This window comes from Manacus candei, unplaced genomic scaffold (genome assembly GCF_025592945.1).
Source record: "Manacus candei isolate 608988 ecotype Guabito, Panama unplaced genomic scaffold, ASM2559294v1 h1tg000016l, whole genome shotgun sequence".
Taxonomy (NCBI): domain Eukaryota; kingdom Metazoa; phylum Chordata; class Aves; order Passeriformes; family Pipridae; genus Manacus; species Manacus candei.
The window spans coordinates 2,639,737-2,783,915 of record NW_026138064.1 but is presented as its reverse complement, the minus strand read 5'-3'; the positions used below and the strand labels follow the sequence as shown (position 1 = coordinate 2,783,915).

Genomic DNA, 144,179 nt, shown 5'->3' with positions numbered 1-144,179 from the left:
ACTTTGTTTCAAGTTCTTTCTTACCCTGTGGCCTCTGAATATGTTTCTCCAGATTATTATTCTTTTAGATCTTTCAGATTGCAGTAAAATTGCTGCAGCAAAAATTAGCAACATAAGAGTTTTTCCAATGACAAGCCTGCTTCAAACTGATTGTTTTATATCTCCTTTGGGCTTCCATGCTGTTATTCCCTTTCTTCTTTCTCTCACATTTGTATTTTTCAATAATTCAGCAATGTCACCCATTCAGCTATGTGCACAGCATTAACACCTTTGGAATTCAAAATGCAGAAGTTCCGTACCATTCAAAGGCAGGCAAACAGAACTGACAAGGAAAGTGGACAAATACATCCATAAATGTAAGTGAAACAGCAGTTTTGAATACTTTAGAACTTGTTGCAGCGTGCATGAGTGATAACAAATTTTCCCCCTTCCTACAGTAATTAAAACACTTGATGGGTTTTTACTGTTTTGTGGTATGATTAAAATGGGGAGTTGACAATGGGTTTTGCTTACAGCACAGAGACACTCAAAAGCATAATTTGTGAGGGACTTTCATTTACCCTAATGAATCTTAGCTCCATAACTTTCATATACCCTAATACACAGCTTCCGGAATTAATAATAGGACACAAAAGACTTTCACTTCTGAATTACTGGGCTGAGTTAGCACAAGTTTAGGTTGAGTAAAGGACGTCTGTACATAGTGACCCATGTATAAAATAAGATTCTGGTATTAATTTAGTTCCTAGTGGACATGTCCCCATAGGGCAATACAAACTAATACAATTGACAATAATTCATAGTGTTTAAAGATCTCACTTCAGATTCTGGATCCATGAGGAGTAATGGCCATAAACTAAAACACATGAGGAAAAACTTTTCCTCAATGTGAGGAAAAACTTCTTTACACTGAGGATGGTAGAGCACTGGAACAGGCTGCCCAGGGAGGTCATGGAGTTGCCTTCTCTGAAGACAGTCCAAATCCACCTAAGCTAGTTCCTGTGTCACCTGTTCCAGGTGACCCTGCCTTGGCAGGGGGGTTTGACTGGATGATCTCCAGAGGGCCCTTCCAACCATAATAATTCTGTGGTTCCATGATTCTGTAACTGGGCATAGCACAGGCAAATTCCTAGAAAATAAATGAAAGGCTTTGACTATGTTGCATTATATTTTGAAGCTTAACAAGCTTCGAAAGTGAAAACAAATCACATATGACAAGTCCACATGACAGAAATGTTTATAAGCATCCTGACAGAATGGTTTCACAAAAATACAGCTGAAGTTACCAGTCACTTGTAAACTGGTACAATTGTCAGTTGCTTCATATACATAGCTATGCAAAACCAGTTACATACTGGGACTTTGTGATTAAAAACATTGGCACTAAAAGAATGTTCTAAAATAAAAAGTTAGTGTCTTCAGTCAGTTTAAAGCTTACACAAATCTATGTAACTGGGAAATGAAATAATTTGTTAAATGTTATTTCTAGAACTTCAACCTTTTCTCTGTTTTTATTTTCCCATGCTTCTTTGAGAAGCTATCTTCTTTCAGAGACAGCAGTACCTGATAAGCCTTTTTACCTCACCACTGTGTGAACTTGAACTTACACTTCAAAATACTTCTGGAGAACTGGCAGCAGGTTCTATATCCTTCAAATTTGAGTGGTTCTGGCTACATCTTTCTGTTCCAGATGGACTTTTCAGTCTCTGCATACTTGCTCTTGTACCATCATGATTTTCTGTACCAATCTTCATAATCTATTCAGACATCATGCTGGGGTCTAGATCATGAGTGCTGTTCACCAGTATAAGCAATTTTTTTTCCTGAACATGTGCAAAATGTAATTGTTTTAAAGCTTGCTAGCACACAAAAGAGCAGCAGATGGGTAGCTCAAAGTTTCAACCTGTTGTCTTCAACACCTTGATGACTTAACTTTTTATAGATGTTGGAGGACAAACAATACTATCTTGTGAACAATACTTCACAAGGATCTTCTCCAGAGGTTTTTCAGTGTTTTCATCAAATAAAGGGAGATAAAGAAAAGGGGGGAGGGAGGAAAGTAGACAGAAGAATAAGGGAGAGACAATCTGGGAATAAGTGGTTTAAAATATCTCAGAACCTACTGATGAAAAAGCAGGCTGAAAGGGTGAAGAGCACAAATTCAAGGTTTTGATGTGAATTACAGGGACCTGAGAGGTAAGAAGTGACATGTCCAAAATGCAAGGGAGACATCTTATAGAAACCACTCATTACAACTGAGCTCTCACTTATTTTAAGGCAACAAAAGAGCTGTCTTTTCTTTTGACATGAAATTATTTTCAACAGAAAGACTGATGAAGACCTAAATCCTAAAAGAGGGTGGTAGGAGGATGAAGTTCTTGCAAATAGGTATTTTTGATGGAAAGTAAATTCCCAAGAAAGTTCCAGCTTGTCATGTTCTCAGAGCTAGCTGCTCCTTGTACTGCACTGAAAGGGAAATTCTAAGCTACTCTGAAATAGCAAAACATAACTGTAAGACATTAGGAATGGAGGGAGGAGAAAGGAAAGTCCCATATGGTCAGAAGGTGATAATAGAATAGTTCTGCTGGAGGGGGCCTACAGTGGTCACATAGTACAACTGCCTGACCAATTCAGAGCTCACCTAAAGTTAAAGCATATTAATCAGAGCATTATTCAAATGCCTATTAAACACTGATACTCTTGGCTGTCAGCGTCTTAAACACTGACTCATTGATCACCTCTTCAGGAAGCCTGTTCTGCTGTTTGAGCTCCTGGTAAAGAAATGTTTTCTACTGTCAAGTCTGAACCTCCCTTGCTGCAGCTCTGAACCATTCCCACACATCCTGTCACTGGATCCCAGGAAAAAGAAATCAGCATCTCCCTCCTCAGGCACCTGCAGAGAGCAATGAGGTCACTCTTCACCCTCCATTTCTTCAAACCAGACAAACCCAGAGTCCTCAGCCACTCCTCAAAGGACACACCTTCCAGCTCTTCCACCAGCTTGGTTGCCCTCTGTATGGTGTCTGGATGGAGTTCATTTCCCCACAATAGCCCTCACAGTGCTGTGCTTTACATTGGCAGCTAGAAAGGTGTTGGTAACACACCAGTGTTTTGGCTATGGCTGAGCAGCACTGGAACAGCATCAGCACTTGTCTCAACATCCCCCCCCACCCAGCGTCCCATCAAGGGTGTGGGCGAGATCCTCCAAGCAGTTTCAATCACTTTCATATTCAGGCCCTGTCATTTCTCATAACTATCTACTTGTGCCATTTGGCTTAATGCCAGATATGTTTTTCCCATCTGTTTGATAATTTTGGACTTGGAATGGCAAGGCAATAGAAATCTGAAAGTCAGTGTTGATAACATCTAAAAGAACAGAAAACTTCCACCAGCAAAAAGTCAGTAAGTACCTGCAGGTATGAACAGTATGGTTGTAATGAGGAAGTATAACTCCTGGAGTATCATTGTGCAATCCTAGGTCTTCTCTTTTCCACTTGTCCCTCACTTTGTTTTCTAGCAGTACTCAAAGGAGACACAAAGTAGTTATGTATTGCACAAAATTTCTCTTGGAATTAAAATCATCATTAATTGTTCAGTGAACCCTTTGTCCAGATTAAGGGATACAGCATAATTGCTGTATCAATTTTTGCCGACAAAAACCAACAAGTGTAAAATTAAAAGGTCCATCTGTGGACTGATGTGTGCTTTAAAGACGTTACTAAATTTATGTGGGCTGATGCTTATTTCCTTTTAAATTAATTTCATATTCTAAAGGAAAAAGCTAAAGTTTTTCATGTTACATTAGTATATTATTTAAAACAGAGCTTAAAGAAAATAATTCAAGCAAATACTCAAAAACTACAACTTTTACCTAGAAATCAAGGCAAAACAACCTTACCTGAGGAAGAATGAGGAAGGAACCTAATACACTGTATTTGTGAAATTTTTCATGTAACTAACTGCCCAGAAAAATATCTCTTATTTTCCTCCTGTTGTAGAAATATTTTCCCTTATGTTCCATTGGTTCGATTCAGAAAAATGCAAGCTAAGAAGAGACTATTATTAGTGTTAGATAAACAGGTAAATAGTGTAAAAATTTGGTGGTTGCAGGTTTGGGGGTTTTTTAGCAAAACAATATTTCATTTTAAAAAGGACTTTATTCTTTTTGTTTCTGCTACTTTTTAGTGTGAGAAGAAAATACATTTCTTGTTTTTCAGGCTGGCAATTATATCTAGTGGCTTGCAGAAACAAACCCCAAAACTCGCAAAGAGTATTGAAGCAGGTATGTTTATTTACAGCACTGGGTGCATGGGGAATAATTTCACCAAACATGCACACCTATTGCCTTTGTTCAGCTTCTTTTATGTGATACAATGTTACATATGCATTAGCTGTGTCAGCAAATTCCTGAAAATTGGGAGGGGAAATCATTAACATACACCATTCCTACAACTCTGGCTTGGAATGCCCCTCGGGGGTCTTCATTTGAGGGTCTTTTGGATGAAGTAAGGGTCTTCCTCGGCTCTGAACTACTCACCTTTGCAAAGAATGCTGAGCTGGCACTGGCCACTCACCTCAAAACAGGTCTCATCTTGTCTCTTTCTCTCAGAGCCCCCCTTTATCAATCTTCAAGGTCTCCCTCAAAGCTCCTTATCACAACTCCAAGGATTTTGCTTCTGCTAGAATCCTCATTATAAAGTTAACCATGTCCTGTCTGTAAGTCAGCATAAGCCAGCAAGGCCCTATTCTAATTTAACAGCCATCATCATGGCTGGGCTTCGCGAACGAAGATTTGGGAAGGACTCTACCCACATTTGCTACAAGCGTGCTGGTGGCTAAAGAGACCCATGTGAGATAGACAAGATCAGTTGCAAAAGGCACAAAGACTCCTTGGATGGTATCAGCAAGACACGATTCTTTCTGCGTTGTCTTTTCAACGGTGATCCCACGTGTGTTCTCAAAGGAAGCAGCAGTGTTATCGATAGTGTGCCTCCAGAGCTCCCGATTGGAGGCCAGAGTAGACCAGCGATGGAGATGAATGTGGCCAAGGCTGAGATGTTGCATCAGAGAGTCTTTATATCTCCTCTTTGGGGCTCCTCTCTTGCGGCAGCCGGTGGCAAGTTCACCATAAAGCAGGATCTTAGGGAGGCGGTGGTCCTTCATCCTGGAGACGTGTCCTGACCAACACAGCTGTGTTCTCATCAACATGGCCTCAATACTTGTGACTGCTGCTTGCTCTAGAACAGATGTATTGGTCACATAATCTGACCAGTGGATGTTTAGGATTGTATGGAGGCAGTGTTGATGGAAGTGTTCTAGGAGTCGCAGGTGGTAGTGGTAAATGACCCATGATTCAGACCCATATAAGAACAGGCTAGACACATGTCTGTTGGCTTGGTTAAATTGTAAGTCACCCTGTCTTGGGACTAGTGTGCTTAGGAACCTGTTCAGGTTCTTACCGGCCCTGTGATTCATCTACTATAGTCATTAAAATAGACAAGCAGAGAGATTATAAAGAATGGAGAAAAAGATAATCCACAAGTATCAATGGTGCCAGTAGTTTAAATAGCAATTACCAACATTTTATGAATACACAGGTAGGAGAACACTCCAATTAAATGTTTGGGTTTTACTTTCTTTGTCTCTATGAGAAAATGCAATGAAGAAAATTATTTTAAATTACAGTTGCTGTAAAGTTATTTCAGTTAATACATGAAGAGGAAAAATCTTTTTTTCAATATTTTCTTGTCTCCTTTAAAAAGTAAATAAGATTAGAATGCAAAGAGAGAACATACTAAATATCTAGTCATTTTGCAGAATGCAGTGACTTACAGCAGTTTACGGACAGATAGGTTTTAATCTTATTTGTGTGCTTCTCCTCTTTCACATCACTTAAAAACTCTGTGACTTTCTCCACTGTGGTTAGAGGCAAGTGTAAACAAAGAAAGTGACTTTGAACTTTGTGTCACAAAGCAAATGGTTTCCCCGGAAACATCCATCAGAATATCTTGAATTTCACTGCCTTCAGTTTAGCTTTGGATGCATCAGTTTGAAAGGAGAACCAAATGTGTCTGGTTTTAAAAGTTAGAAATGAAGCAAGAGTTTGTTAGTATAATTGAATCATTATTGAATGAGCATGCAAAGTGTATTCTCCTTGCACTTGGAGTTAGACTAGATGGTTGTTTCTTTTCTAAAGTGCAGACCACTAGAGAATGTATCTATGATTAGACAAAACATGCAATCTATCAAGAATGCAGAACGAGCCAGAGAGATTTTTTAACACAAGCTAAAGAAGTCATGCATTCACCATTTCCTCTTTTTTTTTTTGATTTACAGTATGCTTTCACTTTCCACAGTGAAAATTATTTGTAACTTAGTTATTTGTCTCTCTAAAAACTGTTGGCATGCCATACAGCATAACTTTCTAATCTTCAGACTGACATTAATTGTAATAGAATATTTTTAAATTTTGTGTGTGATTTGTGGCTGTCTTGAAAATTATACAAGTGTTCCTTCTTTGTGTCAAGAAAAATTGCCACTAGTACTGTCTATAATTTAGCAATTGTGATTGCTGAATAACAGCTAAAAATATGAGTGAGATGTTGGTGATTTTTTATAGATCTGAGAACAGTAAGAGGGTAGTTCTTACTTTGCTGTAATGATCCTGACAGGAAGACTTCAACGAGTTAGTGATCCATACTCAGCTAACCTGAGTGATCCCAGGCCTGTGCTGTGCTGCACTAAACTGCATGTAAATGGTGGCCTTCAGGTCTGTGTTGTGCTGCACAAATCTGCTTGTTCCAGAGTAAATTTAACCAACTAATTGTGGCACAGTTGTCTGCAAGCAGTTCCCCCTAGGGAATGCCTAATCATGTCAGTAATTGCACAACCAGCATGGCCTTGTCTGTATCTAACAGTGCAGAAAAAGTTCTCATGCAAACAAAGTTTGTGTTGTGCTGTCCCTGGCAATTTGTCAAGAACTTTCCCAAACAAAAAACAGCAGCAAAAGCAGCCCTTCACTAAAACAATTCCCTGATAAAGTATTCCTATATACTTTTTTTTCCCCAATTAAGATTCTTATTGTATAATGTTAGATCATTTGCACTTAAATTATTTAAAAAAAAAAAAAAGAAACCAAACATGTTTTTCCATAGATGACATGTAAGGCAACTACACCATAAGTCTCTGATGACATGTTATTCCCTGCTAGTTCTGTAGTATTAAAATATTACACAGGGTAGCTGGAGACACTTTCTTTGCTATTAAGGACATTATTCTTTTTTTTTCACCATAGTCTGTAAATTACAATGTTGCCTAACAGGCAGATGATACATTTAAGTAAAACTTGTAAAAAGAAGTGATCTAATTTTTGCAAAGAATGTCTCCAACTATATTTCAGCTGAGGGCTTTCCATGCGGTGGAAACATTTGACAAATAATTGAAAGATGTGTGGAAGAGGAATATCCAAGAAATTACTGTTTGTTATGCTGTCTTCTGAAGTCATTTCAGTCATATAAGTAGATTATGCTGACATATGAGATGCTTTTGTAGTATATAAGCACAGTAATAATTTACAAGTTGCTGGTGTCTCACAAGACAACCTGCCTTTGGAGCCCAGAATACAACTTAGTTTTCCCAGTGGGCCTGATAAGTTCTAATGGAAAGATAATTGTCCCTTATGTAATGAAAAGGATGAGAAAATAAAGATAAATGTGAACCAGCAGTACTTATTCCTGCATTTCCTTCATCCCATGTTCAGTGTTGTTTCATTGTAGTTTTGTATGCATTCTGCTTTATCCTCTTCTAGTTTCTGGAAGTTAATCAAAATCAGAAAGGATAAAAAGAAAGAAGCTGCACCAACAGTTGTGATCGCTACAGTTTTGATTTGACATGTGCCAGAAACTTAATAATAGGAGTTATATGTTGCGGCCTGAGTTTCAAAATCAGCAACACAACAGTTAGGTGAACTTGCTTTGCATTAGCTAGCAAACATTTTGGTTTTCCACCCTTCACTACTGTTTTTGTTGTTGTTATTCCCTCCATGAGAACCTGATGATTTTGCCTATGTAATGCAAAATTGATCTCTATAAATCATTAATGAGCTTCCATGAGTTTATGAGCACTGCACCTCAAAAGATCTGTGCATTTTCAGCTGTAATTGTGCATTGGCATAAGAATTTTAACCCTCCAAATTCCTTGAAAGGATACTTGTTTTCCCTTTCAGAAGTAATTTGACTTTGTTAGCATATTTGTCAAATCTACACTTCTATGGGCCAGAGATCAGATGCTTGGCAAGGTCTATGCCAAAATAACTAGAAAATTAATGTAATTACAGTATATGCTAGAGTTTCTTGATGTCAACATTACTTGTAAAGGCATATAATTGCAGCATATGTGTGGAACAAGCTACCACTGAAACCTGAGTTTCAGTGTTGACTGTGATGGGAACCTCTAGAAACTATTTAGAACCAATTTTCCTACCTTTTGGTATCTTGAAAACTGCAAATATCACTGATCCTTTATCTAAAATGATGAATATTGCTGATAAGTTTATAAACACTTCCTGACTATCTTGTATCGAAATTTCTGTGTTTTTTTTTTTTTTCTGGTGACTGACACTTTCTTGCTAGCCAGACTCTGCTCCAAACTTGTATTCCTTATTTTGTAAGGATTTTGGAACTATTTCTCCTGTACTCACAGATCACTAACCCTGAGGTACCCCTCTACCTTGGGAATCAAACTAGACTTTTAAATAGTTTTGGTTTATATAAATGAACTGCAGAAATTATGATATAACAATCCATTACAGCATAATGCAGTGATTTGTTCTCTTGGTGCTCAAATAAGACACAACAGCTTCTCTGTGCTGAATGGCCTGTGTTTGCTGCTGCCACTTGATCATCTGTACCTGGGTCTCCAGTGGTCCTGTTAAGAATATCTTTGGGATTTTGCCATGGCTCCCTCCTGGCTGACCTCATCTCACTGCATGGCTGTGGAAATGTTTGAATAGGTAGATGGGACTAGTGCTCAGACAGAGGAGCTTGACACCTTCATCACCCACAGTATAGATGTAGCCCCTAGAGCTAAACAGGCAGAGTTTAGTCTTTTGGAGCCCACCTACAGCCTGATTTTGATCTGTGAACTATATGAATTAAGACAACATACAAAAGTGTTATTTTTTAATTGAATTGGTCATCTTTGCAAAAAAAAACCCCAATTGCCTTCTCATCTTCTCCCACAGTCAGACTTGTAGCCGCTCGGATTTATTAGTCAATCAGTTTGGTTTTTTTTAGTGAGGTATCCTAAATGAACATAGTCTGCATTATACATTTTTCTTCAACTAATTTGCAAAACTTCAGCTGAGAAGTTTTAAAATAAAGTTTTTAAATAAATCTGCAGGTGAGTTTGTACTTATAACTCACTTGATTTCATATATTTTGGTGACATTGCCTACCTGCTGTAAGAGCCTAAGAGATGAATGGCAGAATTCTTTTATTTTATTATGAAGTTCATATTTTTCTTTAGTGGAAAAATGGCTTACCTGCTCCTAAAGAAGGCCAATCAGTTTACTGCATGCCCCAGTTTAACTCTTATTAACTGTATAACTTAACATCAATATGGGGGAAGATTTTCTTTGTTGTCTAAAACCTTTAAAATTGCCTTTCGAGTTTATCTCCACAAAACCAGGACACTAGATGCCTGCCAAAGCAAACAAGATAAACTGCTTTCAGTGAGGATGAAGAAAACTTTTCTGATTCCTGTGATATCCACGAATGATTCTAGTGCCTACGTGGTAAAGGGTTTGATTTTGTTATTAAGATAATGTTCAAAATGTTTATTCTCTGTTTAATAATTGTTTCAGCAAGTGAAAGGATTCCCTGATAATTTATATAAAGACTTATATAGGATTTCATGTGAAGATTAAGAATGATAAACACATATTTGATCCCTTCTGCCCTTACAGCATTAAAACATACAACACATGGAGTTACAGCCAGCCTTCAGCCTTGAGGTAAAAAGACAATAAAAGCATAAAATGACTTCTTGCTTTTGCTTCAAGCACCAACAAAAGGCAACTCTGAAGTAAAAGACACTGAAAAGCCATCAAATGACTTCTACTGCTTTACTTCAAAAGGCCATTCCTAGACAAATCTCCAGAGAAACTGCATGTTTGCCTAACCTCTACATCTATTTCTACCATACTAGCCACCTGAGATTGTTTAAATTATTATTAACATGCTTGTTAAATTGTTACTAAGGGCAAAATGCAGCTAATAGAAATGGACGGACAAAGACTGAAAAATTAACTGCATTCTGGACTCTGAGGACAGCTTGGTCTTGTTTACAGAAGATGCTGAGTTTTAAGCTATGTTAACATATTGTGATGGTAACTTGTGCATGCATCTTTGAATTTACTGACTTCTGGTTTTATATAACAAAAAAGGGGGGGGAAGTCCTTCTTAAATCTGTGAAATAAATCTCTGTGCAGCCATTTACACTACATAATTTCAAATTCCTGAAACAAAATCAATTGAGTGCAGTGCAGAGCACTGTCTCTTCCATTATGTAAATCAGAGTCCTCTCCTGAACATACCAATATTGAAGAAAGGCATCTTTTCAAACCACTAAGATAATATTGGGTAAAAACAACCAGGTAGAACTCTGAAATTTCCTGAGAACTGTATGCATCACAGAGCAAACTAAAACTTGACTAGCATGCTATTAGAACTCATCACTAGGAAAGCTTTCTGAGTTTAAATGTGAAGACCTTTAATTTCTAGGACAATATTTCCAAAAATTGAACTCTAACCTTTAAAAGACTGTGACCTATATTCTGTGCTGCTCAAGAAGAGCAAGCTTGTCACCTGAAGAATGCTTCTAACCCTTTCTACATGGTAATTTTAAGACTGCTAAGTCATTTTGTTTTGTTGTAGAATAGAGACAAGATACTATTGATTAATTTTTCTTTTCATGTCATACATGGTGCATTTCTAGCTGAAATTTTAGTAAGTAAACAAAAGGCAAAGTGTGAGTGGAAGCACATTTGTGTTTCTTTAAGAAGTCAATAAATAAATTTTCACTTTTAAAGACTTTGAAAATCTGGTCATATTCATGCATGAATAATTGGCTTTTCTAGTCCTGATGATTTTTTTCCTGGTTATTGCCTTCTACTTGCATAGAATTTTCAAATGTCTCATAGCATTCCTCAGCATCAAAATTATTTGATAGGATTAGGTTTTACTCTGTAGCTTTAAACTATTTGGCCAGTCTCTCACCTGTTTCCATATGACAGAGAGGCAGAATTCTGGTGGAAATCTCTGAGGCAAAACAACCCATCTAAAGGCACAGTCAGTTGCAGATTACTATCTAGCACCTTATCAGTTTCTAGTATAAATTAAAGGTAAAAAGTCACTGGGGTGGGAAATCACTGTTGAGTGGAAAATGGAAATTCTGACATTTTCTGAGGGTTTACAGGAAATTTAGTGATTACAGATTTAAGTGTGAGAAGTTTTTTTGACTTCAGCCCTACACAGTCAATTGATTCAGAGTGAGAAAGTTGTGACTGTTCAGCCTGGAGAAGAAAAAGTTGCATGGAGATCTCGTAGCAACTTTCCAGTATTGCAAACCCCAAGTAAGGGGGCCTACAGGGAAGGCAGAGAGAGATTCTTTGTCAGGCACTATAGTGATAGGACCAGGAGTAATGGGTAGAAACTTAAAGAGGGAAAATTTGGGCTGGATATTAGAAAAAAATTCTGTACTAGGAGGGTGGTGAGGCACTGGAACAGGTTGCCCAGGGAGGTTGTGGATGCCCCATCCCTAGAAGTGTTCAAGGCCAGGTTGGATAAGGCCTTGAGAAACCTGGTCTAGTGGAAGGTGTCCCTGCCCATGGCAGGGGTTTGGAACTAGATGATCTTCAAGATCCCTTGCAACCCTTAAAATTCTATGATTCCATGATTTGATGATAATTTACATTTTTAAAAATGCACTAATGGTCAAGTGCAAAGAGAAAAAAGGCTACTGAGCAACTCACATGGACAAACTAAAAGCAACCAATATATTCAGCAATAAGGTCATTATGGCATAATGCCAGCATTATGCCATTATGCCATTATGCCATAATGCTGGCACTTCACTTTAGCAAAGTGAAGTGTATACAAGAGATAAAAGTTCATAAAACTTACAAAGCTGTATTGGTTCACTGCTGAAAAAGTGCATTTTAGAAGTCCCTATGAATTAAAAATTCCAGACACTGTTCTATCATCTTGGATTCAAAACATTCACATAAGAGAAAATTATGCCATGAGACTAAAAGACTGTTTCAACTGGTTTTAACAACATGTAAGTGTTGAATCAAAACTTCAGCTAGGTATGCTTGTGCAGAAAGTCACTGAGCAGCCCCTGATGTATGAAAAGGTAAATAATAGGAACTCTAGAACAGTTATGTAAAGACCTCTGTTATTGTTGAAGATAATAACTATTTTGTTCTTGACAGTTCTGTAAAAAGCATAACTACATACAGCTCTGTCTCAAAATATGCTTTTCAGTTCAATAGTGGATGATAGAAAGTAAGTTTTGCCTGAAAAGTTTTACAACAGGTATATATAATGATTTTAAAAATAGGTATATTCCTGAATGAGGCATACAGCAGCAATGGGCAAGTGGCCAAGTATTTTTAAAAAATCAGTTTCAATAACTATTCAAAGCTCTGCCTCAGCAGAGCTACCGTATTTCTTTGTCATGAAAAACAAGATAAAACCCTTAAAAAGATTTTTGCACCTGTCATGATGACTTTTACTTTCAATTCAGTCAAATACACTTTTAAAATATTTTCTACCGTGAGATTTTAATATTTCCCTTTCCAGTCCTCAATCAAAAGAAGAACCATAGAGAACAATTGCTATTTACATTATAAACTAGCCATTTTAGATTAATTAAGTGGATCTTAATTAACTATTATGTTAGGATGGTGGTTAATCTTTCCAACTCCATCACAGAGAAAGTTTACAAATGAAAAGATTCTGTCTTTGAAATGATTCATAGCCTAAATTTAAGACACAAACTCCCTTACACTCTCATAAATATTTGGAGAGCCAGATTGAATTAGAAAATCACTGATTACACTTGGCTGATATGAGAGCAGATCACAAGAGAAAGAATGGGTCAGTGGTTGCAGTGCTAAAATGAAAACTGGAACGACGGACTTTTGTTCTCTCAACGTCTTTAAACTATTCAAGTTCCCTGTTGGAAAAATTATCATCCTTTTGCCTCCTACCCTTCTTTTTCTCCGAAAGCTTTGAGAAATGAGCTGATGCTAAAATTTTGCTGTTTAACTGAAGAGGTCACTAAGCATGTTGATACAAAAAAGAGTACAGAGATATTCCAAAATGAAACAAGTAAGAAGAGAGGGAAGGGGGCTGTAATTCTTCTCTATTTCAGAAGACTGTTTAATTTAAGATAATCCAATCAAACAGAATGAGTAAAGCAGATCTCTCAATACACAAGAGAAAAGCAGGTGAATAATGAACCTTATCAAAACCAACTCTGACTCACTGCAGTGCCATTGACAGGGGGTTGTCCTTCTCAATAATACTGCTCACAGAATTTGTAGCAAGTCTTGATTAGTGAAAAGTGGTCATTAACAACTAAAACAATAAAGTTGTCAATACAGCTCTTATTTCTGAATCTTAAATCAGAAACATTAAGAGTTAGATAGAAAAAGAAGGTGCCATATTATTAAAAAATAGAAATTCTCTGGAGATGTTTACAGGAGTCACTTGATGAAGGCCTCGCTGCTTACCGAAATACTTCACCAAAAAAAGTGGGCTTTTTTGTTGGTAGTTGTCAGGTTTTTTAATGATTGAAAACTCTGGGCCTGTTCAGCCTCAAGGAGACATGACTGAGAGTGAACCTTATCAATGTCTGTAAGTACCTGAGGAGAGGGTGTCGAAAGGATGGACCAGGCTCTTCTCGGTGGTGCTGGGCAACAAGACAAGGGGCAATGGGCAGAACCTGATGCACAGGAAGTGCCACCTGAGTATGAGGAAGAACTTCACCGTGCAGGTGATCACATGCGGGAACAGATTGCCTAGAGAGGCGGTGGAATCGCTCTCAGTGAAGATACTCAAGAACTGTCTGGACAAAATCCTGTGTGATTTGCTCTGGGATGACCCTACTTAAGCAGGAGGTTGGACCAGACTGTGGTCCCTTCCAATCTGACCCATTCTGTGATTGCATGATTCTGTGATGTTGATGTGTGGAATTCTGAATATGCATTGACTTCTCGTAGCTCGTAGCCAATCAAGCTAATCAACCTAAAAAGAAATTTAAAAATGCAAAGAATTTCAAAACTACTAAGGGCTTTGCCATAGCTCTTGGCACAAGGCTGTCAAGACAAGAGTCAAGAAAGCAAAAGCAAATAGGAAGTTCTCAGTTTCAGCCACAAGCTTTGTCAAACTTTTAAGTTTCAAATTATGTATTCATCTTCCACAGCACTTAAAGTATAAAGGAGGTATTTTTATAAACTATTCACAGTCACTTCACTGTACAAGCCTGAGGAAGAGTGATGCTATTAAATATAGGAATCTTATTTTTTCTACTCTCTGTTGTACATAAAACAAAAAAGAGTCAATCATGCATATTTATTGGTTATTAGTGTGGTTAAAACACAGACTTTCATTAATAAAAGAAGGATTTTTCATTAAAATGGAAATGTTAGACAATTTCATGGTCAGTGCCACCAGAACTATAAAATAGTCTTTTGGACCTTCATCTTTGGCTTTTTGTTTGTTTGTTTGTTTTTGTATGCTGTAATAGCTTGAATGGACTGGCAACAATGCAATTAAATTGAAGCTATAAACACTGATGCTATGGTATAATACAGTCTCTGTGCCTCTTGACCACGCAGAGATACCAATGACCAAATTTAGGTGTGAGAAACCCTAGAAATGTTAATCACCTTTTATCTAACTTTTCATTTTTCTTTTGTTATGAAATGTGTCAGAAATAATCGTATCAAAAACAGTAAAAGCCACACTGCTACACACAGAGCATGCCAGTCTCCACACCAGTGTCTGCGTCATGAATTTAGTTGTGAACACTGGCATAAGTTTCAAGAAGCCACTTCAAGAAAACGTTTCTCAAGAGACCAAGAGAGAAAGTTCACCAATACTAATCTTTGGTTCTTTCTTTTCTTTCTCAGATGATCTCATTTGTAAGACTGTTCCTTCTTCAAAGGGACTAACCCTAGAACCTGAAAGGCAATTGCAGGAAAATGATGAACTTCTTCCCTACAAAGATGGTCAGATGCTGGAAGAGGTGATCAGAAAGGCTGTGGACTCCAGCCTGGAGATTCATGCGGCTATGTCCCAGAAGCTGGAGAGATCTGAGATCCAGGGTATGTTACTGGGATGACTGAGCATGTGAGTCAGTTCTTGGGGGTCTAGACTTGCCCATATACATATTTCACACTAACAGATATTTATCTGCCAGAGGGAACAGTCTGAGGACACTGATGTTTTTCTGAATTTTCAAGAGTGGCGTGTTTTCTCCCTATGATCTGTGTTGCCTCCTTGCATGATGTGGACCACATACATCTATTTGGTGTGACTTCTGGGAATACATGTACAGCATTGCTACTGATTGGGACTAGAGGCATGGAGCAGCAGCACACTACCACATTCAGCAACCTCTAACACGGAGTATCCTTCCAGGACAATTTTTTTTGGATTCTGAGTTCTGAAAGAATCTGAAGGAAAGCTAGATATCTGAAGAGAATATCAAGAAAAGGAATGGAGATGGAGGTTAAAAATGGCAACTCCCCCTTCTAGGATGGACAACGACCTCCTAAAAATTTCATACAATTATAACGATGTCTAGATTTTAGGCACAAAATGCTGAAATCCAAGGAACAAGAAACTAGGCTGTATGACCTTTAAGATCAAACACAATACAAGAGGTTACATACATCTTTTTACTTCAGTTCTTTAGGAGAACAATAATTAAACTTGGCCTGTGTGCATGTCTTTTCATTCCTTGTCCCAACACAATAGCAAAAGTTAGCCTTGTTAACAACTAGTACCTGACTTTGTTTACCTAGAAATTTAAAAAACAGCATTTAGTTCAAAATTATCTTAGAGGTTCAAACTGTAAAGCCACATGCTATGGAAAAGTCCATATTCTACATACAAAGTAACAAAGATCTGAGTGTAGTATATAGATTAGGTATGGAAACAGGAAGTTTGCAGTTTATGTTGTTCATTAAATAACATTTCTGAATAGTTTTTCTGTAACTTCATGACTCACATTGCGTTAAATATTTCTAGAAGAAAAAAGAAAAAAAGACACAAGGGTCTCTTTAGACCTCTATCATATTTAATAAAATTTTTGCTAATAGTCTCATTGTCATTAAGCACTTCAGTAAGTTTGAATGGCTCCATATTCACTAAAAAATAAATACATTTCTCTGATTCATCAGCAGCAAACTATCAGACTATCTTCTAGTCCAAGTGAGGAGGGGAAGGTTTTGGAGATTTGGGGAGCTGGCCACCCTGACGGAGGACAGGGCAGACCGCGGAATTCTCTCTCTGGGATGGAGACGGGGTTCTGCGTGCATGCATTTGGAGAGGGGAGCTGGAGGCCGGTCTTTCTGACTTCCCGCCCTGGTCAGCTCTGACTACTGGCCTCAACTTGCCTGTGAGCTGTCTCTTGTCTCCAGCCCAGATCTGCTGTGTTTTCATCGGAGAATTGCGTGCCCACGGGGAAAGAAGGGAGGCGCTGTCATCTGAGACAACAGTGAGTCCCGTGGGAGTGAACTGCTTCCCTTCCCCTTTCCTTCCACTGGGGGAAGGGTCCCCATTCTCTTTTCGGCTCCTCCCACAACCCCAGACCCCCCCCAGACCCCTCCCCTCATGGTGACCGCCAGAGCCCGACAGCGCCCCCTGCAGGCCAACACCGAGCACTGCAGGCTCTGCTCCTCCCGTGACCCAACAGCGCCCCCTGCCGGCCGGGACTGGAACTGCACTGAAGGACAGAGAAGTGTTCATTCAGACCTTTTTGTTTGTTTGTTTGAGACTACTGTCTCGGGTTTTTGTGTTCTGTTACTGTTACTGTTACTGTTCTTGCCAACATACATATATCTTTTAATAAAAGGTTGTTATCCCTTCTGTTTTTCCACACTTCCTTGATTAAAGCCCCTTCATTTTGAATTTACAATTGCTGAGAGAGAGAAGTTTGGTCTATCTCATAACTCATCCTCTTTAGCAAACTTTCCAGTCTCTTCAGACTGAGACAGCTATATATGAGATATGCTCAACCAGGCTAGGACTGTTCTGTTTGGAAAAGAGATATTTCAGGTACAAAATGATGGAAGTGTATAAATAAGAAATAGTAGTATGAGATAAAAAAAATCAGTTTCCTCTACTATGAGTTCCAGGGAACTTCAAGCAAAATAATTAAGGGTCAGATTCAAAGAAAATTAACAGAGACAGATATAGAGTACAGAAAAACATAAGAGTGCTGTGGGTGCAAAAAAGTTTCTATGGGTTCAAAGGGACACTGAATATTTACTTTGGGTTATTAAGTAGATTGCCCGCAAAGTTGGAAATGGTCAGAGGCTGAAGACTACTCGGATGAAGTATTAGATGTTTGCTTTCTCACTTATTAGATGTTTGCTTTCTCACTTATCCACTTATGAGTAGTTTTCCATTGATCCTGCTGGAAAATGATTCTGAGGGAGTGAAGTTGGTCCAAATTAGTACCCCCACTCTTACATTTTCCCTTAGAGGGTCAGATTGTCATCCAAAGCCAAGCCTTGAGCAATTATGCCTAAACATACCCACTCCCTTTCTGATGTTCAATTTTTGGTATCCCATTTAGAAATGCCATATGTAGTCTTCTGGGCACTTGTATGGGTCACTACTCATGACCCATTGCATTTTGGCATGAAAATATGATCACTGTCCTTAAGGTCAAGTGGTACACCAAAGGTAAAACAAGCCAAGATATTTTTGAAAATCTTATACAAAGATTTCCCTCAACATATATTCAGATGGTCAGCATGTGTTAAAATGTAGGTTACTTTGGCTACCCAGATAATAGTACTCAGTAATATTAAAATTAACTCATATACATATACTAACCACAGCTCCCTGCTTCCTAACTTGAATCTCTAAAAAGGCTAATCTATCTTTTCTGTTTAGCCTGGATATTATTCTCTCTCGACCCACATGCAGCATCAGTTATTGTGACTGTGTAGCCATGCAGGAGGTCAGATCAGGGTAATAACCTTCAGGGAAAAGAAAGTTTTCCTTTTCTGGCTCAGTCCATTCTCAGGCAACTGAGTGAACTCTCCAGACACAGTGTGTCCACATTTCACTGAAGCTGATGCAAGGTAAGGGAGAAGGCTGTCTCTGTTCCTGACAGAATGGCCTTAAAGCAGAAGGTCCTCCTGACTGTTCCTGTGGACATACAGTTGGTATATTTTAATGTAGACATCCCCATTAATTTATTTCTCCAAATTAAATCTAACAGAGCATAAAAATCCTTGTCAATGAGGTTGAATCAATATTTTATTCCCTGGAGGCTGGGAAAAGGTAAAGAAAATGGTAAGAACACTCCTGTACCCATTTGGGGGGGGAGCAGCATTCAATCAGCTTACCAAAATAAGTTGCATCTTGTGTCCTGCTTCTCCAAAATAACAAAATAGCCCAAAATTTGAGATGAAACCTATGTCTTGCTATTAGAAAGACTTACCAGGAAAAAGAGACAGGAGTTTCTATATATGCTAAATGGCAGAGAGATAATTTTGTTTGAAGATCTATAGAGGGGGGGTGGGGGGGAATCAAAGATAGAAGTATTTTAGAGTCTTGTAAATTGAAAAATTTAGAGGAAAATGTTTTAATTATCACTTCAGCATTTTTATGGCATCTTTTCCCAACACCCTGGCACTTATCTCCACTAATTTATTCAAATCCTCTATGCTCCAACAGCAACACAAAATCTGATCAGGCGTGGAAAGTCCAATATCATAGACAAGATTCTAAAGTTAAAACATGGTTGGACACAAAATAAAGACTAAAACAGATTGAACCTAAAGTTAAGTCATTACACTACTATAATTAAAAATGTGAGCATTTTTTTATTCATGTTTTGCATGGGTAATTCAGAAAAATCTCACCACAATATGGAAGTATTCAGTGTGTAGAATTTGGAAATGCTGCTTTTTGGTCTGTAGAAGTCTGATAACAGATGTTGTTTTAGAAGGATTGAGAGACAAAAACCAAAATACTGAAACAAAATACTCCTACGAGAGCCCCTGCAATGTGATTTTGTTACATAAACAATACATTTTCTTAAATATCAGACAAATCTAGTGTTTCAATAGGCAGCACTGATTTCAGATTAGAAGAAGAAATATAATAAAATAAAATATTCATCTGAAAAAAACTACCTGGCTAGAAAATTAAATAACTGGCTAAATGTATGGGTTTTTTTAACTCAATAACAGTATGTGATACATAACTAGTATTAGATCCACCCTCCAGAGATGGGGTCTGCAGCGTAGGCCTAATGTCCCTTTATAATTTATTTATTTATTTAGGTAGCAACTTACTCATTAAGGAAGCTCTGAGCAAGCTGAATCATGTAGAGTTTTATAAACGTGGCACAGATTTACTGTATAAGACATACACATTCTTAGAGCTTTAGATTATCACATTGGGGCTTCACTGCAGAGCTTGCTCTCAAGGCAATTGTGGGAGCAGTGCAAGGATTCTTCCTAGTCTGGGTTTCTTCTAGGCTAAGAAATGCCTTCTAATTGCTAGTACTTTACAGTTTGAGATATTTGCCTTTTCTTGCTTCTTTTTTTATTCCGTTTGCTGTTATGCATAATAATTTCCTCTTTCATCTCACACGTTAATTTGCTTACCATTTGCCTCCGATTCAGGACAGAACGTAAAATTTTATTGATTTCTGGAAATTAACAAACTATTTTAGTTTCCTGAGTATTATGAGTTGGAAATATGACATCAGATTTCAAGTATTTGTATACAGCATGATCTCCTCCCATTCTCCATGTTACTTTCCATTTAAGTAACATATTTATAATTTCATCCAAACTCTGTGGTTAAACTCTACTAGTTTCAGCCACAAAGGAAAATCACAGGATATGGTTTTAATAGATATGTGTTTTAATAGTTATGTGTTTTAGTAGATATGTGTAGTTTTTAATTAGAACACTCAGGCTATAATGTAACAGCTGACTCTTGTTAAACATGTTTATCTAATTTAAACTGTATAGTTACATATCAGAAATAAAGACTTAAAGTCTTGATGTACACCAAGCAGAAAGCTGCCTTCCTCCTCTGAGAAATATCAGTGGCTAAAACTCAGTGGATAATAAGCCCCAGGACTGTAGCAACATGGAAAGTAGAAGTTGTGGGAAATAAGTACGTAAATCTGTTGCCATGACAACAAAATCCTAATTCCATTTTCAAGAGGAAGCCAGTTTCTCGATGAAAAACAAACTGCCTAAACAACATCAAGAATTGTGTTAACTGCCAGTGGGCTAACTGGCTCACATAAATGTACAAAAATCACCACGGTCTTTATGCCGCCTGCTTTAAAACGAGACACTTACCTACCATAAAAATACTGGAAGCATCTCCAAAAAAAAAATCACCCCCCCAAAAAAATCAACAATAAAACAAAACAAAAAAAATACAACAACAAAAAAACCCCAATACTTTATACTTCAATGTGGCAAAGGAACGCCAACTCAAAAGTCAACAGCTTCACTGGTTCAAAAGAACCTAACACTGCAAACATTGCAGAACATATTTTCTTTTAGTTTAGTAAAACCTATGACAGCTACATAAGTCCATTTACATAAATATAAAAAAAGACACACATTTTCTTGGACTTTACAGTCCTACTTGAAATTCAGATGATCTTACATACAATTACTGCCAGATTCTTTACTAAAAGCACTTCTCATGATGCCAACTAGGCTAATATTCAAAATGTTCCCATTGCAATGAACTGTAGCTCAGTGGTAAACAGCAACATTTGTCCCTAGAAATGTATCACATATTTCCTCCCCTTCAGAAAACTAGTGATAAAAATAAAAGCCTGACTCTTGGGATATGCCAGCTGAAAGACCAAATACTTGATCAAGGTCTGCAATGAAATGGCTGCAACAGTAACTAGACCATCAGTTGCAACATAAAAGCCAAGAGAACCAGTAAAAATATATTATCAGCACCTTCAGATACACATAGCTAGACTAATAAAGATAGATGTCTTAAAGTTGAAGACTTAAGAATTCAAATGAAGACAGCAATTAAGTTTAGGCAAAAAGCAACTCAACAAAAAAAAATCTTTACCTCAATAGCATATTAAATACATATCTTCACCTTTTCCCCATAAATTTTATGAAAAAAAGCAGTCATTGCAATATTCTGGAAAGCTCATTAAATCTAATTGATATTGGACTGAGAGTAAACTCCAGGGACTGCACCGAGAACATCCTTCCCTAAGCACCTCCACAAGCTATTATTGTGCAACGTATCATAGAGGAAAAAATAGCTCTGGACACATAAAAAGTACCATTAAGCAAACACACAATGTAACCTTGGTCAGCTGACACACAAGTGACACAAAAACCTGTGTTGCTTTCATTCTACCTCTTCTTCACATGGAGAGAAACAACTTTTCTTCCCCCCATGTTTCTTTAACTCCAATTTAAGTGTTATTCTTTAAACAGACTAGGTTCTAGATTATAAATGCACCTATAAGGAATCATTTAGTGTTCATAAGTATTTCTGTAATCTATTAAATTACATGCTGACTACTCATGAATGCATTTGAAGTTCTCTTCAAATAATAGCTAAAGAGAAGCCTCCAGCTCAGATAAGGAACGGCAAATCTTTCTGTAGCAGAAGCACCTGAATATTGTGACCAAAGTTCTGGTGATGTTTTCACCTCTTCATCTTAGCTGGCCACAGATTCGTTCAACTACCTACCTTGTGTTCTCTTTATCAGCTACTAACACTGAGATTCAAGACAGTCAGACTAAGTGGGTCTTGAACAATATCTGATTTGGTATGAATCTGTCAAAACTCAATTCCATCATTTGCACAGTTTCCCTCCACTGCTTCCTAGCAATAATTATTTTTAAGTCTGGATTTTTCTCCAAGTTTTCAGTGTTAACCCAATGTGAAAGAATAGAATTGGTATGCCATTCTCAATTATTTTTCAGTATTCATCATATAAAGCCTTTATTGACAGGAAAAAAACATGTATCTTTAACTAAGGTAATAAAGGGTGAAGTAACAATTTTCTGAAGAGAAATAGAAAAGAGACTTGCTCTTAGAAGGAGCTAAAGCTTTTTTCTGGTTAACACTCTCTCTTCACAAGCAGCAGTACATTATTTTAAGTTGCACAGGGGCCTAATCTACCTTGATAAAAATAGCACATTATTATTTAGTGACTGTAACCAACTGAACATGCAGATCTTTTTTAGCTGTCAATCTTCATCTAAATCAGTATTTTTTCCCTAGTGCCTGGCCTATTACAGACAACATTCACTTCTGAACTATAAAATACATAAAAGAAAGGGGAAAAATGGAAAAATTCACTTGATGCTATCTTCCCTCCATCCATTTCATCTCTCATGGAAATTACAGCTAGTAAAGTATGTCATGGAATGACAGAGAAATGTACATGCTTTGAGATTTTGGAATTCATAGAATCATACAATAGCCTGCATTGGAAGGAACCTTAAAGATCATCTAGTTCCAACTCCCCTGACAGGTGGCAGGGACACCTTCCACTACACGAGGTTGCTCAGGGCCCCATCCCACCTGGCCTTTAACACTTCGTGGATGGGGTACCCACAGCTTCTCTGGGTAACCTGTGCCAGCGCCTCACCACCCTCCCAGTAAAGATTTTTTTTTCAAATATCTGTTCTAAACCTATTCTCTTTCAGTTTTAAGCCATTCCCCCTTGTATTGTCACTTGTAACAATAACCTCTCTCCATCTCTCTTGTATGCTCCCTTCAGATACTGAAAGGCTGTAATTAGGTCACCCCAAAGCCTTCTCTTTTCTAGACTGAACAAACTCAATTCTCTAAGCCTTTCTTCATAGGAGAGGTGCTCCATCCCTCTAATCATGGTGACCCTCCTCAGGACGTGCTCCAACAGGTCCATGTCCTTTCTGTGCTGGGGCCCCAGAGCTGGATGCAGCACTGCACTGCAAATGGGGTCTTACCAGAGCAGAGCAGAGGGGCAAAATCACCTCCCTCACCTCCTGCGCACCTCCCTCATCCCACTTTGGATGCAGCCCAGGACACACTTGGCTTTCTGGGCTGCAAGTGCACACTGATGGCTCATGTCCAGCCTCTCACCCACCAGCTCCCCCAAGTCCTTCTCATCAGGGCTGCTCTTGATCTGTTCATCCCCCAGTCTGTGTTGATACTGGGGTTTGCCCTGAACCAGGTGCAGCACCTGGCACTTCATCTTGTTAAACCAAATGAGATTTCCATGGCCCCAGTTCTCGAGCTTGTCCAGGTCCCTCTGGATGGCATCCTGTCCTTCAGATATGTAAGCTGCACCATTCAGCTGGTGTAACCTACAAATTTGCTGAGGGTGCACTTCATCCCTTCATCTATATCATTAATGAGGATATTAAATAACGCTGGACCCAGTATGGACCCTGAAGGACACCACTCGTCACTGGTGTCCATCGGGACTCTGAGCCATTCACCACTACCCTCCGGATATGATCGTCCAGCCACTTTCTTATTCACCTAACAGTCCACTCATCAAATCCTTCTCACCCCAATTTAAAGAGAAGGATGTTGTCGGGAACTGTGTCAAAGGCTTTAGAAAAATTCAGATAAATGACATTTGTAACCCTTCACTTGTCCACTGGCGTAGTCCCTCCATCGTAGAAGGCCACTAGGTTGGTCCAGCAGGACTTGTCCTTGGTGAAGCTGTGCTGGCTGTCTCTAATCACCTCCATGTTCTCCATGTGCCTTAGCAGAGCTTATAGGAGGATCTTCCATGATCTTCCCGGGCACAGAGGTCAGGCTGACAGGTCAGTAGTTCCCAGGGTCCTCCTTTCTACACTTTTTAGAGACGGGTACAATGTTTCCTTTTTTTCCAGTCACCTGGGACTTCACCTGACTGCCATGCCTTTTCCATATCAGGCAGAGTGTCTTAGCAGCTCTATCAGCCAATTCCTTCAGGAGTCTGGGATGAATCTCATAAGGTCCCACAGGCTTATTTACATTCAGGTTCCTAAGGTGGTCTCATGCTCCATGCATTTCAGGAGTCTCCTGGCTGAAGTCCCCCAGCAGAACCAGAGTATACAAACATGAGGCCTCTGGCAGCTGGAGCATAAAAGGCTTCATCAATAGGCTCCCCTTCACTGGGCAGCCTGTGTAGACACCAACCATGAGGCTGCCTTTGTTGCCTCAGTCTCTGATGCTTACCCAGAGACTTTTGATCTGCCTTTGGCTAATTGTGGTGTGTTGCAGGAATTACACAGGAGCAAGCCAGAAATACTACCAAAACCTAAAATTTTTCAGCACCAAATAAAAGCTGGTTGTTTTTGAGGTTTTCTTAATTCTTCGTTACAAACAAAGCAAATATAATAAAGCTCATGTTAGCCAAAGATGTACAGGGTCCTGAGTGGGCAGAGACAGCTGGTAGCAAGAGTGACTCAGTGATCAGCAGCAGAGAAGGCAGCTGGAACGATCCATCAATCCAAAAACATTCGTAGAAGCAGATATGACATTCTGTTATCAGCAGAGCAGCACAACTTCAAAAGCTTGACATGGAAAACAATAAATTTTTGTCTCATTTATTTCAGTTTGAGACAAAATAAATTCCCAGTCATGGTCCAAAACTACCAAAAAAACAGAGGTGTCTGAATCCACACTGGAACACCAGCAACACAGTTAAGAACATAGCAAATCAGTAACACAAAATTCAGTGGAAAAAGCTCCTGGTTGACCAGAGAAGAATTCCAGGTTTCTGCACAGAATGATTGGAGCACAGCTCAGGCAGTCAAACAAGAAGTGAATCTCATCAATGCAGAGATCATATAGGTTATAAAACCATATATATTTGCATTTAGATAAGACCAGGGAGTCTTCCTTGCACTTATTTAGTTCGATATTTAGCTTATTGAAACAACATCTTGCATACCAGTAATCAATCTATAATCCAATAGGAACCAGGTACCCATTTTAATGCATTTCTTTGGGCACAGAGTACAATTAATTTAAAATTGCCATTTCAATGATTTAACATGCAATTTCCAAACTGAGCCACTTGGAAGGCTCCTGAGACATCTCATTCATAAATTTATTAACTTTTAAAGCTTAAGAGTAAATGTCAACATACTACTACTAGCCTATAGGCTATTCAAGTCAATATAAAATTCCACTTCAAATATCAGCTTTACCATACTGCATAAATATTGCTTACTAATGAAATGTATAGTAAGGTATAAATCAATTGCAAAGGTATAAAATGTTTGCATTTTTTATTTTTAAGAAAGTAAAAATTAAAATTACACAATTGATTTGCATAGGTTATAAAACCTGCTTCCAAAGACATTAGTAGTCTTCAGAAATATGAGCTACACATGAAAATTGTAAATTATATTTCTTGTGATGCTATTAAATTTGCTTAATAAAATCAGATCAACAGTACTACAGTTATAAAAATTATATTTACGGACTCACAGGGCACAATGGGAATAGATTTGAAAGTAGTTGCCTGAAGCTTTGAGCTTTATTAGTGAACTCAAATGCCACCTACTGACCAAACTGACAGGAATATTTCATTTTGGTTGTATGAAGGGCATCATCATCCTATTGTATCACACAGAGATCCCAGAAGAAAATTAACAAATTCTTCAGACAATAATCCCTACAGTGAAAAATACTAGATTCTACTTCCAGTCAACCAAGCTCCACATTTAACACAGCCACTCTCAGAAAGGCAACAGGGGTGTGAAGGAAAGTATAACACTTTTGAAGATAAAATAACTAATTGCACTGAGCTCTCATTTCTAAATACCACAAAAAGAAGCAACTGTGGAAAGTCTAGAAATGACAGCACTGTAGAGGTGTTCTCACAAGTTTCTCCACTCAGATGACAGATGCACCTTATGTCACTTCTACCGACCAGTTTTCATAAATGCCTTTTCACAGGCTCTGTTAGTGCTTTACAGATGGGAATTTTGCTGCAGGGCCTTAAAACATAATTCCAGCTCTTTATGCCAGGCCTTACTCTCCTGTGCGACACAAAGCACAAATGCCTGCCTGCACTTCCACCATCCCAGTTCAGTCCAGCAGCGCTGGTAAAACCTGCCAATGCTGCCATCCAATGGAAGCAATCCGACACATCCTGGAAGCACTCACTGGCTGAACAGTCCTGAGGATCAGCTGTCTGTAGAGTCAAGGGGTCTCTCGTTTCTATGGACACAGATGTGCTCATGACATGTGGCACTCAGAATTGCAAAGGATCCTAAAGAGTTCAATTAAGAGGTCCCACATAGTTTTAACATGCTTTTCCCATCTATCTCCCTTTGATTTCTCAGCCTTAACCTAACCTCCTAGAAAACAAACCAAACCCCTCACACATAAAAAGTAAATTATCTCATGGTCTAGTTAAAGGCGAACAAATCGAATTCACTTGTCAGGAAAGGGAAATTACTTTCACTAATCATACATGAAGAAAAATCCTTACTCTTCCTACTAGTTGGAAGATTTAAGTTATGCTAACTTTAATTAAACATATTTTACTTTGTTATAAAAGATCTAAAAATGTTAGCAATTCTGAAAAAGTCCATTATATTATTTTTTGGGATCCAGAATTTAAAAAAAAAAAATGTCACCCAGATTTGAAAGGTTAGCAACAGGCTTGGAGAGGCCTGTACTGGTATTTTAGGTTCATTTCTGACCTGACTTGCTTCTGATATTCACTTCAGCTACAAAGACCATGACTGCTTTAAACAGCAGTGAGCAGGAGATGGTTTGCCTAGACTTACAAATAAGGAGGAGGCACGTTAGTAACAAAGGAACATCCATGACATTGCCATCTCAAAAATCACTGTTTCCCCTTTCATCACGGCTGGGCTTCGCGAACGAAGATTTGGGAAGGGCTCTCCCCACGTTTGTTGCAAGCACGTTGGTGGCTAAAAAGGCCAATATGAGATAGACATGTCCAGTTGCATGTTTCTCCTTTAATAGGAGAATTGTTCCAGTGTCTCACCTATATCATCTGCACTAAGGATCTCCTCTGCTGTACTCCAGAGGAGTCAGGTCAAGGAGGAAGGGACTATGGGGATTCTTGTGGACACGCTATTTTGAAACTTTTGATTTGGATTTAACACATCCTTGCAACTTACCTTTAGTGAAATCATGTCTCAACATTTCAGTAGGTAATTCATTCAGGAGTGGAGATATTCAAAACTCACAGTGGACAATCAATCTTGATATGTCAGAAGTCTCACCTGTTTTAGCCTGCCCAATAAAATTGGAAAAGAAAAATGTAATTCTGCTTTAAGTCTAGTTTTCTTTCCAAATTTAGCATCCTTCAGAGACAAAAGACTTTTGTAAGACAAGATCTTGAGGCACTTAAAATTTTACTTTCTTCCAAGAATAATACAGAAGAATAAAGAAGAAGTTTTTGGCCAAGAACTGGGAAAAGTAGTAAGGCTGCCCTAAAAAGAAACACAACACATATGGCTGCTGTTTGTGAGATGTAACTGATGTGGACTTCTTAGCCTTCTTTCATCCCTCTTTCACCTCACATACAGAAACTCCACAGCTTTTCATTAGAGGGATAGGTATAGGCTAGAGAAAAAGAAAAAAAAAAGTGCTGAGCAAGATGAAATGTCATCTTTTTAAGAGGTCACAGAAGATGAGAGTGTCCTGACACACTCTCCAGAACAAAGATTATAGAAATATGTATACACAGACTAAAAGGCAAAGCAATTAGTATTTTGGGATGCTTGGCAAGTTTAGCACTGTTGTGCTAAATACCCTGGATTTATATTACGCCATTAAATTAAAATTCTTTGTTCTTTTTAGTGAAGAGAATATTGAGGCATTTTCTAATTGTCATGATGAACTATCCATTTATGCAAGTAACTTTTTATCTTGATCTGAAAATTCCATTCTGTTTCATTCCATATTCTGAATATGCTCTTTAGCAAGTTAAGATCTACCTCTTCGTAAGCAGGAGTCATTTTGATGCCCAGAACTTTTCATTATTTTACTTCTTAAAGCATTGAAACAAGAAAAAGCAGGATGATGATGGCGTTTCTGTTGGACATGCTTTGCTGTGTGTTATCTACAAACACACAACAGCATGGGAACAAGATGTTTGTAAACTAAGATGGTACATATGCCATGTTAGTTTCCTTTTTCCTGTTTTTGCGATCTACAATCTAAGTTTTAGGTTCTCCAATGCTACTGTGTGAGGATTTGCATGTAAAGTAGCTGTGGTACTCCTTTACTGTGGTTAGGTGCTTGATTGCAGTTATGGAGAGGCATTTTTTTTACTTTTTTCTGACAACTGATTGACAAAACAGTGACATCCAGGCTGCACACATGGAATCACAAGGTCATAGAATATCTCAAGTTGGAAGGAACCCACAAAGATCTTTGGGTCTAACTCCTTGTTCCTTGTAGGACTAATTAAACTAAACCATAACTATACAATCCTATCTGAAGGGTAAGGAGAAAACAGCAGTTCATATTCACATCAGCAAGAAGCCCTAGAAGCCCACTTAACTGCATGAAATCAAAGAATCAGAAACTGCTGAGTGTCAAACACGACTCCTTCACCTTTGAAGAAGTTATTTGAAAGCCTGGTTTTGTTTGAGATAATACCTCTCTTTCCAAGGTGTTTTAAATATAAAATATGAAAATGGACATTTAACAAATTTGAAAAAGATGACAAAATCTTGCCACATTACGGATACCAATCAGATTATTAATGCCTCATGCAGAAATCAATTCTATAGAACATAACATGGTAACATAATACCAGCATTTCCCTTGGCTTTATGCAGCACACTGTTTCAGTATTAAATTATCAGTCTTTATTTTAAGTGCTGATTCTCTAGATTGCATTTGCAGAAATACTGGTAACACTGTAAAATCACTTTGTTGTTTATTTACAAAAAACCACAGTTGTTCAGAAGTGTATATATGGTCTAATGTACTATTTTGTAAGCTAGGGGCAACTTGATAAAGAATTATCTGCAGCCTGACAACCTGTAATCGCAGAAACTTTTGATGACTATATATCATCAGACTCCTTTCCAGCCCTCTCAGATAGTCAAATTCATTTTATCCTCACAGTATCATTGTAAACCCTGGGAAATTATGAGATTTAGATATTGAACTACAGAAAAGATTTCAAATGAAACAGCAAGACACTTTCAGTTTTCCTCTCTAGAAATCAACAACCTAACTTAATGCCTGCCTATGCCTATTCCCTGCCTATATCTATTAGGATCAGACATATTATTCTCTCTCTAAGTGTTTAGAAGCACCTTCAAGTAGAGCTGAGCAAGGCAAGAAGCCGTGAGGAAAACATTCCACTTCTTCTTCATTTCCCCGTCTTCTCAGCTTCATGGTACCACAACTTAACTTCTATCTAACTGAAAAAAAATGCTGGAGAATTTATTTAGTAGAGAAGAGCCATGTCAGTGAGTTAGATGAACTTGGTGAAGAGGCAAGGCTGGTGTCAGAGGAGGAAAACCAAAATGTCCGTTTCAGTAACATCAATTGCATGTGCAGAAGACCTTCTCAAAATTTCAGTCCCAAGGTGGTTAGGCAGTGTCTGAGTGATTGTAGTATGTAACATGGATTAAGTAACCCCAGGAGTAGGGACCAACACTGCAACTTCAACTCAGAAAAATTGAAAAGACAATTTCTTTGAAACAGCAAACAGATGCTTCACTCTAACAGAGCTGCTGTTGACTGTTCTGCTGTGCACCTCAGTAGTGCAACTCCTGATCAAACCATAATCAGTCTTCCTTTTTGAAATAAAAACTGTCTAAGAAAGACATTTTCCTCACAAGGGAGAAGCTACAGAAAAAAATTAAGACAATTTCTGATCCCATTATGATATCTAAGTGGGATTTTTGTGCAAAATACAATCTAACTAAGGTCTTCAAAATATTAATCCAAGGATACAAAAAAACCCTATAAAATCAAAGAAACACTATTAAGTCTATTTTGCAAGTTTTATGTAGACATTCTCTTAGAAATGCTGACACAGTGTAGATACGTTGATATTTTAAAATCTACATAGTTACTTATGGAACGATCTAAGCTAAGATACTAAAGTCAAAGATAATTGTTTACTTCTGTATAGCTGGAAGAAAATAAGTTGCAACACAAAATCAGTTCGATCTCTCCTAACACTTCATGATTTATGTTGCATGTCTACTTCCTATTGCTATTATAAAAAATAGCCTATTTTATGTTGACCATTAATTTTCAGTGAAAAAAAGTCATATTTGAATCCAGCTCTAATAAGGTAGTCCACAAAATGTAAACAGTACCTGAATACCTTTGCTTCCAAATAGCCTGGAGCTTAGATACAATATCATATAGGAAGAACTAGAACTTACTGTCTTACCTAGACCTGTTTCCTTGCAGTTCTTTGACTGTAAGCTGTTAAAAGGTTAATGATGCAACAATTTCACAAAGAGGCTGTCTATTCTACTCTACCCAAGCATGTTCCCTGCTCTAATTGTGCTTTTCTTCAAATCTCTGTGTCAATTATTCTACGATGTCAAGGAGCACCAAGAAAAACCCAAACTACCTTCATGTTACAGGGGAGAGAGAAAAAAAAAAGGTGCAGCAGGGTATGTCTGCTTACAAGTAGAAGAAATGGACTGCAGATGATAGAAAATAAAGAACAGAGATCAGTAGACAGCAGATCTACATTTTCACACACTTTTCTTCACAGATATCCCAGATCTACCTACTGCCAATTCTGTTTGTTGCTGTAGCAGAAAGATGTTTCAAACAGGTTAGGCATCTGCTCCAGGCTTCTTGGTCACCCAGGTTGCTTTTGAGTAGATGATCCCAGCCAAACAGCACATAAGTATGAGAAAGAAACAGTGTCACTGGCAACATGACAGCCTGAAGAAGATAGAGAGGAATCCAATGGAAAACAACTGTGTTGGAAGTCAAGTGCAAGAACAAAGGATTCCTTAGAAAAGGAGAGGAGTTATTAAGAATGTTGATAGGGGTCCATCTTCTCCATTTGTCTCTGACATCAGTAAAAAACAGAGGTTATTTAGGGTATATCTCTACCTTTTTCCACTTAATATTCAATACAGACCATAGTCTGTGATTTTTTTTAAATCCCTTTTGAACTTCTTGATGTTATGTGTCTCTACAGTCTACTGCCAGTTTTGTAGGAAAAAAGAAAAGTGCTTTTTTTTCTAAGTTGTAAATGCTTTTCTTCCTAGCTATTTACTACTAATTCAATTAGTCCCTCTTATTCCAAGACTTGACAAAAATAGTACTTGCTGTATGCGCCTTATCCATAATTTTCATGATTTTGTAAGCTTTGATTGCATTGCTCTTCATCCCTCTTCTCCAAAAGCTGTTCTACCAGCTATTTCAGTCTTTCCTTACGGGGCATTTGCTCCATCTTCTAAATTATAGTACAACTGTATCAATGGAAAAAGAGCCAGAAATCAGGTAAAATACATCATCTCATGGTTTTAAAAATTCATAGTTTCATATTTCTTAGAAAGACAAAAAGGGAAAAGCTTCTGTTTAGGAGAGACAAAAGTGACTGTTTCAGAAAGTCTAGTTGTCTTAAATTTATTATTAGAGTGTCTATATTTTCTTTTACTCTGGTTAATTACAGGAAAGATATTACCCATGTGGCTCAAGTCAACAATTATTCAGAATTCTTAGATTTGTCCCGTTAATTACTTGGCCATTATAAACACCAATAATGTTTGCAATGTGTTTCCCTATTTCTTAAACAGCAGTTGTTAATAGAACCTAGGCCTCATTTTCTGAATGAATGGAGAATGTATATGTATGGTCAATGACTAACAATATTCCACAGACCTGGAGTTATTACACTGTGCACAAGTACTGTATTTTTGGTTACTCTCCATTGACAACATTTGCCTTTTTTTATTCTGAGCTACAGTGCCTTTGTTATTTCTCTCACAAACTGTACTTTTAGCTTCCTTGACATGGTTTTAGTCCCTCAGTTATGGAGAAAGTGTAATTCAGTTGCACAACTGAAGCTTAGAAACAACAGAGGAAAATTAATTGTCTTTTTTGTAATGTTTAGCTGAAAATAAAGCACCTTGGGCAAGTTATTTTATTAAAATTTTAAATATTATTAGAAATTATTACACCACCCCACATAAATCACATCAGGCTTAAGTAGTTTAAAATCCACTGTAGTATTTTACTGAATAATTTACAATCTAGCTTCAGTATGTTACTCAATGATTTCATCTTCCCTGATCTCTATTAATTGTGAAAATCTCACCTGTCAGAAAAACTTCTTTTGTTGCATGTTTATAATCACTGACTACATTGAAACCTAACTCAAACTTGATTTTAGTGTTCAAACTTCCTCTACCGTATACTACTGTCAACAGCTATTATGCTCTGCTAAGCAGCAAACGTAAATTGATACTCTTTTCAGGCAAAGCTTTCAGTTGGTCTACCTTTTATTTCCTATAAAATTCTTTTCATTCTGTTGAACTCAGTCCTACTATACAGCAGGAAAACCTAGCACTGTCATTCCGTCTCTGAAGAAAACACGCCAAGTTCCCAAGTCTGTTCTTGCACCTTTACTTAAAAGGGACAGCTTGTCGTGAGCAGCTCATCATCTGAGACTTCAAATTGCAACATTCTTATAAGCCCTTCCCAAGTTCCTAGTAGAACAACCAATTTTCTCCTTTTTTTAAAAAAAAAGTGCAGCTCCAGCCACAGGTAAAGGGCATCATGAATTCTTTCTTACTGACACCTTCACTTGTGGACAGGCAGTCTCCTAAGACTAGGTAATCAGTTTTCTGACAAAACCAGGCTTAAGCTTTTCTCTCTCACCCAAAGAAAAACACTGCCTAGACACTTCTGCTTGTGCACTCTTAGTCCTGTGTGGTGCAGAAGAAAAAACAGTCCGTTTCATGGAAACAGTTCCACATGTTCTGCAAATGCCTATAAATAAGTTACCACATTAGGAAGTTCTGAGCTTTTCTCCTTGATACATGTTTCTGTGGACTTTTATTCCAGCATTTACTTCCTCCTACTTTCTCCATTGTGTCCTGTGAACACTTAAGTGTTCAAATTCAAGGGAGTTTATTACACTCTGATGTATGTATGTTACAAAGGAGCCCAAATTAAAGAGCAATTTACCTGCATAATACACATAAATTGCCATAACTTCACCATTAAAGAAAAACCTGAGCACCTGCCAAGAAAATGACCGTGCTTGTTTACCCTTCAAATAGTCATCTGTTGGAATTGATATATGCCTTTGGACAATTAACAGTAGATTAAGGAACTGGATTTACTTGAGATGCATCTAAAGGAAATTAAAAAGGGCATTCAGACAGGCAATGAATTTAGTCCTTTTTCTCACCCTTTTTCTGTTTGGTTTTTTTTTTTAAACTCTCTATGTTCCTGAATAATACAATGAAAAATATATTGGGGATGGCTAGTCATTGTGTTTGAAAATAAAGCTTATTTGTGAAAAATTATGTTTGCTTAAAATGTTCTTTTATTAAATTCTGAATAGGTTGGAATGAAAAGAACAAAAACCCCGACGGTCTATTTTCTCTTGATATTTGCAGAAAACTGAAAATGAGGTTTTACTTTTTATGCCTTGACTTTAAAAAAAAAATAAAAAAGGAAGAAAACAGAAATTTTAAAAAATCTTGACAAATTACGAAAAAGAATAGAATTCTCCTGCTCAGACAACATGAAAGGTACCTTCTTGTGTCTCTGCCATTTATTATAATCACTTTAAGCAACGCTGTGTCAACTAGGAGAAATAAATAGTTTTAAACCACACCAACAGAGCTTGAGATCTGACAAGCCATTCTTCAGCTGAACATTTGGCAACAATAGTCATTATCTTGTCTCATTGACAATGTTATTGTTCTCTCTTTAGACATGTTGTATTGCTATATTCCTCGGTTTTTCACTCTCACTTGGCTTTTCTATTCTACTCTTAAAAAAAAAGGGGGGGAAGAAGAAAACAAAAATTAAGTTGATTTAAGGCAGCTAGAATAGGTGTACCCAGAGTCCACTTCTATCCAAAAGTGGAACTGATTTTGTTTTTTTTTTAATTCTGTCTTCTTTTCCACACTCCAGCTAATTCCCCTCCTGTTTTGATTCTTTTTATTATTTTGAGTATTCACATGTAATTTAATGCAAAAGGAATAGCTGTTAAAAATTATAAAAACAATGACAAAAACCCCCATACACACACACAAAAAAGAAAAACAAAAACCCCAACCAAATAAACACAAAAAAGCCCCCCACAACTAAACCGCACACTAACAGCTGTCAATCTTACAGCAGCTTTTCCTTCTATGTACTTGTACAGAAAAAAAAATCTAAAAATTCTCCTTAGAAAAATGTAGGTGTCTTTTAGTTTAAGATCATCCAGTACTGACACTTTATGTCAGCCAAGTCCCACACTGATCGCCTTGTGTAGCAGTTGGAGCCGCTGCAATGAATTAGTTAAAAATCCTGGAATGATTTTTCCCTTTCCTATCTGAACGGACGAGCCAATGTGCCACCGTAACGTTGATGCCTTTTTTCACTAGAGGGAGCCAAAATCCCTAATACATAATTTTAAGTATTGATATTTCCAAGTTTTCAGTCTAGTCCTATGTTAGCAGTCATTGTGGTAAAGATAAATGTGCAACTGTAGGAATATTAGTTTTATTATTAATAACAGTAATATATTATTGCAGGATTAAAAAAAGGACATTAAAAAGGTACTGGCTTATTCCTGCTGGTACAAGTTCACAGGAATTTTGGCAACTAAACATAAAGTCTTGGATATAGCAACATGTTATGCTTTTGTATCTTAGCACTAAAGAAGTTATTTTACATTTAATCATCTCGTACTAATTCATGCTCAGAACAGGGCTGTCTCAGCATCTCTGTTTTCAGTGACAGAAAACAATTTAGAACACATGACAACTTTAGAGTGCATTGCTAATACTTGTTATTGGACAGGTATATTTGAGACTCAATTTTGCCAAGGCAAAGCAGGGATAGGGATTATATGGAAGTATGAGGGACATTACAACAAATAGCCAGAGTAAGTCTTTCATCATTCAACTTTAGCAGTCCTTCTCACAGAAAGATTTTATATGAGGCCTCAGAGCTGACGAGGAGTTTGAGAACAGGATCAGCCATGGTGCAATGTTAGTGCAGCCTGGACGCATGAGATGTACATTTTGCAGTAACCCAAAGGCAGCATTTGCTAAGGAAACTACACTAAGGCATCATACAGGAAACTACACAGCCAAGCCTGGCTTAACCATGTACAAAAGATTACAGCTGGAGAACATAGTGCTAATTTCAAGTGTAACAAGGAGAATGCTCAAATGGGCCTTTAGGATGAATAACTTATCTCCTCCAGCATTTTGATTGTGTGAAAAAGGTTTTTTTCATATGTTATCTTTGATCATTCCTGTGTTGTTGTAATACTAAAATGGATTTCTATCTGGCAAAAGACTTCATACAGAGAATAAAAGAACTGGATTTGGGGACTTAGGAGTTTGGAAGTTTTTTTCAGGTTTTTCTTTTTTTCTTTTTCCTTTTTTTCCCCCCTTAATAACTTCTGAATATTAAGGCCTTTGGGTTACTGAAACTAAAATATTTTTTTTTTCTTGGCTATAAATCTTCTATGTCCCTCTAAAAAATTTTATACAAGACAGTTTAGTTTTCATTTGTTATCTAGATTGCTCTTCTCTTTGGTTTTATAATTGGCTGTTTATGATAATTTATCTAGGACTAACAACCGCTCACATCAACCCTAATGCATACACCACCATGCACTGCTGTCTCTTTAGGTTATTTTCTATATGAAAGGGACATAAGAAGCAAAATGCTGTTGTTGTTGGAACTAGGCCCCTTCCAACCCAAACCATTCTAGGATTCTATGAATCTATGACATTAGAAAATTAAAAAGAAGAAGAAAAAAAAAAGAAGTTAGTCTTGAAAGTAACATGTCCTTCTTGGGTTCTAATGAAAGAAATTATCAAGCTATCTTCTGGGGGAATTGTTAATGCTCCCATCAAAATACCTCTTAGTGTTCCTTACTAGAGTGGGTTTTTTGGGGTTTTTTGTTAGTCAATTTCAATTTACTTACCTAAACAAGTTTTACCTTTCATCCAATCTCATTGTCCTGGAAGGGAAAAATGTGCAAGAGAGTAGGAAAGTAATTACTCTTTATCAGGGAAAGTAACTCTCATAGATTTGCTAGTGTAGCAGAAAGACAGCAAAGTCATAACTAAGTTAATTTAAAATGTTAGACAGAGTTCTTCAAAAGCTGAAAGCAGACTATGATTATCTACATTGCACTGCAATTGTGCTTTGAATTTATAGTCACATTCTTGCAAAGTTTGCTAAGATTTTAGGTTGGTTTCATGAAATAATGTAAACAATTTGGATGTAAAAATGAAAATTCCCTACAGATGATTGGAATTAGGGGCAGGTAATACTTGTTTAAAGTACTTTAAAACATCACTCAAGTCTAATCTTAGCACAAACAAAACCAAAAGATAAATACATAACATTGGCTTTAGTATCTAGAATCCCATCAATTTTCAGACCTGGACAGTGTCAGATTGTTAATCCACATTCAGTGTCTGCATATTAACTACCAGTGCAACTTCAGCTCCCTGAACTTAATGACTCATGACACTCATTCCAGCCTTTCCACTGCATTAGTGATGCTAAAGAGCACTTTCTAGTCGTTTCTGTTGATGACAGCTTCCTTGTCCAGAATACCTCTCCAAGGCACAACAGCAGAAGCCTTGTCTCCTCCACCACTCACTTCTGCAATGCCCAAGTCTCAGTGCAAACACAATGCAGCTGGGGATGCTTTTTAAGGAAGCTCCCTCAGTGAACCCTACAGGGACGGTAACCTACTTTGCATAACAGAACTGTGCTTGAAAGCACTTTTGAGATCTAATAAAGCTCTCTACGTACAGAAAAGAGGAAGTAGCAACTAAGCAGTGAAGACTGTCTAATAATAAGTTGCACTGTAGTAACAGAGTTATGCATTAGAGTCTGAAACATCATTTGGGAGTAAATGCAACTTGCACTGTCTCTGACTGGGATAGATTTAAATTTCTTTATAGCTGCCTGTATGATGCTGTACTGTACATTTGTGACCAAAGCAGTGTTGATAACACACCAGTGTTTTGGTTGCTGAACAGGGCTTGCACAGTCAAGGCCTCTCTGACTCCCTCTCTCTGAGTAAGCCAGGGGTGAGCAAGAGTCTGGGAGGAGATGCAACCAGAACAAATGACCCAAACTGACCAACTGCAAACTCCATGTGCCATGTAATGACATGCTCAGCAGTCAAAACTGGATGTGCAGTGTTTCCAAAGTAGCCAATCCTCGGACACAAGCTAGGCATTTATGTGCTGGTTGGAGATGGCAAGTCCTTGCCTTAGCATCACTTGCTGGTTTTTTCCTCTCTTGTTCATTACTAGACTATCCTTATCTCAATCCATAACTTCTTCTTTATCCAAAAAGCAAGAAGCACCTCTTTAATTCAGTCCATGGATTATCTTGAAAAGTTTCCATACCAGTGGATGGGAATGTGGGGGTTGGGACAGAAGATGTATTTACTTTTTAGGACAAAGTAGTATGCAGCCTCTTCACATCTCCTTGAAAGAAATAAATTAATTATACAGAAAATATTTTTTCCCATTTTTTATTCTACTAAAGAAAAAAGTGTTAACAAATTCAGCATGGTTAAGTCCAGCAGCAATTTTATAAGGCTTTATACTTCAGTTACAGTAGCAAAGAAGAATTTTAAGTTAAACTTTTGACTAAAATTTGGTTTATTTTAGAGATTTTAGGGAATACCCTTGCTCTAAGATTTTCCCATGAGCTACCAGTATTGGATGCTATGTTTTGCCATAAATAAGGCCTTTCACTATCACTGTTTTTAACTTTATAACGGAAAAAAAACACTAGTGATATATCTTAGATTCTAGAAGAATGATTGATGACTGCTTCAAAGTTTAATGTCTAGGTTCCCACACAAGGAAAACACATGTGCAAATTCCACTTCTGAATCAGAGACCAAAGAATCAAACTGATATTTTAAATGTCAGTTGAGGACTCAAACAATGGATTTACTAACTTTTCTGATTACTCTTACTTCTCCCTTCTTTAAACATTTTTTGCCCCTCAGGCAGCTGATTCCCAAGATTACATTCTTATGAAAGGAAGAAACTACATCTTATTCTGTATCATTTTGGTGAAGATATGTTATGTAAATATATAGGAGAACCAGAATTGATAAAGTCATTTGTAAGCAAAATTCCACAATGCTTCTTTCTTCATGATACCATTACTTCAGAATCCTAGATCCTTTAAAGATGTGAAAGAATTAGTGTGTATTGAAGGAAGTAATATGTGTCTGTATAATCCAGCCTTCTCTACTAAAGGCAGAGACAGATACACTGTCACTCTCATTTACAAGTTGTACATGGGCCCCTAAGCCTTTTTTTGAAGTGCTGATTTTCAGAAAAAATTTAAAAATACAAACAAAAAACCACACACACACACACACACCCCAGTACTGCAATAGCAAATATTTCTTACCTAGTTGAGCAATGAGTTTAAGACATAGTTCTTTCTTTATACACAACCATTTAGTACAAGCTCATTCAATTCCTTGGTTTGCTTTATACAAACCAGTATCTTCATTTTTCAACAGAAGAATTCATGTTTTGGAATCGTGAGCCCCAAGCAACTCATGACTGTGATATACTTAGTTAAAAAAAAAAAAAAGAAAGTTTTGAAATAGACAATATTTTAAAAATCCATATAAGACACCCTTAATCACATGATTTTGAAGGTATCTCATCAAACATAATCCATCACTATTCCTGTATCCAGGAAAACTTTCCCTAATTGCCAGATCTGTCTCACACAGCTGTGTGATCTCAAGCAATTCACAGTCACTTTCATATTTATCTTCTCACTCATAAATGCAACTCTGAAATTTTTTCATAGCAACAGAGTGCACCAAAGCAAGGCACATACATATATTCTCTTTATGTCTTGGAGCTCTCTGTCTTTCTCACTAGTCTTTACATTTCTCTCGTTTTTGGAGCTCAGGAATAAAATGTAGTAATACACAGCATAAGTAAATAGCTTTCTCCCTTTGACTATGCATGCACTTCCTTAATGTCAGCATATATTTTAAATGATTTATCAAACTGCTTGGTAAACCATATGAAATCAAAATAAATTCATTCCTATTCTACACTACCATGATATTTAATGTCCTGAAAATGTTTTCCTGTATGGTATTCACTGCAAAGTCAAACTTAAAATTACTATTAGACTTACATTTCCTGGACTTTTAAAATAGAAATTGCCATTTTATCCTGATCTAAAACTTCCTTTTTCTTTTCTTCAGCTAAAACTCAGTACCTACTCTATTCACTTTTTTCTTTAAATTTTGACACTGAAGAGGAGAGAGGGGAGAGCAGAGTATATGTATTTTATTTATCTGTATTTAATTATTTTAATATAATTATTTATTATATCTGTCTTTACAGAAAGATGTGATGGAGTTCTGGTGTATGAAAGAATCTTCAATCAACAACAACAAAAAAATTAAAGCAGCATTTTGTGTGACCAGCTGAATTGAGGTGTGTCATTTAATGTGAACACTTTTATTATATTTGCAATAATAGTTAGAATCATCAGGATCCCATACACTGATCAGGAGGACTAACCAATAGAGCACTAAAGATTTATTTAAATAAAGACGCCTGGCACGGTTCTCTAATTTGGTCATATTATTTTATTCCTCATGTCTTCAATGAAAAAAAAACCCAACAGTTACATCAATAGTAAAGTTTTTGGGTTTGAGATTTTCTTCCTTTTAATGGATATTCCAAAAAAAGTACATGTATTTTTGCAGTTGTATTTCTATATTAATTTCCAACTAAAAGATTGGATTAAGACTGTTCATATATACTTGACTGGACACTTTCTGAATTTTAAGTTGTCCGTTTCTTTAAATGACTATGGGCCTCTTAAAGATAGTCATACATTGAAATGATATGACACTGCTGCTTTACCCACTATGCAGAGGAATGTTTGGTATCCATATCATTGGATGTCCTCAATTTAGAAACATGGAATGGCCAAATGTGCTCCTGCCATGAACATGAAAGTATTAATTCACTGTAATGCTTTTCTATAACAAACAATATTATTGCATCTTCCTGTTTCATAATAATTTACTAAGTTTGATGAAATCTCACTGAGTTATACCAGCACTTTCACTTCCACTCTGCACCTAAGAGTCACACTGCAGAAAGTTAGAGAAGATGTCCTGTAATTCTGCATGCGTAGTTTGAAAAGCCTGGGATCTGATCTGCCACTATACCAATACATAAGTTTACTTATGTTGCTGTCTTGAGTACAAGCCTAAATGCAAGCACGTGTCCAACCTTACAGATATAGAGATGTATAAAACAATACATGGTTTCTCAGCTCCTTACTGGATCCCTCTAAGGTGATTGACTTAAATTTCAAACACTGAGTCTTTTTCAGGTTTGAAACAGGTTGAACAGTTTCGCCAGTTCCCTCCAGATCTTGTATGTCTTGAAGAAGGACAAGAAGTTCTGTTAGCTGTGGAGGGGCCAGCTGTTCCCGGCCTCCTGTGACAGAAAGGCAGGCAAGGCACAGCTTGTGTTCTCTGTCAGCTCTATACCTCCTGCTTTCTGCTCCTACAAGGCTTTTTGTATTTTACACATATATATGCAAAGATATAAGAACACAATTTCCTGCAATGCAATACAGTGCTCTTGTTTCCAGTCATCAGATCCCTCAGTCTTGCCACACAGCTAGCAATTTACTAGGACTTCCTCAGGAAACGGAGAAGCATGTCAGCAAATGACTTTGTCAGAGCCATCAAAAGGAAAATTGCTAAATCTCTTTTGCATAACTTGGTGCATGCATAATTCATGGCCCTTCATGGTACAAAGATGAGTCCTGAGTTGTGTCTCCCAAGCTGTGCTGAAAAAGACTATTCAGTCTCAGCACAAATACTACACACTCCCTGTAAGGCTCAGAAATGCCACTGTTACCTGGATGTATATCCAGCTACTGTCAGCCATCAGAAAAAACTTCTTATTCTCAGTATTATGGAGTACAGTTTTCAAGGAGACTGAGCAGCTCAGTGAGGGTACAATATGAAAGTTTTTGTAGATACTGGAGCCCTTGTTACTGTGAAACTGACCCGGTATCTTATTGCGTTGGGTCTACAAGGCAACATTTTGGTTGCTGAGGTGAAGTGCAAGGACAACCTCTGTGAGGAGGGCTGCCCCAAGTGGTTCAGTCAGCTCCGATGGACACACTGAGCCCTGCAGCCAAAGTGGTGGCACCTCTTGGACAATTTATTTAAGAAATGGTAAAAAATGCTGCACAACAGTTGGGAGAGAGAAGTGAGAAAAATGTGAAACAGCTCTGCAGACACAAAGTTCAGTGAAAGAGGGTATGAGGTGCTCCAGGCACTGAAGCAGTGATTCCCCTGAAGCCCATGCTGGAGCAGGTTTATCTTGAAGGAACTGTGGCCCATGGACAACCTATGTTAGAGCAGTTTGCAAAGGACAGTATCCCAAGGGAAGGAGCCACATGGGAGTACAGGAAGAGTGTGAGAATGAAAACGTGGCAGAGAGGAGCTGTTACAGATTGATCTCAGCTTTCATTTCCCATACCCCTGCACCACTCAGGTAGAGGAGTCAGGATTGAAGGAGTGAAGTTGAGCCTGAGAAAAAGGAGGAGGGTGAACAGAAGGCAGTATCAATATTTTGTCTTTGTTTCTCCCCATTCAACTCTATTTTAATTAGTTTTTCCCAACGCTAGTCTGTTCATCCTGTGATGGTACTTGGTAAGTGTTCTCTCTATCTTGACTCATGATTTCTCCCCATCCTGTTGATGTTAAGGAAGGAGAAAACAGTTCAGTGGGTATCTAGCAGGCAGTCAAGGCCAACGCACCATATGCAGTGGAATTTGTCCCTACAAAGAAACAGAACGGTCTGATAAAAGGATCCAGTTTCATTGACAGACAAGTTATAAGGACAAAAATAACTTGTTCACTTAAAATCACAGATTGTAGCAGAAAAAAACAAACAAAAGAGAAAATTGTAAAATTCACATTACAATTTCTCCTTACTCATATTACCTTCTAAGCAAGCTTATGAGCCTCTATGAGCCAAATATTCTCTACAGTTCACACTTAGCATGAACTCACAGAACTTTATCTTTTCTGCTCGTGCCCTCACATACAGCTTAATATTTTCTAGCACATGATGTAAATCGTCTCTTCCTATTTCCTTGCCTTGTAAGACTGGGCAGTGGAGTCTTAAATGATAGTCTGACAGCAGAAGTATCTCTCCTACATTTCTTTGAGTTTTAGGGTTGACTTAGCTCTCTTTTACTTCAGTTAACAGATTCCTGTCTCTAAGTGTTTCTTTCTACTATAGTGAGAGTTCAGCTCTACAGTCACTAACTTCTAATCTTTTGGTAGAAGAATTAATATCGATAATTTCAGACAGAACTTTTATCCCATCTTGTTGGTAAAACCTGAAGACAGGGATCTATATTTTAATACATGAATGAACTGTCTCAGACAAGGCCTCAAAAATTTGAGAAGGTCCCATTGCCATTCTTTTATCTACATTAGTAGTAAATGGACTACATAACTAGTGTCCTGAAAAAAGACACAGAAACATGTTCTGTCTTTAGTGTCTTGCTGTAAAATTTCTGCAGTTAACAGTTTGTAGCCTTTTTTCCTGCTGCTATTGTATCATTTTAATTCTCATTTATTGTGCCTTGCAGGAGTATTTTGAGGATTACATTCTTAGTGACAGTACAAACGCTTGAAAGGAATGAATATATTTTGCATTTTCGCAACTCTTCTCAGCTTCAAAATCACTGCTTTCCACCACTCCCTACATCAAACAGCCAGTTGTCACTGTTTTACCCAGCGGTATAGTGCAGGCCTTCTCAGTAGACTTCCCTATGGTTTGTATGTTATATGGTTAAGTACAGAAGGATGATTCCTCTTTCAGATAGAACTCCTGTTTATCCTCCATTTAGTAAATGGAATAAACAGTTCACATATGATTCCTTCAATTTCTTTGGTCTGTTTTTCCCATCAGCAGTAGGGTGAAGGAACAAACCTCAGCTTTGAGCTGACTTCTGCACGCTCCTAGCAGTTCTTCTCGGACCTAGACTATACTAGCTCAAACACTGAAAACACTCAGTTACTTTTTATAAACTTATTTACACCTAAAAGTACTGAAGTACTAAAAGATTAATCATTAGTATAACCTACCATTATACTACTATAACTAAGAAGGAAAAAGCAGTCATATACAACTTGGACCAAGTGTAACACAGTACATGATTTCATTTGCTCTAGTGAGAGAATTGCATTACTCCAGTACATGAGGCACAATGTTTAAGGTTTTGACCATGTATAATTATTATGTTAGAGTAAAATATATTAGTTTACTAAAATTGACACCTAAGACTGGCATTCCTGTAGCAGAGAGGAAGCTCCAAACATCTGCATTGTAAACACTTGTAGTATAAGCTATGTCAGGTTGGAATACGAGTAGGGGAAGCTTGTGACTGAAATAGCTGTGCAAACAACAATTCCAGATGTAAATACAGTGTTATATACAGTAGCATACAGCTAAGTTCACTTTATGCTTCTTAACTTCCAGTGAATTACAAAATCTAAGGCTACAGTGACATGTTACCAATAACAGGTATTTTATGCATAGGGCCACGTGACAGCGCTTATCAAATGAAAAATTGGTTCGAAGTAATACACGGTGACAGAAGAGGGCCTGCAGCACAGAAAACACCTTATGGACGGAGCTCATTAAGCAAAGGTGCATATTTCATGACAGCTGCCCAGTACAATGCCTTTTGCTGTTGCACTCCACCTGCCATGTGGATCTGGCCAATGCCATACAAACCAGTCCAGCTGGCCAACCAGCTGAATTTTGGAAGACGGATGAGGAATGAGACCACTAGAAGTACATGATACACCAGCAAGCAAACAAGGGAAGAAAGAAAGGTGCCAGTTGAACAAGACTTGTATGATAATACTGTTGCAAACCCTGAAAAAAAGGCAATCTGCCCTAGAAATGGTATAACAGCTCTCTAAAACAGAATTCTAATGTCTTAAGTCTACATGTAGGAGCTGACATATTTTGATTGTTGAAGGGATGTTTTAAGTAACTTTAAACATAGATTTTTAGGAGTATTTCGTAAGGCGACATTAGAGAGTATCTTTAAAACACTGGTTACTTTCTTTGCCAAACATTACTGACACTCTTCTACTAGGGCTTCCTAATGAAAAACACTCATGTGGTTGAATTGACTTTATTTACTTTTTCATTCACTATCTTGTTCTGCAGTAACTTTTGAAATCAGCTCGCAAGTTCAACCCAATCTATCAAAAGTGTTGGGATTTTGAAAATACAAGTGTGTGGTTATAAACTAAGGTCTAAATGAATGCCCTGGTATCCCTGGTATCCAACAAAGCCAAGTCAGCCTCCCCCTGCCTTTATCCTGTCTTACCCTGTTGCAGCACAGTTAATAGACATGAAAAGCAACCTGAGGAGTTGAAGAGTGAGAAAGATTAGGAAACAAAGATTGAGATGGTGTTATATGGAACACAAGTGTGCAGAAATAAAGATCTTAGCTAGCTGTTCCTGGAACACTTATTTGTCTTCTTTCAAGTACTTGTAGATTGTCAGGTACAGCACGGTATGAACCTGCAACAAAGGTAACTAGTCTCATTCTGTAAACAAACAAAAAACCCGTATCTACTACCCAGTGTGCTTATGACTGGGTCTGCTCATGTCATCATGTTTTCTTTTCTAAAAAAATAGCCAGTTCTGTTTTTAATTTAAAGCTCGAATGGTTTTAAACCAAAGTGTTCTTCTGAAATAAGATTTTCAAAGTGATTGGCAAGAATCAAAATACGATGTATCCAGTCAGACACTGCAGCTGAACACATATACTTTCCTAGGTAACTGAAACACTAAATAAACATTGCAAGAAAGTACAACCTGTCCTAAAGAAAAAACGGTGGCAAGTGGAAATATAGCTTGAAGATGGTGGTATTGCTCAGCAATAGCTTCGTAGAGGTCATTGTTAGAATAGCTGACAATTTCTACCATCAGCAACAAAGAAGGCTTTACTAGACTCCAAAATAAAAGTAGCAAGAAATGTCTCTGATCTGTTCTGGCCTTTTGGCTTTTGCATGTACTAATCATGTTCACTCACTGTATGTTTCCCCTGCTACCCCCAAAAAACCAACAAAACCAAACAACCACACCGCAAACCAAACAACCACAACAAAATAGTAACAAAAGCAAACCACCCAAAGACCTTAAACAACCAAGTCCCTCATATCGACATGGACTAGGGCTGCAACTTTTATTAATTACAGCAACAGCTGTATTGCACATCCATGAGCAAAACAACCCAAGGCTGTTGAAAACAGAAGTGGGGAGAATTGAAAGCATAGGCCAAAAATAAATATATTCATAACAAACCAAAGTCATCCAATATGCTATAACAAATCAAGGCTACCCACATTCCATTCATATCAGAAAATGTCTTTCTCTTCCAGACACACCAAAACTACAGGAAACTAAAGACTGACAATATCATCAAATAATGACGATAACAAAGGCAACTAAGAAAAAAATGGTCTACTTCTTTCATTATCAGAATCCAAACCACAGCTAAGCAAAAGAAAAATCTAGAATTGACTGCATAACAAGCATTTCTTCTCAATAGAAAAGTTCCATATTTATTTTTAAAATTCTCTGAAAGAGTTACTATGACCGTTCTGACTTGAAATAAAAAGGCTATAAAAATAGTATAATAACAAGAAAACAGACACATTTAAAACTAGCATCTGACAATTCTTTATACAAAGACTAATCGTGGCTTGAAGAATCATTACTGTAAGATTCTTTTTTAACTCTGAATACTATAATCAAAATTTTTATGCACAAACATTTAAGTGGTTACTGTGATTAAGTAAGTCTCTAGTAAATAATTTCTGTCTCCTGCTCCAGAACATAGTCTAAAGTAGCTTACTGTAAAAAAATAGTCACAGGTTTGTCTTTACATTGAAAACACCAAGGGTTATCACCTAAGCAGTAGAAAAAAAGTTTGCTTCAAACTCAGTTTACACTTTTGTTAGCTAAACATCGAGAAGAAAACATTAATAGATACTACGCATAAAAAGCAGGCAAAGTCTCCAAAAAGCCCAGAAGCTGCTTTTTGGAGAATTAATGCCTCCAACAAATCAATGGTAATTTAGACAGGCCTTATAAAACAGTAGTTTAAAGAAAACTGTGAAAGTTTCTTAGCTGTCCTGATAGATGCTAACTTTAAAGTCTCACTATAACCATTTAAATGCCACTGTTTAAACTATTTCTCTGATCTTCTCAGCAAAATATTCAGCCAATGCTGCAGTGATCCAATGTTTCTGTTGAAATGTTCTAATCACGTACAGATACTCTATTCAGACAAGGCAGCAATCTGTTCAAACTTTACCTGATAGTACTATAGATCAGGTGTAAGTAAAGCCTTGAATCATGCTTGTCCAGTTACCAGTTTGTTGTTCACTTTAATTAAATTCATACAGTTAAGAAATTTTACGCATACACATACCAGTTGAAGTTGGGTTTTTTAAACTTGAAAATCATTTAATTGAAGATGATGTACTGACGTATTTTTAAAGGAATTGCACAAATAATTTAAGAAATTTATAATTAAATTATGAAAAAAAACATACTTAGTTGATCAAACTTAGCCAATTTATTTAAACTAATCACCAGTTAATTTTTTTCTTCCATAATTTCAGTTTCTATGCACTGCATTTAACAAACCTACCTGCATTTTAAATATTAAGTATTGACAGATTAATGAAATTTAATTCTAACAAGACTTTGTATCTTACACAAAATTCTTTTGACATAACTACTTCTGATCAGCTGTATGTGTAAACAAGACCTAAGCAAGTACCAGATTTAACCCAAACTCATTTCTAACAAGGCTAGTCTGAAAATGGCCCACAGGTTAAACTGACAAAAAGTTTAGACTAGCTTTTTCCTCCTAGAACTGAATCCATTTATTTTTCTTTTAGCTAATTCTATAAAATAAGTTATTTTTTGTTACCTTTGTTTTCTTCTCAATCTCCATAATCTTTAACACTGTTCAGCCTGCTGGGTGGTGAGGCCCCAGTGAGGAAGGGATTCTGAGCATGGTAAAAAAAAAAAAAGAGCTAGCAGAGGCAAAGAAGTCAAGAAAGATGTAGTATATAAGTCATAGGATAATGGCTTACATAAACTTTTTTTTTTTTTTAGTAGAAGAGAGAATGTAAAATTAAATAGAATAACTGTAGGGGTAAAAAATTAATGAAAAGAAGCAAACTAGGCTACGCCTGCTGCATATAATGTCTGCTGAAGAGAAGAAAAATATTTGTTAGTGTATTATATCTCGAGTTGTTGTATTTGAGCTCTCTGGGACATGTTTTAGAACTAACTGAAGGGTAGAAGGACAAAATCAAAATATGGTAAGGGAGTTGTTCAGAAAGAAGAAAAAGCGAAAAACCAGTATATAACTCCTTGTGTAGTTAAAACTTAAGGATACTTCTTGTATTCATCTTGCCTAACTAGATCCAGTATTTAAAGCTTCCCAACTTTATAACGGAGAAAGCTTCTTTGTCCAGAAGAACTTCTAAATGTTACGAACAGAACTTTTCTTAACACAAAGACTTTTCTTAAACATACTGTGTTTGCTTATAAATATAAATGCTATGATAAACATGAACGACTACCACTATTAAAAATATACGTTAAGGTAAGTAGCCTGAACACATAGACATTGAAATGGATTATGCTAATTGCAAAACAGTGCACCTATCTTGGACAGTGTATTGATTACGTTTTGTCTACAAGCAAAAATCCGATTCATGAACAACTATGGAGTGAGGTATGGGGTAAATCAGTGACACCATGGGCATAATAAATATTCTTGCCCATATCCTGGTGAGGTACAGAAACTTGTAATACAGTTTCAGAAGAAGACAGCTTATTCCCATGGGTGGTAGCTTTCTGTAATAACAAAAAGCTTTGTCCCTCTGTCCTTAAAATGTTGTGTGTCACATTTCTCTCTTGATGCAGACTGAAGGCTGTGTGTAATAGAAGTCAGTATTACTTATGTAATAAGGTATAAAATGCTGCTAAGATAGGAATATCATCCATCTGGGAAAGAAAGAATTGGTTAAAGATGCGATATGAAGAAGTTCTGATGTGAAAGAAAAGCCCTTCTCTCACACAGATGTGGGGAAAGATCTCCAGATACTGTTGTGACAATTTTTAACCACTGTAAATAACAACTGCTGCATGTGCAACTATGCCGTGACCCAGTTCAGAAAGTTAAGGGACCAAAAAGCAATTGGTTTTGAGTGGGGCTAGTTTTTGGCTCATATGGCAGACAAGGATGGAATCACAGCAGTTCTAACACCAGTTATTTAAACCACTGTGAAACCATACCTTCAAAAGTGATTTCCAAGGCAGCTGAGAAACTCTAAGGAATCTAGCTGAAGGAAACCAAAGAATCCAGGAGTAAAACATAACTAAACATGTAGATGTGCTGGTTTTGGCTGGGATAAAATTAATCTTCTTCACTGTAGCTAGAATGGGGTTATGTTTTGGATTTGTGCTGCAGTGATGATAACACAAGCATATTTTAGTTACTGCTGAGCAGGGCTTACACAGAGTCAAGGCTTTTTCTGCTCCTCACCCTGCACCACCAGTGAGCAGACTGGAGGTGCACAAGGAGTTGAAAGAAGACACAGCCTGGACAGCTGATCCCAACTGACCACAGGGATATTCCAGACTACACAGCATCATGCTCAGTACATAAAGCTGGAGGGAGGAGGATGGGGAGACACTTGGAGTGATGGTATTTGTCTTCCCAAATCACCATTACATGTGATGGGGCCCTGCTCTCCTGGGAATGGCTGAACACCTGCCTGCCCATGGGCAGGGGTTAGGCAAATTATTTTGTTATTAATTACCTTAAAACAGTTACTTTCATTTTGAGACTCTTGAATTTACACTTCAGTCCGTTGCTCTTGCAGAGCTTGTCTATCACAAAATATTCTCGTTCAAGCTGATTTGGGCAAACTTAAGTGCTTCAGTAAGAAACATAGTGTAATTATATCCTTCTTGCAAATTTTGTAGCAGTTTTCTTGTCTGACCAATTTCTAATGCAATTTTTTTAACTCTACAGGTATATTTTTTTCTCTGCCGTCCCCCACCGAGATTTTGTGGTAATTTCCTACGTAGTGCTTAAGAGCTGGGCTCATGTGTATGCCTCATCTGGCCTCTGCAGTGCCTCAGTGCATGACAGCCAACTCCACACTGGGCCAGGTGGGCTGAAGGCTCGAGGAAACTCCAGCAACTCAGTTGAAGGGTAGTGGGTACATCAGCTGTCCACACTCCACTGAGCATTGTTCACCCTGGAAGGGCAGCCATGAGGTAAGCTATAGGCCCAAGAGGTCTCCAGCTGACAGACTGTGGCTCTGATGTTGGGTCCTGGCCAACACAACTCTTCAAGCTTGAACTGATTTGACAGCTGCTGTGACCACCTTCCTCTTGTATACCCACACGGTAACTGGCTTCCTTCAAGCTTCCCTTCGTTGATGAGCAGTGTTTTCCTGGTGATATGACTCCTTGCACCCTTGCAGGTGTTCAAAGGTCTGGCAGTAATGTCGCCATAATCCTCTTGCAGCGACAGAGCCTTATGACCGGGTGTGCCTGCGCCTGGCAGAGGGCAGGTAAGCTGCTTCCTCTTCCCAACGAGGTGTTGTTTACAGCACGCCCTCATTCAGCTGCTACTTTCCTTTGCCGCCCTGGGAGCTTTTGGGCACGCAACTTAAACGTCTTTTTGTGTGTGTGTGTTTTTTGGGGTTTTGGTGTTGGTTTTTTTTTTCTACGGGGAGTCTCGTTAAACTAACGCTGACCACTTTGCAAGGCATGGGCGTAGGTCCGGGCGTATCTCCTTGGACTCAAGGAGGAAGGCCAGCCCCCATCCAGGGCACAGTGCAAGCCCCGATACCACTTTTGACAGCGTCGCTGGACTGAGAAACGCGGCCGCGTTTGTCGCCGGGCTGTGATTTCACACCGACAAACCCCAAACAACCTCCCGCGCCGCGTAGCGCGGAACCGCGCCGGGCTGCGCTCGGGCCATGGCGCCCCTTGGGCCGCGCCCTGCGCCCGCACACCGCCATGGGAGCCCCTTCCCCGCGCCAGGCTGGGAGGCAGGGAGGGAGGGACGGCAGGATGGCGGGCGGGCGCTGCCGCCGAGCCCCGCTAGCTCCCCGAGCGCCAGGCCGGGGCCCACCTCCGCCGCGCTGAGCGAGGGCCCGCGGCGCGGCCCGCCACCCCCGGCCGAGGCTCCTCCTCCCGCTGCCGGTCGGTCCCAGGGCGCAGGGCTGACATCACGCCCGGGGTTTCCATCCGACCGCGGGAGGGGGAGGCTGCGCGGAGTGGCGGCGTGATGGCGGCGGTCGGCAGCACTTAGGAGGAGGCGGCGGCGGCGGAGCAGAGAGGCGCCCACCCCGGTTCTCCCTGCGCCCCTCCCAGCGCGGCCAGGGCCCCATTGTTCGAGCGGCAAAGCGAGCGAGCCCGCGGCGCAGGCAGCGCGGAGCCGGCGAGAGGAGCGGCGGCCACCCAGGCCCCGCCGCGGCCACGGGAGCCGCCCGCGACACGGGGCTGCGTACGAGCTCCCCGCGGGGTACAGAGCGACCTCGGGCCGGGGGCTCCCCGGGGAGGGTCGGGCCGGCCGGGCTCCGCGCACCGCAGGTAGGCAGAGGCCGCCATGGCCGGGAGCCGTGCAGCTGCCGGGGATGGGAGCGGGCGGGGGGGGGCGGGCGGTGCGGAGGAGATGCGGCCCGAGGCGCGCTGCCGGCCGCGGAGGGGTGGATGCCCGGCGCCGGGCCGGGTCCTTGGGCCCGCTCGCTGTTGTCCGCGGAGGGAGGGAGGGAGGGATCCGCTGGGACCGACACGGGCAGTGGGGTCGAGCTGCTCCCGCTGGCTCCTGCGGGGGGAGCCAGTGCGGAGCCGCCCGGGCGGCCGGAGAGCGGCCGCGGCTCCACTCCGGCCGTGGGGGGCGCCGGGGGAGGCAATCGTGGAGGGCGGCGGCGGCGGCCTTGGAGGCGCTGCCAGGGAGCGGCGGCCGCGCAGGCCGCGCCGAGAGTGGGGCAGGCGGACGGGCCTGCCCGGACTCCCTGCGGACGAACGGCTAGGGATCGGGATCAGCGGGGAGCGGGCGGCGGGGAGAAAGTTTTGTCGCCGCCCGCGGTGTTCCCCGGGGCGCTGCGGGTGCGGCGCTGTCCGCGCGGGAGCGGCCAGGTCGCCGCCGTCGCCTCCGCGGGATCCCTGAGCGCGCTGCGCGGCCCCGCCGGGGCTCGGAGCTCCTTGTAGTCGCTCTGCCCTCGCTCATCGCCATTGTTCGCAGGCCGGAGCGGCCCGAGCGCAGGGCAGCGCCCGCCCCTCAGCGAGGGTTCCCCCTTCACCGCCGAGGTTGGGGCTGTGGCGTGTTCGAGGGGAGCACCCCGGGGCAGGCAGACCCTAATCGCCTTCACACCGTTGATTCCGAGGGCGCAACTCTTGATCTGATTATCAGTGAGTTTATACTTGCGGCCCATTTCCCGTGAGCCCAAACTTTCTCTGGGTTCACCGGATACTGACTGCAGCGATCTGACTTAAGATACGCATGTATATGGAATAATTATCATTCCATCTGTGAGATCTTGCTGGTGTGAATTAGTGGGGACTCTTGTGTTAAACGGGACAGTCTTTAATTTTCCTGCTCCTCCCCACAGGTGTATGTAAGCATTATGTATGTACCTGGAAATGCCTCCACTGTGTTTTATGTATGAAATACATTTTACTAAGCAAGCCTTAGCTGAACCTTAATATTTATGGGTTTTTACCTGCGTGTACAAGTAGGCATTTTTTTCTTTAAAATTTAGATTTACTTTGTTCTGAAGTCAATACTATGGTAAAAGTTAAGACATGAGGTATAGTACAAGTATGCAGTAAACTGTTCTTCTCACCCTGCAAAAGCTAAAGAAAATGTAATTTTCATAACAATTCCTATTCTGCAGCTAGTGGTTTGGCAGAAATCACCATCTTCATAGCATCATCCACGAAAAGTTTCATAAAGGAGCATAATGGCATAAAGAAGTGTATATTGGGACCCAGATGGAGTCAGACAAAAAGCTGGACAGGTTTTCTATGCATTTTTTATATTTTAATTAGCTCTTCCATTTTTTTAAAGTGTAGCTCCTAAAAAGACCTGTTTTTTGTTTGTTTTCACTGCAGGAAAAACAATTTTTTTTTCTCAGACAAGAAAATGGTGATAAAATGTATCAGCAATGAACAGATAGCACAAAAAAAGCTGGTTTTGAATTACAGACATGATGTCAAACATGCCCCCTTTCACTGTTAGTGAAAAAAACAGCTTATTTTTGGTATCTCTTTAATTGCAAACATACTTTGAAATTGTGTTAATGTTTTTCTTTACTGTCTTAGGTATTTTTGGAGAAATCTTGAATACCCGGTGAGAACACTAAAGCAAACACGTACAGAGTCTGGAAGACGTACGGAGTACCAAGAAGTGGATTCCTAATATCCACCTTGTAACCTGAGTGGACTTTTATTTATCTTTTCTACTTCTTACTATTTACAATGAATGGGCACAGTGATGAAGAAAGCGTAAGAAACAGTAGTGGAGAGTCAAGGTAAGCACTCACTCATTTCAGTTATTCTTGGCTATATAGTAGGCTCCTATACTTTGTTTACTAAAACTAGTTTATATTTGAACTTAGTGCTAAAGCTTCATGGTTAACAAGTGGATCATAGTTAGGAGGACTGGACATGCTTTCTTACAGGTGCTTCATCTGCTTGTTACATTCACATGGTTTCAGCTAAGAATGGGAATGATCTTGTATACATGTTACATAATAAAGCTTAAGAAGTATTAAAGCCACGTCAGCATCCAACAGAATAGTATTACTCTTCTGAGGAAATAAAGTGTGTGAAGTGTCAAAAGTGGAAACGTTGAATTCAAATGTTAAACTAAAGCTACGGTCTATAAAGTGCCAGGCACACATGCGTAATATGTGTTGTATAAAAGCCTAACTAGACTGTCTCCAGGTGGGGTAGTGGTTTGTTCAGTTTTTGGTGAGGAGTACTTCGTGATTCTGTTAGTCTTCAGAACTGTCACAGTAGTATAACTGCAAGTGCTAACTTTGTATTTGTTATCCGAAGTGAAAGTACTCTTTCGAGTTGTGTTTTTAACTAAAAAAATAAAAATCAGTCCTCTAATGTTGAATTATACTCTTACAGCAAGTGCTGAGGGTTCACATGTCCGGAAAAGCCTGATTAGAACATCCTCGCATCCATGCAGAGTGACAGCCAATTTCTAGGGGTGGAATTAAGTTCTTTTACTAGAATGGTTCCAAGTTCAAAAAGTCCCTCCTGCGCTACAAAGTTTAGATTTCTAAAACTAGAAATATGATGAATGCTAAAGGTTTAAAAGTCAACTTGCAAATAAAAGGTGGGTTTTAGGCTTCTGTTCTAAGAGGCGATTCTGACCATGCTGTTTTTCTGCCCCGCTATCTGTCTGGTCACAGCCTGGTGAACTGGTTAGCTAATTCTGTCAGTCAGAGGGTCATAATGAAAACTAAGTTTTGCAGACTTTGTGGAAACTTCCAGTTGCGTAGAGAGAGATCTAAATTACTGTCTCAAAGAAGTGCAAGAAGAACATAGTTGCCAGCTGATCATGTGCTGGCCGTTAAGCTTGCAACTTACCACAGTGTTTGATGGGCTGGGAAGAAGGGGAAGAAAGAAGTGATTTAAGTGACTCTAGGTGCAAATCGCAAGGATATCTATGAACAGTAAAACAAAAAATACTTTAATAATTCTTGTGTATTTTTATGTCAAGTTTCCTGGTGTACACAGGATTGTCCCAGAAAAACAGTAAACTTTCAGCCTTGTGAATAATTTGTAGGTTCTAATACATAATAATTTTTGAAAATGTCTGCTTTCATAGAAGTTGATATTGTTTCAGTTAGCAAACAAGTTTGAAGTTCTTCTGGTGAGGGGCAAAATATTCCTTGTTACTTAAACCCAACCGAACAACAAAAAATTCCAACAAACTTGAACTTACCCGGGACAAATCTGATGATTTTGTGTGTGAACTTTCTTACTACTTGAAACAAGCCACCTTGCTAAAGATTTGTGGAAAAACTATGTTGTATTGAACTGTGACTGCCCATAAAAACCAGTGTATCAAAATTATTTAAAAGCTGTAGCAGTTCAAAAGACTAAACAAGTTAAATGTCATGAAGTTCTCAGCAGCCTAAGGAAAAGTAGGTATCAGAAGGATACATAGTACTCAAATTTTGATAGTTGCCTGTGGAGCGAGACTTTGTCCTTCATCTTAAATGTCTTGCTGAGCACATTTTAAAACTTCAAAAAGATTTAAAATGCAAAAAACTATTTTTTTCCTGGGCTTGTGTCCCTTGTTAACCCCATAGCCTAATTCACAGGCAAGTCTTGGAAAGCTTACTTTCATGTTTGACATGCATTATCAGGAAATCATTCTTGTAAATGAAATGTGAAAACTTTACATTTTACATGATGGAACTCTGTCCTATCTAACCTAGTTCCATTATTAAAATAATACAGAATATCCTTATATGACTTGCCCTTGGTTTTTAGTCTTTTTTTTTCTTTTTAATTTATAGGTTTCCAGTACTCGAGATGGTTTTCACTCCAAGGGGAGTTGCCTTAGCAAGCTGCAGACAGATAGCTAACTGTAACTTGGGAAGTGTTGTGGTAATTAGCCTTCAAATCTGAAAATGTGAATTTTACGGAATGGAACTAGAGGTCACTAACAGAATATGTTTACTAAGCTTCTAGTGGTCCCATTCCATGCAGAATGCTAGAGAGGGAAGTGGAACAAGTGAAGAAAGCAATTGAGAACTGCTAATGGCAGTAAATTGCAAAGAAGATCAAATTCAAAAATTAGTAGGATAAAAGAAGAGATGAAGGCAAAACCAGTGATAATCTGGGCAGCGGCATTGGTGATAACTACAAGAAGTCTTTGAAAACTTGTGTCAATTTACAAATTTAACACTTTAAAAGTGCAGTAAAGCCATTCACCAGCCTTTCGTGTCTGGTGTAAACTCCTGTGGCTGTCCTTCTGGAGTGACAGTCTTGAAATAAAACCTGATTTAGGGGAGCCACCATCATAACTCTAGACAGTTAAGCAGTGGATCAGGGCTGCATTTGCAAAAATACACAGGCAGAGGACACAGCATCATATTGTTTTATGGAAATAATTATGACTTGCAAAAGGTGTGGAAAGTCTCTAGTATTCTCAGCAGTACAAGGGCTGGAGAAGGTTGATCGTAAACCTTCGACTATGCATGGATCTGCTTTGTGGTAAAGAATGGTAGCTCTCCTTAACTCACTGTGTCTGGCTGTGAAGATGATTTTTTTTCTGAAGTGTGTGAGAGGAATGACCAGTTTGCAATTCTGCTGCACACCTTGCCAGGGTTGCATATGTTCATCTGTCTGCTAGATGACTAGAAAACTTTCCCTTGTTGCAGGTGTTGATCCTGAAGTTCTGTTTTGTTACAAGTGGAAGAGTACATGGCCACACTATTTGGACTTTCCTTGCCTATTTCAGCAACCTCTGAAGCTCTAGATCAGTACTAGAACCAAACATGATGGAAATTGAAGGCTATCATAAACACTTACCTAGTCTTGTTGGTTGGTGTTCTGATTTTTGTCCAATAATCATGTGGATTCTATTCTCCAGCTTCCTGTTTACTTGAAAAAACTACTCTAGTATTTTTAAGTAGCTCAAGGTAAAATATCAAAGGTACTGTTCGTCTGGAGAGCGAGTGTAGACACACAGAGTTTACAGCAGTACTCTGCGAAGCTGACTCCTAAGCGAAGCATCTTTGTATAGTGTTCTTGAAAAGAGCTCCATTACAACCTTCAATATGAATAAATACATTCAAGTTATATAGTAATAAGAAAGCTTAATCAGCAAGGAAGGGCAGTTATGCCTGAACTGCAAGGTAAGTACCAGGTAGAACAGGGACTGCAGCAGTGAAACATAGGTGCTAATTGAATAACAATCTGATTTCCCATCTCATTGCTCTTCCTGTGTTCTTGCAGACCAATGTATAGAGGCCTTGATGAAACCTTCCATTCTGTAGGTAGTAAGACATGTGCTCAGTGCAGTATAACTGGATGGTAGCTACCTGGGGTGTAGTTCTCCCATTTTTGCAGTAAGCAGAGGGCAGCTGCTAACACCAAAGACTTCTACAAGTGTTTGCACACTTAAAAGTCATTGCTAATAGAAGATAGTAATTTCAGTGGGTTTAATTCACTTTGTGGATTGAATAGTCTGTGGACCACAAAAGGTAATTAAGTGAAGACCAAAGACTTTGTCAGCAGGTTTCAATTCGCTATATAAATTCATACCTTTCATAGGAAGGAAAAAAGATATATTAAAAGTCACGACTTTAGGTTCTTGCTTTCCTGAAATGTAATTGGGAGTTAAAACAGAGATTGACCAAGCAGAATTATGCACTGGATTATTTTTGATAGTACTTTAATACATAATAAAAGTCTGTGTATACAGCAAGAGAGAGCATATACATAAAACTATATGTGTGTAGATGGATACTTACTGCACAGGATTTCTCAGATCAACAAAAGAACCTGATTGGTAAAGAAAACTATTGGTAGAACTTACTGTAAACATCTAGTGACTAAAGCAAGCTCCTCACTTCTGTTAGCAGTATTTTTCCCTTTAATTAGCAAATTACTCTTTTATCAGGGGTGATCTCTTACAGAATTGAGCGTACTAAAGCATGGTAAGGTGTCACTATCCAAGTTAAAACATCTTTTGACTTCTTTTTGGAAGAGTTCAGATAGAACATGTATTGAGATATCCAATTAACATTGGATAGAACCAAGTGTGGGTTTTGGTGTAGTGGTTTTTGGTGTGGGCTTTTGTTTGTTTGTTTGTTTGTTTGTTTGTTGGGGCTTTTTGTCTAGAAACCTTTCCAGCTAAAAAAAGAAATTATAAACTCATGATCCAGATGTGATCATACACATGGTTTTAAGTTTGGCTTTGGGAGTCCTGCTGAGTTTATCCAGGTCCTGGTTATAGTCTAACCTAACTGGATGGCAGATACCTATTCCACATATTATAGATGCAGTTCCACCATTCTGTGAGTTTCACGATTTTAGCTGATGCAAGCTTTTTGCATTCCTCAAAACAGAGTGAGGTTCTGTGAAACAGGCAGTCTATACACCAGACCTATTCAGATGTGGCCCCTCAAGTGGCTTCTTTTTTTCCAGTTAAATTCCGTGTAATACTTTTTTGCTGGTGGTCTGCAAGGAGCTTCTGGGAGAGACATCATGGTGGTGTGTCTCAGTCCAGCTGCATATTGAAGGTGGTTGCTCTTAAGATGTGTGACTTGTGTCTCTCAAAGACTTGCAGTGTGGTTCATAGCATTGTGTAAGTTGGTAGGTAATCAGCAACATTTGGTAGATTGAACATAATACTCTTTGTGCCCTCTGTTTTTTATTGGCAGCAATAAATAACATAAGTCATCCTTATGCATCTAGTCAAACAGTGAAGATTTCTTGCAAAAAAAAAATTAAGAAACCCTCCACTTACATGATATTTGCCTAAAGAAACTTGCTTGTGAACTTGCAATTTTAGGAGTTTGGTACTCTGTGCAGTTCATATTCAAATGCTTACCTGTCTTCAGCTTGTTTGAAAAGAAACCAACAACCAAACAAAAACCAGATAGTCCACTGTAGTCTCAGATGCTTATCAAAGGCCCTGCAGAAAGTAATCTCTTTTTTAGTATGTTGAACTTCATTTTGCATGACTTGGTACTCTCCTGCTGTTCTTGAAAAAGAACATTATTAAGGTAACTTCACCTAATGAATGCACTTAAAATCTGTGACAATAAACTACCTGCTCTTGGATTCATTATTATCCTAGACCTTACACGGGAGCTTAAATGCTCAACCAGTTCTTTTGCAATGTGACTTGTTTAGCTTTCCATTTTAGGATTTATATTTCTGGTGCCTAGTTCCTCATTGTGTGATCTTCTCAGGGGCACCTTTTTTTAAGGGATAAGCTAGTGAAGCTAAACTTAAGACTATTGAAAAGAACTGATGGCTCTGTGTCAGGATACTTGCTTTAAGCCTGTCATCTCCCCAAAACATTCCCCTTTTTCATTTTAAGGGGTGGTAGTTTGGAAAAAAGATAATATTTCATGTTTGTTTTAACCTTTTACCTCTTCTGATACCTTCATTAAGCTATGGTGCTTTCTTTCAAAAGAGTCTGCAAATAAAACTGCATTCAGGTATGCATTTGTTGTGAATATGTAGAGACTAGTCAGAAACAGTGTTTATAAAAAAGAACAGAAAAATTCCTTCAGTGTGTCAGACTTCCATATCAAATCAGATTTGACCTGTGCTGAGTAAAATGCAACTATCAAGGGCTAGAGGTAAGAGGTTTCTTAATATGTCCTGAAGGGTGCTCTTTCTAGATTTATACCTCATTTTGTCAACATGCATGAAACTATAATTTTTCATGTAGAAATTCCATCCTGAGAACTGCTACTCATTTTCAGTGTATACTTTTGCCTGCTGCTGAAAGTTATTAGTGACAGCTGACTTTTTGATCATTGCCGTGGTTTGTTTGCAGGATAGAGAAAAAGTCTCACTGCAGCAGTACTGAGATCATCACTGGTGCTTTATCAGTCACGTTTGTTTCTATTTTCCTTAGCCTTATGACGGTCCACTGTTTCATACTGTCTTTGTTTATTTTGGTGGTTTTTTGTTTTGGCTTTTTGGGTGTTCATTTTTTCCTTTTCTTTTGAATAAAGTGAATGCAATGTAAGGTTTCTTACTCAGGAGCATGCCATTTTCATATTACCTTTTTTTTTTAATAAGTAATATATTTAATTTGCCTGGAGCTGGAGGAGGGAAGAAGGCTTATGTAATGCACAGAAGGACGACTGAGAAAAGCAGTAATTTCATTTTGAGTAATGGAGTTAAGTGTCTTAAAAGAGCATAAATGGTCTTTATTGGTTAATCTTGGTAAACATTTTTTTACTGTATCTATTTTATTAACACCGCCTCTGTTTTGTAGCCCTGTTGTTTTCATCTACACTTCCTGTTCTAATTTTTATGGTGTTTATAATTTCTTAGGCGCTTTGCTTCTTGGAAGAAGGTAAGGAAAAAAAAAGTTGGACCACCAAGTAAAGTTGGTTAGAAGACATCAGCAGTACAAGAACAGGGCAAAAAGACATGATGTGACACAGTAAAATAGGGTGAATTTGACAAACACAGGTTTATGGCAAACATTCTCAGTTAACTGAGAAAGAAGTCTTGTATGCTGGCTATTTGGCTGATTATATAATTGTGGCTTTTCTCCAGAAAAGTTGAATGAAGAGAAGCAGGTTCCAGCTCTGGACTCTCCTGCAGAGAGACCTTCTCGACTAAGTTAGGAAAAGGTGGGGGAGAGAGAAACGTCCTCATTTATGCTAACTGGCTGAAAATAGCATAGGTTTTCTTTTACTTTCTGGTTTCAATCAGGCTTTTGTTTGGAAGAAAGAGGTGGATACAGTTGCACAGAGCACAGACAAAAAAAGGCTGGTTAGGTTGTACTCAAACCATCTCTCTTACTCTACCCTAAATGTCTACGGCAGCATGGTAAGATAACCACTTTTGTGTTTTGCTGAACTGTTTCCAATAGGATCATCTTAAGCAAAGACCCTGGCCTATACAGGAAGAGGAATTGTCAAGAAATGTGCATCTCCTTTTCTGCAAGGGGGACTCTGAAGAGAAGGGACTGGAAGCGCTGTTCCTGAGACACTGTTTATGTAACAGCATTAAACAGCAGGAGACAGCTAATTGTGACAATACTCCATCATTGAGGAAATATGTAATGTTCCTTGTATCCTACTCCTAGAGATATGATACCAGAATCTTAGTAATTAGTAATGCCAATTCAGGTGATTAATTTTCTGGAGGTCAGTGATGCTGCTTTGCACGAATGGGCATTACTTGTTGCAAGGAAAGTTAGTCAGATTACGGACCCTAGTTAGACTACATCAGCTGACACTTAAAGCTCCTTGTCTAGAAAATAAATTGCTTATAGACTATGTTTCAAAAAACACAGGTGTAAAATTAAAGAATCCCATAGGCAAAAGTGGACAAAAAAGCAACCAAGGGTGTTGTAACGATCTCACAACTCTTAGCTCCCTGAATTTATGTTTTAACATCTTTTTTGCAGAGCTTAGGTTCTGTTTCTTTAATGCAAGTAAACTTTCTTGCTATCAGACAGGGGGGTTTTGTCTTTAATGCAGCAATGATTTTAAAAATCAAATTTTATTACAGTGTGAAATGTCTTCACTTATCATTTGGTTTGCAATGGTAGCTTCCTTTGCTACTTTCAGAAAATACACGTTTTCTTATTTTGCACCTCCTTTTCAAGGAAGATAAACCATTTCTGGAATTCTGCTGATAAAAGTTGTTAAAATAAGAGATTACTTGTCTTCAAGCTTTTAGACCTCTCTCAGGGCTATTATGATTATTTTTGCCTTGGTATATAGCTGGCTGCTAGGGTGTCCGCTTCAGCAGATAGGAAAATTTCAGCTGAGTTACTATAAATATGATGAAACTTCTGGATCATGTTTGTCTTTTCCTACAAACTTCAAAAACTCAATTGCATTTCAGAAACTCTGCTGAACAGGCTCTCTAAGTTTGCAGTGATGCTGGTAGACAATGCAGTGTGTTGGGAGTTGTGCGTGCTGCTGCTCATTTTCTCAGTCACATCCACAATACCACGCTTCATGGAAAAAGGGAGAAGGTATTACACCACGTAGTAGTGTAAAGACTTGGAAAAGGACTTGCAGTGTGTCGCAATTCAGTGTGGATGCATGTACTAAAACTGAAAAATACCAAAGACCCCTTTTTCATTTGAAGTCTGTTTAGCTTTTTTTAATAACTCTCTATTGATTTCTAGTGGCTTATACTTCAGTTTCAGGACAGGAGTCTCAAGAAATACTGTCTGTTCACTCCTGCTTGTTTTTTCCCCCTCTCCTTATGAAAACAGAGACTGTTTTAAAATGGTTTATCTGTTCTTCCTATTGGTGGTACTGACACCATAGGGGAAAATAAAGAGGGCAGCAATAAAAATGAACACACTGGTGAGGACTGAGTGTGTTTTCAAAGTATTATAGGTCATATTGTTTCCAGTGGTGTTTGAATTGTGCAAAAATTTCTCTAACTCAGAGCAAGGGTAGGAGTAGTTAAGAAGAAATTCTACAGTTCTGCATATTTTGTTTCTGCCTTCCCCCTTTACTGTGAAGAGATGACAAATGTAAATGCTCTTGAATTCTGTGTATGTAAATGTGTGTACCTTTTCTTAAATAATTCCATCTTTACTCTTAGGCTTAGCATCTAGCATACTAGGATTTAATTTGAATTACTACTCATGTGGAAGAGAGTTGTAGTTAATTCTGCAAAAGGGATTACAGATCTATGTTCATTTTTAATAGGCAAGGCTTGCTCAATATGTCTGGGTTAAGGAGAAATCAAGGCTTCTCTTCCTTGTTTTTTTATCACATAGTGCAGTGATTTCCAAAGTTCTTGTTTTTGCACTCCTATCAATATTTAATCACACATCTTTAATGTATATATAGTTCATTTATAAATTATGTACATGCAGTAATACCTGTACTAGTACCTACATTACAAAACGTACACAAGAAGTAGAAGATTTAGAATTATGAGATAAAGATTAAATAATATTTGAAAATGTTGGGGTTTTATTGGTAAAAAAAAACCTTTTAGCACTCACAGAAAAAATTATGAGGAATATTCTTGTTAATTAAAATCTTGGTTTAACATTTTGTGGTACAGTGGTTTGAAGGTATAGTTCTCCTTTAAGTTTATTTAGGTAAGATAAAAAGAAAATCTTGTTTTAATGACTGACACAGCTGAAGAAGATAGCTAAAGATAAATGGCTCCAGGGGGAAGAAGTGCATTGTTGACTGCGCTTATTAAATCACAGTACTTTTTTTTTAAATCATATCAACTACTTGTGTAAAGGTTTTTCTTAAATTTTGTCTAATAAATTTTCATCTACCTTGTCAATTAGTTCTTACATATTTAAAGCTTTGCAATCCCTCCAGATTAGTGTTTTTAACAAATGGGTTCAAAACCCACTGAAACTTTTTGGAAGATTTTCAAACAGATTAGAAATTTCTGTCTCCTAGCTTTTAAAATGTACAAATACAATAGCATTTATAGGTGACATGCATTGATTTTGGTAATAAGATGACATAATGATGGAAATATTTCCAAACATCTGTTTTCAAAATGCTGTCTCTATAGCATGAGTTTCTTTTGAAAACCAGTTGCTTTTTTATTGTTGAAATGTCATCTTCACCTGGAAGGAGTACACAAAGTTTATTTTTTTCAAAAATGTCTGTTGTGTAGCATGCTACTGGTAACAAATGGATTCCACAGAAACAGTCACTGTATTTGGAACACTTCTTTTTGAAACCAGCAACACTCCCAGAGGCCACCAAAAACTAATATTCACGGTCAACAATGCTTCTAAGCAGTTGAACCTCTCATGGTATAAAACTTTCTTATGGTCACTCTTTATCTTGCCACAAAGTATTGTAAGTACTTTACTGTTTAGTGGTCTTGTTTTCATAAAAGTAAGAACATCAGTGACATCCTGTTCTCTTCTTGCTCCGGATTCTTTGCTGCAATAAATTGCAATGGATGAATTTCATTTGTGCTGCAATATCTATCACCCCTACTAGATTCTAATTTTTATTCCAACAACCATATCATTGCTGGTTACATTTTCACAGTTTTTCCATAAAACTTTTTTTTTTTAATTAAAGAAATAGTTTACTGTTCATAACATAGCTTCTCTAATACATTTCCTTCAGTGGCTCATGAAAAGTAGTTTTTTTGTGTATTTCATTATTGAAAGAGAAAGTAGTAAATACCAGAAGTTGGGACGTGATGGAAGCATCTGAACTTTCATCCAGCTATAGAGCAAACTTCCTACAGTGGATGATTTCTTCTAATACTTGTTTCTTCAGATCTTCACCACTGTTTTCTGTCTGTCTTTCAACACCATTTGCTGACAAAGAAATGCACTTCAGTTTGTCACTGTAGGTTTCCATGCATTATTTTAACCATTTTTACAGTAGCAAAAAGTAAATTCTCTGATGGCATGGGGCATGTTTTTCCCTTTATCTTAGGTAAAATAACTTCAGAATTCAGGCTGCTACACATTTATCATTAAACTAAGTGAAATTTCATAAAGTGCAAGATTGAATATCACATGACTTAAAACTCTACTGGGAAAAATGAAGGTTTGTCTTTGTGTTCTGGATGGTTAGTTTTCAGATGTCTTGCTGATTGTGATGGCTTCATGCTACCATTGGCCAGTGTCTCAAGGCACAGTATGCATTTAGGGCGATAGTAATTCTTAGCAATGGTGGATGTAAATACCTATCTCAGATAGTCTTGATAATTGAAACTTTTTTTAACCAACTTCTTGTCAGATGCCATTAAATTGTCATTGTATTTTACCTTGTAGTGTGACTGATGAAGAGCTTGTACAGGAGGAAGAGAAGTGTCAGCTCTGCCATTTTCTTTTTCACTTGCACTCACAGTATTAGTGTTACCTTCCACTGTTTCTTTACAGGGCTCTTTTTAAACCGGTTCTCCATTTTGTAAAGGTTAGTTTCATTAAAGCTAAGTAATACTATCCATAAATACACCTAATCAGGCAGAGGCAGTCTGAAGTCCATCTCACTGCACGGAATAGGAATGGAATGATTGGACTGCTGTCGCTGCTCTGAGTTGTGGAGCACAAACTTCCCTCAGGTTCCCACACATGACACAGGGCCCTCAGACTTGTGGACTGAGTGAGCTTACCAGTGACAAACCATACATTAAATGTTTGTAAAGGTGAATTTGTCATTGGGGTTTTTGGGTTTGGGGTTTTTTTTTTATTTCCTGGGTTGTTACTTTGTTGTGGCTTTGGTTTTGGGTAGGGTTTTTTGACTTCATTTGTTTGTTTTAGATAAAAATAAATCTAAATAGAAGTTCCAGTATGTTCTTCACATATCCTGTTGGTTGTCTTGCACACCTTCTGGTTGTGTACACCCCTCTTTGAAGACTGCCTTCATGTTCAGTGGTTTGTCTTGTCAGAGAGGTGCAGGCTGGAAGAGCGGGAAGCTGCTTCTCTTTCAGTGAACACCTTAAGGGCAAATAGTGTAGCTAAAAGATTGGTTCCTTAGAGGATGATAAAGTCTTTAGGTAAATCCTGGCTTTCCTGACATCAATTAGCGGAAGTATGGATTGTCTTTCTCACTAGGGAGGCTGGCTTTCAGAGGTAGATTCTCAGTTAAGTCCTGAGGCAGGGTCACTGGACCCTGCTCTTGTGATAATGGGAAACAACGACTTGTTAAGTTTTGTGCAGATCAGCACTACAGGTGAAAAAAAAATAAAAAGTACAAACAAAGTCCTGGTGATGTTATATCTGCGGAGGCAAAGTGCTAGTAACAGTTGGTCTCTGTATGTTGAATTGATGTGATATAGTAAACTGCTAGTATCTATGCTGAATGGAAGTTGAAATGGCAACGTGTTGCTACAGTGGGGGTTCAGTAGGACTTTATTTTCAGTGCCTTGTTTCTTCGTTATGGACGCAGCTTGAGACGTGGCTGGAAAATGCCACAGATACACTTTTTCATTTGTTACAAGAGGAAAGGTAGCTCTTTATTCTCCTCTTTACGCAACTCATCTTCCTTTGTCTCAAATGAGTCTGCATATTCTGGTGGATTTCTTGATTTTTAGAAAAAGCTAGATAGGTCTGTGTTTTTATTTTATTGCTGCTGCTTTTTTACAGGTATTTTGTAAAAAACAAATAAGGCGTTCCTTTATGTCAGAAGCTGATTACTGGTGTGCTCTGGTCTTAGTCTAAAACTGCTTTACATGAGATAGAAGCAGAAAAAACCCAGTTGGTAATCAAGTCTGTTCTTTCTTTCTGCCTTGTAGATACAGAACTTTAGAGATAATTAACTCTTAGGCTGAAAAATTCTAATCAGTTTCTGTTTGAATAGATAGCTACTCCTGTTAGACAGTAGAAGGTTTCAAGTTTTTTTTGTTGTGTTGATACAAAAAGGTTTTCTTTAAAGTGCCTTTACACAAAATATTATCATGAGAAGTGCTAGACAATTTTTTTTTAAAGTAGAAAAAGGAAGAGGACAGTCTTCACCGAGAAGTATATAATAATTTAATCTAGGCATAAACATGTTCTCTTTTGGATCTTTTTAGTGACTTAAGTGATAAGAAGAAAAATACTAATTTTCTCTCTAATAATGAAAATACTTTATACGCTGAAAACTGAGCACTTGAACTCTGTAGCTCTTAGTGTAGGGTGTGTTTTTTGCCTTAGGCTCTGCATCACTGTTACTGTTCATTCAAAGCCTTTAAATTTCTCAAGAGGAGAGTCTTTTGATATGTGCACTGGTGTAGTCCACATATCAAAATTTGGGGATTTATAGGTGTTACATATTATACAGTGCTGTTTGATACTGTCTTAATGGTCTCCAATTTGCCTTTATTGCATATGTTCATGCAGAGTTTACTTATTACTCCACTTCCTACTTCCTTTGCAAACAGGGGCTTTACGTTTCTGAGTTACAGTGCTGTCTTTGTAGAGTTGTAGAGTGCCTCCAAGTCAGTGTTCTGCTGAAGCCCAGGTTGCAACATTGTATGAAAGGACAAGATAAAATAAACAATCCATTTCTAATCCTCAGAGCTTGTTAGTTACTTGTCCTGTGGCCAGTGATCCACAAAGTTCTTCACAATTCAGTAGAAATGAAGCTGTATTTGTTAATCTTACCTGATTTTTTTGTATGCGCTGTAGTTCTCTGAAGATGTCAGAGAGTATGTGGTGCACAAGGGGAAGTGTACAGGCAGAACCTAGTAGTTTCACACATCTGCATTACTTTGGATGATTATAGTTAAAGGAGGCTCTGACCAGCATAGACTAGCCTTGTGTGTTGGAACTCCTGTAGTGCTTTCTAAGAGTTAATTTCAGACTCTTTTTTTATGCATGTGCGTATACTGCTGTAGCATCCTGAGTTTTGATAAATATTTCAGCAAGTCCTTTCTGTTTCCATAGTTTTAAAATTACTTGCTGCTACTTGGTTTGTCTTTTCACCTTTCCTTCTGCTAATCGGATGCTGACTAAGGCCTTTGAATTTCATACTACTGTTTTTTTCAATTCTGTGTACCAATTAGCTGTTAGTCTCTGGTAGACATCCTGCATTGTCCTTCATATATGGTATCACTAGGGAAGCTCTAAACTAGCTGTGGTGAATGTTGCTATTTGTTCTTTGTTCTTGTTTCTTTTAATTTCAGTCCTTTCTCTCCCCATCCCTTTTACTTCTATCTGCAGATTTGTTTTGTAGTCTTGCATTTATTAGTAATGTGGTTGAATTAAAACTTTTACTCTCTTCAGATGTTACTGTGATGCAGTTGAGTTGTATGAGTTTGCTTTGTCCAAATCAGGCCAATCTATTGTGAGCAATTCCAAGGATTATGAAATTGCTCTTACTTTGCTGGTCCTTCTTATAAGCCTAATGGGAATTCATTACCAGAATCCCAGCTTTGTTGAGAGCTAGCTGGCAAAATAAGGCGTCTCTGTGTTTTCTCTGAATATTATATGATCCACATCTGTTGGTATTATTTGACAGAGACCTTAGATGATAGCTGATCTCTTCGTAAATAATAAGATTTAGCACTAGCTAGTTTTTTTGCGTCCAACTCTACAGCAAATAGCATTATCCACTAGACTTTTATTTTCCTTATCTCAGTCCATTTGGTTTTGAAATTACCACTCAATTCTTCCTGGGAAGAACAACAAACAAAACTTCTCATCAGCTGTCTGTCCCTGGAGATGTGCAAGAGCGGTCTGGATCTGGGTGTTCTGGTTTAGTGTTTTAGAGGTTGCAGTCACAGTGCTGGGTGGACAGTTGGACTGGATGATCTTGAAGGTCTCTTATAACCTTGATAATTCTATGATTCTGTCTAGTCAGTGTAATTTTTGCTTACTTATCTAAATAGACTGTAAATTTTATATTTTCTTCCTTGTTCTCCCTCCACCATTGTCTCCTGTTCATATGTTTCTCATAATGTTAGCAAGTTGACCAAGGTGGCTTATTCCAGTGTTAGTTTCCCCATGCTACCTTAGAAAACACTACCTTGTTTTGGTTGCCTCAGGCTCCTTGAGTAATTGAACCTATAGTTAGCACTGTATTGATGTGTGTGAACTATTTTACTGCTGTATGGAAAGCTGACTTAATTACCATCCATATGGCTTAGTATTTTGCACGTTATTATTGTCCTCTTTGAGCAAGTCTTGTCCTGCATGGAGGTATTTGATTCCTTTCCCCTCCTGCAAGGTTATGTAGAATTTACACATTTTTGGTGACTTTTTATCACCGTAACTTTGGCTGGTGTTTACTTGTGTCTCTTCATGCTGAGCTTTTTTCTATTTCTCTTCATTTATAGTTAGTGCTGCCTTCTGTAGTCCCGCTGACATTTATGGCACTTTGTTTTGCTGAGAAATGCAGTTGTTTTATAATGGTGTGATTTACCCAGTATTTAAGGTAAGGCGACGTTTGTGTACAGAAACATTATTACAATGAAAATCTCTTTGGACAATCGTCATCAAGTGCCATTAATTTCTGGCACAGTTTAACCTCCAGTCATGTTCTGTAGTGGATGACCTGCTTTATTGGCAGGTCAGGTCAGTGTTACAGCACCATGCCTGAAGTAAGCCTTTGATGAAGGAAACTGGAAATTTGGGAGCAGCCTTGTTGCTTCCCAGTTTTCCTCTCAGCAGGTGCAAGGAAGCCCAGCAGCAGTGTGTTTCCCCACATCTCCCCCTCCAGGGCAAGGAAGTTTCACCATGGTGTGTCTGTTTGCCTCTCTGTCTTTTAGCGTTACCAGTTGCAGATGGCTGATGGAAGTGCAGCCTGCAGGGGTCTGTTTATGAATAGCTTCATTTCTTCTCCACTGGCACAATTTTGTTGGTGCCAGCAAAAGCAGAAAGAGGAGTGGGTTTGCTTTGTTTTGTAGCTTTAAAATGTTGTCAGTTAAGTGTGCTCTAGGGCAGATGATCAGTCTTCCCTCTCCCCTGCCCCATCTCCAGCTGACTGTACTGTCAGTCAGATGAATTGTGCTGGCAGAGACTGGCCGGGCTTTGATACCACTTTTTAACATGTTTGATTCTGCTTCATGTTTACTCTGGTTTTTAAGCGTTTGCAGTCAATGTGTACATAATTTAAAGTTGTTTTGCTATGTGATGTTTCTTTTCTCACAATATCTTTGAAATTAGTAGTATTAGTAGTATTAATTTACTGAGGAATCTTACTGAAGTTTTAACTCAGCTACTCTGTGAAGTTGTTCTAGACAAACAAATGTAAAGTTTTTGAATGGTCATAAAATAAATATTGGACATTCTAAGTATGTTAAATCTGGTGTAAAACAAATATACAGGTGAAATAATCTGGCAGTTCAAGTGTATGCCAAGGAAAGTGCCTTGGCACAAGTCATACTACACATGACAAATTCAGAATTGTCTGCATGGGAAAATTGTCTTTTTGTTTAACAGAAAAACATGGTCTGTGTAGCCTTTTGGTTTTTTTTTTTTAAGGAGTACTGCTAATCTGAAAAGATTGAAAACAATCTTTAGTTGGACAGGTCTTTATGAAGTAGATTTAACTTAAAATGGGGTTTGATGAAGCTAAGCAAGGATTTTGGAGGGGGTGAAGGTGGACAGTTTGTGTGGGTAAAAAACATTTCTATCACGTTTTATTTTCCTTGCTTAACTCTGCCATATTAATTTGAATGGTTTTGCATTATATTTCCTTTTTTTGGCTTCACAGAGAGTATCTGGTTACACTTTGAATTTTTATATCCTGTATATTTTTAACTTCATTCATCTGAACTTATTTAATTGTCTGCATCCATTTTTGTGCTACCTATATGTCTGGTCTAACTTAACAGTTGACTTATAGGTGAAGCTAAGGCAACTTTTTTTTTTCCTTTTAATCCTGTTACCTTGGCAGTTGTGTAATATCCTACTAACTTGCCATTGCAGCCGATCAGATGATGATTCCGGGTCAGCATCAGGTTCTGGATCTGGTTCAAGCTCTGGAAGCAGCAGTGATGGAAGCAGCAGCCAGTCAGGCAGCAGTGACTCTGACTCTGGTTCAGAGTCAGGCTCTCAGTCAGAATCAGAGTCTGACACATCTAGAGAGAAGAAACAAATTCAATCTAAACCACCGAAAGTTGACGGATCTGAGGTAAAGAAGACACATAAATGAACCCTTTGGAGGAAGGGACGGGGGGAATATTAAAAACAATCTTTCTGTGCAGTTAGTTTCAAGAGCAGTGTTCATTTAAAAAATAAAAGAACATAATGAAGTGTTCTTAATTAGATTTTAACTTGATTGGATTAGTGAATGCATTTCCTTATCTGCCTTAAACATTGGGCAAGTTTCTCATGTGTAAATACTTGAATTAGTGCTTTTAGAATTCTCACATTTTTAAGTATTTTGAGTTAAAAGCCTACCTAAATTTCATCAGAGTGAAGCATACCCTAATTTATTGGAATTTACAGAAGACAAAGACACATGTAATGTTATTTCTGAGATTCTATTTTTACATTGTTTCTCTGGCATTTGGTTTCCTTGTATCAATAATTTACATTTTTTTCTCTAATGCTTGGTTTCCTTGCATCAGTAAATGATGGTATAAAAATGTCAAGCTTACATACAGTTGGCCATCTTTATCAGTAAGTCAGCTAAAGGCAGGAAAAAGTGGTGTTTAGAAAAACCTTTAATCCAGTGGGCCAGAGTTACCTGCATTCTCCTATGTTGTATGGACTTCACTGGAGTATTAGACCATATTTATGAAAGGTAGTAGTTTATTAGTTACCACAAGAATTGAAGACTGTTGAGAATTCTGTGTTATTTTTTTTTATGTACTTTGGTATTACTGTATGAAACAAAAACTTAGCAGTTAAGTGGTCTGAAAGAATTCATCTGTGTCAGTTTAAAACTTAACTTTAAAACTTTTAAATGTTTTACCTTAACAATGCCTACACAACTGTTGCTAAATCGTTGTAGTAATTGCCCTGGCAATTAGCATATAACATTCTGTTTTGCAGAAATCTTACTACTTTAAAAAGCTAGCTGATATTATTAGTTAGTACAGTATTTTGTAATGAATTTTTTAAATTGATAAAGATCAGTCTTAATAGGATGCTACTTAGGAAAAGTGAATATGTGGTAAACTGGATACTCAGTATGTTTAACTGACTTGGCATCTCTATTCCTGTTTAGTTTTGGAAGTCTAGTCCAAGTATACTTGCTGTGCAAAGATCAGCAGTGCTCAAGAAACAACAGCAACAACAGAAGGCAGCCTCTTCAGACAGTGCTTCAGAAGAGGTGATTAGCATAATTTAGATTTTTAAAATGTATATATGCCTGTCTTATTGTCTTATGTTAGAATAAAATTAGTAGGGCCAATTGCTATTCTCTGAGTGTGCGTACAAGTCTGGGTTTAGTCTGTAACAGTAATATTCAAATAACTGGCAATTTTATAAGGAAAATAAAAATATCTCTAGTTACTTGTTTTCAAGTGAGTTGTCTCAAAATTAGAGCAGCCTCGATTCCATGCTATTTTTAGATAGATATTCTGTGTTGTCTTAAGCCACACAGTACTGCCTTACATTGAATATTTGGCTCCTTGAGTTTTGTAAAGACAGATAAAAATGCTAAAGTATTTTTTCAGTTTGTTTCTTTATAAAGTGGCTGCTGCAGTTTTCAAATATTCCGTGTAGAGTAGAAAACTACGGTTTTATAAATTTTTCTAATAGTTACCACAAAAGAATTCTTGTATTTTAAGTGAGGCCTGTGTTTCAGGTGTTTCAAAATCTAAATCATAGGCTAAAGAAATGTTGACTTCATGCTATATGAACATCTTTTAAGAACACTAGTCTGAACTATGAAATGGAAATTATTTGCAAAGCAGTCTTTTTGTCCTTCATTACAAAGGCTATGCCAGATATTGCAGTCATTTGGTTGGATTTCTAGTTCTATGTGATTTAGCAGCTCCTCATTTAAACTTAAAATTTAATCACCTGTCATTAAAACATTAATTTACACCAGTTAAGCACTCTCTTCCTGAAAGATATTTTTCAGGATAAAAGTTAATCTAAATCTAAACTTAAGCTGATGAGATTGGCGTTAGCAAAATCTAAGTTTAAGAGGATTCTTGTTTTTTCTTTGAGTTTAAAGAAAGAAGAAGCACGCTATTCTGAGAGTTTTCTTAAACTGCTATTTTAATATGAAACAATATGGAAGGTGAGAAGGCTCCTTCTCAGAGTAGGAGATTTTATTGGAATTTTGATAGAATTGTCTTGATTAACGTGAGGCTGCTTAAACCATGACCATGTGTGTAGTCACAATGTTAATTTTTTAAGAAGGGGTTTTTTCTGATGTTCTCCAGAGCTGTGGTGGCACAGTGTATTCATAGATGGATAAATACAAAAACAATAGCAGTCTTTATCTCATTCTGTATTAACAGTACACTGCGGGGGATGAAGAGGGTAAAACATGAATCATATGCCTCCAGTATGGAGGTAAAAGCTGATTTATCTTTTAAATGTTAGAAGTACTTAATTATTTTTGTGATAATGAATTGGGTTTGGTTTTTTTTTCCTTCACCTGCAGGACTCTTCAAGTAGTGAAGATTCAGCAGATGACTCATCCAGTGAAAACAAGAAGAAAAAACATAAAGAGTAAGATATTTTCATAAGTAATAGCACAAATTTTTTATCATAGAGACATGTGCTAATAATTTATGCTTCATTTCCTCATCCTTGAAGTGCTTATGTTCCCTTTTTAATTCGTCTTGATCTTTCATATCCAGTTTTACAGTTTTTAAAATAGACTCTCAAATGAACATCGTATTAGTTTCTTATAAAAAGAGTCTACACCATTGAAAACATTAATCAGTGCTTTTATTTTTAAAATACTTTGTTGCAGTTTGTTTTTGAACTGAAGGCCTTCCCTAAAAATTCATGTAGAAATGGGTTGTCTCACAGGAAATTCAAGTTATAATCCCTCAGTGCCAGATTCTTTTCGTTTGGATTTGTGTGGGGTTGTTTGCGTTTTGGGTTTTTTTCCCTCTCTGGTATGTTTAAAAGTTTTTATAGTTTTGATAGTAAATAACTTTATTAACTAGCAAAGAGCTTTTACTGAAAGTAGGCTCCTTCTAAATGATAGGTTATATGTTGTAATTGTAACAGTTATGGAGAATCAGTGACCTGTGTTTTTTATGAGCAGTGTGTAAAAATTGAGCCATTCTATCATTCTCCGTCTCCCAATTCATAAATCACTTCAGGGTTAAGGGCTGCCAGTATAATGTCTTCAGGAAATGTTAGTTGAGTGGAAAAAAAAAAAAAGGAGACATAAAATAAAGCACTCTGCAAAATGGTACTTCCTTAGCAATGAGCTGTTATTCACACTCTTTTGTAGCTATGAGTTTGATTGCATCTAATAGCATACTTCATTCAAGAAAGATATTAAAGTTTAGGAAACTGTAACCAAATCACTTCATGTATCCATTGCTCGAATGTTTATCCTGTGGCTCATATGAGAAAGTCTGTCTGTAGTTGTTATCTGACAGACAGATCAGAGATTTCTCAATATATAAATCAGTACATGTTCAAGCCTTAGAGGATGGTGCTTTCTATCTATTATATTTCAAAAGAAATACAGGTTGTGGATTCATGTTATTATTTTTTAATTTACTGCTTGTAGAAAAAGTATTTTTTAAGGACAGCACTAAGGAATTCCAGTCGCTCCAGACAGAAAGACAGCTTCATTGGGGGCCCAGTGTAAATGCCTATCTGCTAACATAAGCAGTGTGGGGAATAAATGGGAGGAATGAGAGATGTGTGCACATCTGCAGGGCTCTGTCTTACTGGCATCGTGACTCCTATGACTGGAGTATTGGAAGGATACAGGCTCTTCAGGAAGGTCAGGCTGGGAAGAAGAGGAGGTGCTGTTGCCTTCCGTGTCAATTACCAGACGGAGTGCATGGAGCTCCCCCTGCAGGTGGATGACTAAGAGCTTAGGGATCAGGATCAAAGGGAGGGCAGGGACAGGTGACATTATAGTGAGGGTCTGCCCATTATAGTGGGCTGCCTTACCAAAAGACCAAACCAATGAGGCCATCTACAGGCAAAGAGGAGCAGCCTCACATTCTCCAAGTGATAGAGAAGCCAACAAGGAGAGGTACTATATTGGACCTTACTCTCACCAACAAGGAGGGGCTGGTGGGGAATGTGAAGCTCAAGAGTAGCCTGGGCTGCAATGACCATGAAAGGGTGGAGCTCGAGATACTCAGGGCAGCAGACAGGATGCACAACAAGCTCACTGGACTTCAGGAGTGCAGATTTCTCTCTTCAAGGATCTCCTTGGCAGAATGTCAGGGGACAGAGCCCTATAGGGAAAAGAAACCCAGGAGAGCTGAATGATATTCAGGGATTGCCTCCTCCAGGCTCAAGAGTAATGCATCCCTCTAATGAGGAAATCAGAGAAGAACACCAGGAGGCTTGCATGAGTGAACAAGAAGCTCCTGGACAAACTTTAACAGGTAGCTTACCAAGGATGGAAGCAGGGAAAGGTAGCTTGGAATGATAAAGAAAAATTGTCTGAACAGCCAGGGATCTGATTAGGAAAGCTAAAGCACCAGCAGAAGTAAATTTTGCCAGGAATATCTAGGGTAACAAAAAAAGCTTCTTTAGATACATCAGGGATAAAAGAAAGACTAGGGAAAATGTGAACCTTCTCAGGAAGGATATGTGATAAAAAATTAGATGGAGGTTGCATTCAAAGAGTTGTGGTCAGCAGCTCAATGTCATTCCTCAGGAGTTGGTATTGGGAACAATGCCATTTAACATTGTCGTCAGCATCATGGACAGTGGGATTGAGGGCATCCTCAGCAAATCTGCCCATGGCACCGAGCTGTGTGGTGCAGTTGACACCAAGCTGGAGGGAAGGGATGTCATCCAGAGGGAGCTGGACAGGCTTGAGAGATGGGCCTGTGTGAACCTTATGAGGTTCAAAAAGGCTAAGTGCAAGGTCCTGCACCTGGCTCGGGGCAATCCCAGGCTGGGCAGAGAATGCATTGGAAGTGGTCCTGGGGAGAAAGACTTGGGGGTGTTTGGTGGATGAAGAGCCCCATAGGAGTCATCAGGGTGCACTGGCAGCCCAGAAAGGAAATCGTGTCCTGGGCTGCAGCACAAGCAGAGTGGGCAGCAGGTCAGGGGAGGTCATTCTGTCCCTCTGCTTTGCTCTTGTGAAACCCCACCTGGAATGTTGCATTGAGCTCGAGCCCCCAACAGAAGAAGGATGTGGGCCTGCTGGAGCATCCAGAGGAGGCCACTAAGATGACCAGAGGGCTGGAGCACCTCACCAATGAAGACAGGCTGAGAGAGTTGGAGCTATTCAGCCTGTACAAGAGAAGATTTCTGGAAGTACCCTATAGCACCTTCCAGTACCTAAAGGAGGGCTATAAGAGAGCTGAAGGGAGTCTTCTCACAAGGACATATAGTGATAGGATAAGGAGAAATGGCCTTAAACTGAAGAAGGGTAGATTTGGATTAGATGTTAGGAGGAAATTCTTTACTGTGAGAGTGGCAAGGTGCTGAAACAGGTTGCCTACAGAAGCTGTGCATGCCACATCCCTGCAGGTATTCAAAGCCAGGTTGGATATGGCTCTGATCAACCTGGTCTAGTGGAAGCGTCCATGTCCAGGGCAGGTGCGTTGGAGCTGGATGATCTTTAAGGTCCCTTCCAATCCAAACCATTCTGTTTATTAAGACATTCTGTACCATTGTTCATGTGTCATCTGTACAGTAGATGTATTTGGGATGACTGAAACAATGAGAATGTAATTTCCTCCAGGAGACAACGTCCTGAAAGACAAGAAAGAGAGGAGGGATCAAAATGCCGATTCCTAGGCTTCCCGATGCAAAATTTAAGGAAGATGTTTCTTAGTAATATTCCACCTTTGATGAACAGTACTACTGCTCTAGTACCCTGGTCAAGTAGACCTAAACCTGATATTGGTATAAAGATTTATCAGTATCTCAGCAGTGTATGCCCAACTCTTTGTTTTTCCTTGTACATTAAGCTATTAAGATTAAATTCACCTGTATAATGTCAGAGTTTGAGTCACGATACTGTCATCACTGGGTACATCTTTCCTGTTGCGAAGTAGAAGATCTCAGTTAAGCACAAATAAGGAGATCCTGCTGGTCAGTCACAAGTGTCTTACTCATAGTACCTTGCCTGCCTATGAAACGCGGATGTGGGAGCTTAGTGGGAAGTTTTGGGAGCCAGTGCCACTCACAGGTTACTGCAGTTCAGTTTTTTCTGAGTGTTTCTCAAAACTGCCTTTATTATTCTTTGGTTCTCATGCAAAAGTTGCTGATTCTTCACATGGGTCAAATAGGCATTAGACAGTATGGGTCTCTCCAGAATATAATATGGCAGGACTTTATAATTTGAACACATGTTAGTTCTGATTACTGTGTATCTTTCCAGTTTGACTTGTTAAGTGCTGTTTTCTTAATGTCATGTTAACTCATTTGTCATGCTAAATTTACACTGTTGTTATTTTAGATTTTAAATCTACCTGATAACAGAAAACTTAGTCCAACTCCCATTGGTCACTTTTTAATTATCTAGTATTTATTGATGACAATTTTCTGTCTCTTTAGCTGAAATAACTGTTACGAGATTTTTATTTCTGGGAAGAATGTTGAAATTACAGCAGATCCTTCGTGGATGAATAACTATTCTAAAAAACCCAATAATGTAAATTACTGTTTTGTCTTTCAATATGTACAGTGAAGACTGGCAAATGTCAGGATCCGGGTCGGTATCAGGAACTGGTTCTGATTCTGAATCGGCAGAAGATAATGAGAAAAGCAGTTGTGAGGAGAGTGAATCTGACTATGAGCCAAAAAACAAGGTCAAAAGCCGGAAACCTCCAACCAGGTAAGAAGTCAGGCATTTGGATACTCTGATACTATTTCTAATAAGCAGTTGAGTATTTACACAATACATGTGACTGAAAACATTAATGCTTATTTTTTAAAAAAATACCCTTTTTTTTAAAGAAGAAGAATAATAATAACATGTTAATACTTTTTAGTGAATATCTTGTCCTGTCTGCTTTAAGTGAAAGTGGAGTAACTGAGCATACATGAAATATGGGTATTCAGAAAGCAATGTAGCAGATTTATTGTTGTCGCTTTTGACGCATTGTTGTGTCATATCTTACTGTCTTTAAGAATTAAGCCAAAAAGTGGCAAAAAGAGCGCAGGACCGAAAAAGAGACAACTTGATTCGTCAGAGGATGAGGAGGAGGATGATGATGATGACGATTATGATAAGAGGGGATCTCGTCGCCAAGCAACAGTCAACATCAGTTACAAAGAAGCTGAAGAAACCAAGACGGATTCTGATGATTTGCTAGAAGTTTGTGGAGAAGATGTCCCACAACCTGAAGAAGATGAATTTGAAACTATAGAAAAGTTTATGGATAGTCGAGTTGGCCGGAAAGGAGGTATTTTTTTTCAGTGTCCTTAAGATCCTGGTGTGCACTGTGGTAACTTCAGCAAATCTTCTCAGCTATAGGTCACCCGTGAGGTTTATAAACAGCAATAATTTTAAAGATACCAAAAAGTCACATTGTTTAGCCTTTCATATTCATAAAGATGTTCCTTTTTAAAGTCCCTTCTAAGTATTGCAGAGAGAAATATAGAAAAATTGCATACCTAAGTAGAAAATAAAAATTGAAGATAGCTCTGTATTGCATAAATGCACACCATATTGTTTTGCCACTGTTTGTACACTTCAGTGATATTTGATCGGTATAAATTATATGCAGTGCACTGGAGAATGTGGACTAAATGGGAGAGCTGACTAATAGTCTGAAAACTGAAAAAAATTTCAGTTATTGCTGTACAAATGCAGAACAATGTGTGGAATGCATCTAAAATTTCAATGGTGCACTTGTATGTGAATAATGGCAGGCATGTAATATTTCCAGTAATAATGGGATGGAGTGTCTAGCAGTTCTGCTTTGTATTAGAGCCTGCAAGTTAAAATCATGGAATCATGGAGTGGTTTGGGTTGGAAGGGACCTTAAAGATCATCAGTTCCAGCCCCTCTGCCATCAGCAGGGACACATTCCACTAGACCAGGTTGCTCAGAGCCCCATCCAACCTGGCCTTAATACTTCCTGGGATGGAGAATCAACAGCTTGTCTGGGAAACCAGTTATAGTGCCATACCCCCTTCACAGTAAAGAATTTCTTCCTAATACGTAACCTACACCTACCCTCCTTCAGTTTAAAGCCATTACCCCTTGTCCTACCACTTACCCCTTGTCCTACCACTGTATGCCCATGTAGAAAGTCTCTCTCCAGCTTTCTTGTAGGCCTCCTTTAGGAACGGGAAGGTGTCCCTGGAGCCACCTTTTCTCCTGATATAACAGGCCCAACTCTCTCAGCCTGTCTTCATTGGTGAGGTGCTCCAGCCCTCTGGTCATCTTAGTGGCCTCCTCTGGATGCTCCAGCAGGCCCACATCCTTCTTCTGTTGGGGGCTCGAGCTCAATGCAACATTCCAGGTGGGGTTTCACAAGAGCAAAGCAGAGGGACAGAATGACCTCCCCTGACCTGCTGCCCACTCTGCTTGTGCTGCAGCCCAGGACACGATTTCCTTTCTGGGCTGCCAGTGCACCCTGATGACTCCTATGGGGCTCTTCATCCACCAAACACCCCCAAGTCTTTCTCCCCAGGACCACTTCCAATGCATTCTCTGCCCAGCCTGGGATTGCCCCGAGCCAGGTGCAGGACCTTGCACTTAGCCTTTTTGAACCTCATAAGGTTCACACAGGCCCATCTCTCAAGCCTGTCCAGCTCCCTCTGGATGACATCCCTTCCCTCCAGCTTGGTGTCAACTGCACCACACAGCTCGGTGCCATGGGCAGATTTGCTGAGGATGCCCTCAATCCCACTGTCCATGATGCTGACGACAATGTTAAATGGCATTGTTCCCAATACCAACTCCTGAGGAATGACACTCTTCCATGCCCTCTACTGAGACACTGAGCTGTTGACTACAACTCTTTGAATGCAACATCTGCCTACTTCTTTATCTGCCAAATGGTATAGTTGTCAAATCCATATCTCTCCAGTTCACAGACAAGGACGTCGTGCAGGACAGTGTCAAATGCTTTGCACAAGTCCAGCTATAAGATGTCTATTGCCCTTCCCTCCACCACTACTGTAACCCCAGTTGTAGAAGGCCACCAGACTTGTTGGGGCTGATTTGCCTTTAGTGAAACCATGTTGGCTGTCACTAGTCACCTCCTTATTTCCCATGTGCCTTAACAGTTTCTAGGAGGATCTGCACTATCATCTTGCCAGGCACTGAGGTGAGACTGCCCAGCCTTCAGTTCCTTGTGTCTTTCTTCTTTCCCTGTGTTAAAAATGAAGTTTAAGTTTCCCCTTTCCAGTCAATGGGAACTTCACTGAAACACCATGACTTCTCCAAGATGATGGATAGTGGTTTAACCACTTCCTCCACCAGTTCCCTCAGGACTCGACAAAGTATCTTATCAGATCCCATGGATCTGATCCATGTGCACCTTCAGTTTCTTTAACTGGTTTCAGACCTGATCTTTTCATACAGTGGGTGATTCTTCATTCTACCAGTTCCGGCCTTTGCCTCATTCGGTGTGGCAGCAGCACTTGCTTGTGAAGACTGAGGCAAAACAGTTGTTGAGTTACCTCTGCCTTCTCCATGTCCTAGGTAACTGGTTCTCCCTGAGGGTCCATACTAGGATTCTAATTACAAAAACAAACACACAGAAAAACTCCCATGTAAACCCTGAGCCCCTTGCACTTCAGGGCTACCTTTCTGCATTAGTTATATCCACTATCTGAAGTTTTTGACCGCTCTCAGAACTTCTGATCTTCCTCTCAAATTCCTTCTCCAATACTGTCCCATAATGCAGCGTATCCTCCTCCAGTGCTTAGTGTTACTGCTGTGGTCAAAACCTTAAGAACTAAGCTTCTCACATTCTTCCTGCCCAGATAATGTTGCTGCTTGTGATGCTTTTTGGTGTTACCTCTCTCTGTGACTATCTGGCCCCAGCAGCTGGGGCTCTTTTCCTTATCAGGCTGTTTTCACAAAAAGGAACCTGTTTACTGCTGCTGCAGTACAGTCTGTACTTAATTTACATTTTTCCCCAGTAAGATAACAGAGGCAGAAAAAGTAATGAAACATGTTTAGAAAGAAACAGATTTCTAGTGTCTCTGGTAGTAGGTTTGCCATGTCTCAAGGTTGACCAAGCATAACATCTTTTGTATGCTCAGAGATGGGAATAATATAACAGAAGATGACAGTGTTAGTGGAGCATTCCCTGGTGACTTCTTTAGAAACTAGGAATCCAAATAAAATTCTCATGAGGAAAGATAAGATATTGCAGGATAGGTGTAGAAATTTTGGTTACTTTTTTGGTTGTCTTTTGATTACTTGTGCGTGTGTTGACACACCTAGATTATAATTGTTCAAATAATTGTTCAAGTACTGTAGAATGCTAGTGAATTATACGCTCATCTAAAAGTATCATCAGTTACTTTCTCTGCTGCATTTCTAACTGGTTAACTTATGGCAATGCACACTTACTCAAGGCTTATGATGTGGTTTCTTTCTCAGCCACAGGTGCTGCAACCACCATCTATGCAGTTGAAGCAGATGGTGACCCAAATGCTGGGTTTGAAAAGTCAAAGGAGCCAGGAGAAATACAGTATCTTATTAAATGGAAAGGTTGGTCACACATCCATAACACCTGGGAAACTGAGGAAACACTGAAGCAACAAAATGTTAAAGGAATGAAGAAACTGGACAATTATAAGAAAAAGGATCAAGAAACAAAACGATGGTGAATATTTTTATGTAGACTTCCATGATACTTATTTTGAAACAATATAGATGCTCTGTTGTGCTTCTGAGACCTATTGCCCGGTTTTGAGGACATAATTTTGAGTGTCTGTGCAACAGGAAGACAAAAACTTTAAAAATTGAAGCCTCTTTAATATGTTCCTGTAAGATAATTTTCTGAACCTGATTTGTGTTTGTGTGTTTTAAATGGATTTTTAACAAGAAGGGTAAATGTCTAAAAATAAATAATAAATTGTACCTTTTACTAATATTTCCATTATACTTTGATCAGAGTTCTCCAGGAATTGCTGCAGGGCTCAGTGCTTTCTTAGTGCATTAGCCATTTTCGATTACTTTGAAGAATTCTTGGCTCAAACCTGAGGTTCAAGCCTGAGAACAAAAACCTGAAGAAGTCCATGCATTTTAAAGTCACCTTTTTCATGTTCAGCTTTATTACTATATTTAATATATTCAGTGAATGCTGGTGGGATTTTTGGCAACTAATCATAAGATGGATTCTTACAGAGTGAGCCACCCTGAATACTGTTCCATGAAAATACCTCGTAAAGTACACTGCTTGTCAAGAGATTCAAGTCCTGCAGCTACCAGTGGTATTAGTCATGCAGCTAATGGAGAATACTTATTCTCAACAATAAGTATTCTCAGTCATTAATGATGAGGCACCTAGGCCAGATGCAGCCACTTTGTAGTAGGAATTTTTGTTGTCCCTTCCAAAAAGCTTTATAAGGAAGACTCCCTATGATGGTTACATTCAGAGCTATAGAGTTCCTGATTTTTCTTAGTTTTAGAACTATACAGCATGTTAAGTGTTGTAAATTAATTCCTGTTACAGGCTGAAAAATGCATCTCCAGAAGATGTGGAATATTACAACTGCCAGCAGGAGCTTACAGATGATCTACATAAACAATATCAGATAGTGGAAAGAATAATTGGTATGTTACAAACTTGCAGACAGAAAACAAGGTCAAGAATTCTGTATGTTCTCAGGTTATGTTGTATTGGTAGTTAAGAAATTTAGAATATGGATATCACTAACTTTCTAATCCAGTACAAAACTTCAGATAAAGAGAAAAGCTGTCATACTGTCTGTGCTGTGAAGCTAGCTTCTGTTGTATTATTACCTAAAATGAACATGCTCATAAGAGTATAGAAGTAAAAAGCTGATCAGATCTCTCTGGTACTTTTCTGCAGCTCATTCAAATCAGAAATCAGCAGCTGGTTATCCAGACTACTACTGTAAATGGCAGGGTCTCCCTTACTCAGAATGTAGCTGGGAAGATGGAGCTCTCATTGCCAAAAAGTTTCAGGCACGCATTGATGAGTACTTCAGCAGAAATCAATCCAAGACCACTCCCTTTAAGGATTGCAAGGTGAGTTTGTAATTCACAATGGATTTATAAACAGTTGTACTGGGTCTGACTGATGTGGAATTCATTTTTTTCAGAGCAGCTTCTACGGCCTGTGTTCTAGATTTGTAGCCTTAAACGGGGTTGACAACAGACAAGTGTTTTGGCTGCTGCTGAACGGCCCTTGCACTGTATCAAGGCCTTCTCTGTGCCTTGTGTCATCCTCACCATGAGTGGGCTGGGAGGCAACACAGCAGTACAACTGACCCCCAACTGACCAGAGACACTTGGTGCTATTAGTGTCAGCAGTAAAACTGGGTGGGCTCAGCAAGAGGTGGCTGTTGCTTGGAGACTTGCTGATCATCAGTCTGCTGGTGAATTAATGTGTGACTTACCTTCTGTCACTTGTGGGGTTTTCTTTTCTTCGTGGTTTTTTATATTGGTTGCGTGGGTGGTTTATTTTTCACCCAGTAAACTTCTTATTTTGACCCACAATTTTGTTCTCACTTTCACCTTGTCAGTTCTTTCCCCTGTCTCTCTGGGGTGAAAACCAAGCAACTGGTTGGCAGCTTGGTTCCAACAGATTGTTAGCCAGGTTCAAGCTACCACACCAGTTGCAATAGTAAAAGGGTGAAATTCTTCTATGAATCTAGATATGAGATACATACTATGAATTTTTCTGGAAGGATTTCAGAATAACAATAATGATGTATAGTACTACGTATGGAAAATAGCACCACTAAGGGTAGTTTTTTGTAGATACCAGTCCCCTGCATTTTTACTAGCAATCAAAGATGGGTTTGTTTAGTATTGTAGTGTATTTTGAAAGTAAACTTTGTATGAGTCACTCCTGTTGTGAAATTTAGATTAGCAATCAAAGTAATTTCAACTTGCAAATTACTTGGTGGTTTTATATGGCCTCGATGGATAAAAACTAGAGTTGATGACCTAGTGGATACCTACTGTTATTTTTTCTGTAGAAAGTCATTTTGGTAACTGCAGCCAGTACTAGGACTGGTGATCAATTTGCTTTTCACAGGTTCTAAAACAGAGGCCACGGTTTGTTGCACTGAAAAAGCAACCGTCTTACATTGGAGGACATGAAAATCTAGAGTTACGAGATTATCAGTTAAATGGATTGAATTGGCTTGCTCATTCATGGTGCAAGTAAGTATAGTCTGAAATGAGTTTGTTTGTTTGTAAATTGTAAGCATTTGTAAAACATTTTCATACCATAAGCTCAAAGTACAGGTCTGAGGGGAGTGGTTTTGCTTAACATTCTGTAGCTGTTCTCAAAAAAACCCAACTAAGATCTGTTGTTACTTTGCTTTTAGTTTCTATATGATGTCATATTTTCAGAAAAGCAAACAAATCTAAAACAGTAAAACAAGAAAACCCAGAGCAAGCTCTTCTGAAATGTCAACATTAGTGTTATACTTTTAAAATAATACTCACAAGGAATACTTGCAAGCTTTTTGTTAATTTAAGGAAGGGGGGATTGGAAATAGCTTTTATGGAAAAAGAATTAAGTTTCTTCAGAATGTATAGTTGCAAAATCTTGAAAACGTGGATCATCAGTGGGTCTTACACTCAAAAGAGAATAGTTTCGTCTTATCCAATCCTTCCCCCTCTTTACACGTCCCCTGAATTGTTTTGTTTTGTTTTGTTGTTTAGAGGGAATAGCTGTATTCTCGCAGATGAAATGGGTCTGGGTAAAACAATACAAACAATTTCTTTCCTGAACTACCTGTTTCACGAACATCAGCTGTATGGGCCTTTCTTACTGGTCGTACCACTTTCTACCTTGACATCTTGGCAAAGAGAAATTCAAACTTGGGCTCCTCAGATGAATGCTGTAGTTTACTTGGGAGATATAACTAGCAGAAATATGGTGAGTGTCTCTCTTTATCATTGGAAAGTCTTGTACATAAAAAGACTCACCTTTTTGGTTAGGACTGAGCAAATATTCCCTGACTTTAAGATGCAAATTGAAAGCTTAGATTTTGATTTTATGTAAATATGTGTGAGAAATTTCTTCTGCTTAATAATAAACAGAATTAAAAATTTGAAACTTGCATTTGAAAACTAATTGTCTTCTTTCGTGTGATTATTTAGGTGGGTATAGTAAAAATAAATAAGAAAGCCAGTCATGAGCTTAGTTTATTTTCTGAAAGGTTGTTGGTTTGTTTTCTTAATGTTAGTAATCCTATCCATAAAAGTAAAAAATTATTGTGTATGTCGTGTGTGTGTGTGTATATACATATATATACATAAAATGTAAATATGTGTTTTGGCCTTCTGTTTTGTTATCATGTTAATGTACGCTACTTAACATCTACATCACTGCAGTGCTAAAGTTGATTCCAGTCAACAAGACCTTTTTTCTGTAGCTTATAGGTTGTTTGATTCTTTTTGTAGATAAGAACTCATGAATGGATGCATCCACAGACCAAGAGATTAAAGTTTAACATACTTCTAACAACATACGAAATTTTGCTGAAGGATAAGGTAATTGCACTTCTTTGGGGAGATAAAATAATTTCTCTAGTATAGAATTCTCTTTAGACCTGCATGTATTTCATTTGTGGATCATTAAATTTATGGAGAGTGTTTGGGGTTTTGAGTTTTATTTCTTGGAAGGACTTTTCTTTTTTAAGCACTTCAGGATTTTATGTATGTATGATAAGGCTTTCAGCCCTTTTCCACATTGTGAAGTGGGCAACACTTCGTTTTCTCCAGTTTTCTTGAGTCTCATTACTGTGATAATTCTCTCCCATCTTCAAGCTCTACTTCTTTGCAGACCACTCTCAAGGAGCTGAAAAAGAACCCAACCCCTAGCCCCAAATATGATATAGAAATATGAAATCACATATAGTTTTTCTGTGATATTGTGCAAAAGGTATACATGTTCATTTATTAATACTGTCTGTGTAGTGGCAGCACACAGAGTTATTGTTAATCCTCTAACAGTATGTGAAAATTTTTACAGATATTCAGAAAGCAGACCGTTTTTCCTTTGTACATGCTGGGAAGTAGTAGTCAATAGTGATTTTTTTTTTCCCCACTATGTAAATATTATTTTGGGTCAGACTTTTGGCCACTTCTTTAAATTATAAATTTAACTTGGCTTTCTTGGGATGTCTGCATGCTTTTCATTGAACCTGGCAAGTGTAAAAGCCATAATTAGTACTAAAAACATATAGCTGTCCATAATTTATTGAAATAAACCAAGAAATGATGCTGTTTATAGCTTGATTATATAGTGTGGAAAATTATGTAATATGTAATTTGTATAATGTTTCCCCCCTTCTTCATTTCTTTAAGTCATTCCTGGGTGGTCTGAATTGGGCATTCATAGGAGTTGACGAGGCGCATCGTTTAAAAAATGACGACTCTCTTCTGTACAAAACTTTAATAGACTTCAAGTCTAACCACCGTCTTCTTATTACTGGAACCCCTCTGCAAAACTCCCTCAAAGAGCTTTGGTCTTTGTTGCACTTCATCATGCCAGAAAAGTAAGAAAGAGTTTTCTGTCAAGTTTGTTCTTGTGAAGTAGAGTAGTGATTTGAGAATCGGTAGAGCTAAAGAGTTCTACTGAAAGGTAATTTAAATAATCTTTGTAAAGTAGGTGCATATCTTTTCATGCTGCTTCAAGTAAATAACGCTGGTAGAAGTTGTCACCTTTTCCCATTTTATCAAAAGTGCACAAAAATGATGGATTGATGAATCAGAACCTGGAAAAAAGGCTTCATCTTAACCCAGGAAGAGAACTGCATGGATTTACTCAGGGGAAGCAGAATGGAATTTTTTCTGTGTTAGCACTGTTAATGAAAACAAATTTGTACCAAGATGCCCAGTATCCTGTGGTTCAGTCAGATAGCTGGTTTTCCCATATGTTTGCATACTGTAAGTTTACTGTATTGACCTTATTTTGTACTGATCTGTTTAGACCTAGGGTAAAATAGAGCTTGTGTGTAAAAGCACGTGTTCCTGTCAGATATCTTGTAGGTGCCGATCGCCATAGCTCTCTTGGAGCCGTGGATTGTACTGACTTCTTGGAACTTTACAAGCAAAGCTATTGTGGCTGAGTGGCTTCATTTGATCACAAAGTCTGTCCTAATCTGTTAGCACAGACCACAGCTACACTTCAGCTAGACCATACAAGCTGCAACACATAAGTAGATTAATAAACAAAACAGAAGGGAGTAGGAAAGAAATCTGAATGTGTGTTTGCTCTTATGATATATTTATGCACATTGTGTATTTATGTTACCTTTCTTACCTTATGTTATTTACAGTATGTCACTGTTTTGTGCTCATGCATTGTTATGTTAAAGGTTTTCCTCGTGGGAAGATTTTGAAGAGGAGCATGGCAAAGGGAGAGAGTATGGTTATGCAAGTCTTCACAAAGAGCTTGAGCCATTTCTGCTGAGAAGAGTTAAAAAAGATGTAGAAAAATCTTTACCTGCTAAAGTTGAGCAAATTCTGAGAATGGAAATGAGTGCGTTGCAGAAACAATACTACAAGTATGTACCATTTCGTTGTAAATTGTGCTGTTTCAGTGATATGCCTACCTGCAGTTTACTGAATTATAATGGTTTTTATACTGTACAGAAGTCGAGGCTTCTGCAGGGTTTCACAGCAAGACAAATCTGTGAAGCAAGGGCGCAGGAATTATGGTGGTCTAATGTCTATTCACGTAGTTTCTTTTGTTTGGAATATTTAGACATTCTTTTAGGAGCTGCTCTTTTTCTTTACCTTGTTCATATTTTGAGAGTTTACGTCTGTCTTGCTTCCACATATGGTTAGAAGTTACTAATATTGTACCTCTTATATCATAGGTGGATTTTAACCAGAAATTACAAAGCCCTCAGCAAAGGTTCAAAAGGCAGTACCTCAGGCTTTTTGAACATCATGATGGAACTCAAGAAGTGTTGCAACCATTGCTACCTCATTAAACCACCAGATGATAATGAATTCTATAATAAACAGGAGGCCTTACAGGTAATGTCACTTTTTAATTAAAAAAAAAAAAGAAACGTTTTACATCACACAATTTTATAGTGCTCTAGCACTTTATTAATTCTTATTGAATTGGAAAATGTTTATGCTGGGTTTTTACACTAAAGTAATTTTTGTTTCTTAATTGGAACTGAATAATTAACAGAGAATTGATTCAATAAATCTCCCTAGTTTCAATTACGTATTATCATAATAAATGTTTTAAACTGTAGAAGTCTTAAGAGTGTTGAAATTTGCCTTCTTTTTTTTCTGCTCACAGTAATAGAAAGAAAAGCAAACCTTATAACCAACCTCAGAGTATACTGGTGTTGAGATTAATTTATTTTGCAATATGTGTTTCTTGTTTTCATGTAGCATTTAATACGTAGCAGCGGGAAACTAATCCTTCTTGACAAACTACTGATTCGTCTGCGAGAACGCGGCAACAGAGTTCTGATTTTCTCACAGATGGTGAGGATGCTGGACATCCTGGCAGAATATCTGAAATACCGTCAATTCCCATTTCAGGTAAGAATCTTGGTGGTAGTAGCAGTGAGAAGCTTTGATCTTGAATATAAGAAAAATCTTTTCTCTCCTGTGAGGGTACCCAAGCACTGGAACAGGATTATCCAGAGGTTAAGAAATCTCCATCCCCTCTGGAGGTTCAAAGGATACCTGGACATGACCCTGCCTGAGTAGGGCATTTAGACAAAATGAACCCCGGCAGTTCTTTCCAGCCTAAACTGTTTGTGATTTTTGACCTTTACCCCTTGGCTTAAGAAAACATGGGAATAAAATGTATTCTTTTTCTAACAGAGCTGTTGCTCTGTGATAAATAGTACCTTGAAATTTAACAGATGAATTAAAAATTATGTGAAGTGTTTTGATTATTTTTTTCCCTTCACATAGCAGCTTTAGCAGCTGAGAATTAAGTTGCTCTGATTTTGAATATAGTATAAGAATTACTTTTTAAATATAATTGTTCATTTCTTTAGAGACTTGATGGATCAATAAAAGGGGAATTGAGGAAACAAGCACTGGATCATTTTAATGCAGAAGGATCAGAGGTATGGTATTTTTTTTCCTGAGGGATCTGTTTTATTTTTTCCCAAGAAGTATAAGAAAACATTTCACAAAAAAGGAAGGCTGAGAAAAGTGAGGAATATATCAGTAGTGTTGAAAATTCATTGATACTGCCTAGCATATAAGGTTTATATAAACTCTTTTATTAAGAAGAGGCTAAGTAGAAAACACATAAATTAGGAAAATGGTAGCGAAGTACTCTGTAAATGGTGCAGAATTTTAACCTCAGCTTTGTTCCTGTGTAGAACAGTGTTTACAAGAGCATTGAACTTAGACAAGCAGTTAGCGTCAAAAAATTCCTTTGGCAGTGGGCAGAACTAACTTCATATATCCTTGCACAGACAACCGTATTTGAATAGTTTCAAATACGAATTCTGTTATCTTTGTTGCCACCTGTTTACTTGCCCTGGAAGAAATCTAGTAAAGAACTGATGTTTAGCAGTCCTTTGTGAGCAGCCTGTGAATATGTAGGTGTCTCTTGTGATTCCTTAGATTCTGAACTTGAACATTGGTAGCTTATTTAGCATTCCTATTATGCAAGCCATTCCATACCTTTGCTCAGCTTTAATCTTTTGTCCTACTTGCAGATTTGGGGGAAGGGAGGTTGTGTTGGTTTGACTGGTCATTGGGTTTTGGGTTCAGTTTGTTTGGTTTTTTTAATTGGTATTTGAAGGATAGCATTTGTTAGTTGCTTCTGAGCTTGTTTCTGCATTGTAAAGTGAGAAGGACTGACCTCCGTATTTGTGAAATGGAGAAGCTAATTCTATTTCAGATTTCTTACCTAGACATTGTTGATTTTTTTCTGAAATCTTCTCAGTTACATTGTATGTTTTTTGAAATGAAGAGGAATTTAAACCATGCGTTTCCAAAATTGAAGCAAACTATGTATTTGTGCAACAAAAAAGATCACATTCTTAATTTTATTTTTTATTTGTTTCCTAAAATTTCATAACATTTTGTATGGGTTTTGTGTAGTTTTTATGTTACTGGGCTAAGGGCTACCTGGAAACGTTTAAAACAATTTTCAGGACTCTTTCCTGAGCGTAATGGTTTGCTGTTTCCTGTAACTGTACTGAAAATTGTGTTTGTGTTTTTTAACCTGTTTTATTTCATCTTGGTTTTCATATATTGTTTTATTCAATGTATCAAGATCCTTCTGCAGTCTTTCATAGTTATCTGTGATTCAGTAATTCTGTATTGTCACAGGTTTTTTTCACTTTGCTTATCCCACTTTCATATTAATCATGAGTGTGTTGAACAGCATTAAACCCGGCAGAAAACTTCTGGTTCTTATCTCTTAACCAGTTACATGTGGGCTCAAGCACCTTCCCTGCTCTGACATGGTTCCCTAGTCTTCCAGGGCTTGGGGCAGAGGAGAGGGTAGGAGGGGGTCTTTGTGACATTCGAGGCTTTAAGAGTAAGGTTTTTGTACTTTTGGGCCAGTCTTTTGTTTTGTTGGGATGTTTTGGTCAGTGGTTGACATGGTTTGACCCTGGCCAGATACCAGGGGCCTATTAAAACCACTCCATTACCCTCCCTCCTCCCCTCTGCAGCTGGACAAAGGAGAGAGGAAGAAAAAAACTGGCAAAGAAATTTCATGAGTAGAGATACGGATTGAAAGAAGGCAGTGTTAATAGGCAAAACAAACTCAGAGTGAGGATAAAACTTAAATTTATTACTAACAGAATAAGAGCTAAAAAGTGAGAAATAAAACAGTCTTAAAACACAAAACACCCTCCCCCCCCCTCCTTTCAGGTCTTCCGTCCTTCCCCCTGCGGTGCAGGTAGATGGGGAATCCCAGGGAAAGGGGGGGTTGTTGTTGTTTGAGTCCATTGCTTGGGCAGCAGCTTTTTGCAGCTGACTCTTTACAGTCCAAAGGTCCTCCATAGTTTACAGGGGGACACCTGTGTTACCATGGTCTTCACCACGGGCTACGGGGGGGTGTCTCTGCAACTCCGAGTCCTTTCCCTGCTTCCGTGGGGTCCCTCCCACGGGAGACAGTCCTTGATGAACCTCTCCAGAGTGAGTCCGTCCACCCCTTGTTCTTTTCAGTCTGTTGCCCCGTGGATGACTTCCCCAAGGGGGTGCAGTCCTTCATGGATTGAGCTGTTCCAATGTGGGTCTCCCACTGAGGCCACAAGTCCTACCTGGGAAAAACTTTCTTCAGCATGGGCTTCCCTCTCCACAGGCCACAAGTCTCCAGCAGGACTTTGCTTCATTTTGGGCCTCCCACAGGGGCTCACAGCTTCCTTCATGTGTCTACCTGCTCCAGCATGGACTCCTCCATAGGCTGCAGGAGGCTTTCTGCACCCCAATGGTTCTTCATGGGCTGCAGGGTCTTCAGCTTTAAGTCTTTGGCCTGCTTCTGGGGGAGGGGGGGGAAGCCCCTCCCTCTTTCCCCCCCTCTGGCTGCACCAACCTTGGTGACTGCTTGTTCTCCCGGACTGGAATTTCTTCTGCGCCACAACCTTCTCTTCACCCCTTCTTAAATATGTTTTCACAGAAGCACCATCTCATTGGCTCAGCCTTGGCCAGCAGCAGGAAATCCCCTCCTGGAACTGGCTACCATTGGCTTTTCACAGGACAGTGAAAGCTTCTACTAGCTTCTAACAGAAGCCACCTTAATAGCCCCCTTACCCCCGCTACTAAAACCCAGCCACAATAACCCATGACAGTGGTCATCTTCTAGGATGCTGCTTCCTTTAAACTGTTGAGAAGTCAGTAACTATCTATGAAAGAAAATGAGAATCAGTGTTTGCTTTATACTTAAAAAAGCTTTAACCATAAAACAGTTATGGAATTGGTAGTATGTGATTTTGTAGTCTACCCTACGTACTGCATAAATGTTATATTGGTTCCTTTAAGAATATTACAGTCATTGGATAGAAAACTATTTCTTATTTTATGATTTCAGGACTTCTGCTTTTTACTGTCCACCAGAGCTGGAGGATTAGGTATCAACTTGGCATCTGCTGATACTGTGGTTATATTTGATTCTGACTGGAATCCCCAGAACGATCTGCAAGCACAGGCTAGAGCACACAGGATTGGACAGAAGAAACAGGTATACACACTCAGCTTTAAGCTCCAGACCTAAAGCAGGGTTATGTACATTAGCTGTTTACTCTCTGGCTGCACTATTCTGTCTTCATGTATTTTTGAGAATAACTAATACTTTCTGCATTTGGCCAAATATATTAGGAGTGCTCACTTTTTTTTCTAAATCTCCATATAGGGACAAATCATATAGCAACTGTGGTATTTGGATGGGAGAGGGAGAAGAGTTGTGGGCTTGTCTTGGCATCATGTCATTGTAGAAAATAGCTGCTATATCAGACACATCCCCCTTGCTTAAGAATTTCTTAGTTCTCTTCAGGATTGTTTCTTTCTTGCAGAAGACATACCATAAAAATTAGAAATATGACATTATTACCTGTAGCAATGCTTGTGCGGAGTCACTGAAGTTAATGAAAGATAGGTGTAAGAGTTTACTTATCTGAGATTTTTTAAATGTTTCTCTAAAGACTGTGGTAACATGATTGAACCAGTATTTCATATTTGAAACCCATCAATAAATTCTGAAGATATGCCGTGAAGACTGAGTTTTCTCCTTGCTGTTGCTTACTTTTTTTTTTAAATACACACAGGTAAATATTTATCGACTAGTCACAAAAGGATCAGTGGAAGAAGATATTCTTGAACGAGCCAAGAAAAAGATGGTATTAGATCATTTAGTAATTCAGAGAATGGACACTACAGGGAAAACTGTACTACATACTGGCTCTACTCCTTCAAGGTATATTTGTGTTTGTTTCTATACCAACCCACCCTTAGGAATATTTCACTCTGTTAATGAAAGGCAAAGTAAGGTTAATGCAAAGTCTTTGTAGATTTTTATTTGCATGTTAAATATATATCTTAAATATATGGAGAGTTTTTATTTAACAGTGAAAAGTCTTAAATGACTTATGATTGTAGAGAACTTTTTCAAGTTAATAAGTTAAAGTGTTTTTCCTGAAATGTCATTTATTTCAGCTCAACACCTTTTAATAAGGAGGAGTTATCAGCGATCTTGAAGTTTGGTGCTGAGGAACTTTTTAAAGAACCTGAAGGGGAAGAACAGGAGCCCCAAGTAAGCAGTGTTACTGGACTAGATAGATAAAACAGCCAAAAGTATGTATGAATTATTTAACTGTAAAGAAAAACTTCTCTGGGGTTCTGTGTTTTTTTGGGGTTTTTTTATCCATAGGAAATGGATATAGATGAAATCTTGAAGAGAGCTGAAACTCGGGAAAATGAGCCAGGTCCATTAACTGTAGGAGATGAGTTGCTTTCACAGTTCAAGGTATGACTTCGTTCTCTCCTTCCTACTGTAATTATACTTTTGTTTATAAACAGTACCGTTTCTCTTTCGTGTACCTATCTGTCTCTTCATTCTTAGGAAATAGATGCGTGAGTCAACTCTCTATCACTTCCTAATAAAATATCTTCACCAATACATGGTACCTACCACCAGTATAAGCAATTAAAAATATGTGCTGTATTTTGATAATAAAAAGATATATTTATGGATGTGTTGATTATTAGATTTCTAAGTAGTTATGTGTTTTATTTACTGCCTTTGTCAAGCAGCTCTAGTATCACTGAATGCAATATATAGTTTGTGTTTCGTAGTTGATAATTTCTCCAAGTAGCTTTTAGCCCTGAAGTAAACTTGAACATCAGGTATTTCTGAGTGTTATCAGTTAAACACAGAAAAAAAAAAAGCAGAAAAAAAAAGCAAAGCATGATATATTTGTTTAGTTCAGGAAATTATTAAATAACTCTCCTGCTGATTGCTTATTCACAACATATTTTTATATCTACAGTGTATTAATGTTTGGTTAGTTTTATGTTGTTATAGTTTCACATTAAGTCAGGCATTCAAATGTTGTTAGCCCTATTTTGAGGTTAAACAACAATCATACAGCCACAAGGGAGTTGTTTCACTGTGCATCCATATTAGTCAACTTTTAAATGAAGAAAAAGATTCTCATTTCTCATCTTAACCCATGTTGAAAGGAGTTTATCTTTCCTAAATGAAGAAAAATACTTTCATGAGAGACTTGTTTCATTGTTTCATGAAGCAAGTTCTATGTGTAAATTTTACGTAGATTATAAAACAAGAGCATATATATAAATAGAACTATAAATATATAATATGTATAAATGCATAAAATATGCTGTCTGTAACTCTGTGTTCCTAAAATAGTAGTTGATCAGTCTTTTTCAAATAGAGTCATGTGTTAATTTGATGAAAATATGTATATTCTGATATACAAGGTGGCCAACTTTTCCAATATGGATGAAGATGATATTGAGCTGGAACCAGAAAGAAATTCAAGAAATTGGGAAGAAATAATTCCAGAGGTCCAAAGGCGAAGAATAGAAGAGGAAGAAAGACAGAAAGAACTTGAAGAAATATACATGCTCCCAAGGATGAGAAACTGTGCAAAACAGGTGTCTCTTAGTTCTGACTTGTTGTTGACTCTGTTGCTGTTGGTTTAGTTTGTTGCTGTTGGGATTTGGGTTTTCTTTTCCTTTTCTGAACACATTTTTTGACAGGGTAGGTAAAACTTACTTATGTTTGTTAATCACATAGCTTTTAACTACTTATTCTGGAATTCTAGATAAGCTTTAATGGAAGTGAAGGGAGGCGCAGTAGGAGCAGAAGATACTCTGGATCTGATAGCGATTCCATCTCAGAAAGAAAAAGGCCAAAAAAACGTGGAAGACCACGAACTATTCCTCGAGAAAATATTAAAGGATTTAGCGATGCAGAGATCAGGCGGTAAGATACAGGACCACAAGTCATGTTTGAAGGGGCAAGAAATTACCATTTTTATTAACATGTTTATTATTATTAGGCTTGAAAATACAGAAGGCAGTCTATTTTTATGGAAATTGTCTGAAATTTTTTTATTCTAGGCATTTAATGTTTTTACCTTTTGTACTTTGTGGTGCTGACATAGTGAACTGTCATGGCAAGAATTTGAACCCATTTTAATGAGGTATAAAATTAGGTTTGAAAAATACTCTTGATTGGTTTATTTTAATTCCTGCAACACATGAAGACAGTGATTTCACTGTGTGATCTCTGACAGTGATTTTACAATGGGTGAACTTTTCTTTTGTAAAAAAATAAGCAAAATAGTCTACTTCTCACCATTTTATCTAAAAGCTGCAGTGCTGAAAGAATATGTAAATCTATTTGGTGACAAATGAAAAAAAATTGAGTGGATTTTCTGGGTTTTTTAAATTCTTGGCACTGTAATTGAATTGTTATATCATGCTTTTTAAAATTAAATATATAAAATCTTATTTGAAACTTGTACTACTATTGGTCCCTTCAGTATTTGCTAAATATTTGCTAAAATATTTTTTGGTAGTAGGAGGAATTGTTTTGCTTTACATTTTTGGGTTTGTGAAATGCTACTTTACTTCTGAAATCTAAGTATGCATGTTTCTCTAAAATGCTGTAAAGCTTTCAAAATATTTTGACTTGAAGAATAACTTTTAAAATCCTTTTTGCATTTCCATGTCATCTGACAAGACAACGAATTGGGACTTTTTTCAAGGCTATTATTGTGCTTGCACTAGCAATCTGAGACCTTGGTTATTGAGGAAATTTTCTTTCTTTTTTTAAATTATTTTTATTTATTTTTATTTAATTGTCTTTCTATTCTAACTGGTATCTCCAGTTTCTTTCCATCACTTAGACATTTCAACACAGAGTATTTTTCATGTCATTTTCCAAAATCTTCCAGTTAACCTGTTGCAGATTGCTCCTTTTAAGAACTATATCACTATATAATGCATAACATAATGTCTGAAATATTGATATACTGTAAATACGCATTCAGTTTTTATGATTAGATACATACAGCTGCTGAATCTTTGGAGTTTTGAAATTAATAAAGTAATTTCTGAAATAAATTATACCTTCTATTGTTTTATTTACATCATTTCTTAAACTGATAAAACTGACTTTGTTTGGGTTATCCAAGTATATGAAACTGCCCTCCTCACTGTACCTTCCCCCCTATTGCCAATATATAATTTTTAAACAATTTTAAAAGCAATGTAGTTTGTTAAGAATATATTTAAATGGCAAAATTATTTTCTCTTACTAGGTTTATCAAGAGTTACAAGAAATTTGGTGGCCCTCTTGAAAGGTAAAGTTGTTTGGTGATTATTTGTGTAGCAATTTGGAATCTTGTTTTCATAAAAATTGGAATGTACCGTGAAACCTTAGGCAGTAGAGAAAATACATCATCTGTTTTTTTGCCTTGAATATAGCATGACTTTAGCTGACGGTCTTTCACTTTTTCATGTATGGTATGTGTGCAAACAGCTACCCAACAGACCTTTCCATTTGCAGGAATACTTACTCTCTTTCTTTATGTTTACCTGCTGACTTGTTTTATCTTCATTTGTGATAGTCATTCAGTTGTCATGTTTGATAACCTGTTAAAAGCCTATCAGTTTACCCACTGTCAGTGTTGCATTTTTCGTATTGAAATTTTCATATTTCTTCATTATTCCTATTTTAAGAAAAACTTCCCAACCTTATTTTCATTAAAAATATTAATAGTTCATATGAAAATATGATACATATATATATATATGATATAATGATTCCTTTTCTAAAGAAATGTGTAGTAATTTATGCAGAAATGTGCTAGGGTTAGTGTCCTTTACACTTCCTTTTTTACCACCCTTTGTTACCTGAATCATATACAGGTTTTTTTTCTTGGTTCAAAATTGTACAGAGTGCAGAAAGCACAGGTGGCTTATTTGATATTATTATTGGTAACTTATTTGATCATTTTTCTAGTACCAAAGTCTGAAGGAGTCATTCAAAGTTGCCAAAGTTTCAGAGGTATAAAAATGTGTATTTGTTTTATTACAGGTTAGATGCTGTAGCTAGAGATGCTGAGCTAGTTGATAAATCAGAGACAGATCTTAGACGTTTGGGGGAGCTTGTACATAATGGATGCATTAAAGCCTTAAAGGACAATTCATCTGGACAAGAAAGAGCAGGTACAGTGTTCAGGGGGCTTGAGAGGTCATTGAAAAGCGTCAAGAAGACTGAATTACTCATACACTCTAATCATAACAGAAAACAGTTTTGTTGGAAAATACAAAAATGTTGGCATACTGGGTGATTTAAAAAAGGGGTTATAGTGAGGTGACTGTTTTCCCTTTCTGTGTGTGACTTGTCACTGGAGAATGCAATGTTTTTGCTTTGCTGTGAAATTTAAAAATAATCCTGTTATTTGGAAGATTCTTTCATTCTGGAGCTTACTTCAAGCATTTAGTTAAGAAAAGGTCATTTGGTATAATTGTTTTCTTTACATTTTTCTGATGGTATTTGTAAAGGTAAATAATTTAATAGCTTTGTATTTATATTTAGGAGGGAGACTTGGGAAGGTTAAAGGCCCAACATTCCGAATCTCAGGAGTCCAGGTGAATGCAAAGCTAGTTATCTCTCACGAAGAAGAATTGGCACCATTGCACAAATCCATTCCTTCAGATCCAGAAGAAAGAAAAAGGTATTGATTTTTATATTTTTTAAAGGGCGCAGTAATGTAGAAAACTTGTTAAATTTTATTACCATTTTTCTGACAACTTGGACTCAAAGCACACTTTTAAAAGCATTATCCCTCTAATCCCCATAAGAAGTGGCAGCAGTAACCTGTTCCACATCGGTACTTCATCCTTTCTTCCCTTGCTATAGAAGCCAGTAACAGCTTTGACTTCTCAACTGTATTCACTAGGAACTGTGTTCAGTTACTAATAATAATTAGGACTAGAATTCAGGTTTGCTCAGGAGCTGCTAAATGCTTCTGCTTGGGAGGAATGTTCAAAGCACAGCAGTAGTTGTTTCTGCTCTCTGAAGTTTTTCCCTTGCCACCTTGTGTATCACAATTTCCAAACTATCCACTTAGTTAGCGGTTACACTTGGATGATGATTTTTGCTTTTATTCATGGCTAACAAACTCTGTAATGCAGCTTCTGGCAACAGACAGATGTCTGTTTTTCATATTTTAGTCTTAATAAGCTTTAAAAGACATTTCAGTGCTGATTTCAATAAATACTTTATGGAATTGTTAATAAAATATAATAATAAACACTTGGATTAATTTCTTAAAATTACCAGCTTGTTAGCAGAGAAAATAAATCTAGTTACATCACTTCTCCCTCACTAAGTTTCAGATGTAAAAATCCTTTATTTGTCTTTCTAATCCATTTCTTCTAGATATGTCATCCCATGCCACACGAAGGCTGCTCATTTTGATATAGAATGGGGTAAGGAAGATGATTCCAACTTGTTAATAGGCATCTATGAGTATGGTTATGGCAGCTGGGAAATGATAAAAATGGATCCTGATCTCAGTTTGACACAGAAGGTATGTCATCTACAACATTTCGTTAAGGACTATTTGTTTAGGTAGTGATACTATTAAGTAGAGTTACTGAAAGAGCTTATTTTATAATAAATGAAATTGCAGTTATATTATACATCAGTTATACTTCAGATCACCCTTCTTCTATATTGTTATATTTTAGGGTCTCGTGTATTTGGTTGCAGTATCTTTCTTGCAGTCAGTTGTGTTGCCATGTTCTCATGTGGCTGGGCATCTGTCACTTGAATTTTTCTTTTCAAGTCTTTTCCTTCACTGTTTTGGATGTTCTGGTTTTGGTTATTTTGTGTTCTTGAACTTTTGAGAAGGGAGGTTTTTCTAGAAATTTGATTCAGTTTCCCTCTCCCCACTTAGTCCCCAGGTTCCTCAGTTGAAGCTGTTTTCTCTCCCGACATTGAGAGTAGCCATGCTAGAATTAGTGCAGTAGCCTCTTAGCAATAGTGAGAGACAGGTACTGAGGGAAAGACTGGGGTGAATGAAGTAAACTTTGTGGCACCGGCCTATAGATCTGGGATGTGAGGAGCCAGGTCTCTGTCCACATTTGTTTAATAATGATACCTACTCCTGCCTTCCATTAATTTGTCTGGTTTTTGAAACCATACGTTTGTATTTTTGGCATCTGCAATATACTGTAGTGAGTTCTACATTTAGAAGATGAATGAGTCAGAGCCAGGAGTTCAGTGACTGACTGGTATAGGTGCCCAGAATTTCTTAGAATAACTGTCAGAGTGGAGACAGAAATCTGAGACTGTTTTTTTGAGCTAATTTTAGACTGTGCGACGATTTCCAAGATTCTGCATTAGTTGCTTGATCGGAGAGGAGTGAAAACTTTAAGAAATTCTCCATTGCTCCAAGCATTCTGGCATATTTGTTAGGTATAGTTGGAGTGATTTGTTTACCGCTTCCTTTTGCAGAGGTTTTTCTGTTCTGTGTGCTGCAGGCTAACATCTGAGATTGATAATATGTACTCACAGCTGTGAAACTACCATTGTTCTCCTCAGATTTTGCCAGATGATCCCGATAAGAAACCCCAGGCCAAGCAGTTGCAGACCCGTGCAGACTACCTCATTAAATTACTGAATAAAGACCTTGCAAGGAAGGAAGCACAAAGGCTTGCTGGAGCAGTAAGTAAAATTTGGCATTCAGTAGTGAAATAAAACAATATGCTTCTAGTTGTGTCTGCTGATCCTTTTCTTTTTTTAGTTCTGCTCTTTTTTATTTGTGTAGTATTACTCTATTGCTAATCATAGTACATGAGACTAACTCAGAAAATTTATTGGAAGTTTCACACTATCTTATTCTCTTATTATTTGTGTGTATTCTCTACACACATGTTGCACTATGCTCTGTCTCCAGTCCTGAAAAAAGCAGTGGTCATTAGTGGCAATAAATAAAAGGAACCCTCTCTTTGATGTAAAAACAATTACTTTTTTTGCAACTGTAGTGCAAAGATGCTTGTCATTTGACATTGTTAAAGAGATCAATTTGCTTTCAGGGCAATTCAAAGAGGCGGAAAGCAAGAACTAAAAAGAATAAGATGCTAAAGGCCGCAAAAATAAAAGAAGAAATAAAAAGTGATTCTTCACCACAGCCCTCAGAAAAATCTGATGAAGATGATGATGAGGATAATAAGGTGAGTATCTTTCACATGGTAAAGATGGCTATTTAGTTTTTCCTGTTAGTATCAATATGTATTTTGTCTTCTACTTGGCTTAATAAAATTAAAGCACCTGAACATCGTCCTTTTCCTGTGGCCACCACAACTGATGTTGTATCAGTGCAGGCACATGGAAAATTGTATCTGTTCTAATGATAAGCCATAACTCAGAAGTTATGAGTAGTTTTCCAAATTTTTATAAAAAATGTTATTGTCTAGTTACTGGTGATATTGCTCAGTTTCAGCATTCTTTACAGATTTCAACACCGCATTTGATAGAAATGGAAGCCTAATGTATCACACAATTGTGAAACTAAGTGTTTTGGCTAGTGTGTTATAACTACTGACAGTGATTCTTAAGGTAAAGGTTTTTTTATTCGGCCTCTGGAAAATCATCAGGCTCAATTAGAAAGAGCAACATGAAAAAATTATATTTCAAGGCTTGCACTGAGAGCTCTTGTATACATCACGGCTCTCATTATCCAAAAAGACTGTTTAATCAACTGTTTAATCTTTTTGTGTTCTGTTGCTTCTGATATTTCTTTAGGCCTCTGCTTTTGTTAGATCTTTTTATTTTTGTCATTTATCACACAGGAAAACCAGTAGACATAAAAAGTTAGGGTTATGTCACAGCTAATTTTGGGATTTTGAAAGTAGTTGAAATAAATCAGTGGAAATCTATGTGTACCAATAATTTACTCCCTACTAGCTTTTAAAGTAAACTATTACAAACCATTGTAATTGTCTACTTGTTCTAAAGGAAAAAATACTTCCAGAAAAACAAAGTTAAAATTTAGAAGGACCATGATAAATTTATAAAATTATAGTAATTTTTAACTAAAGCATTCCTGTATGTATTAAAATTGTACAATGAAAACAAAATATAAAGCGAGAGGGAAAAAAAAATCAGTGTAGACTGTCTTATGTTTACAGCTGAAATAATTTGCTAGGAATGAAAAGACTTAAGAACTGTAAGTGTCAACTAGTTTCAGTAAATTAATGCGGGCAACTAAACCTTAAAACTAAGCAGATTAAAGGGTTCATACCACTTAAAAATAAGTGTTAAGACTTCACCTCTACTCAGAAGACACTGCCAGCCAGTTGATTGACTTACTGTGTTTTGGGAAATTGCCTAGAATGCTGTCCCCTTTTGTGTATTTAATAACAGGTATTCATCACTTCAATACCTTTGGACATTGAGTATCAATTGCACTCCTGAAAACTAGACTATATACGAGAGACACCTAAATGATTGGCCTCAGCTGCTTAGCTGCCATACTGCATACAGGATTTAAAACTTACCTGTTTAACTGCTAGAATTATCAGGAAACTTCTGAAGTCACTGGATTGTTGCTAGAAGGTTTCCGTGATACCTAAACACTAGAGTCCTGTTTGGGCTGATTACTTCATACCTGATCTAAGTACTTGTTCAGTTAAGGTATTGGACATTCCTTGGCCTGCTTTTCTGCAACAGTTTCTATATGTGCCCTTCCAGCGTGTGTTTAAAGAGATGATAATGATTCTTGCACCTGTGTTACAATACTTTATTTACTGTCATATTTTTCTTGTGTCTGGAAGGATTTTAGTTTCTGTCTCTGGCCTTATAGGTGAACACTTCGAAGTCATGAACTGAGATTTTCACCTTCAAGTAGTTGAATGGGCCCCTATCAGACAGTCTGTAACTAATGCTTTTTTAAAGCCTAATGAAAACAAACAGCTCTGGAAAAGAGAAATTCGGGACTCTGTTACCTTCTCCTGTGAATGTTTAATATGGGATTGGTAAAAAGTTACTAGGACAAATCTAACTAGATCAGAGGTCTTCTAACATCCCCATCACTTGAGTGTGCTGACCAATCAGCTCAGTTTTGCAAGACCTGCCTCTTTTTAGATTTTAGCTCTTCAGAGTCTAAGTACCTTTAAAGGGACCGAATTTGAAGTTAATTCTAAGTTAAATGGACACAATTTCTCACACCTAGTGCCTCTGCCAAGTCAGTACTTGCTTTGTCACATCCAGGAAGTGCGTGCGTAGTTCTCATCTGTCTTTGCAACTGCATTCAGTTCTATTTGATAGATGTTAAATTGTGTGTCCCAAAAGAAAGAATGAACAGATAAAAAGTGTTTTAATCTGATAGCTGTGAAACTGTATAGCTAGGAACTCAGTTTGACGTGACATATATGCTTGCATATTGCAGGATGAGATTGTTTCAGTGAAACATCTGCATAAAAAATTTAAAGCAGAGAAAGAAAATGAAGAAAAGCCTGAGCCAGATACTGGTATAAAGAAGGAAGCTGAAGAAAAAAGAGAGACAAAAGAAAAGGAAAATAAGAGGGATTTGAAAAGGGAGAAAAAAGAAAAAGAGGATAAGAAAGAATTAAAAGAAAAGGATATTAAAGAAAAGAGAGAAAACAAAGTAAAAGAATCCACACAGAAAGAAAAAGAAGTAAAGGAAGAGAAGGTAACTAGGTTTACTTGTCTTACATAGCACTAGAAAAGGCCACTAGGTTTATGTGAATGATTTTGAGATTAAAAGGTGTTTTGGGTCTGATCAGTTGTCATTTCATTATAGTCTTTTACATAATTTGAAGTTTTATTTTTCCTACCTGAAACCATGAGGACAGGCACTTGAAATGGGAAAGTACATCTTCAATGATACATCCCTTAGTTGGACTGAGAGTACAAGTGTGTGCAAAAGTTATTCTTTTCCTTTTTCATTTTCTATTTCCATCCCAGAGAAAGTAAAAAGTACTGTCACTGAATGTCAGCATAAATTTTATTCTTATTACTGAAGAGAATGCAGTAGTTATGGGGATTGTCATATATTAAAAGGTAATTCCAGAGCCAGAATAAAGCGTACTTAAATATTTTTGTATCTTGTTCTTAGGTAAATGAAATCAAATCTGAAAATAAAGAAAAAACTAAAAAAATTCCATTGTTGGATACTCCAGTTCATATTACTGCAACTAGTGAACCAGTTCCTATATCAGAAGAATCTGAAGAACTGGATCAGAAAACTTTTAGTGTGGTAAGTCCCCTTTCGTAAGTCAGTTTATGTTTATACTTAAGTTTATACTTAATATACTTAATAGTCTAAATGAGGACAATTTCTGATATTCCTGATACTCTTACTGAGCACAGTAGTGCAGGTGATCTTTCCCAGATAAAGTCTCAGATCAATGAATGCTATTGACAGTGTACAAAAATAATTTTTTACTGCATTCCTGCACTTCTGTTTTGCTTTTTTACTGTATTTACTCAGGATAGTACAAAAAAATATCCCATGGTTTGTGTGATGAATAAACTCTACAGATATATCCATCCTCAGGAGTCACTTGTGTATCCTTCTTCTTAAAGAGGAGACATGAATGAACTTAAAAGCAATTGATGGAGTCTCTGGCTTCACCTTATCATATATGCTTTTCTTCTTTGTTAGATAGCAAGAAAAATTAGGTTTCAGCACTTGTCTGCTGAAGTATTGCAAACTTCATTTAGTAGACACAGGAAGGAAAAAATGCTAAAGCCTTTAGAAATACCTTGCTGAAGTAATGTCTATGACACTAAAATAATTCTGTTTAATGACTACTTCTGACTAAGAACTGAATTAACATTTGAGAATAATGTATGTACACACAGTTTATGTGAAGTTTTATAGGTTAGCTGGGGCCTTTGGGAGAGTATTAATGAGTTACTTTGAGCAGCTGTTCTCCTGTGGTGGTTTTGTCATTCAGATTGCAACAGTTGTGTGTTTTTGCCAGCCAGATCTGTTCAGGCTGTTGTGGGTGCTGGCTGTTGTGGGTGCTGGCTGTGACGTGCCAATAGGATTCTCTTGAGTTTGGTAGTGGTTTTATTCTGAACATTCCAAGTAACTCACTTGTGATTTTCAGCATTGGCCTTCAGTAATTCAGGTGGATATGTTTGTGTGGCTAATGACAGAAAATCATAAGTTATATTTTTCTGATCACTTCTTTATTTAAGAAGTGCACTGTTTAAGCTGTCTTTTTAAAGGCTACTTTAATCTGTGGCTAATGCAGTATGTAATCCAAATGCTTAATTAATTTAGTGGCATGAGCTGGCAGTGGAACAGCTTCCCCAGTTTTTCTGAGTTGTCCCTAGATGCTTACATGGTAATCGTAATATTTCATTTCATTCCATTCCAGATATTTGTTTGATTTTCTAGGTTTGGTAGCGTATACAAAAATGGCACTGGGAAGGGGGGGGAGTGTTCTGGAAGGTATGTTTATCATCAGCTGCCATGGTCAGGTGCAGTCTAATCAAACATTTAACTGCACTTTTAAATCGAATTGAGTTGTTCAGGCTTAACTTACTTCACTCACTATGACAAGCAGAAAATGCATGTCACGTTTACCATGCCACTGTACTTCGATACTATTCCTAAGCAAGTGTCTGTAATTTAAACCCTGCCAACTGGGTTTATCTGGATTTATTATTAAAACATTGGATTCCAAGTGTGAAAATTCAAGAATGCGCAACCTTTATTTGAGTTGACATCTCTGTTTTTGCTGGTCTAGGCATCCCCTCTACTCAGTGCTGATGAGACCACATTTCCAGTGCTGTGTCCAGTTCTGAGCCTCTCACTTTGAGAAGGACATTGAGGTGCTGGAGTGTGTCCAGAAAAGGGCAGTGGAGATGGCGAAGGGTCTGGAGCACAAGGTTTATGAGGAGCAGCTGAGGGAGCTGGGGGTGTTTAGCCTGGAGACAAGTAGGCTCAGTGGAGACCTTATTGCTGTCTAAAACTACCTGGAAGGAAGTGTAGCCAAGTGGAAGTTGGCCTCTTCTCCCAGGCAACCAGTGACAGGACAAGGAGGAGCATCCCAAGTAGTGCCAGGAGATGTTCAGGTTGGGTATTAGGGAAAATTTCTTCACTGAAAGAGTGGTTAAGCACTGGAACAGGCTGCCCCGGGAGGTGGTGATGTCACCATCCCTGGAAGTGTTCAAAAATAAAATAACTGGATGTGGGACTTCATAATACTTCAGTGGGTATGGTGGTGTTCGGTTAAAGATGGGACTTAATGATCTTGGAGGTTGTTTATCTTTATGGTTCCATACCCAAACTAGCTTTCCTCTGGGTAGCTCAAGTTCTGCTAATATCTGCATAGGAGTGAGGTTTGAAAAATGTCTATAGAAGCGATTTTGATCCTTTGCTGGATGCCAGGTGTAATTGTTGCAGAAAGTATTTGTTTGAAATGTACTGAAAACTCTCATATTTAATTTTGCCATTGAGTTTGTATAGCTTTCTAGGTGCTAAAAAGTGTAAATCTTGTCCTACATGATTGTGCTCAAAGTTTTAATTGTAAAATCCATTTGTAATAATGTAATTTTCCACAGAAATCCTGTATATTAAATCAGTGCTTGCGTGGCATCCCACCCTTAAGGGGAAGGGAGTGCGCAAGATTCATAGATGCTCGTGGTCAAAAAGAATGACAGAAGTCAGAGGGTCTGCAAAAGTTTACAATATTTTTTTACTAAATTATACCCTTGACATGGAAATCTGTATGTTCTTCCCTGACCTGCCAGATAAGCCCACTGCAGTGGTTTTTGTACAGAGGGGTGGGGTGAAAGGGGGAGGGAGGGAGCGAGAAAGGAACAGATGGTGGGGAGAAAGGGAGGGAAAAACAACTATCAGCAGTCCTGGCTCTAGCATTGATCCAGCAAGGTATCCAGGGCCCTTGGGGTGCCCACACACCTGGGCTTTGTGGGGCAACCTTTTCATAGATAAGTTTTTCCCTCCCTGGAGGTCAAGTTTCTCGCTACGCACATCAGTTACCATGGGCAGTCAGTCCTTCTAGGCCTTACTGGAAATGGGTTGGAGGGCTCTGGGGGTCTTGGGTGGTCTTGTTGCCCCCTTGACAGTCCATGCCTCATCTTCACTCCTGTGCCTGCACAGTACTGTGTTGTGCTTATCTTCAGGAGCCAGAACAAGGATGTTTGTCCCAGAAAAGTGCTGCCCTAACTCTGTATGGGTCCCTTCTCCAGCCACAACAATCCTTTGCTGGCTCCACAGCTGCCCAGCTACTAGTGTTTGAGACGTACACATTAGCACCCTTATCTTCCAGGCTTCTACATCTTGATATCTGTATTTTATACAATCTTTCATAGATAATAAATTTCCAATTTGGTTTATAATACAACTTGTTCCAAAGGAAACCTGCAAAATATTTTCAGGAGCTGTGAGAAAGTCTTGTGTTTCATTTGACAGTATTGTCTTCACCTGCATATATATATATCACAGTAAAAGGTGGATCATGTTTTAGAATATTTTTTTCCTTTTGAATTGATATTTTGAATTTTGAATCACTTGATTAATTTTTTCCGTTTTACAGTGCAAAGAAAGAATGAGACCTGTCAAAGCAGCATTGAAACAGCTGGATCGACCAGAGAAGGGCCTTTCTGAAAGAGAGCAGCTGGAACACACTAGACAGTGTCTTATCAAAATTGGGGATCACATTACTGAATGTCTAAAAGAGTACACAAATCCTGAACAAATTAAACAGTGGAGAAAGTAAGTTATTTATTCTCCTTAGGTTTGCTTGAAAAAGGGAAATCTGTAGTTGCTTCTATTAAGCAGAATAGCTTTTAGTTATTTCTCCTTTTTTTTTCCTCTCTTTCTTGTATCTTTCTGCTCTTTTAAATAGGAATCTATAGAAAGGTGATTATACATTGTTCTGACTTTAAATGGATTGACATTAAGCATTTGCTGCACATCAGTGCATTTTGCTCAGTGGGTGGAGACATCTCACTACTTAATGCTGAAAGCAGACACTGAGGAACTCATCACTAAGCTGTGTTTAGTGGAAGAGCATTCTTACCCTTAAGGATCTGCTTTTTCAACTTTCAACTTTAGATGGTTTTGGTGGTTTATAATTCCTGCTGAAAATACACAGTTCTACAGTTGTGTTGAACTTTTTATGAATTCTTTATTGTTCTAAAAATGTATTCTCATCATGGCTAGGCTTCGCGAACAAAGATTTGGGAAGGCTCTATCCACATTTGCTACAGGCACGCTGGTGGCTTATGAGGCCAATGTGTGACAGACATATCTGATTGCAAAAGGCACAGCAGAAAGACATTACATATTACATATTAACTATGACTTGATAAAAGTATTTATCATAATGTGCTCAGATGCATTTTAAAAGTGAGAGAAGAGTTTACATCTTTATGAGGCGACAATTTTAAAAAAAAATCTTGCTTTGTAAACTATATTTCATTGTTACGTTCTTAATGCAATTTGAGTTGCTTCTATCAGAATGTGCACTTAATATCTTTATTGAGATTGAAAATACATCCTGTGCTTCTGTTCCGCTAAGGGTTGCATTTTCTTGAAGACTTCTTTTAGTGTAGAATGCTTCTGCTGATTTTAATATCTTTACTTCAAAATATTTAGGTGATCTGAGATACAAAAGTAAGATCCATGTCTTACATTTTGGTAAATGTTATATTTTTTAAGTGGGAACTTGAAATAGAGCTATTATTCGTAATAATGCTACAATATTATGTGTAGATTAATAAAATACGTATCTCAACTATCCTTTATAAGAAGTGGTGTAACTTCTATAAAGTTATAATGGTCTCATTAGAGTCAGCATTGACTGGTTGTCTACTTTTGCAAACTTCTAGACAGAAATTACTATGTTTAAATAATCACAGTGAAGGAGCGGACTGTTGCTTCCTGAGCCTAACACTTCAAATATTTCTCAACACCAGTATTCTGTAGACTCTTAAGCATTCCACCTCCAAATTTGACTAAAAGAATTCTGTATCTGTTGAAAGAGCTTTACCTGTGATTATAGAAGCAAATGTTTCCTTAACAATTCCGACATCCTGACAACACAAGACCTGATTTGTTTTTCTTTGGTTCCTTCAAGCACAGATTAGTCACAAATTTATTTCTGTATGACCTCCATTGTCTTTCACAGTTCTCACTTGGTTTCAAAAGCTTTGACCAGACTTAATTCTCCCCAGTATTCTCATATAATAAAGCTTGTTCGTCAAGATAAGAGATTTCAAGTTTGAAAGAATTTTTACTACTTTTTCTTTCCTAATTTTTTTATTTACAATGTGGTAAATACTCAAACAAGCATTTAGAAGACGTATTTAGATTGATAGCTACATTTTTAAGCATTTCAGGAAAATTAACAGAATTGTTATTAGTACTACTTTCCATGCACTTTGCAGTCTGAAGTACTTACAAAAATATTAAGAAGTGACTAATTGTTAAAGGAATTAGCCTTTCAAATGGGTTTTTTTTCAGGTACATAGTATTTATTGTGCAATTAGGCAATACTGTGTAGATTTCATAGTATTTTTGGTTTACTGAAGTACTGTTCAGATTATTTCAGTTAAATCCATGTTCTGTTGCATAATATAGGGAAAATAAATTTATGGAAGAATTATAACTTCTCTCCTTTCTTCTTCTTCAGAAATCTGTGGATTTTTGTCTCCAAGTTTACGGAATTTGATGCCAGAAAGCTGCACAAACTGTATAAACATGCAATCAAAAAACGCCAAGAGTCTCAAGTAATATATTTTATATATATATGTATATTTTAAGTTTTATAACTCTTCCATTATCTTTAAAGGATTATAAGGAACACAGAAATACAGTTCAAGTAGCATTTGTGTTTGTATCATTGCAGTATCTTTTGTTAGGATATTTTTCTAGTGTATCCAGATGAACTTTGGGATTTACCATTATGCTTTTGTACTTGTCTCTTTTAGCAACACAATGACCAGAATGTTAGTACCAATGTGAATACACATGTAATTAGAAATCCAGGTAAGAAACCTTAAGTATAACCTTAAGTATAATCTTGTGTTAGATATCTTAAGTTTTCATGTTTATTTCATTTCACATGTCTCCTAGGTCTGTTTTCCACACTGCTAAGTACCATAAAGAAAGGCTGATTAGCCAGACTTCACTGGTTTCACCAGTTTGCTGATGAAATCCAGCTGAGTGTAGACTGAAGCTGGCACTTAACAGGGTTATTTGACTGTCCTTTAGAAAAATTCAGAAACATTTTTTGTTTTAAATTTTGGGAAGGATGAGAGGTCTGCTCAAAACCTGTAAATTTCTTGGAAATTCTGTGCCTGTTTGCAGCTGTTGTAATGTCACTCCAGTGTAAGAAAGCAAGTTACTCCTTGCAGTCGTAGTTTGTCATTAGTTACATAGGCTGTCTTTTATTGTTGACAAAATCACTGGGTTTTTTCCTGTGTTAGCACACCTGCCTTCTCGTATGTAATACTTCTTTTTATCTGGTGTGATGGAACACTTCGAGTAAATTTTCATGGCCTTAAAATCAGCATCGCGTATTTTGGGAATACCACTGGAATTCTTTTGCTGACAAGGTGTACCTTTAAAACTGTTACCCATACAAAGTCCTTCCCTTCTTAGAGGGGAAGTTGCTGCCATTCTATCTAAAATTGCTCTGCTGGAGGCACCTCTATTCACTGCTCATTTGGACCACACTTTGCTTCATAGGCTGAATGCAGAGGTTGAGAAGTTCAGTTTCCAAGTCCTACACATCTACATTCCACCTTGCTTCCCTCTTTTAAGGTTTCTTTCCATTCACTGGCGTTAGTGCATTTGTCTTTCAACTGCTTAGACATTGTTTCATTTAAATCGTGTCACTTTCATACTCCTTTGCATCAGACAGGTAGCAGTGCTGTTTGAATTAGGTGAAGTAAAGACTTTATGAGACTTCCTTTTAACCTCTGCTTTATTAAACAGATGTGGAAAGACTGAAGGAGAATACAAACCACGATGACAGTAGCAGGGACAGTTACTCTTCTGACAGACATTTGTCACAATACCATGATCATCACAAAGACAGGCATCAGGGGGACACTTATAAGAAAAGCGACTCAAGGAAAAGGCCCTATTCAGCCTTCAGCAACGGAAAAGATCACAGAGAGTGGGATCACTACAAACAAGACAGCAGGTCAGTTTCTCAAGCAGTTTTGAAATCTGGTCAGAATTCCTTTCCTGTTTTTGTAGCAAGCACTGCACAGTCTCTTCTGAGTGATGCAAAGTTGCAACAGTGTCTCTAATGCCAGTCTGTCGATTTGACATAATTGTGGCTCTTAATGTGTTCAGTAACTCTAATATGAATAATTTCATATTTTATAGATACTACAGTGATATTAAACATAGAAAGTTAGATGACTACAGGAGCAGAGACCACAGGTCAAACCTGGAGGGAAGTTTAAAAGACAGTCGGGCTCATTCGGATCATCGTTCCCATTCAGACCACAGGATACATTTGGATCACCGTTCCACTTCCGAATACAGCCATCATAAATCACCTAGAGACTACAGGTATCACTCAGACTGGCAAATGGACCACAGAGCTTCGGGTAGTGGCCCAAGGTCGCCATTGGATCAGAGGTCTCCTTATGGTTCAAGATCTCCCCTAGGTCACAGATCTCCATTTGAACACTCATCAGATCACAAAAGTACACCTGAACATACATGGAGCAGCCGGAAAACATAACAAAGACTGACACTTGCTGGACCTTCTTTTAGCCATATACAGTAAACTAACACAGTAATTGCCTTACATGACTTGAAAGATACAGACGGGATATTCTATCAGTAGCAGTATTGTTACTTCTTTCCAGGATGCAAGGTCTATTATCCCAACAGAAGAAAAATATTTTTGTATTTAAAGTTTATGCTGCACTGTGCTGCAAATGCTGTGGCACTTTTTTTAAGAAATGGAAGATGTTTACTTTTACAGGGACCTCAACACTGCCCATTTCAGACTGGATCTTACTATAAAACTCTTCATGTCAAAGTGGTTTGAGGCTGATAATGTTTTAAGTTATGTTTGTAAACGAACTTTTAAACACTGACCTGTGCTCATATTTCAGGAGGGAATGGGGAGATTATTTTTTTTCTTAGTAAAGAACTCTCAAGGACTTTGTTCACTTTCCAAAGCTACTTGTTTACATTGTACACTGCGACCACCTTGCCGCTTTTCATCACAAGCTTGAATATTTAAATTCTGTACCTATAACTGTAAAATAGCCAGGATTTCTCCTGTTTGTGATCAGTTACAATGCCTTTTTACAAAACAAACAAACAAATAATAAAAAAAAGCAAAACACAAACAAATGGCTGTAAATTGTTGTAAATTTATTAAATGAGCTTTTCCCCCCCTCAGGCTTTTTTCGACTGTTCCTTTCCCCACCAACTCAGGCCTTCTTGTCACAAGTATGAAATAAAATCAGTGTACTTATATGTTTCAATAAAAGATCTTGATGGAGTCACTCCTCAGAATGTAAAAATGGGGAAAGGGAACATTTTATTCCACTTAGTGCTCCCTTTATTGGATACTTTAGAAACACGTTTTGGGGTTTTGTTTGGGTTTTTTTCCCTATTAACCTGTCAGTGTTGTGATTGTTTGTAATGAAATGGTAAGAAATACCCAGCTAAACTGTGCTCTGGAAAGCTTTTCAGGTGCATTGGTTTTAAAGGAGGAATGTTGAGTATCAGAAGACTTCAGTATCCAAATCAGTCAAAATTCATTGTAAATTCATTTGTGTTCCCTCTTCGACATGGGCAATAATGTCAAATGTGCTATGCAGCTAGTTAATATTTTAGAAGATTTGAATTATGACTTTATTGACAGAATTGTTACAATGCACACTGATTGTACATAGATAACTTCTATCTGACAAATTAAATTTAAACTAAAAGGACATGTGGGTCTCGTAGTTTTCTCCTATGTTTTTCTCTACAGTGTTACTTTTTCTCACATTTACCCATAAAAGCATTAAAAGTACTAAATTTTAATCCCTGTGACAAGTAGGGAGAATACCTAGCCTGGCATCATTTGGCAGGAGCTGTGTCTGTTGTTCTAGTTTTATTCCACTCTTGCAATGTTAAGCATTTTTTCCAGTTAGACAGGTTTGTATGAAAGGATCAACATAGAATCAAAAATCTGTCCATGGAGTATTTCTTAGATCTCAGTGTAGGCACATTAAGTGTTAAGCTCATTTAGTGTAGGCTGGGACTTGGTTAATTAGTGCTGCTTCATTTCTTAGCTCTTCATCATGACAGGGTCTAGAGGGTTTGAGTTGTTCTGCTTTCAAGCTTGATGGCTGCAGCAGTGTTTAGGCAGCAGAGTGGTGTCTGATAAGGTTGTGCACCTTCCACTTCCAGGGGGGAAAATCTAGAAGCGGGAGTATCTCTGATCCCTGCCCCAATTCTCCCTGCTCAGGAAGTGCTGTACAGATCCATCAGGAGAGCACAGACAGGGCATCCCACCAAGCCTACACCAGTTCAGCTGTTAGGGCACTGTGATCTCACTCACTGTGACCAGCCTCACTGTGGTTGGTCTGCAGATGTTTGCAGTGAAGATACCTCAGGTCTCTCAAATACTTGGTGGTTTTGATGATGTAGATCTTTGGGAATTAGTCTACTTAGGCTTTGTAACTTTTATTCAATCATATTTACAGATACACAAATCACATTTGCCTCCATTTAATTTTTCCCCTCTGTTTTCCATTAAATTGTAAGTATTGGAAAAGACAACGCAGAAAGAACCGTGTCTTGTCAATACCACCTAAGGAGTCTTTCTGCTGTGCCTTTTGCAGCCTGACTTGCCTATCTCACATTGGCCTTTTTAGCCACCAGCGCGCTTGTAGCAAATGTGGGTAGAGCCCTTCCCAAATCTTCATTTGCGAAGCCCAGCCATGATGATGATTGGAAGTTTGATAGTCCATTGCTTATGAGGCCTGTTGTGGTTTATCTTACTATTCAGTCCCATATCCTCTGCAAATGAGACATTTATCATTCAGTTGATGCACATAAATTTGATCCTTTGTTCATTTGTAATGAACAGTCTCCAAGCAGTGTGTCAAGTTCTGAAGCATCCATCAGATACTAGTGTTGCCTGTCTGTCAGAGGTTTTGGAAAGTAAGATTTCTGATGATTGCAAGAGAACTCCTCAGACAGCTGTTGATAAAAGATTATGGTGTCATCTACCACACATGGAAGTCTAAGATTTCCATCTTAATCCTGTTGCATATTTCTAGTCTACCATTCCCAGTACTACCTAAAAGAATAGATTGTTGTTCAGTCTGAAAAAGCACATTAAAAAACATAGTGCTGCTCTTAGTTTTAAGGAGAGGGAAATGCACGGTCAGGCTGCTGTTAGTTGTCAGGGGCTGTGATATGATGTGACCATCATTTGCCTGCTCGCAGCTGCTCTGTGTTTTCCCCATTTTGATTCTCAGTACAGATGTCCTGGTGTCTGAGGAGCACTCAGCTCCTGAGTCCTGAGAGCCTTTCACCACAATCAACAGGACTTGGAAAGGATTCAAGCACCAACCACAAGAGGAACCTGCAGGAACATGATCCTCCTACAAAAGGAGAGTGCCCTGACTTCCTGTGGTGGGTTCACCTTGGCTGAATGCCAGATGCCCACCCAGTTGCTCTATCCCTCCCCTTCCCAGCAGGACAGGGGAGAGAGTAAGGTGAGAAAAGAAAACACAAAACATGGGTTGTGATAAGGTAGTTTATATTTATGCAAAAAAGAAAGCAAAAGCATCTTGTGCGTGCACACAAAGCAGAAGCCAGCAGTTCATCTCTACTTCCCATAAGCAGCGATGGTCGGCCACTTCTCTGAGAAGCAGGGCTCCAGCATGTGTAACAGTTGTCAGCAGGCAGCCATCAGAGACAATAAATGCCTCTGATCCTGCTCCTTGCCTCAGCTTTTATATCTGGGTTGATGCCATATGGTCTGGAATATCCCCTTGGTCAGTTTGGGTCAGCTGGGCTACTCGTGTCCCCTCCCAGGATCTCGCCCTTGATTGAAGAAGGAATGTTACAGTGTTGGTGCTGTGCTCAGCAGAAGCCAAAACATGGGTGTGTTATCAACACTCCTCTAGCTACTGATGCAGAGCACGGCACTGTGAGGGCTACTATGGGGAAATAAATTCCTGCTCAGCCAGACCCACCACACCTCCCTTTGAGACACTGACTCCCTGATGAGTATCTTTGATGCCTGTCTTCCCTATTTCTGAATCTCGATTGGCTTGCTTTGTCCCTCTGTGATAGTTTGTCATCCACAAATGGATCTTGTCACTTCTACAGCTCTTGCTGTGTGGCTGCAGGATTCCACTTGCTTTATAAAATCCCAGTGAAGTACCCTGGTAGCAAGGCAGTTCTAAGGAGCTATTTCTATCTCCAGTGTTACGTTTAGTGTTGTCTTCAGTGGCAACAATTCTTTTTGGCAGAAAATTACCTCACCATTACTTGGAAAGATTGGCAAGACTGAAGACACTAACGGAGTTCGTCTTGATGAGACATTTTATTGCAACCTTCTCCATGATCAAGTTTTATTTGACCAACAAATTAATTAAATCCTGGCTTGTTTTTGTGTACTAAGCTGAAATAAAGTCCTTTACAAAAACAAATGCAGACTATCTCTTGCTTCCTTCTGTTAGAGAGTAGTAAGTCTTAAGATCAGTAATACCTGGTCATGAAACATCCACTTGTACTTAACAAGGTTTGTTTTACTGAACTGTGTTGGGACAGGTATGTAGTGCTGTCACTTTATGTCTGCATTCTTCTAACAAGCTGCTGTGGGTGCACCTGAAGTTTAAGTTTTGTTCTCAAAATTTTATGCTGAAGCTTTTATTTGTGAAACACTCCAGAAGCAGTAGCTAAGAAATACAATTGTGTGAGACACTGATAGCAGCAGAATGAAGAGGAGGTTCATGGAATTGGTTTTTTTTTTTCTCTTGTAGTCCAATTACTAAAGATATTTAAGTTGAGAACACCTGAGTAATGGGGAGTACCTTCTGGTCCACCCATCCTTATGCTCTCAGAGATTGAATTCTCATTTTGGTGAGGATTTTGGAAACCCAGGCAAACTACTCCTCCCCAAAATCAACCACAGGAAATTTTAGAGAATAGAAAAGGAAGACAATACAGCAGAAAAGTCATTCATATAATGTATCTATGATTCTTCAAAGCACAGTGCATTCTTGGGAAATGCTTAATGAAGAGGTCTTATCTGGTTTAAGTTCATACAGCTAAAATAGGGGCTTACTGGATTACCTGCTAGTCTAAAAGTCATGTAGAGTGATGAAAGTGAGAAAGAGAAGGTGAGATGTGCTGTTAACAAGGAGCTGGCAAAATTGCTAGAACAGATAAAACCAGTGTGTCCCAGAGCATGGAGGTTTAATACAGATGCTGCTTAATGGTGCATTTAGCCCTTTTTTTTTGACAGTTTTTAGATCATCCAAGTAGTTTCATGGTGGATTAAATACTGCAATCAAAAAGTTGTTGTCCCAGGAGCAGCTACAGTCAAAGCACATTTCATGAGCTTTATGGAAAGTGAGATGAAAAACACATAATTATTGAAGACAGGAAATTGCCCATTCAAGACTTTTGAGATATTTTAAAGTATAAATTTTAGATCTAGACTGAGTTTGTGCACTAAGGCTCAAGTCCAAAGAGCACATTTGGACATTATTATTACCATTTATTTGCTAAAACTAAGTATGTTATATGACACAGTTTTTTCATCAAGCACAGTTTTAAGTCTGTCTTCTCCAAAAATAAACATCCAGAAATCCTGTCAGAAAATCATATACCACTGATCACATATGAGAAAGTAATCAGAGAGTTTTTATTTCTGCAGTACTCTCAGACTTTCACTGAGTTTTATTTGCAACAGAGTTAGTATTTGCTGAAGTAACTGGAGCATTTGCAAAATAATCTCCTCACTCATCACTTAAAATTAGCCACTGGTTTTGGTTTGCAGAAATTCTAGTATTGGTAAGTGACTACCTTTATCGTATAGATCAAATGTTATTTTAACATTCCTTTTAATCACAGAGGAGCAAAAAGGACTTCAAAGCTCTGATTTTTGTAAGCATATTAGAACAGCATTCTTTTCCATTCTTGGAACTGTGAAACGTGGTTGATGTCTGAGCACCACATACAACTACCATGGAACCGAGTACCCCTAATAGAACTGTTAGAGGTCCACAGCCTCAAGTGCCTTTCAGTTCTTTTGTCTGGAACTAACTGCTCCATCTCTCTGGTACTGCTTGCAAAGGAGTTGTTAATATGAGAGATAGATTTCTGTTTTAAATTTTTCACTAAATTTGACTTGGGAGGGTTGACAATATTCTTCCTGTAATGAAATCTACAGGTGAATTCTCTATCCAGAACAGAATAAGCAGGAGGTCAGTTTTGAAAGCTCTCAAACAGAAAATTGTATTTTGCCTTGCTGAACTTCAAAACTATCACATCTAGAAGGGTAAGGTCTAACTCAATCTTTTTCTTGGCATGAAAGGGCTGGGGAATTATTTCCCAAGATCTTAAGGGTTCAATAAATCATGTCAAATTCCAAATAAATACATCTGAAGAGTTAGGGTGCAGTTATTCATTAACCATAATGCCAGAGGGAAACATGCACAGGAAGGCGATACTCCGTGAGCTTTAATGAAAACAAAAACACACACAAAGCACAGCATTCTCTAGTTTGGTGGTTTAAAACTGTGCTCTTCCCTTCAAATGTATTGCACTGGGACAGTCACAGGTAGATGCCTGGAGTGTACATCAGTGAGCTAGTACAACAGATCACCCTGTGGGACCTCCATATGCTAGTATGATCTGGACAAGTTTTTAAAATACAAATTTTACCTGGTATGTTTTCTTTGACAGTGCAGCCTTCCTCATCTTGTTTTGAATGAATTAATTTACTCTTATCAGTGAACATGAACTTATCAGAAAAGCACCATATGCTCAGCTGTGACAGTTTTCAAGGATGTAACCTCAGACAGTCATAGATGACTGTCCTTCTGCATTATCAAAATTCCAGAGAAACTCCATAAATGTGAGTGCAAGCGGGACAAAACCTAACCTTGTCACAGTGGGAGAGGATGTGAAGTTTAAAGAGTTTTTATTATTTCAAGTGCCACTACTGAACACAAGAAAGTGTGATGTGTCTTAAAGCATCGACTTACTTGTAAACTACCCAATTTGCTTTAAAAATTTTGAGTGTGTTATCTGTACTTGTAAGGATCACTCATAATTTGGTGGAAAAAATATTGATAGGGACATCACAACCAGACCTTATTATTAGAACCACAACCTATATTTTCATAATTAAAAAAAAGACATTGTCCTTAATTTGAAATTTGCCTACATTTACTGTGAGTCAAGTTAGTTTTCCATTCATAACCTAAAGGCCTAAAATATGGGTTTGTAGTAATAACATACTGAATAAACAGATGGACTGACAGTCTACCATTTCTTTACAAAAATCCATGTTTTCAATAAATACACAAAAAATTCAAAACCAAGGCAAGAATATTTTTAATTACAGTATTTTCACTTCCCTCCCATAAATTTAAGAATGACTTGACATTTGCATAATTGCAAAACAAATCACTTAAAAGTTAGGAGATTACAGAACAAAGTTTGCTTTCAGAATCTTAATTTAGACCCCTCTCTGCAATTCTTACAATGCAACTTCAATGACAGTACCCCAAACTATTTTTTCTAGGGAAGCCCACTTCATCTGCTGCACTGAGTACATCACGACAGTACACTGCACAGAGTGCATGAAATAAATTCAGTATCTATTTCATAATTATTCAGTGTATGATCATGGGTAGGTCTCACCCAATTGGTGATTTCCAGCCAATGCAGGGATATCACATCTCCATTTTTGTGCCAACTCCAGTGCTTTTGTGGTTACTCCAGGTCTTCCACCCAGGGGTGCAAATGTGCCACAGTACCAGCTGGTTTAGGTGTTGTTAGCTTTTTGCTTATCAATTAAGAATTTTAATGAGACGGTAAGGCACTGTCTGTTTACATCAAATATTCTGTATTACATAAAAAATAATTGCTCTCCAGTAAAACTTGACAAAAATTACTGTACTTATTGAATGGAGTTAAGTGGAATGTGGCTGAAAAGAGAGGTTCTGGTGGATTATCCTCATTTCTTCTTCATGATTATTTCTTCCCTGCATATGTGTCACCAAGAAACAGCCATATAGAAGTTATTATATATTCTTGTAAGTTTCAGTCTCTTAAACACTTTACTATTTCTATGGCCACTTTTTAGATACCAACTGCTCTTGGTTTTGCCTTTTAATGTGATCTTAGAAAGCTAAAATTGAAGAGGTTTTTATGAGTGAGCAGCAGGCATTACACTGTTTTCTAATCAGAAAGTACTTCTTGAAGTGCAAGATGTTTATTTACAAAGCTCAGATTCATTTTGCTTTGTAAATTCACTTTTTTCTTTGTCTGATTTGCTTTCTGTTCTCCTTTGCTATTCAGCCTTCTCATATGATAGAGATACATTCTTATAATAAGGATTCCATTCCATCTTGAGTAGAAGATGGGGTGGGGAGAGGAGGAATGTTACTTCTCTTGTCAGATATTCAGAGGAGCAGTTAGAGTCACTGGAAAGGAGTTGCACTTCCAAATGTGTTGAACAGCAAGTGAGCTGCTGAAATGCTTCCCTTGGACAATTCAGAGCATGGTTTCTTCTTTGAGACTGTGTGACTGTGACAGCTTAATGCCTAAATGGTTAAAAGAAATCTACTTGCAAATGTTTGCATGGGCTGTGATATGTAAAAAAATAAGTACTGATTTCTCTAAACTTACTAGCAATGGTCAGTAATTTCAAAGAATACAGTACCCTGAAAGCTTTTAATATGGATGATTTCTTTCCCCAAAACATTGTTAATATTCAACTGTTTATTAATGTTAAATCTGTAATGATTAACCATGAGATTATTTGTATTAATTTTCAGCTTTGTGAATAGTAAAATTTCACACATCAAATTTTCATGTTTCCTATGGTCTGTGTATTTCTCTCAAACCTAATTCAGATGTAAAATATGTATGTTAACTGTATCTTGAGCTCCAGAACGGAGAAACATTCTTGCAATGAATCAAAAAACTAACAATTTAAGAACTAGGTGGTTGGTACAATTAGTTTCAGATCTTTCTAGACTATGAAGTGAGTCCCACTGACAGAACATCTAAAATGACCATTATAGCACAAATACAAAGAGATCATTATGGCTATTTCTGATGTACTTTATTGATTAATATTTCAGGTAAAGTTTACAACATCAGAAAGAGGGACAAGAACAGAAGAGCAAAGAATAACGTAATCTAAGAGAAGACCTTTAAGATCAATGTTGCAGCTGGTGGATAAAGAAAGTGAAACTTTCATCATGTGTTTGGTTAATACTGCAATAGAATTACAGAACCATTAGGGTATATGAAAAAGAGCAAAGCAAACAGATTACAAGAGCAAAGGAGAGTATTTCCAGCAATGCACCAATCTTAATTACAGTCCAGGACAGTGCTTCTAAGTCTTGTTAACCTGTGCCTGACCTTGGGCAATCATATCTCCGAACTGTAGCAGTAAGGGATATGTCAGCTTGACTCAGGAGCCTGCACCGGAGGATGGAGGCAAAGTCCGTGCACACATCCAGGTGTGGGAAATGCAGACTCACAGGGGGCAAAGACTGGAGGGTATCCTGCCCCACCTGCAGATCTGTACTACAGAAGAGATTCAGAGCCCTGGTAGCAGATAAGGGGCTGGGATATCACCACCTGATGACACTGCCACATCTGGCAGCCTGTGAGCCTCTGGCAGCAGCAGCTAGGGGGAGATGGGAAGTGAGAGCAAAGAGGAACTGCCTGTGGTGGGCAGAGGTCCTGGTGACCAGACTGACCCAGGTCTAAAGAGGTTTGCTGCTTCACATGGGTTCTGTGGGGAGGCTGCCAAGGCTTCTCTGGTTCTTGGCCAACTCAAGCACCACCCATGTGGCCAGGGGGGACCTGGAGCAGAACAAGAATGTCTGTGTCGCTCTGGAGGTGAGGACCAAGGGCACCAGGGTCCTGTGGTGCCATTTGTCAGCAAAAGGAGGAATTTGAGGAGCGGACAGATCCTGTGGATCAACAGCCACTTTTGCAGCTGGTCTCAGAGGCTTCAGCTTTTATGACCACCAGGCCATTTTGAAGATAAGGATGGATAATTGGTCCTACGTGACTTGACTGTGGCAGAACAGCTTCTCATATCTGTCAAGCCTAGTGAGAAGAGCTTCGAATTAGGAACAGCAAGGAGGGGGAGATGATGATCCACCATCAAGAGAGGTAGTTGTGACATGGATTCACAAGCAAAGGTCTCAGAGTGATGTGGACAAGAGAGACCTTGCAGCCAGCAAAACAGGGCATACGGCTAGCCCCACACAAATAAGGATGTGCAAAGAGGACTGAATGATGGTGGAAGTTTTCACCCCCTTTCCGGAAAATCATGACTGGGTACCTCTCTACATGCACAGAGCATGCAGTCACTACAGACTTCATCTGATTGCCATGGCTTTTCAACAGCTTAGCAACATCTGCCAGCTCCCTCAGGATCTTGGGATGCATCTCATCATGTCCCATGGATTTGTGGATGTTCAAAATCAAGGCTCATGTGCAAAAACTGGGGTTTGTAAATTTGCAGGGGCTATAGCCTTTGGCAAGGGTTTTCTTGATATAACCCCAGAAACAGAATAGGCATTATCCATGTGTATAAGGTTATGTTATGGATTTTTTTCTGTCTAGGTAGAAAATCTGTAAGAGTTGGAAAGTGAAAATGCAAAGCTCTGTTAACTTCAAAATGAAATGTGAATTTCTTCTTGTGGCTGCATATTTGCTTGCTTGAATTACATTCTATGGGTGGCAGAGTGGGAAGGCATTGCTGAATAGCTATAGATGGAATGGTAACTTCAACTCCGCTTCCTCCTCACTGTAAGGAAGTTATGAGAAGTGTTTTGTGTCTTTATAGAAAAATGCAGCTAATGGTGAGTGCTATAGGCTTGAAACAAAACTTTTGAGGTCACAGGCAGGGGAAAGAGCTTCCTCAAAATTCAGGGATTCAGCCAAAGCTGATACACAATACTCTAATCCCTATATTCAAAGCTATGTGTAAGGATGAAATAAATGAAGAATGGAAGCATTGTATTCCTCCTTCGTGAGTGGGTAGACTGAATGCTGGTTCTATGGGTAAAGAAGAGATGAAAAGGCAAGATGGAGAAATTCCTACTTGTCTTAGTGTGTCTAAATCACCAAATAGTCACTCTAGCACATTAGAAGATTATATCCAGAGATTAAAAATAAAGGAGACTCTCTATGTACATAGTGACCCATATGCACATTTAATAAAGAACCCCCCACTGAGGGGAAATTACCTTAAAAACCCCAACAAACAAATACTTACATTGTTACCTAGGGAAGTTCCATTACTGACTGTTTAGATAACCCTTATTGTCCACAATTAGACTGCAATTAACAGCTCTTTGTTTAAGGTAAGTACTCCACCAGAGGCCAATGTATTGCCATTTAACCGGCATTTTAAATAGTCAGTAAAAATATTTTCTGAGCAAAGCTGAAACAGGGAGGGCTTTTACTTCTTGCCATTAGATAATTCATTCACTTATAAAGGACCTGGTTTTAGATTGTAGGGCTGTGAGGTTTGATTGTTTTTTTACCCAGAGAGGTATTACATATAATGTTGATTTTAAGAATTTGCATTATAATTGTTAGCACTACCAGACAAGACTTAAGACTGAAAGAGCTGGTAATGTTTTCACTTTTGAAGTCAACCTCCTTATTACACTCTCCCTCTTTGCTTTTGATTCACATCTCTGACTGGATGAAATGGATCTTTCCTGGTGGAACTAAATGGGAAGAAATGTTTCAGAAGATCATGTAACACACTCCAGCTGCTGACAGTGGTTTCCTCTGGTTGAGCCAGTGTAGAAATAACTCAAAGAAACAGAAGTAGAGATTTCTTACTACACTTCTGCTCCCATCAGACAATGTACAAGCAATATCCTAACACTTTTTTCAAGAAAGCTCTATTTGTCTTGCTTTTCTGATTTTTACTAGAGTCTAAACCCCGAACTAGAAAGTGTTTCCACTTGTACAGGCCCTCTGCTTGTGTCAGTGAATCAGCCACATCAGGACTGCCAACCATACAAAACAATGCACCCAACAAAAGTCAAAAAGTAATCAATAGTCTGTCAAGAAGATCTGCTGACAAAGAAGAAACTCTTAGCACTTCTGTCAACGAATATGCATGTGGAAAACTTTCAAGGACTCACACACAGAGGGTAATCCCTGAAGGACTTGATATGTTTTGACTGAGGAGCCTTGACTAGCTGTGGAGAAAGGGCAGACTGATTGCACAGACACATCTGAATTGATTTTTCAGCAATTATTCTTATTATAGAGGAATATCTGTATCTGATTTCCCAATGGGACTAATTATTGATCTCTTTACCGTAATAAAGGCCACTTCATTTGCAAGAAGAGGTAAGACTTGTGACTTCTTTTTTACGTAAGTATTGAAAAAAAAAATGGTGGCATTCCAAAGATCTCAAACACTACTGTGCAAGCCACATTTTAATGATTAGGGAGGGCCTTTTTACAGAATTTATCATTGCTGAAGGATTGTAAAATTACTCAATGAAAAAAAAAATGTTTTTCAAAAAGCCTACCCTGGTAACAATTCTCTCTCATGCCTTCGGATCAACTTATTTTTAAGGGAATCAGTTCACTGTGTTTTCAGGAGGCTGGGGAGTGATGACTGGCAGCACCTGAAGAAGTAAGAACTAGATGAAGGCAGGTCATGCCAAACCACTGGCACTACATATAGGTCAGGGACAAGGGATAAGAGATGGCATCACAAACAGTGATGTACCTCACTTTTTAACTTGCCCTATCCACCACAAGGGTAGCCACCATTAGGCTCCCTCTACAGAGAGGCAGGGTTATGGAAAGAGTTATTTCTCCAATGCATCCCACCTACAGGAAGTGGGAGGGGTGTGTTTCAAACCTAACACACCCTTTGAAGGCAGGTCTCATACACTTCCAAGACTAGTACGAAAAAGCATTTTTCCTGAGAAAGGATAGCAGATGGATCTAGCCAGATAAAAGCTGATAAACCCAGTAGGATAAAGATTACAGTCACCTGAGAAGGCAAGAAACCTTGTTTACACATCTTCATTACACAATTTGGAGTGGGGATTCAAACACACACTATCTCTTACTTTCTAGTCAAACACATTAACAATTTGGCTGCAGGGTATTTAAGGTTTTGGCAACCTCAGCTGTTGAAATTTTTGCTTTCTGTAAAACACTTGCATGGTAATGGCAGCACAGGACACCAAAGAACAGCCTAAAAGATAAAACACTCTAATTAGAAAATACAGCCCTTGCTCCTATGCAGCCTTTTTCTATACTTTGCACCATTCAAAGTATAGAATATATCACAGAAAAAGTAAACAGTCTGGCATTGAAAGGCCAAAATTAAGATCAGAAGCCTTACCACTAAGACTTTACCCACTCAGTTTCTCTCCTTTGTCCCAACTTCAGCTTTTTTTTTCTTTTCTGGCCTTCCCCTGCCTCGCGCAAACCTGCCTTGGGAGGGGAGAAGGGGCCAAGACAGCAAGGAAGGGAGGGCTTTGTTGCCTTATTCAGGTCTGCTTTCAAGAGAATCAAAGAGTACAGGCCAGGCCCAGGTCTGCTGTGAGGCTTTCGGAGGCCAAGGTGCATCCATCAGATAGGCCTGGGAGACAGATGGGGTGCTATGCAGCAAGTGTTGGATCAGCTGGCTTGTCTCGAGCAAGCAGATTGTCGCTGGATACAAACCTAGGCTGGAATTTAAAATGTACCCATCAGGGCTAGACTAATTTCATTTTAAAATAGCTGTCTGGGCTTCCCCCTCTATAGAAAAATAGCAGTAGGCATCTCCAGAAGGCAATTCAACCCAACCTACAATATTGCTATTTACTTCACTGAATACGGAGAAGGCTTACGTGTTTAGTTTACCTAATTTAGATGAAATACCTCTCAATCACTAAAGTATGCCTCGTCTCCTTTAAGGCAACTAAGACCTTGTTTGGATAAAGCTATCCCTTGGTAACACCACAGAATGGCACTATTCCATAATAGCTCCCAGCTGTTAGTCTCACCAGATGTGAAAGACCAAGACAGAAGAGGAGTTTCAACTTGCCTCTCCCAAACTCCAGCAGAGTGCTTCACACCACTACAGTCTAAATAACTTACCATTATCTGCCAAACACGAGTGAGCAGGTCAGGTGACTGCCAAAAAAGTCTCACAAGTAAACCAGACAAATGAACAACATTTAAATCTGACTAGTGTGCAGATACAAACTCAAGACCGCATTTGTTTCCTCTGCTCAGCAGCAAAATGCAGATTCCTTGAGAGGCTTTACTGGACTAAGAAGGAAAGCAGAGATCCTAAAGAAATATCTGGGTTCAAGCTGAAACTGTGTGTCTCAATTTCAGATTTAAATGCTTGGCACACCAAACATACATATAAAATCTTTCATAGATCCAGCCCTCAGCACATACTAGAATCAATGACATGTACATATTTTGTGTATTTAATGGAGTATTTGTCTACTGTTGGAGTGTAGATAAAAGTGGAAATTAAGCTTTAAAACTAGTGTAATCATGAAAATAATCCCTGTAAATGTTATAGGCACTCCACATACGACACAATGTCCTTTTTATATCTAGCTATGAGTTCTGATACGCAGCCCAGCACAAAGACTGTAATCAATCTTACTGTTCACAGTTGTTTACTATCAGCAGCTTTTAATTTCAATGAACTTTAGTTTACAAAGATAAAGAATTCAGAATCAGATCAGATGCAATTGTTCTACATCAGCATCACAAATTTACCTGCATACTTGTACTTGATCCGTGGCTATTTTGCTCTCCACAAGATGATAACTAATAACAATGATAAAATCTAATGAACAACACTGATCCCCACAATTCTTGTTTGTTTTGAATACATCTGGAGAGAAGTAGCAGCACAACACAGAGAACATTTATCTTGTAAAAAACACCTTTTAAAAAAAAGGGAATCATTACTAGTCCTGTTTGGACATCGTGTAGATAGCAGTCTGTAATAACCGGAATAGGGAAAGACAGAAAAGAATTCGTACCAGTCAAGATACAGATGGGAATTAAATAACCTAAGCATGAAAATTTCAGTAAAACACCACAGCTGTACTTACATGAAGAAAACAAATGCAAGATCGTAAACTGTTCTGTGTGTCTGTCAAAACAGAAGAAAGACACAAGACTCCTGGGCTTTTTTTCAAAACATGTCCACTAATGAAACTCTCATTAGACAGTACAAAGCTTGCAACATTGCTTGCTTCACTTTGCAGTGTATATAAGTAAATAAGCACTTGCACAGCCTCAAAACTCATAAAACAAATGCATGGTAACCATAATGCCAAGGTAAGAAAATGTAAATAGTTGATGATCTATTTTCTGGCAGTACAGCAGCAGTCTGAAAGGAAATGCAATACTGAAGGGCTGTAACTTGACCATAAGAACAAAAGCCAGGTTGTTCTCTCAGGTTGCGTTCCACTTAACAGATGCTCTATACAGATTTTTCTTCCAGTCAGGAAATAAAAAAGTATTTTTGGTTTGACAGGCAGTTAAGCCTATTATTTCCTTTCATAATACCCTTGTTTAGGAGTCTTCTGTACATACAAAATGAAGGATTAAGCACACGGTCTCTGCTCAGTCCTGCAACATGCTTCCTATAGAAGTTGCCAGACTCCACAACTACAGAGAACCATCATCAGCCGTTGTTAGCATATGGTTAGGAAACACTCTGGTTAAGAAGATACTTAAAAAACTGTTTTGGATAAGCCACTAATATCCAAGGCATTGCCTAGCTTGTTGAAGACAAAGGCAAACAACATGTAGTGTCAGTAACAGCTGACAGGCTGTGGCACTAAAATACTGATAAACATGTTACACTGCCTTCTGCAGAGCTTGTGGTGATAGATCAACACCTGGGAGAGTGAATCCTTGCAGGTATGACAGCTGCCTTCTGTGTACAGTAAACATATATATATTTAAAGCTCCCTTTGCTTTCTACAGCAATTTCCACAGATCATTTTGCTGATATATTTACCACATAAGATTGTTCCTCACACAGCTCAAATCCTAGCTGTAACACGAGCTTAGCAAAGTAACATTCAAAGTCGTCACTTTTAGGTCTGTCTTGGTATGTATCTGACTTTTGGCACTTTCAATTTACCTTCACACTGTGTGATTAGCCCTGCAGATGAAATATTATAGCTTCCATATATACTTAGCAGGTCATCCTGTTCTGTAATTTTATGGACTCTTCTATATAATTTTTTCTTCCAACTTCACCATCTCTTCTTTAGTTTTATGGCAAATAATTTTCTATTCCAGGGTTCTTCTGGTCTGAGAGTTCTCCAATAACTTAAAAAGAGGATTTTTATAACACCTCTCAGGAGGAATGCAGAAGTAACACAGATAACTGTGCTAAAGCTCTTCTAAGTATCTCCACAAACATTGCAAAGGAACTGTACAACTGGTATCCTGAGGGGATGGTTCCTGCTCTTGGTTCCTCACACACTACCTCTTTAATAAACTGGCCTGGTTTACAGCTGCTGGTCATAAATTTAACTACACATCTTATTTAGTAGAGGGAAAACAACCATCTGCAAGAAGTATAAGAACTGTATTCAGCACATTCCTATCCAATATCCTATCCATCCTATTTGGCTAGGAGACAAACAGCCTTTATTTATAAATTGCCTGCCCAGTATGTGGCCTACATCCCCAATTTCTCTGCACCCCACCAGGGGTCACACCACATTACTGACGTTCCTCAGCAGGGCAGGCAACTATTCTTCTACTGTAATAATTCAAAATATTTATACACTGCATAGCCACTCTTTCACATACACACATATACTTACTGGTATACTGATGAACCACATCTAAAATGTTTTGCAAAGACTGACACACTGTGGGGTTTCCAAGCATGAAAAAAATATAAATCTGTAGGCTTCTAAAAGACAGACAACTGGAGGGCCTGTGAAAAAAAGCAAGCGTTCCCTTTAAGTTTAAGCTCTCTCCAGAGACCATTCACTAGCTTCAAAATATCCACGTTTGGCATTAAGTAAAGCTCTCTTGGAAAAACCCACAAGTTAATTCAATTTAAAAAAATGTGTTAAACCAAGTAGTACTTAGAGGGAGCACTGAGTATTTTATGTGTAATACACAGTTACTCAGATACACACTTAAATATTTAATATGTAAAAAATAAAGTGCTCTCTATCAGGTCCCAGTGCAGGGACATTATAAAACATTTCAACAACTGTAAAACAAATAGATACAAAGAACACTGCATCAAACATATATGAAAACAGTTAACACAATATGTACAATCTGGTGGGTGTCCCAAGACAAAACATCCCTTCATATACATGGTATATACATATATACTCCTCTTTACTCAATATATTATGACAATATATATTTCAAAACTTTGTTTACAGACAAAAAAAAACAAACTACAAAAACACAACAAGGATAAAGGACACGAGTCCAAGATGGACAAAGAATTTGCTATCCCTGCCCACAACACCAGCTCTGCTCCTGGGAAAGATATGCCAGTGCTCTTTTCTGGGATGCAGCGCCTCCACATCCTGCAAGGCACTGTGAGCAGCAGCTGTGAAGTTGGCATCACCTGTAGTGAGCAGGTCAAATACACATGAGTAAAAATAGATGTCCTTCACCAGCATCTTCTCATGGCATTTGGTGGTGGCGGTTTCCAGTGTGTACCCTGATCGGGGATGGGCAGCACTGCCCTGAGGAAGCAATTTGCTCATCACAGGCAACGGCAAGTGACCGCTGTCATCAATGCGTTCGCTGGAGGGGCAGCCGTTGACACAGAGCTGCAGGTCCTGGCCCTCCTCGTAGGCCATGACCAGCTCCCGAGGCATTTGGATGGCCAGCGTCAGGTAGTGTCCGAGCTGCCGCACATACACCGTGGTCCCGATGTGCCGGGCGTGCATCTCGATGTACTTCCCACTGACCTTCTCCACGATGTTCAAGCTCCTGGTGTTCCCATCACCTCCACTCGTTGTACCATCCACAAAAGCTGCAGGCAAGTCATCAGTCACCGCTTGATACACTTTCTGTTCTGTACAGTCTTGGTATGATTTAAAGATAATAGTTATCTGGAGGGGAAGGGGGAAAAAAAAAGCAAAGTTATTGGAAAAAAAACATTATCTCAACCCCTTTTCCATTTTGCAGCTGAATATGTCTGGGACTGACCACTACCTCAGAGCCTGGTAGTTGTCCACAAGTCACGTCTTAAAGGAAAACAGACTGTACACATGCTTAAAGTAATATTTTACCAATTGTTAGATGCGTTCTTAGGTTGTCCTGGAAGAAGGACTAGTAACATGTGGCAACAGCTGTGATGTCTGGAAAGGAAAAGGCTTTCTATTTAATTAGGTATCAGAACTCCCTCCTGCCTGATAGTTTTTTAAAGCTCTGGAATGCCTCCTGCAATGACAGAGAAGTGTAAGTGCCAAGTAATTCCCACAATGTTGGCCACTGTGGCAAAACCAGAATGAGACTGTGCCAAATCACGGAAAGGTACAATCACGACCAGGAAGAACAACTAGTATCAGTTAACCAGTACACTTCTGCACAACAGCTTTTGTCTCCTGCCCCTCTGTTTTGAAGTAAGCGCTAGAGGTTCAAAAAGAGCCAATTACAGACAATTCAGATAAAACCTCTACCCTCATTAGCCTCACCTCTCCATATTACTTGTATAAAACAAAAGTCTCCCCATCTCCCTCCTCCCATTGCAACCGTTTCTCCTGTGGAGTGTGCAGACTTCTTACTGCAATAAGAGTATTACATTTATTTTCACTGTTTGGCTTGTCCCAGGTGGCTGATGCTCTGTCCGTCTTTCTGTCTCACAACACAGATGATACTTCCTATTTTGGTTTTGTATGTTCCCACTGGTGAAGACTGTATTTTTCCAATGGTTTTTCCTTCTGTCAATCAGTTACACAGCTTGAGTTGTATCAGCTATATAGCTTAAGACCACCTGTAGTCAAGTCGTTTAGTAAACTGATGTCTGTGGACCACAGCTAAGCTGTGGAATGCCTACATTCAAAATCCAGAAAACACACAAGGGCCCTCACCGCTGTAAAGACAACCTCACAACTCTGTGCTTAGTAAAGTAACCTCGGCAACTCAGAGAAGAGAAACCTGAGATCTCTCAAGGAATTAGTATTTCTGCATATAATCCAGACCTTCATGCAGTAAATCTGGTCTTTTATTTTGTATAATGCAGTTTTGATGAAAAAGACTTCTATCTCCACCTGCTCAGACAAAGAAGCATTCCTCTTTCCTTGAGCACATTTATATTGCTCTGCAAGGAGAGAATGATTTACACATCTTGAGAAGCAAAGCTCTAAGTCTGTGCAGCACCTGAAGAAGCCTGAAGTCAAAAAGGGTTAATTGTTTTAATGAGACACAGAACTGGCTGCTGGATAAAAACATTTAACCAAGGCACCTGGCAAAATTTATCAGCAAGCAGCCACCAAACTGTTCTCTCCAAAACCCCCTCCTCTGCAACAATGAAATGCACACAATTTCAGATACACAGAGGGAGAAGAGAAGCCTGCACCCTAACTCAAGATTAGCAATAACATTACATGGTGAATGAGAGCTGAATGACTACAAAATGAATAAAGGCCTCCATATAGGCTGCAAGAACACTCCAGAGAATCAAGAGATTATTAAGACTTTCCAAGGACATACTTGTATTTAAACACTGCAGCTCAAGACATTAGTTTTGAATATTGTGTTGTATGTCACATGACATCCATCTAATCCATAGGCTAGATTAGTAAAACCAGAGTTCTGCATAGTCTTTCCCTTATCACATACTCCTACCTCAATATCATGCCCTGGTATTAAGAGATACTCCAGAGCTTGTTGCAAAGGGAGATAAAGCAAATTTCCTTACAAAGCTTTAATCTAAGTTCTTAAGGTAACAGAAAGCACTAGAAAGTGAAAAATTATTTCAAACAAATTTAACGTGTGTTACATGTGTCTATGTACCTACAGCACTTTTTACACTCTGGCTGGGTTGCAAGAATATCTCCACAAAACTGCTTATGGGGTACTGTTTACAGACTAGAGACTAGCTGCCCTTTCTAAACCTAGGACTGAAAAATCCAAATACCAGATGAAGAAAGACTTTTGAAAGTACTGGTATCTCAGCCTTGTTCTGTGGTCACATACAGAGCTCTTCTGCAGTGAGGAACTCTGAAAGATGAATACAAAGGTTTGCAGAGACTTACCTGAAGATACAGGAAACAAACATCAGCTATAGTAAGAGTACTAAATCAAAAACAAACAACACACACATCCAATCTGCACATTTCATTTTGGACTTCATCCTCCCACTGCTACTGGTACCAGTACTGATGAGTGCACTGATCACAAAAATTTTCTAAATTCCACTGCACATCCAAGGCCTTTCAAACATGGTGTTACTGAGATGTCAAACTGCAGTTTCTAGATGACCTTAATGTATTTGTTAATGGTGCCTGGCTTTTGTGCCTTAAACAAAATCAAGACTTTCAACTCTGAGTTCTTGTACTGGTCTTCCCTAGTGCTATAATGCAATCACAGTGCTGTAGGTATCCCTATATGTTGCTATTTTACTATGCATTTAATAGAATCCTAGAATTGTTCAGGTTGAAGAAGACCTTTAAGATCATGGACTCCAACCATTAATGTAGCACTGCCAAGCTTGGGAAAGAGTGAGAGTGGAAAACAGCCCAGCAGAAAAGGACCTAGGGGCACTGGTTGACAGCTGTCTGTACATGAACTGCTGTGTGCCTAGGTGGCCAAGAAGGCCAAGGGCATCCTGGCTTGGATCAGCAGTAGTGTGGGAGCAGGATCACAGCAGTGATTGTTCCCCTGTATTGGGCAGCAGTGAGGCTACACCTCAAGCATCATGTTCAGTTTTGGGCCCCTCATGTGCAGAAAGACACTGAGGTGCTGGAGTGTGTCCAGAGAAGGGCAACAGAGCTGGGGAAGGATCTGAGCACAGGTCCTACAAGGAATGTCTGAGGGAGCTGGGGCTGCTCAGCTTGGAGAAAGGGAGGTTCAGGGATAATCTTATCACTCTCAACAGGCACCTGAAGGGAGGCTGTAGACAGGGGGGTATCATCCTCTCAAGTAGCAAGTGACGTGGTAAGAGGAAATGGCCACAAGCTGCACAAGAGAGGTTCAGATTAGGGAAAGTTTCTTCACTGAAAAAGAGTTGTCAAGCATTGAAACTGGCTGCCCAGCCTCTTGAGTCATCATCCTCAAAAATGTTTAAAAGGCATGTGGCACTCAAGGACCGAGTTTAGCTGTGGAATTCACAGAGTCAGGTTTGTGACTGGACTCAATGGTCTTAACGGCCTTTTCCAACCTAAATGATTCTATGATATCCTCCAACAAAACTGTAGTATGTACTACTTCTGAGAAAGACAAATTCATCTCCACCTTAGGCAATATGTCCACAAAGATAAAAAGAATAATGACACATAACCAGACATCTGATGCTCCTACTTAAAAAAACAACGGAAAGGTTGGAGATAAACATTTTAATATTACTTGCAGGAGACTAAGTACACTGTGATCACTTTGCAATGATTTCCTGCAAAAATAGAAACCGTGCTACAAAAGCAGTAAAAAGTTTGGTGTTTTTTTTCCTTCTCTATGTCCTTACATTCACACTCTCACCCTCAAGCTATCTACTACAAAACACCTGGATAGGAAAACCTCCATTTCCAATTAATGCAAACAAGAAGGAAAGTTTTCCACTGGCAAGCCCAAGCTTCTGCCTCATCTGCTATTCAAGGACAACTACTCTAGAGATATCTAGAACACCTGTCACAGAGATGAAAGGCAATAGAGACTATATACACCTCCAAATAAAGCAAACAATAAATAAAATAAAAAACCTCCAACCTTTTATGTAATGCATTCTGCAATACTCTTCTAACTTACTCCCTCTACAGCCCCTTGTAACAGACATTTATTCTCAGGAAATTGCAAAACCAGTTCCAAGAAAGGGGACCTTTATGCGTGGAGAAATCACACATAAAGATACCAGTGACCTACTCAAAACCCATACAAGAAGTCTGGCAGAAAGAAAAAGAAAAGAGGAGCTCGAACTCAGTTTCCCAGGCTCCTTGGTGATGATCCTTCATTCTCCACCTGAAAAGCCCTAGGATCCTATGCTCAGGGGCATAAGAACATCAGGCAGGCTCAAAAAACCTGGAGTTTCAAGTTTCAGCTTGACCACAGAATATACAATAGCTTTGTTCACAGCGGAAAAACAGATGTTTTTTTGGCAACACAAATATGCAAAACACCTACAAACAAATTGCCAAGAGCATTTTGTGAATAACTACACAACTCTCACAAGACATGCCCTTCCAAGTCCTGCTTTTCATACTTTCATGCCAGATGCACACTGGGGGGTGGGGGAGGAACACTATACTTTTATTCTTCATGTTCTTACTTGAGGTGTCCTCCTGACCTTCTCTTGTCCTTCAAGAATTTAATGGATAGCCCTCATTCACACTATTGGGGTTATTCAAGTCTCATAGGTTTTGGAGAGAGAGGAAAACTTACTTTACAAATAACGCTCACTTAGTCGCCGACTCCCTCAAAGGTTGGTACACCAGAAAGCTCAGACAAATCCGAAAGTACCAACTTCCTACAAGGGCAACTGATGGTTCGCACCTTTCAAAAGCACACTACATATGGGGTGGAGATTAAATATTCTGTTTCTACAGCTTCATAAATCACCCTAAGAAAAATGCATACAGGAAAAACTAAATCTTCTACTCTTATTGCCCTTTCTTTCATTAGGTCTGCTTTAGAGTAGGTTAATTAGGTTAGTATTTGCTTTGGCTTCTACACAATTTAAGTCCAGCATATACCTTTGTTTTTATTTCCCAACAAACTTATATTTCAAATACTGCAATGAAAAAACAGCCAGACTAACAATGGATAATGTTTTGGAAACTTTTCTTGTGAAGGCAGAAGACCTATTTGGATGCTCTTAGCTAGGGATTACACTATGTAGATATCACTGAACTGTATCTCTTTAAAAGTCCTTTAAGCTACCCTGTGGCCAAAATTAGTCAAGTAAACCCAGCAGTAGATAGTGTACTACAGTAAAAATGGAATTCTTGCAGAAGAAAATGTTACAGGAATGAAATTAGCAGTAGTAGTACAGTTTAACAAGCCTTTTGTATTTCTTTTATAGCAGCCGGTTCCATAAAGAAACAAAAGAGGCAGAAGGATGCATTAGAGATACTAAAACTTATCTTGCTAAGTTACTTGTACATTCAAACAACCTCCATTGCCTACAAACAGGTGTGGTAAGTTTGATTAACTGCCAAAAAAAAAAAATTCAAGGAAAGACATGTATGCTTCTGTTAAAGACATTTCTAATATCCTAAGCTATATGTCTTATTTAATTGCTTCTTCACACTTAGCTATACTTGCGCAATGACAGGGATGATAAAACACTACTACAGAAGAGAAAAAAGTATTGCTGCTTTTCCCAGAATGAAAAGTCAAAGAAAAACACCAAAAAAAGGACAATAAATAAAGATAGAAGGCATGCCCTTTAAAACCATATTTTCCCTCAGTATGTACAAACATTTATCTCCTTGGGTCCTCCTCTTATCTGTTGGAAAAGATATATAACCAGCATAACATGCTACATAGTCAATCATTTTCAGAATGTGGCTAAAGTTAAGATCACCTATCTAACAATCATCACACCCACACAATTTGTACACAAGAGTCTCAACATTTTCCTCTACTACTACCAGGAACAAGGAAATAAAGAAAATTTTGCAAGAGTTTAGCAAAACTGAGGATAAAAGCTTACTGCAGATTATGAAATACAGCTTTTTCTTGCAGTTCTTTAGGAGTCTTAAAAAGCCACTAGAACAGATTGCAAGGGACATCTTTTGCAAAGCTTACTCAAATTAGCCTCATTGCCTTATTTTATAAACCTTCAGAACTCATTCACAATGCAGACTGTTCTTGGAACAGGCACAAGTTAATCTGAGTTTCAGTCCAACCTCTGCTCACTCACACACGCAATGACATTAGTCAGTACCTCAGGATCCAGCACAAATTTAATAGCAAAGCTGATTTTCCCTTATTAATACTCCTGTACAGCCAACTCCATGGAAGATGTGCAGGCTCTAACTTACTGTGACCAGCAACTCCTGCTTCCAAACTCTGTAATAAAAAACCTACTTCCAGGCTTACCTAAATGACGAAAATTCTCCAACACAGACAGTGTTGAAACGGTGTTCGCACAGCCTGAACTTCATAATACAAGAGCTACACTACCACATCCTAAAAAAGGCCATTTCACTCCAAAAAGGGAATGAGGTATGTGACAGCATCAGCTTCAAATGTACACTTAAGTAATTTCTTTTACTGACAGAGACATCTGCTGCCTGCATTCAGCAGAGAGAGACAAGTATTTTTCTTAAGTTAAGGAAATGGCATAAGTTATCAATACTAGTGCATTTATTCCTCAAGTACGTAAGAGGAGAGCAATCTTCAGTCTTGCCAGTCTCAGCAGGGGCTTAATATGCTCAGCATAATTTTAAGGGTACTGCTTCTTTAGTAAAGCCAGGGAGCTAAGACCTTCTGACAACCATATAGCTTCTACGTAATTGTTTTGCTTCCTTTAATTCTCTGCAGTTCCCTTCTTGTTTCTGCTCTGAACCATCTGTGTTTTAATAACCTGTTTGTTGTGCCACTGTCAGTATTTTTCATTTTCTACTATTATAGCCATACTGTTTAGAGTTAACGAAAAGCAAAGACTTACACTCTTTCCTTCTTTAAGGTTTCTTCCAACCCAAAGCATTCTATGATTTTTTAAAATTTCTACTTAATGTAGAGGCAGTCACAGATGCACAATAATCTGATAACTGTTTTGAAATGTTACATCTAGTGTCCTTACAGGCTTATGTGGTGATAAGCACAAGTTTTCTTGCCATGGGCCGCAGCAGAGGGAAGAAAAGAACCTGTTTCAAGTTTCGTTTGATGCTCAGAAGGAAAGAGGGTAAGAGTTTTACTCTACTGTACTACTGCACAGAAGATCCTCAAGCTGTTATACTTCTTTAACAGTTAAGAGCTAAATGACTTACTTCGCTGTCTTGGCCTTTTATTTCTCCATGCATGCACAGAGCTTAAAATAAATCTGTACCTTATTTGTAGCAGTAGCACTGGATCCTGGGACCACAGGCACGTTGGTCACTTGCACTGACAAGTAGTTATTGTCTATGAGGGGCCAAGCACCTTCCACTTTGCATGTCTGGAAGTGATCCTTAAAAGTCCTCAGATGTGGATCACCAAACAAGCCACAAAACAGATATGTAGGAGCAGGAGTCTTCTCCCCTCCCTGATGTTCTCTGGCTTCTGTGTGGCCGCTGTAATTGCAAGGATCATGGGTCATTCCAGGGTTGGTGGAGGATGTTGGTCCATCTTTGGTACAGTTCCTCTGGGCCATGAGGTCGCTGATCCCGAGTACAGCAGAATGGTAGACCAGGTTTCCACGGCATACTTTGGAATTGCGATAGGTACACGCAGAGTACGCGCGCAGGGCCTTGCAGAACTCCAGATCAAAGTCCTCAAGAGCTGCGTTTAGATGGGAAGTGAAGGACACAAAATCAGTGGTGCACTTCTGGATTCCACAAGATGTGTGCAGCTGGCAGTCACCTAAGCACAAAAAGAGACGGCAGAAAGAAATCAAGAAAACCTCTTGGGTGGCAATACCCCATTCCACACCCAAGGTGCTGTAGAAAACAACCTGAACGAAACTTACAGTGCTCACCCATTAGGGAAACAATACATAATAGAGAAAAAGGTGTTGTGAGACAGAAAGATAGAGAAGAGAGAGTACCTCAGATGATGACAGGACCCGTGCATGTCTTAATCTATCACCTGATATTGTCTAGAGGAAAATAAAGAGCACTAGGTCCTGCCAAGTATAAGCCAAACATTTATTTTCAGATATCAAGGTGATGATGCAATTCTGTGCTTCAATTAATCACTTAGTCAGTAAGAAAGTCTCCATTTAGTCATTCAATGCTTTACACAAGTTACAGAATACTGCCCCTCAGAAGAATGTGGTAAAGGCAGCAAAGCAATATATGTTCAAGTGAAAATAGAATGAATGAAGCAGAAATCAAAGTTTCTCTTCTAGAAAGCAGGGCAGAGGGGAGGATGGTAGGAAACTGGGCAGGCAGTTTGCTTTATTTCTCTGGCACTATCATACCTAAAGCTTCACTGCTCATTTTTTGGAAGCTAATAAGTGAAAAAAACCCACAGCTGTCCAGTGTGCAAGTTTCCAGCTAAGACATCTAAACAATAGCAGCCTCTCTTACACAGTGATTCAATAATAAGACTAGGGCCAAAGAAACCCTTTCCCCAGGAAAGCCTGAAGTACTTACCAGATGTACACAACAGGTACACAGTTCACTTTACATGAAAAAAGCAGTTAGGCCTTATCTGATCACCTGATTTCCACAAAAGAACACAATTACCATCCCAGTAAGCAAACTGGAGTTGTACAGTCCTCTCCTCCACAGTTCTCACAGTCATGATCTGAAATCCTTCCAGATTCTCATGGCACATAGCAATGGTCTTCTGCTGGTGACTTTTACCCAAGAACTTAGCAGGAGCAGAAACGAAATGAACAAGACTGCACACACACTAAGGGAAACAGAGCCACAGGGCTCACAGGGCTTAAAACCAGGAGGACCCTAGTCTAGGATTCTAGTCTAGGATTCCCTCCCATCCAAAGACCCTTCATAAAGAATATGTGCACAACTTCATGCAACAGCTCTCCAGGCATGCAAAACTACGTACTAAAAACGTGATGCATTGTTATTTTTATGACCTATAAAACTCAACTGTGGAAACATTAATCTGTAATTTCAAACTGTCATAAAACAGATTTTGAACACCACAAAAATGCCTCCAAATATAAATGGAAGTGTGAAAAAAAGGGGAAAATGCAATATATTTAACAGAAACTCCTGAGACATGAGAAGTGAAAAAACAGACTGCAGAGCAGTCTTGTAGCACTTTCATTCTTAAACAGTTGTCTTCTGCAATTCACACAGTGATGAGAGGATATTAGCAATTTCTTTGCTTGCCCCTTAGCTGACCCTCCTGAGCCGGTACTCACATGACTTACTGTGAATATCCACACCATGAATTTATAAGGGTAATATGCTTTCCCAGTGATGCACAACTAACACAAATCTCCTGTCAAAATCCCAGGACAACACAGAGTAGAATGAGGCACTCTACACCTACAGCGAAGTGTGACCATGAATTGTGTAAGCAGAAAGTTTTTCTCTTCATGTTTGTGCATCATTGTGCAACCATAGAGTTGTATGTACCTTTGCAAAAAAACAGAAAAAACTGCACAAAATCCAATCAAATTCTGTGTTTTCTGATACACAAACAAAAACACCCTATGGCAGGCAAAATAACACAGGTAATCGTGGGTTCAGAGACAGACTTTCAAAGCATCAATTTATTTCCCCTCAGTTGTATTCGTGATATTGTTTTGAGCATATATAAACCAGGCTAGCTGAGCAAATCAGTCAAGTCAACAGCTGAATAAATCACAGATTCACAGAATTGTTAAGGTTGGAAGGGACCTCTGGAGATGCTCCAGTCCAACCCCCTTTCCGAGGCAGCGTCACCTAAACCAGGTGACACAGGAACGCGTCCAGGTGGGTTTGTAATGACTCCAGAGTTGGAGACCTTCCTTGGCAGCCTGTTCCAGGGCTCTGCCACCCTCAGTGTAAAGAAGTTTTCCTTATGTAGAGGTGGAACTTCTTGTGTTTTAGTTCATGGCCACTGCTCCTCGTCCTGTCGCTGGGCACCACCGAGAGGACTCTGGCACCATCCTCTCGGCATCCGCCTTGGAGACATTTTAACGAGATTCCCTCTCAGCTAGATAAACAGGCCCAGCTCCCGCGTCTCTCCTCAGGAGAGGTTCTACCTGACGGAAAGGGGCTCCGGCTGCGCTCCCGCCCCAACGCCGCCCGCCCCCCGCGGTACCTGCGCCCGGCAGCAGCAGCAGCAGCCCCAGCGGGGCCAGGAGCGGCCGAAGGCTCAGCCGCGGCTCAGCCCCGGCGGCAGGACGGGGCCGCGGCATGAGGCGGCGGCGGCGCGGGCGGGCGACGTCCTCCTCCGTGCTTCTCCTCAGCCCTTCCTGCTCCCGCTCCTCCTCCCGCTCCACGGGGCGGCCCCGTCAGAGGACAGGCCGGGCCGTGTCTGTGCGCGCACAAAGGGCCGGACCCGCTGCGTCACCGCGGCTCCGAGCGCGCTGCGGCCCCGCCCCGCCCGCCATGCCGCTTTCCATTGGCTTCCCCTGCTGTCTGTCACGAGTGACCCCCACTCCCGGCGCCCTCCCGTGGCCTTGCCCCGCCCACCCCCGTGCGTCACCGCGGCCGCGCGCGCGCCCGCACCGCGCTCAACGGGCCCTGAGCGGCGGGAGGGGCCGCACGCGGCCAGCAGGGGGCGCTGCCGGTGCAAGAAGAGGTGCCGGGTTTGGAGCAGCCGTGGTTGGTTTTCCAGAAGGCGGGTGGGAGGGATGCCTGAGCCGCGAGCTGCTCCCCTGTGGACAGCATCTCCAGTCCCACCGCGGACCGCTCTTCCCGCCCGACTTGCGCACCGCAGGTTTACTTTACGAGCAAAGGCAGAATTTTGTTTGTCTGGGTGTATGTGTGCGTGTAAGAGACTTGACGTGGGGGAAGACTTTGACCAGTTCTACAGCAAGCCTAAATGAAGGGTAAAAGTAACTTTCTTTGATATAGGCATGGTGTACTTTTATAGGTCTTTAAAGGAGAAACAACACTAGAAAATATACTTTATGTTTTGGGAATTACATAGGACTCTGTCAGAGAGTTCAAATACATTAATGTTATCTTTATTGCCATGAGTTGTATCAATTTAGCAATTTCCTGACCCCATCTTTATATATGTGTATGCTTGGAAGTTTGCCTCATCTATATGTGCTCATCACAATTTTCTTCTAGGCATAGCAGACCTGGATTTAAGAAACATGCAAAACTAAATTCCCATTTAAAGGTGAAGTCCTACAAAGTTGTGGAAAAAAGTAATGATCACTAAAAGAAGAAGTGATGCAAGTATCCAAGACCTTTTTTAGTATCTGAGGGTTTTTTTTCTACTTACATATTGAATCACAGTAACAAAAAGCCTAAATTTGAACAGTTTTATTTTACATTGAGCGTGTGTGATATGCATTAGAAGACATCATTTTAGATACTTCGTGATATAGATAAAGATACATGTACCGTATGGTGAACCACACAGTACTTCCTACACCACCCTGTGCTTCTATACCAGGTTTAAATACAGGAGGCATCATAGAAATAAAGCAGGCCTTTTAAAGACCACTTTTTGTCTACCTCCAGCAACCTCTACCAGTGACAATATATGTGACAAAGTGACCTGCTCAGTAGATGGGGGAAAGGGTGTGTCTGTGCATGCTTCAGTAAAGCATATGACACCATCTCCCACAACATCTCCTGGAGAAACTGGCTGCCCATGCCTTGACAGGTGTACTGTTCACTGGATAAAAAAACTCTCTGGACGGACAGGCCCGGAGAATGGTGGTAAATGGAGTTACATCCAGCTAGGGCCAGTTACCAGTGGTATTCCCCAAAGCTCAGTACTGTGGCCAGTCCTGTTTAATATCTTCATTGCTGATGTGGACAAGGAGCTTGAGTGCACCCTCAGTCAGTTTGCAGATGGCACGAAGTTGGGCGGGATTACTGATCTGATGGAGGGCAGGAAGGCTCTACAGAGGGATCTGAACAGGCTGGATTGATGGGCTGAGGCCAATTGGATGTGGTTCAGTAAGGCCAAGTGCCAAGTCCCACATTTGGGTCACAAGCCCAGGCAACACTCCTAGCTTAGGGAAAAGTGGCTGGAAAGCTGCCCAGCGGAAAAGGACCTGTGGGTGCTGGTTGACAGATGGGTGAACATGAGGCAGCGTGTGCCCAGGTGACCAAGAAGGCCAAGGGCATCCTGGCTTGGATCAGCAATAATGTGGCCAGCAGGACCAGGGCAGTGATCATGCCCCTGTACTGGGCACTGGTGAAGTCACACCTTGAATCCTGTGTTCAGTTTTTGTTCCCTCACTTCAAAAGGGACATTAAGGTGCTGGAGCAAGTCCAGAGAAGGGCAGTGGAGCTGGTGAAGGGTTTGCAGCACAAGTATGATGGGGATTGGGTGAGGAAGCTGGGGTGTTTAGCCTGGAGAAAAGGAGACTCTGGGGGGACCCCATTGCTTTCTACAACTACCTGAAAGGAAAGTGTAATGAGGTGGGGTCGACCTCTTCTGCCATGTCTCAAGTGAAATGATGAGAGGAAATGGTCTTAAATTGCACCAAGGGAGGTTCAGATTAGGTATTAGAAAAAAATTTTTCACTGAGTAAGTGGTTATGTTTGGAAAAAGTTGTCCAGGGAGGTGGTGGACCCACCGTCTCTAGAAGTGTTCTGGAAATTGCACTTGGAAATATGTTTTAGGGGTGATTATGGTGATGCTGGGTTGATGGTTGGACTAGATAATCTTGAAGGTCTCTTCCAACCTTGATGATTCTGTGAATCTGTGATATGGTTCCTCAAGAAAAGCATAGTCAATATACAAAATAGTGTATACAAAATATATATACAAAATACAGCGATAAACTGATTCCCTTGGATTCCTCTTTATTAGGAAAGCTTCTGGAAAACAAAAATCCAAGAAAGAAACTCTTCATTTTATCAACTATGTCTATAACAACAACAACCAAAAAAAAGAAAAATCAACAAAGCAAACAAAAACCCCAGAACAAAACAAAAATCTTAGCTTCATTAACCATTAAAATGAATGTAAATTACCACAACCTAGGAAGAAAACCTTTGACTTTTACTGTAAATCACTTGATATTCATCAGTGGAGCTGTGGTTGTGAGAACAAATGTCACATATGGTTTGCTTTTTTCTTCAATGCTCTCCAAGAGATATTCATGCTTTTCTCCTGTACTGAGAGGCAACACCTGCCTCCTTTTCATTTGGTATTGCTCTAGCAGAATAATAATAATTTCATAATAATAAGGTAGTAACAGCTACTTGCATTCCCTGAAGCTGACTTTGATTTTGTATGTTGTCACAGCAAGGGTACATCTAGATATGTCTTTTGTAGGCTGATATGGGCTCACCCTGCCTATTCTCTCTGTGTTCCAGAAGCCATGTAGCTGTATTTGTGCATGACACAGCTGAGTTACTGTCTATCTTCTGTCTCAGAGGTGTTTATCCTCACAGGATCCATGTCATGCTTTAGGAATGGTACTCCCCAATTCAGTGGCTCCACCAAGATTCTCCAAATCACACACCACTCTCTTGCTCTCCTATCTTCCTCTGCTGTGGCAGGATGGAGAGGAGAACTGGAGGCACAAAACAAAAAGATCACGGGCTTAGCTAAGAATAATTTACTGGAAACAGCAATGGGGTAAGAAAACAAACAATAACAGCAACAATACCAATGAAAGAGAGTATAAGAAAATAACTCAGATAGGAAAAACCCTCCGACAATAGACAACTTTGGGCAGCTCCACCTGCCACATTTTCTGGACCTGAAGGAACTTCTTCTTTGGAAATGAGTCCCTTTCCCCTCTATCTGGCAATGACATGAGGTGGCATGGAATAAGGTCTGTGTCCTAGCCATGCCCCCTTCTGGCTACTGCAAAAATTAACCCTATCCTGGCCAGAACCAGGACACTTATCCATGCAGTAGTGCAATTATTTCCAAAAATATTGCAGAATGATGTGGTATTTTTGAAAGTTGGTATCAATATTTGCTATTTCATGGCCAGAGTGAAACAATGAAATGTTTTATATATTTATTTAGTAATATTTTTTCTGGCTTGGCAGAAAAATGCACACAGTTTTAATACTGTAAAAAGAAGGGAGTGAAGTATTTAAAAATAATTAATTCTCATTCTGGACTTAGGCGGATGCCATAGAAGTTCTTAAGTGCATGTTTGTTCTTACCTCAACAGCTGTTTTTTTTGGTATGTAGAACTTCAGTTTAAGGAGTTTTCTTTTAATGATCTTTCAAGTAGAAGTAGCTTCTGTTTAAAAAAACCCAAAAAACAAAAACCAAAAAAAACAACTAAAAGAAAGTGATTTTCTTAATATAAATGTTGCCATGTAGTACTAGGTTTTACTGCTAGAAATTGTTTGGTTTTGTTTAGTTAAAACAGAAAAAGTCTCTCCAAAGTTCTTCACTACTTGAAGGGCTGATTATCACAGACTCATAGAAAGGCTGGGGTTAGAAGGAACCTTAGAGATCATCCTGTTCCAACCCTCTGCCTTCAGCCACACACTCCCACTCCTTTCCCCAGTGGAGCATGTGACCTGCTAGTTTGAGATAGCCTGTGCTTATACTGTTTTGTGGATTTCATGGGTCCATAAAAAAGACTTCTCACCATGGCCTGCTCTGTTTCTTTCAAGGGTTTTGCATAGAACCTCATACGTTGACAGATAAAAGTGAACCTAGAGTAGGTTACTTACTCCTAAAATACTTTTTTTCCCCTCCCAGAAAAGGAACAAATCGATACCTGACTGTAAGGAAGAAGGATGTATCAGAACTAGTCCGTAGTGGGCTTTATGACTTGGCTCTCCATACAAAGTATGCTGTATGGAGTTTAATTCAGTTTTCCTGTCACAAATAAAGAACACACGAAACTTCTGCCAAAGATGGAGTGAGGAAATGCATGTGCTGTTGAATCTACTATGTTCAGTGTGTCTTCTGATATGGACTTATCAACCAACACCATTTGAAAAAAACAGCCTACAATACAAGTAACAAAACAAACCCCTTTCTGTTCTGTCTTCTCCCCTGTCCTGATTGACACCCTTCCCTCCAAACAAACACATTAATTTTCTAGACTTCATATAAGTTGTGTGGGATGAGATTGAAGAGACAGCTGTCACTGTGATCCTGTGTAAGAACACCCTCATAAGGAAATGAGGCTGGCTGTTCTGCTTGTAGAAATTCATGTTCTTGATAAAGCAAGAAGTTTATTTTTTGTTTTTTCACCTCATAAAATAGATTTAAAAAATTTTAAAATAGACAGTAGTTTCTTCCTAAGAGACTTCTTGATTTCAAAAATGCAAAAGAGTTCACTGGAAGATAAACTTCTGATACAATGTTTGTTTTGTGTTTTTTTTTCTAAAATGCTTTTAATAAAATTATTGCTTTAACAGTTATGAGTGTTAAAACTGTTTCATTGTTTAATAGGATTTTTTAATGAACAGAGGAAAGCTATAACGAAAGTACTGAAACACAATTCCTTAGGTATATAAGGCATAAACTAAGGAGTAGAGTAAAATTTATCTTTGCTTCTCAAGAATGTATTTTTGGTTCTCCTATTAGTCTGGCTTGGTAAGATAGAGCTTATAAGTTAGTGTATCAATCTGTTAATCACATTAAAAATGTATAATTGAATTTACAGCAAGTTTTCCATTCTTCCGGACAATAATGATTAAGGAAGCATAGAATAGCATTTGCAATGCTGAATGTGAAGTAGTCTCCTTAGAAGATGTGCAGATTCTTTGGCTACTTATGCATTGCTCTCTAATACATCCCACTGTGCTGCATGGGTCCAGAGCTCTAGATATAGCACAGGTCAATTGGTGTGATTTAAGAACAAATCTTGGACAAGACCATTATGTTATGTAAGACTGATTGAAAGGAGGACATGAAAGACCAGAGAGGATGTGAAAGAAGGCATATGAATCACAGTAAAGTTACTTCTTTTTTGTCAGACTACATGCTTGGTTTAACTATATAGTGGATATTTCTGGGCAAACTGCTCAGATGTGAATGTGTACACAGATATAAAGGCCAAGAAAATACACCAGCCTGCTTTTGCTTAATTTCTATTTCCCTTTTTTCTACTTGTAACCTTTTTTGACTGAGATCAATGCACTGGGATAGTCTGTTTTTGTTCAAAGTGCTATGAAAGGGGTACCTCCTTTAAAAAATATTTATTTCAACCCCCGTAACAGGACGTGTTGCTATGAATATGAGTTCTAAGTGTGTGATGGGCTTGTCAGTTTACCAACAGGGATGAATATAAAGTCAGGAATGTTAATTTTGAAGTACAATTTTTAAGCAGTGTTTTAGTGTTCTTCTGTTGTGTATTTGTAACTTCTCTTCACGGAAAGCAAAAAAATGAACAAGACAAGTGGACGACTTAATGACGGTATCCCCCAGGATCCAGTGAAAAGAGGGGAATCAGAGTTTGATTCCTTCAGGCAATCACTACTGGTTTTTGAAAAACAGGACAAATTTGTGAAAATGGTAGAGAACAATAAAATTGTTTTGATTATTGGAGAGACTTGATTGGGAAAAACTGCTCAAGTATGTTTCTTTAGTGAAATAAAAAAGATATCAGTATTTATATAAAACTAATGCCAATTTTGTAACATTTGTGATAAGCAATTACTTTCTGTTAGTTTTAAGGCTTTTGTTTTTCTATGTGGTTGAAAATCTTGTGTTCCAATTCACTTTCTTGCTTTTGAAATTCTAAATCCCCAGAAAAGCATAAATGATTCTGCAGAATTTTTTGATAGGTTTCATTTTTTCATTAAAATAATATAAAATATTGAAGGGAAAGTAGCTATGATTTTTCTATAATCCTTTTACTTCTAAAACTAGTTCTGCTCTTAGCATCCAGAATAGTATATATTGTGTTAAAATGAAAGATTATCTTCGGGGCTTTTTCTTACAGATTTCTGTGAAGCAGGAGACAGCTGCTTCAACCTTGTTTTTTGTTAAAAACATATCATACTTGAAATCTGTTTTTAAAGAAAAAGAAAATAAAAGAAATTTATTTAAATTAAATAAATTTATGATGGGGTTAATAGCAGGTCTGTTAGC

The 144,179-nt window shown here is 38.6% G+C and overlaps 2 protein-coding genes across 3 annotated transcripts; one reads left to right on the top strand and one right to left on the bottom strand.

Moving 5' to 3' along the window:
- The first annotated feature begins 50,878 nt into the window (after window positions 1–50,878).
- CHD1 (chromodomain helicase DNA binding protein 1) lies at window positions 50,879–110,920 on the top strand. 2 transcript variants are annotated; one of them, XM_051782559.1, is made up of 37 exons: window positions 50,879–51,223; window positions 52,958–53,166; window positions 69,690–69,894; window positions 70,936–71,040; window positions 72,328–72,395; window positions 76,519–76,668; window positions 76,965–77,239; window positions 80,401–80,626; window positions 81,479–81,579; window positions 81,839–82,017; window positions 83,033–83,160; window positions 83,668–83,884; window positions 84,412–84,501; window positions 85,318–85,508; window positions 86,331–86,519; window positions 86,835–86,997; window positions 87,370–87,522; window positions 87,990–88,061; window positions 90,992–91,141; window positions 91,725–91,873; window positions 92,113–92,209; window positions 92,327–92,422; window positions 93,400–93,576; window positions 93,747–93,907; window positions 95,250–95,291; window positions 96,029–96,159; window positions 96,533–96,671; window positions 97,379–97,529; window positions 98,546–98,668; window positions 99,040–99,177; window positions 101,394–101,657; window positions 102,084–102,224; window positions 105,541–105,719; window positions 107,641–107,737; window positions 107,939–107,996; window positions 108,948–109,158; window positions 109,347–110,920. In XM_051782559.1, exons 2-37 carry the CDS (start codon window positions 53,114–53,116, stop codon window positions 109,708–109,710), a joined length of 5,433 nt encoding a protein of 1,810 aa, XP_051638519.1. In that variant the 5' UTR covers window positions 50,879–51,223; window positions 52,958–53,113; the 3' UTR covers window positions 109,711–110,920. The 2 variants fall into 2 exon arrangements, with proteins under 2 accessions (XP_051638519.1, XP_051638520.1); XM_051782560.1 differs by lacking the exon at window positions 101,394–101,657.
- Window positions 110,921–123,860: 12,940 nt separating this feature from the next.
- Window positions 123,861–137,544, bottom strand: RGMB (repulsive guidance molecule BMP co-receptor b). The gene is made up of 3 exons (XM_051782653.1): window positions 137,283–137,544; window positions 134,410–134,921; window positions 123,861–127,312 (listed from the first exon to the last, which is right to left on the bottom strand). The coding sequence occupies exons 1-3, from the start codon at window positions 137,377–137,379 to the stop codon at window positions 126,644–126,646; spliced, it is 1,278 nt and encodes a 425-aa protein (XP_051638613.1). The 5' UTR covers window positions 137,380–137,544; the 3' UTR covers window positions 123,861–126,643.
- Window positions 137,545–144,179: the final 6,635 nt, after the last annotated feature.

What these genes read in the sequence shown, in the direction of transcription:
- CHD1 (XM_051782559.1), top strand. Translation starts at nt 53,114, where the DNA reads ATGAATGGGCACAGTGATGAAGAAAGCGTAAGAAACAGTAGTGGAGAG. An exon ending in AGCGATGCAGAGATCAGGCG is followed by an intron (nt 93,908 to 95,249) that starts GTAAGATACAGG and finishes TTCTCTTACTAG; the next exon opens with GTTTATCAAGAGTTACAAGA. An exon ending in ATCTGGACAAGAAAGAGCAG is followed by an intron (nt 96,160 to 96,532) that starts GTACAGTGTTCA and finishes ATTTATATTTAG; the next exon opens with GAGGGAGACTTGGGAAGGTT.
- RGMB (XM_051782653.1), bottom strand. Translation starts at nt 137,379, where the DNA reads ATGCCGCGGCCCCGTCCTGCCGCCGGGGCTGAGCCGCGGCTGAGCCTT. An exon ending in GCTGCTGCTGCCGGGCGCAG is followed by an intron (nt 134,922 to 137,282) that starts GTACCGCGGGGG and finishes TTTTGTGCTTAG; the next exon opens with GTGACTGCCAGCTGCACACA. An exon ending in GTGCTACTGCTACAAATAAG is followed by an intron (nt 127,313 to 134,409) that starts GTACAGATTTAT and finishes CTTCCCCTCCAG; the next exon opens with ATAACTATTATCTTTAAATC.